Below are 124,312 nucleotides of genomic sequence, written 5' to 3'. Positions count from 1 at the left end.
AGGGCATATTATCTGGCCTATGCAGATTTTGTAGTTAAGATTTTGTAGTTTGTCTTTTCTGCCATGTTGCTAGAAATGGAATTGTACATTTTTTAATAAACAAACAAAAGTCTTGACTTAAAATATTTGAAGCTTGGCCATAGTACTGTAAGTAGGCTGCTTGCCTTGCACTGGGCCAACCCAAGTCTAATCCCCAGCATCCCATATGATTCCCTGAGCATAGCCAGGAGTGATTCCTGATAGTTGTCACTAGTAACCCTTGAGCATCACTGGGTGAGATTCAAATCCTCCAAAAATTGAAGCCAAATCAATCCTAAAAATGTGTCTGTAGAGAAGTTATGATGTAGAGTAAAATGAGAGATAACATGGAGTTATTTGTAGAGGGGATGCGCCACTTGGATGGGATTGGAGGTGGGAACATTGTATGCTTGAAACTCTATTGTGTGTATATATATTTAAGTTTTTGTACCATACCTGGTGGTGCTCAAGGGATTTTTCCTGGCTCTGCGCTTAGAAATTGCTCCTGGTAGGGTGGGTAGGAGACAAAGAAAAAAAAAAAAAAAAAAAAAAAGAAATCGCTCCTGGCAGGCTCAGGGGACCATATGGGATGCCGGGAATCGAACCACCGTCTATCCTGGGTTGGCCATGTGCGAGGAAGCCTCCCTACCCGCTGTGCTATCTCTCTGGCTCCTCATACCAAATTTAATAAAAAGAAGGCCTGGAGGAAGGTCAAACCAGCATCTTTTTTTTGTTTTTGTTTTTGGTTTTTGGGCCACACCCAGTAACGCTCAGGGGTTACTCCTGGCTATGCGCTCAGAAGTTGCTCCTGGCTTGGGGGACCATATGGGACACCGGGGGATCGAACCTCGGTCCATCCAAGGCTAGCGCAGGCAAGGCAGGCACCTTACCTTTAGCGCCACCGCCCGGCCCCTCAAACCAGCATCTTAACTGAACAACCTCACCACTGTCTTCATACTTCGCATTCTTTATTTGGAAGGTACTCAGAATACATCCAGTTCCAGAAAAACGACACATGTAAGCCACTTCAGAGACAGCACTTTGCCTCTAACACCACCATCAGAGAAACACGGATGGAAACGATGGAAAAGGAGGATTAGTGCTATAAATGCGGATAAATGCAGCGCAGCAACTTCTTCGAATAACGCTGGGGGGCGCTCAAGAGAGGGACGAAGACCCGGGACATCCGGCAGTTCCCCCTGTGTCCAGCAGAGGGCGCGGTGTGCCCGGCCAGAGAGGACCCCGGGACCCGGGTCTCCCTTGCGCTCGTGCAATGTGTGGACTGTGCTGCCTCGAACCCGAGTCCGGGAGCTCAGAGGCCGACAGAGAATCCAACGGCAGAGCCTTGCAGACACTCAAATTCATTCCTTTGATTCCAGGGGGCCTGGAACCTCTCCTACCGCTACGGGGGCGCATCCCAGCATCCCATCAGCAGGGGCCCTAGCACATCTGGCATGGGGAGCCACAGCCCTTCCCCCGCCCGCTTCACTCATTCTCCTGCTCTTGGGGGGCGACCTCAGGGCTTTTGAGGGAGGGAGGAAGGGGGGAAAGTCCAGCAATACTGCAGAGCTGGTGGGGCCTTTCCCGCAAGGTCCAGCAGGGGGCGTCCTGGCAGAATAGGTACCAGGTGTGGCGCAGCAGCTGGGCAGCTCCTGTGGTGGGCGGAGTGGGGGGGGGGGGGGGCTGGCCTAGAAATAGGGTGTCACAACGCCTCAGTAAGAGGAAGACAAGAGTGGCCAGGCAGGAGACCTATAACCAGTGCGTGGTCCCCGCCGAAGACCTCACCTGCGGCACCTGCTCCGCCCTCTTGATCTTGCATCCACTTGGTCTGGTTTGCTCAATTTGCTCCCTGTGCACGGTTTTGGGGGGCTCTCATCGCCTCCCCGCCGCCTTTTTTTTTTTGCTTTGTCTATTAATATTTTTATTTAAGCACCACGATTACAAACATGTTTGTAGTTGGGGTTCAGCTATAAAAAAGAATATCCCCCTTCACCAGTGCAACCTTCTCAGCACCAATGCCTCCATCCCCTGCCTGTCTTTGAGACAGACGTTCTATTTCTTTCACTCACTACGATTGTCCTGAGAGTTGTTGGTGTAGTTATTTCTCTAATTGCACTCACCACTCTTTGTGGTTAGCTTCATATAGTGGGCCGGTCCTTGCAGCCCTCATCTTTATTGTCTCTGGATATTATTACCACACTGTCTTTTATTTTTCTTAAATCCCACAGATGAGTGAGACTATTCTGTGTCTATCTCACTTCCTCTGACTTATTTCACTCAGCATAATAGTTTCCATGTCAATCCATGTATAGAAAAATTTTAGGACTTCGTTTTTCCTGACTACTGCATACTATTCCATTGTGTATTAGTACCACAGTTTCTTTAGCCATTCATTTGTTGAAGTGCAACTTGGTTGTTTCCAGATTCTGGCTGTTGTAAACAGCACTGCAATGATAAAGGTGTGCAGTAGGCATTTTTGTATTGTGTTCCTAGGGTATATCCCTAGGATATAGCTGGATTATATGGGAGCTCAATTTCCATTTTTTGAGGATTCTCTGTATTTTTTTTCCTGAAAGGTTGGACTAGATGGCATTCCCACCAACAGTGAAAGAAAGTTTCTCCCCACATACCAGGCAGCACTGAATGTTCTTGTTCTTTGTGATGTGTGCCAATCTCTGTTCCCTGCCCCTCTTAAAAGAAATCGATGTCAGGAAGCAGCATTAAGTCAGTGAAGGTGGTTTCTTTTTTTAAAATTTATTTATTTGGGAAAATATTGAATAACACCCTTATTTTTTATTTTTTATGAATCTTTATTTAAGCACCATGATTATAAGCATGTTTGTAGTTGGGTTTCAGTCCACCTTCACCAGTGCAACATTTCCACTACCAATGCCCTTTCTCCTTCCCCACCCCTGCCTGTTATCACGACAGGCATTCTACTTCTCTCATTCTTTAACATTGTCATGTTAGTTGTTAGTGTAGTTATTTCCTTAACAGCATTCACCACTCTTTGTGATGAGCTTCAATTGTGAGCTGGTCTTACTGACCCTTCCAGCCCTTAATTCTATTGTCTCTGGGCCTTATTACAATGTCTTTAATTTTTCTTAAAACCCATAGATGAGTGAGACTATTCTGTGTCTATCTCTCTCCCTCTGACTTATTTCACTCAACATAATAGATTCCACGTACATCCACGTATAGGAAATTTTCATGACTTCATCTCTCCTGACGGCTGCATAATATTCCATTGCGTATCTATACCACAGTTTCTTCATCTGTTGACAATATAAAATTTCTCAAAAAACTGGAAATTCAGCTTCCATATGATCCAGCTTACCACTCCTAGAGATATACCCTAGGAACAGAAAAATACATTTCAAAAATCCCTTTCTCACACCTATATTCATTGCAGCGCTCTTTACAGTAGCCAGATTCTAAAACAACCAAGATGCCCTTCAACAGTGAAGGTGTTTCTGGCCTCTGGGAAGGTCTGAGCAGGTGTGAGTAGGGCGAAGGCATCATTCCCAGATAGGCCGCTAGGGGGTACCACATGCTCGACACTGCAGGGTCACCTGGCTGCAGGCAGGCAGGGAGGTGGAAGTTAAAGAAGGTTCAACCTTTTCCTTGGTACCCTGTTGTGGAGGGTCCTGCCTCATCACTCTGCTCACAGGCACTGTAAGTGGTCCTGAGGGCCAAGAACGAGGCCACAAATGGTTCCCCACCCCAAGGATAATGGGTAGAGATGACAGGGGACCAGGGCTCCTCTTGGGCATGTGCCTAGCACCAGCAAGTGCTCACAGAGCTGGAGGCAGGGGGTGGTAGGTATGTACAGGGCACCTAAACATTCACTGACACACTCAAGTGTCTGAAAATCTGCCCACTTGGGGTGGCTGCCTCTAAAAATCATCTAGCTCACAGGAGATTCAGGCTTAGACTGGACAGAGGTGGCAGAAGGGTAATGCAAAGGTCTCTATGTAATTTGTGTTTGCCTATTTGTGTTTCCATCTCAGAAAAAAAGTGCATTTTTGTATTAATTTCAATGAAAGTTTTCCTGAAAATCCTCAATATTTCCAAGGGACTTATTTTTCCAGCAAAACAATGTAAGAATGAGAGCTGAGCTCTTTAGTGGCAGTTGCATATCAAGTGAGCAAGCCAGAGTGTTAGTTTTTCTTTCTCATAGAAGACTTTCATCTGGCCACAAGAATTTTCACACTGATTTCACAGTATTTTCACGAGGAACTAGTGTCTTATATTTCAGTGAGAAAGGATGAAGAAGATGGAGATTGTCCTGTCAACTGCAGTACAAGAATGCATATATATCCATGTGTTGTTTTAATATAAATTAAAGAGTCCTAGAGTTGGTAATGAGATGATGAAGCCTTTCTCTGCTTGGCCTGGCTCCTGCAGCTCCTACTGCATGGTGGGTCTGAAGGTTGCAGGATGAGGGCAAAGAGGTTCACAAAGCTGTCAGATGAAGTTCCAGGAGTCAGCCAGCTTTATTTCTGGTCCTAACCTAACATATACATTTCCTCACATGGCTTCTATACTAAGCCTTTTCCTACTTCTCTACTCCTTCTGGCTCTCTCGGCCTCTGTCTCCCTTTCAGTCGCTTTTTCCAGGCTTCCTTGCTGACTAAATCTCTTCGTTGATGCTACTGCTGATGCTTCTTTGCAGACGCTAAATTGCTGATACTGAATCTGATGCTGAATCCCTCTGTTGAATCTCGCTGTTGATTCTTGCTTCTGCTACACTCTCTAACTCTCCTTCTTAATCTCCCTCTCTCTGAGAGAGAGAGAGAGAGAGAAAGAGAGAGAGAGAGAGAACCCATGTTTTAGCTTTCCCTTTAAGAGGAACTTTGTGAGTTAGCACCTGCAATTTCACATTAATTTTAATGGGAGATTCACAGAATTTCCACAATAGGGAAAAGTGCTCCTAGTTTAGAAGCTAACGACTGTAGTAGATGCTGACATTTCCCACAGGGCAGTACAACTCTCTGTATAGAACTGATGTGTGCCTAAATGCCAGCTCATAGAAACTGTTCTTTATATATATATATTTTTTTGCCTTCAATAGTGTAATGATTTACTTACATATTTTATCCCTGAGACAGTCACTTTTTTCTTCTAGATTAAAAAATACTTTATTTAAACACTGTGATTTACAAGGTTGTTCAATACAGTTGTTCTTTTTATACTGTTACATGATTGAATTTCAGTCATACAATGTCTAATACCCTTCACCAGAGAACACTTCCCAACACCAATGTCCCCAGTTTTCCTGCCACCTTCCTTCCTGCCTTCTCCCATACCTGCCTCATGGCAGACACTTTTTAGAGCACTTTATCATTGATTTTTTTTATCATTGATTTTTTTATCATTGATTTTAATGGAAGTTTCGCTTGACTTCAAAATAAAAACAAGTGGCTCAATTTTCATACCAAAAAAGGAAAAATGAAGCTGAAGATTTTCCTTCCATTTGTAGATCAAGCAGTTATATAAAGATTACAGATGCCTATTCTAGCTCTCTCCTTTTCAAAGAAAACTTCACTTTTCACCATCTGCATTCCCAAAGTCATTTCAATAGAAGACTCAATATTTTCACAATAAAAACAAATGCCTTGATTTCATAGCCAAAGGATGGAATTGGAGCTTCTGCCTACAGATGCAGTACAAAGAGATACTATAGAATTGGTGCTTGTTTAAACATTTTTATCTTGAACAAAGGTGCCCTCTTAGCAGTATTTTGACATTTATCACAATGGGAGAGCACACTATTTTTATAATAATAGCAAGTGCCCCTAATTCCATAACTCAAGAAAATAGTAGCTGGAGCTACTACCTATAGATAGAGTACCAGTAGAGATAAAATCTGATTCCTGCCTAAACTCTAACTCTATCTCAGACAAAACTGTGTTCTCTTTTTGTTTTTGTTTTTGGGCCACACCCGATGACGCTCAGGGGTTATGCCCAGCTCTTTCCATCTCAGACAAAAATGCATTCTTAGCAGGGAGCATTTTCTCATTGATTTCAATAGGAAATCATGGTATTTTCATAATAGAAAAATGTGTATCTAGAGCCAAAGAATAAAGTATTTGGAGCTTCTGCCTACATATGCAGTGAAAAAAAAATAGCTGTAGAGAACTGAGATGTGTATAAGCTTCACATCTTTTCATCTCAGAAAAAATATTGAGTTTGTGTCAATTAGAAATTTTTCATTGCTTCCAATAGGTATTCACTGGAATACCTATTGATTTTAATGGAAGTTTCGCTTGACTTCAAAATAAAAAAAAAATACCACAGTAGGAACAAGTGACCCTAATTGTTTTTGGGGTCACACCCAACAGTGCTCAGGTGTCACTCCTGGCTCCACACTCAGAAATCACTCCTAGCAAGCTCGGGGGACCATATGGGATGATGGGATTCGAACTACCGACCTTCTGCACATAAGGCAAATGCCTTACCTTCATGCTATCTCTCTAGCTCCCAGTGATTCTAATTTTCTAATAAAAGAATAGAATATTTGTGGCCGGTGAGGTGGCGCTAGAGGTAAGGTGTCTGCCTTGCAAGCGCTAGCCAAAGAAAGGACCACGGTTAGATCCCCCCGGCGTCTCATATGGTCCCCCCAAGCCAGGGGCAATTTCTGAGCGCATAGCCAGGAGTAACCCCTGAGCATCAAATGGGTGTGGCCCGAAACACCAAAAAAAAAAAAAAGAATAGAATATTTGTTCCGTCTCACTGCAGATGCAGTAGAAGTGCACAAAACAAAAGTGTGACTAAGTTCTAGATCTTTCCTTCTGTGGAAAAATTGTGTTTTTAGTACAGTGCTTTTTTTTTTTTTTTTTTTTTTTTTTGTTTTTGGGCCACACCCGGCAGTGCTCAGGGGTGACTCCTGGCTGTCTGCTCAGAAATAGCTCCTGGCAGGCACGGGGGACCATATGGGACACGGGGATTCGAACCAACCACCTTTGGTCCTGGATCGGCTGCTTGCAAGGCAAACGCCGCTGTGCTATCTCTCGGCCCCCCCCCCTTTTTTTTTTATTGATTTTAAGGTGAATTCCACCACAGCAACAAGTGGCTAAAGTTCACAGCAAAACATGTAATCAGATTTTGCCCTCTAGCGGCATTTCAAGAATTGCATATAGTGTACACAAGCCTTAGCATGTCATTTACATATCATTTTTAATATTGATTTCAATGAATTTCCACTGTTTTCGCAATGGAAAAAAAGTCTCTCAAATTTCTCATGAAAAATAAAGAAATTGGACATTTTCCTGTTACAATTCAAGCAACTGGGTATGCTCTGTGTAGTTGTAGTTTTTTTCTTTGTAGACACAACTTGTGTTATGTCTACATCTGAATGTCCATCTGAATGTCCTTGGGAAATTCATAGCATTTCCATATTAGGAACAAATGTTCCTAAATTCATAACAAGACTATATCTATTGTAACTTCTACCTACAGACGCAGCATTTCAATAATAGGATCAAAGTGTTCCAAAATGATAGTCAGAGATTTATAGATTTATATCTATAGATTTTGGAGCTTTCTTTTTCCCTATGCAGTTAAAAGAGCTCTATTGAACCTATGTGTGCAGAAGCTCTTGTTCCTTCTTAATAAGAGAAAACTACATTCTTAGCACAGTGCATTTCTCCATTAATATCAATGTGAGGTTTTACTGAATCTCCACAATTTGTACTAATACCCCTAATTTCATAACTGAGCATAGTTCCTGTTCATTTTGATTTCACTGGGTGTTTCACTGTATTTTTACAACAGGAACTAATGTCTCACATTTCAAAGCTAAAGGATGGAGAGAAATTCTTAATTTGCAGTTCAAGCAGTTGTATATACATTGTGTGTGTGTCTAAGTTCTAGCTTTTACCATCTCAGAGAAAAGTACATTTTTAGCACAGCCCATTTTTCTGTTGATTTTATTACTCTCCTAATTTTATATCCAAAGAATGTAGTAGTTTTACCTTATCTTCACAGATGCAGTACAAGGAGCTGGATTGAAGTGACTTGAGGCTTACCTCTAGCAGTTTTAGTTTGAGCACTTTGCCACATAAGAGAAAATTCCAGTTTTTACACAATGCTTTCCCCATTAATATCAATGTAAGTTTTACTCCATATTCACAATAGAAATAAGAGACTTGACTTTTAAAGCAGAAGGACGATGACATTGGAGTTTATTCCTCTAGTTTCCATTTATGCAGTTGCCCATATTCTAGATCTTTTATTCTCAGAGAAAATTTGTATTCTTATCAGACTGCAAATCACCATTGATTTCAAAGGGAGACCCTACAGTGTTTTTAGAATAGCATCAAATGCCCCTAATTTCATGATAATGTTGAAGATTATAGTTGAAGATTCTTCCTATAGATAGGTACAAAATATAAATTAAGCTAGCAGGTGGTTAAGCTCTAGATTTCTGTCTCAGAGAAAACTGTGTTCTTACATGGTCTATTTTATCATAAATTTCAATGGGAATTTCACTGTCTTCACAATAGGAATAGGAATAAGTGGGCAGAATTTCAAAATGAAAGAATGAAGAGGTCTGAGACTCTCTCTCCAGTTTTCAGGTCAAGCAATTATCTATCAAGCTCTTTTTGCTTGGAGGAAACAAGTTCTTAGCAGAATGTATTTTCCCATTGATTTCAATGGATACTCACTGCGTTTCTATAATAGGAACAGCGTCCCTAATTTTGTAACCAAAGAATGTGGTAGCTGGAGCTTTTTCCCCAGAGGTAGGACAAAGCTGTATAGAAATAGTGCTTGCCTATATCTTTCCTTTTGAGAGAATACTGTGTTCTTTAATACAGCACATTCTCTCATTGATTTCATTGTATCTTAACACTAGGAACATGTGGCTTGCATTTCAAAGCAAAGGATACAGGAAGTGAAGATTCTTGATCCAGTTTCAGTTTGAGCTGTGGTATATACATTGTTAGTGCCTAAGTTTCAGGTAATTTCTTGTCAGAAGAAACTTGTTTTATAGAAGACTGTGAATGTTCTTCTTTTTTTTTTTTTTTTTTACTACTATGGAAGATTCATAGTATTTCCATAATAGAAACAATTTACCCTATTTTTTGGAGGGGGGCACATAAAGCAGCACTTTAGGAGTGACTTCTAACTCTGTCCATAGGAATTACTCTTGGCAGGCATGGGGGACCGTAGGGGATGCTGGGGATTGAACCCGGGTTGACTCCCTACAAAGCAAAATGCACTCCCCACTTATACTGTCACTTCTGGCCCTACCTCTAATTTCTTTTTTTTCTTTTTTTTTCTTTTTTTTGTGGTTTTTGGGTCACACCCGGCAGTGCTCAGGGGTTTTTCCTGGCTCCGTGCTCAGAAATTGCTCCTGGCAGGCACAGGGGACCATATGGGACGCCGGGATTCGAACCGATGACCTTCTGCATGAAAGGCAAACGCCTTACCTCCATGCTATCTCTCCGGCCCTACCTCTAATTTCTTAACCAATGAAAATTGATTAAGAAGTGAGAGCTTCTCTCCTGACGGCTGCATAATATTCCATTGTGTATATGTACTACAGTTTCTTTAGCCATTCGTCTGTTGAAGGGCATCTTGGTTGTTTCCAGAGCCTGGCTATTGTGAATAGTGCTGCAATAAATATAGGTGTGAGGAAGGGGTTTTTATATTATATTCTTGTGTTCCTAGGGTATATCCCTAGGAGTGGAATATCTGGGTCAAATGGGAGCTCCTATACATGGATGTACATGGAATCTATCATGCTGAGTGAAATAAGTCAGAGGGAGAGAGATAGACACAGAATAGTATCACTCATCTATGGGCTTTAAGAAAAATAACAGTCACTTTTGCAATAATCCTCAGAGGCAATGAGAGGAGGGCTGTAACTTCTAGCTCACTTCAAGAAGCTCACCACAAAGTGTGGTGAGTGCAGTTATAGAAATAGCTACACTGAGAACTACCATAACCATATGAATAAATGAGGGAACTGGAAAGCCTGTCTAGAGTAAAGGCAGGGTGGGGTGGGATGGAGGAAGATTTGGGACATAGGTGGTGGGAATGTTGCACTGGTGAAGGGGGGTGTCCTTTACATGACTGAAACCTAATCACAATCATATTTGTAATCAAGATGTTTAAATAAAGATATTAATAAAAAAAGGAAGTGAGAGCTTTGGGTGGGTGGGGAAAAAAAGTGAGAGCTTCTCCCTACTGAGTACAATTATCTCTAAAGAACTGCTGTATACTTAAGCTCTAGTTCTTTCCATCGCAGAAAAACTTGCTTTCTTATCATGGTGTTATTTCTCATTGAATTCAATGAAAGTTTTCTGAATTTCTATGATAGGAAAACATACCTTAATTTAATAACCAAATAATGCAGAAGTTAAAGTGTCTTCCAATAGATACTGTACAAATAGCTCTATGGAACCAGTGTGGATCTAAGTTCTAGGCTCTTTCCTTCTCAAGAAAATTGTGGGTGTTTTTTTTGTTTTTGTTTGTTTGTTTCTTGTTTTTGGTTTTTGGGCCACAACCGGCATCGCTCAGGGTTTACTCCTGGCTCTCTGCTCAGAAATCACTCCTGGCAGGCACAGGGGACCATATGGGATTCCGGGATTCGAACCACCATTGGTCCTGGGTTAGTGCTTGTAAGGCAATTGCCCTACCATTGTGCAATCTCTCTGGCCCCCAAAATTGTTTTTTTTTTTTTAATATACCTTTCCCATTAACTTTAGGTAAAATTTCACTCTATGTTCAAAATAGGTATAGTTGGTCCTACTTAAAAAGCAAAAACTATAGAACTTACAGCCTCACTTTCCAGATGCAATGGAAGAAACTATGCCTACAAGGCATGAACATAAACTAGTTATTTCTTTCTGATAGAAAACTGGGTTATTAGAAATTGCATTTTCACATTGATTTCAAGGGAAGTTTATTGTATATTTATAACCTTATAGCAAAAGTACATAGAATTTAGAGAAACTCTGGGGCTGGCGAGGTGGCGCTAGAGGTAAGGTGTCTGCCTTGCAAGCGCTAGCCAAGGAAGGACCACGGTTTGATCCCCTGGCGTCCCATATGGTCCCCCCAAGCCAAGGGCAATTTCTGAGCACGTAGCCAGCAGTAATCCCTGAGCATCAAATGGGTGTGCCCCCCCCACAAAGAAAAAAAGAATTTAGAGAAACTTCAGTTTCATCTCAGTCAGTTATTTTCACATTGCTTGTGCCTAATCGCTAGCTTGTTCCTTATCATAGAAAACTTCTGGAGTGGGAGAGATAGCACAGGGCGTTTGCATTGCAAGTAGCCAATCCAGGACCTAAGGTGGTTGGTTCAAATCCCGAAGTTCCCATATGGTCCCCCGTGCCTGCCAGGAGCTATTTCTGAGCAGATAGCCAGGAGTAACACCTGAGCATCGCTGGGTGAGGCCCTCCCCCCAAAATTTTTTTTCCTTTTTTTTTTTTGTGGTTTTTGGGTCACACCCTTCAGTGCTCAGGGGTTATTCCTGACTCCATGCTCAGAAATTGCTCCTGGCAGGCACGGGGGACCATATGGGACGCTGGGATTCGAACCGATGATCTTCTGCATGAAAGGCAAATGCCTTACCTCCATGCTATCTCTCTGGCCCCAGAAAAATTCTTTTTAAGAAATTGCCTGTTCTCATTTATTTTAAGGGTAGTTTTTGTATATATATTTTCACAGTAGGAACTAGGAGCACTAGTTTCATAACCAAAGAAGTAGAATTTTGAGAATCTCTCTCCAATTTTATTTTAATCAGTTGTATATATGTTGCACTGGGCTAAAATCTTAGCTCTTCCTTCTCGGAGAACAAAGCTTCAACACAAAGTATGTTATTCCATTGATTTCAATGGGAGTTTCACTGTCTGCCTATGAAAAAAGTATGACTGTTGGACATTAGTGAAAGAATGTAGAACTTGGAGCAGTCCCAAGAGTTGTAAAGTACCGATGTGTGTTGGAACTCTCGATCGTTTCTTTTCAGAATAAATCAACATTTTTTTTGTTTTGTTTTGTTTTTTGGGCCACACCCAGTGACGCTCAGTGATTACTCTTGGCTATGCACTCAGAAATCGTTCCTGGCTTGGGGGACCTGGGGATGGAACCCAGGTCCATCCTGGATCAGTCACATGAAAGGCAAATGCCTTACTGCTGCGCTATCGCTCCAGCCCCTAAATCAACATTTTTAGCAGATTTCACCAACATAATTTTCATTCTTAGAGCAGTTTCTCATTGAATGCATTTTCTTTTTTTTTTTTTAGTGTTTAAATATTTTTTATTTTATTTTTTATTTTTTTTTCACTTTTTTTATTATGAATTATGAGAACAAAAGATGCAAAGAAAGAGGATAAGGTAAAGTTACAGTGGAAGGACAATCACCCATAACATAATTATCTGAAGAAGTCCCCTTGCTGATATCTTTTTTTTTTTTTTTTGGTTTTTGGGTCACACCCGGCAGTGCTCAGGGGTTACTCCTGGCTCTATGCTCAGAAATCGCTCCTGGCAGGCACGGGGGACCATATGGGACGCCGGGATTTGAACCACGGACCTTCTGCATGAAAGGCAAACACCTTACCTCCATGCTATCTCTCCGGCCCCCCTTGCTGATATCTTAACTTTGAACTTTCACCAAAGAAAGTTAAGATAAATAAAACAGAATCCATGTGCAATTACTTTTTCCCTCAAGTCCCCAGATTGTAGCACATTATAATATTTCTTAACAGCACACAAGGCAATCTAAAGCCATCAAACTTACGTAACTCCTTAAACATTAGAGGCATAGTATTTTTTACATTTCCATGTACATGCAATTTAGCTTAAGTTAACCTCAAATTTTAAGTGGGTGTGTTTTAAGAATTAGAGTCCAAGGAGCACAGTAAAAACGGTGTTAGAGTGGCAATTGTTGTTTGCATAGGCCCACCAAAATATGAGAGGCATGGAAAGGAATAGCCTTGGCCTAAATACAAAGAGATCCTACCCCTGAAGTTTCCTGGCATAAGACCAGCTCTAGGCCTCAGGAAAGTTATCGTTCGCTCCAAGACATTGTCCGTAGCGCCAACACACTTATCACACAGTCTCTGTTGTTGATCTCATGTTTCTGTATTAAAGATTCTGGAATCTGCATGTCCTACATTGAAGTCATGATGTGGAGTGCCTTCTCATTTCACCTCACCATGAAAGGGGAATGCAGGAAGCCCTGTCCTGTAAGCAGGTTGTTGTTGTTAAGTCTTCTCAGTGTTAAGGGAAGTCTCTTTTGAGCAGGACGATGTCTGAGCAGTGGTAGGGTCTTCCGTGGTAGAGGATTGCTTCCAGGTGATGTTATAGACAAACCTCACCATAAAGGGGCAATACAGCAAGCCCTGTCCAGTAAGCAGGTCATTGTTCTTGTTGTCTTCTCAGTGTTAAGGGATGTCTCTTTTGAGTAGATCGATGTCAGAGCAGCTGTAGGATCGTCCCTGGTACAGGAATGCCTCCGGGTGATGTTATATACAACCTTGGATGTTTTGTAAATGTCTTCTGTAGATCAAGGGGTAAATGGAGAATGCCCATTCTTCTGAGGCCTGTGCCAGGTCTTTATGTCAATGTTCAGGGTGTAAGGTCTCATTTCACTACAAGATTTGTATGTTCCCATTTCTATTAGATAAGAACTTATTGGTATGTATAGTATTTTCCCATGTTAGTGTGCCTACGCAAACAAGATATAAAGCCACGTGGTGCTATCAGATATATGGGGGCATAAGAACATTTCCAACAAGGCCCATGACTTGGTTCAAACATAAGTATTAAACTGAGGGATTCTTTCACACCAAATTCCATATTGAGCAGTTCACAAAGAGAAGATAAAAAACATGGGGGGGGGGGATCATCACTGTATAAGAAAGTATTTAGCAAAAGTTATAGCCGTCAAAGAAAACACCCATAAAATGTTGAAAAGATATGTGTCCTTTTTATGCCTTTTAAAATAGTTGGGTGGGTGTAACTCTAGGGCACCACTTTGGTCTGTGAATTAGGACTCGACAGTACTTAAGTTAGAAAGGGTAAAAAAGGAGTAATGATGATAGGAGTTAAAGAAGTTAAAGAGAAGTATGAACTTATGAAGGGGTATGCAAAAGGGCAGAGTACAAAATGGACATTCTGCATACATAAAAACATAATTCAATGATAGTGAGTACTATTAATGTTTCTTGTGAGAGTACTATTAATATTTCTTGTGCCGCCCCCGCGCGATTTTGAAAATGTAGACTGGACAGAGATTACCAGTGCCAGCCAAACCTCCTCCTGCTAGACTCCCGGCTCCCAGGAAGGAGAGATCCTTCAAGAAGCTGGGAGAACAGAAGTTCAGAGCCCCACCCAGACCCTCCCTAAGGAGCCCATGGATAGTGGGGGAAGGCCTAGGGTACCTTCAAGCTCCACCAAGGGACCCAACTCACCGGCTTGCCCAGGCGTGTGGCCCGGGGAAGCCCTGGAGATCTGGGGCAAGGTGGCCGAGGGGTGCTGGGGTTACCCAAATCCCGCACCCCCGCTAGGCCTGGCCAAGCAGGCCTCCGGCATGGCGTGGGCCTACCAAACCTCCTCCTGCTAGGCTCCCGGCTCCCAGGAAGCTGAATGCATTTTCTTATTGAATTCTATGGGAGCTTTAAGGAATCTTCATAATAGGAACAAGTGGTTTGAATTTCCAATTGAAGGATGAAGGAGTGGGAGATTTTCCTTCCAGGTGCAGTTCAATCACTTGTGGATACATTTCCTGTGACTTAATTCCAGCTCTGTCCTTTTCTTTTCTATTTTTGGTGCCAGATATATTTTAATTATTATTAAAATTTTTTTTATTGAGACCACTACCATTGTGAATTACAAATCTTTCACAGTTGTAATTCAGACATTCCTACCACCACTGTTGACCACTCTCCACTATAGTTCCCTGCATGCATCCCATACCTCCACCTTTAGCCCCCTGACTACTGGCGTAACAGGTTCATTTTCTGTTTAGCTTGGTATTGTTTGGTTCTTTTAATACTATTGTTTTTGACTTTGGCTTGGTTATTTAGATTTGACTATTTTTTTTTTTTAAATTCAGTACCCATGAGACCACTTTCTTTTCTCTCTTTTTTTTTTTTTTTTTGGTTTTTGGGCCACACCCGGTGTTGCTCAGGGGTTACTCCTGGCTGTCTGCTCAGAAATAGCTCCTGGCAGGCACGGGGGACCCTATGGGACACTGGATTCGAACCAACCACCTTTGGTCCTGGATCGGCTGCTTGCAAGGCAAACGCCGCTGTGCTATCTCTCCGGGCCCCCACTTTCTTTTCTCAATTTGTAGAAAGATATAAATATATGAGGCAGAACAAAATGTTCAAGTTCTGGGGCCCGGAGAGATAGCACAGCGATGTTTGCCTTGCAAGCAGCTGATCCAGGACCTAAGGTGGTTGGTTCAAATCCCGGCATCCCATATGGCCCCCCGTGCCTGCCAGGAGCTATTTCTGAGCAGACAGCCAGGAGTAACCCCTGAGCACCGCCGGGTGTGGCCCAAAAACCAAAAAAAAAAAAAAAAATTTCAAGTTCTAAGACTCTATGTAAAAGGTGGGAGCCCTGACTAGAAGATATAAATAAAATTAAAAGAAAGAAACGAAAACGGGGAGGCAGGTATGGCAAAAAATATTTTTTTTTGCATAGGCACAGTAAACGTAGGGGAAATTAGAAATTTCTTTGGCCAAAGAGATACAGGGTGTCTCCACCCATAAGCATACTGTCCAGATCTGCCCTTTCAGAGAAAACTTGCTTTCTTAGCAAACTACATTTCCTTATTAATTTTAATGAACATGAGAATAACAAGTGGCCCTAATTTCATAATAAATCAATGTAGTGCTTTATTTTTTCCAGAGGCAAAAGTCGTGTGCCTAAGGTCTAGGTCTTTCCATCTTAGAGAAAACTGCATTCTTTGCCCAGCACATTTATTTTTATTTTTATTCATTTTTAATGATTTATTTAAAGAAAATTTATTATATTATTGATATAACTGATCATAATACATTTTTTTAGGATGACAGAAAGCAAAGTTATTAAGAAATAGAAATAGAATAGAGAATTAAAAAATGAAAAAAGAAGGGGAAAGAGTTCATTAGCAGCTATATTTGTGAAAATTATTGTATTATCAATAAAGTCATTAATGTAATAGCTGAAGGTTCAGTATGCTCCCATTTTTTCCTCCAGAGATGTGCAATACACACACACACACAAAATCCCAAAGAAAAACAGCAACAGCAAAACAAAAACAAAACAAACAAAAAAGATATGTGTGTGTGTGTGTGTGTGTGTGTGTGTGTGTGTAGCAATTGTTTACATAGGCAGAATAAAATATGGAAAAAATTGGAAATAAACACCTTAGGCCTAAAAAACAGGGAGATCTTACCCATGAAGCACTTTGGCATAAGACCAACTCAAGGCTCAAGGCATGCTCAGTTGTCTAACTCTCTGGACATTCTTGATGGACAGCTCTTCAGTCTCACAGTTGTTGCTGTCAGGTTGTAGATCCTGGTTTCTGTACAGGTCCTGTGTCAATGACTGGGTGGTGTGTGTCAACATTGCAGAGAATCTTGCCCTAAAAGCAGACTATTGCTGTTGCCTGGTTGTCAGGGTGATTGATATAAGAACTGTTTTTGGGGCCTGGAGAGATAGCACAGTGGCAGTTGCCTTGCAAGCAGCCGATCCAGGACCAAAGGTGGTTGGTTCGAATCCCAGTGTCCCATATGGTCCCCCGTGCCTGCCAGGAGCTATTTCTGAGCAGACAGCCAGGAGTAACCCCTGAGCACTGCCGGGTGTGGCCCAAAAACCAAAAAACAAAAAAACAAAAAAAAAAAAAAAGAAAGAACTGTTTTTGGAATAAGTCAGTGCTATGGTGGTAGAAGGGCCTTTCTTGGTAGAATTTATGTTCCTGGTGCAGGTGTGGGAAACCATATTTGTTTCCATAGGTGATATCCTTGGTTCAGGGGTCAATGTCAAATCAACTGGAGTCTAAGTCATTATGCCAAGTGTCAAGGTGTAAGGTCCCACTGCAGTATTAAAATGTTTGTGCTTCCATCTCTATTATATAAGAACTGGTTTGCAACTGTTAATTTTTCCCATTTTGATGTGCATGTGCAAAAAGGGACAGTGTCACAGGGAGTTACTAGTGTGTAAGGGGGGGAGCTAGATTCAAGATCAACAGTTCCCAGAGCATTTTGTTTACATGAACTCTGAACAGAGATTTGTCTACTAGTATACTGTAGTATACTAGTATATATATAGTATAATAATATATATATAGTGTAGTATATAGTATACTAGTATACTGTTAGTATATTCATTGGAACATGAGGATAGGGGAAATTGCCGCTACATGAGAAGATACTCGATAACGGTTATGTCTATTAAAGGGGTGTATCTAAAAGAAATAATCAAAGGAAATTTGTATGTCCTCTTTAACTCTTTTGAAATAGACAGGGAAGGGGTAAGATCGGGGCACAGCTTCAAGTTGTGGTTTGGTTTTGTGCAGTCTAGGCAGTATGGCTCCCAACAGTCCCATAACAGGAAATGTCCTCAAGCTGTGTATTTCTCAGGAACCAAATCTGGTAGCAAGCAAAAGTCCAAGGCACAGGGAAGTGAAGGTAGAGGGATCACCAAGAAGCAAATCAGTAGCAGCAGACTGTCGGTTTCTTCTCATGCTGGGAATCTGTTTTTTCATTTTGGAAGCTGGTTGGCATCTGGATGAGCTAGGGAGAATGTTCTGCTTTGTGAATAGTTAAGAACTGAGTAAAAAGTAGGTTAAATATGGTACTCTTCGGGCATGCAGGATTTGGATGCTTGCACTCTTTAGCTCTTTGAGTTTCTCTGCAATGATATCCTTGACTACTGATTCTTCCTGGGGGTTTTCTTCCTGGGTATCTGGGACTCCAATAATTCTTATGTTGTTTCTGTTGAGTTTATTGAAGACTTCTGACTTTTTGTGTTGATGATTCATCTCATCTTCAAGCTCACTGATTTTTGTCCTCAGCTATTGTTACTCTGTTGAAGAGGCTTTCCAGTGAGGTTTTCATTTTGTCTACCAAATTATTCAATCTTGTCATTTCAGTTTGAAGTTTTCTCATTTCTATTTTTATATTTTCTTGTTTCTTATTTGTGATCTGTTCAGCTTGATTCATGCTTTCTTTGAATTATATAAACATCCTCCACATTTCTTCTCTAAACTCCTTATTTGAGAGGCTAAATAAGTGGTTGGCACTTTTCAAGTCATCAGAGCTGCCATCTTCATTCTCTATGCATGGTGTTGACCTGTGTTGTTTCCCCTTGTTTCCCCATTATCACTCTTGTAGTGTTATGCTTTCTGCATGTTGTACTGGGGATCATTGACTAGGAGATGTGTATGGCATCTGAGTGAAGTGGAGTGGTCTGGCTCCCCTGGTTTTGCCATTAGTGGCCAGCTTACCTATGGTGATGTGGTTTCCACAGGCTCTTCTGAGCAGGGTTGGTCCAAGCTCTGGCAGCCACAGATTTTGGATGGCAGGCACATTAGAAAACATGTTGCAGGGTCTGGAGAGATAGCACAGCGGCGTTTGCCTTTCAAGCAGCCGATTCAGGACCAAAGGTGGTTGGTTCGAATCCTGGTGTCCCATATGGTCCCCTGTGCCTGCCAGGAGCTATTTCTGAGCAGACAGTCAGGAGTAACCCCTGAGCACTGCCGGGTGTGGCCCAAAAACAAAACAAAACAAACAAACAAACAAAAAAAAGAAAACGTGTTGCAGCAGAATGAGAGAAATTATTCATCCAATACCCATCAGATAAGGGTTAATATCAAAGATATACAAGGTACTGACAGAACTTAACAAGAATAAAACATCTAACCCCATCAAAAAAGGGAGGGGAGAAGAAATGAAGAGGCACTTTCTCAAAGAAGAATTACAAGTGGCCAAAAGGCACATGAAAACATGTTCCACATCATTAATCATCAGGGAGATGTAAATCAAAACAGCAATGAAGTACCATCTTATGCCAGAGACTGGCAGACATCACAAAAACAAGAACAATCAGTGCTGGTGAGGATGTGAGGAGAAAGAAACTCATTCACTGCTGATGGGAATGCCGTCTAGTCCAGCCTTTCTGGAAAACAATATGGAGATTCCTCAAAAAACTGGAAATTGGGGGGCCGGGTGGTGGCGCTAAAGGTAAGGTGCCTGCCTTGCCTGCGCTAGCCTTGGACGGACCGCGGTTCGATCCCCCGGTGTCCCATATGGTCCCCCAAGCCAGGAGCAACTTCTGAGCACATAGCCAGGAGTAACCCCTGAGCGTTACTGGGTGTGGCCCAAAAACCAAAAAAAACAAAAAACAAAAAACAAAAAAACTGGAAATTGAACTCCCATATGATTCAACTATACCACTCCTAGGGATATATCCTAGGAACACAAAAACACAATACAAAAATTCCTTCTGCACATCTATATTCATTGGAGTACTATTTACAATAGCCAGAATCTGAAAACAACCCAGTTACTCGACAGCAGATGAGTGACTAAAGAAACTGTGGTACATATACACAATGTAATACTATGCAGCTATCAGGAAATAGGAAGCCATGACATTTTCCTATACATGGATGAACATGGAAACTATTATGTTGAGTGAAATGAGTCAGAGGGAGAGAAACAGACATAGAATAGGCTCACTCATCTGTGGGATTTAAGAAAAATAAAAGATAGTATGGTGATAATATCCAGAGACAATAGAGGTGAAGTCTAGAAGGACTGGCTCATGATATGAAGCTTACCACAAAGAGTGGTGAGTGCAGTTAGAGAAATAACTACACTAACAACAATCATGATAATGACAGTGAGTGAGAGAAATAGAATGCCTGTCTCGAAGACAGGCAGGGGATGGAGGAGTAGAGAGATGGGGAACATTGGTGGTGGGCAGGCTGTACTAGTGAAGGAGGGTTCTTTTTATAACTGAAACCCAATTACAAACATGTTTGTAACCATAGTGCTTAAATAAATATATTATTATAAGAAAAAATTCACTGGCTAAGAGTATTAAGCAACATAAGTGCCAATGGATATATGTTTAGAAAGGAAGACATAGACAATGAAAAGAAAAAACCCTCCTTGTTTTGCAGTAGTGTGGTTAATCGAGGGTCTTATGGACAAAATGGCCTTATTTCACTAATATATTGGCCTATAAGTAACAAAAAAATAAACTAAGTAAAATATGGGACATTTGCATGACTATAATACATAATTGGGTGTATTAAAGAAGACAGAAATATATATAAAATATTTCTCTCACTCACTACCTTTATATGATAGTTGTTGGTGTAGTTATTTCTCTAACTGCACCCACCACTCTGTGATAAGCTTCATATCATGGGCTGAGAGAAATCAAATGCCTGTCTCAAAGATAGGCAGGGAATGGGGGAGGAGGGAAATGGGGGCATTGGTGGTGGGAAGATTGTACTGGTGAAGGGGTAGAAAAAGAAATATAGATAAAATAAACATTAACATATTTATAATATTATTAATATATAGTAATATATGTATACCATATACATATATGTATATATGCTGATTTGCAATGATTTTTTTTTTTTTTTTGGTTTTTGGGCCACACCCGGCGGTGCTCAGGGGTTACTCCTGGCTGTCTGCTCAGAAATAGCTTAGCTCCTGGCAGGCACGGGGGACCATATGGGACATCGGGATTCGAACCAACCACCTTTGGTTTTGGATCGGCTGCTTGCAAGGCAAACGCCACTGTGCTATCTCTCTGGGCCCTGCAATGATTTTTAACAGAAATATATACAATATTATAAGCCAATACAATATTATTCCCCCAAAACTTAAACAATATGAGACCAGGGGAGTGTTGTATGTGTTTTATTATTTATTTGTTTTGGGGTCATGCAATTAACTGCATTCACTGCTTGATATTTGGCTCTATGCATAGAGACCATTCCTGGCAGGACTAAGGGTTGCCCTAGGTATCTATCACACCTGGATTTTCTACATGAAGTACAAATGCTTTATCTGTTATAGTATTTCCCCAGCCCATAAAAATTTGGATTTTTTCAGGGGCCGGGGAGGTGGCGCTAGAGGTAAGGTGTCTGCCTTGCAAGCGCTAGCGTAGGACGGACCGTGGTTCGATCCCCTGGCTTCCCATATGGTCCTCCCAAGCCAGGGGCAATTTCTGAGTGCATAGCCAGGAGTAACCCCTGAGCGTCAAACTGGTGTGGCCCAAAAACCAAAAAAAAAAAAAAAAAATCGGATTTTTTCTTAAAAACCATAACAATGTAAACAAAATATTGCAATTTTAAAAAATGTAAACCCCCCCAGTATAAACTTCAAAAGTAAACAATAATGTTTCTTTGCTCTTTTCTCCCATGATCGCTTGTTCTTCTTTCTTATTTTTTCCTCAGTTTTATCTTTCAGTGATAATCCAAGTTCAATGGCATGGACTTCTTTTTAATAGCTAGTAACCAGAATGACCCCATCCAATGAGTATGAGTATGGCTGTGTCAGACAGATGCAAGGAGGGTGAAATATAGAAGCTATCTTCTCTATTTTTAAATTCTCCCACATTATCCACAACTATAGGTCTGGATAATGTTGCCTCTATAAATGATAAAAATAATGAGGGATGTAAATTATGAACATGACTTGTAGCTGCCAATGGAAAATAAAATACAGCTTAAAATGTATAGAAATTGGCTTTGCCAGTAAAAGCTTTCAAAATATTTTAATATTTTCTTCCACTTATTTTTATAGTAAATTTTTTGAAGTTAGAACAAGGGAGAATATAGGGAGTATGGGCTTTGCCAATGGTAGAGAGAGTTCTGATACATGTCCAGTATGAAAGTATGAAAACATGAAAGTTCACATCTTAAAAGGAAAGATACAAGTGACATGTGTTTGGGCCCCATATATCCAGTCAACACATGTGATCAAAATTTTTTTAACTTTATTTAAACTCCATGGTTTACAAAATCGTTAATAATAAAGTTGTTTTGTACATTAAATGTTTCAATACCAATCCTACCACCTATGTGACATATTGTCTCCAGTTTCCTAATCATCCCTCTAAGCCTGAAGGCTTCACAGAGACAAAATAATTTTTATATATTGCTTATTACAAGAAAATGACCCATGGAATTATAGAAAAATACTTTAGTAAAAGAAAATTTGTGAAAATTGTTACACCTCACAATGGGATCATTGAAGTCATTGTCTGAGGTTCTTTTTTAAAGCTGTTAGTTGCGAGTTGAGCATTTTATATTATTGTAGTTGTTTATTGAGTTTAATCATCTACTGATACTTTCACATCTAATTTGGTTGTGCTTTTACGGGACTGTCTGCCAGTATTTTGGAATTTGGGGTATTGTGTGGCTGCATACATGGCTGAGTGCTCCAGGAATGCCAGGGTTTGTAGAACTGGGATAATTTTAGCAATGTGGCTTGGTTTGCATCTCTTCCGAAATTAGTGTTGAAGTTATGAAGCTGAGCCACTGTTTACACAGTGGAGGCTGTGGGACGTGGACGTGAATGCTAGGGTTGTGGCAGTACAGAAGGGTGGGATGGGACCACTTGGAGAGGATTCCAGAGTTCTCAGTCTCAAAACCAGAGTACTTAAAATTTGTTATTGTCTTGGCGTGGGCAGAGATTAGTTGTGGAGAATGAATGATGTTGAGTCATTTGCCTGGTTTGTATAGCATTGGCAGCCAAGACATCAACAGGGCAGGGCCTGCACCCTGTCAAGGATTTTTTTTTTTTTTTTTTTTTTTGTATTTGGGCCACACCCGGCGTTGCTCAAGGGTTACTCCTGGCTGTCTGCTCAGAAATAGCTCCTGGCAGGCACGGGGGACCATATGGGACACCGGGATTCCAACCAACCACCGTTGATCCTGGATTGGCTGCTTGCAAGGCAAACGCCGCTGTGCTATCTCTCCAGGCCCGGGATCACAGAGTTTTAAATTCCTAAATTGGTGTACCCATGACTTTCAGTTTTGGTTTGCATTTCTTTTGGGATCAACAGTGAAGCTGTGAGGATAGGCCATTGCTTAGATGACAGTGGCTGTGGAATGTGATTATGGATGCTGGGACTTTCAACAGAATGGCGGTGGGGGAGGCTGCCCATCTCTACTCCGAGAAACTTCATATAATTACCATAAAAATTAGTGTATCTGGAATTTTTTACAACAGTTTGGTATCTCTGCAGAGATTCGTCCTGGAGCAGTCAAGTCAGGCTGTTTACTCCCATTTGTTTTTAAATGCTAGAAACTAACTAAAATAAAATATTTCATCAGTTATGGCTGCTTAATCTTGCCATTATCTATTCCCAGAACTACTACTCTAATTATTGTTAATACAATTATCCAGAAGGAATCAGAGAACTCCAACCCTAACGTTTGCCTTCAAAGCCTTTCAAGCTCTAGAAAGAGTATTGGGATAATTTTAATCTCTACAAATGATTGAGCTACTGATATCTTAGTTTTGACTATACACAGTAAATTATGTTTTCTGGTTTGAACTTGAATTCCTTTATTCAATCATAACTGTAAGTATTCTTTTTTTTTTTTTTTTTTGATTTTTTTGGGTCACATCCGGCAGTGCTCAGGGATTACTCCTGGCTCTACACTCAGAGATTGCTCCTGGCAGGCTCAGGGACCATATGGGATGCAGGGATTAGAACCACCATCCTTCTGCTTGCAAGGCAAACACCCTATCTCCATGCTATCTCTCTGGCCCCCATAACTGTAAGTATTCTTGATGTGAAATGGTGAAGCTTCAAAAAATTAGAAAGAAAAACTTAAGAATATATCTTATTTTCCTTTAATCTCTCAAAATGCTCTTATTTCTTCTTACTGGCTATGAATCAGTTTTTTGGGTGTGTTAGATCTTTAAAAATTGTGTCTTTAATCTCTTTGGTCTAAACCATGAGTGAATAATGTGCTGATTTTCTTGATCCAGAAGGTGGTCTCTGACCACCTTACCCAGATCTGTATTTGATCTTCCTGCTCATAAACATGTTCTCACAACGTCATATCACAGCATAAATTACATCACAGCCCTCCCTTAAATGACATAAATTTTACCCTAATACAACCCCTCGAAGTGTTCCATTATTATCAAACCTCTGTTGCTTCTCTAACAATCTGAAGTTAGTTTTATAAGACTTTATAATAATTCAGTTTTGTCAGTTTATATTTTTATCAAATGTATAAAATAAGCTTACAGATTTTTATGTCTCATTCTGTCTAACACTGGCTAGAATAACTATTAGTATATAATAAACTTTTCCCTCAGATATTTAAAAATCTTTTAAATTTTATTTTATTGATCCCTCAGATAATTTTAAATAAAAATTTCAAGTATATAATAAAGGAAAGAGAATTTTTACAATGAGGATGTGACTGTATACTAATAATTTGTGCTGTTTTTCCTCAATCAGGCACATATATTTTTCCATTTATCAATGTTCACTAATATGGTTAAATGAATGAATAAAATTATATTACAAACACCTGGATGATAGCCATAAACTGTCCACTCTGAAGTAGGCCCAATAAAATTTCTGAATAATTTACTTTCTTTGTGAACACAGGGTGCTTCCTAGGACATATATCTGCACTAGACACTGAGGTAGATACTGCAGGTCCAGAGATAAGGACAAATTCCATGGATTCCCATGTTCATATTTTGTACTAGAGAGAGGACCTTAATATAAGGAATATGAAAGTAGAAAAGTTGATCCAGTGATTTTTTTACACATACAATTTATCAATAAAGACCTTTTAGTTTTATGTTAATATGTCCTCATATCTTAGCATTTTATGTTTAATTTTAGTTTTGTTTGTATGGGCACACTTAGTGATGCTTAGGAATTACTTCTGATTCTGCACTTAATCAAAATAATTGATTTTTCAGTTGGTTTGATCAAAATTGGTGAAGAAATATTTTACGATTCTTCATTTAATGAATGATAACTGCAAGCCCATTTGAACTATGAATCATAATTATAAAAATAAGAAAAGGGGCCAGTAAGTTGTTAGAGGGATTAAATAGTGGACCTTACACACAACTGTCTCTCAGGTGGTGTATATTGTCTCCTGAGCATCACTAGGAGTGATCCCTGAGGCTAAAGCAAGGCACAAACCCTGAGAACTCTATTTAAAAAAAAACACGTTTTTATTGTGAGAAGAAATGTTTATATTTGATAAGTCATATGGACCAGTGATCTGCAATATTCATTATTAAATTTTACTGGGTTTATGTACATTAATTTAACTCTTATTTTTTAACAAGTATTTTAGGATCAATGCAGTATATCTTAATACTTAGCATATAGGGGCCAGATTGATAGTATAGCAGTAGGGTGTTTGCCTTGTATGCAGCCAACCTGGGATGAACTTGGGTTCGATCCCTGGCATCCCATATGGTCCTTCTGCCTGCCAGGAGTGATTTCTGAGTGCAGAGCCAAGAGTACCCCGCTGGGAATGGCCCCCAAATCAAACCAACCAAATAAAAAACCCCCACCCAAACTTAGAATAGATCCAGGTGTTAGAAGAGTATTGAGTCATTATGAACTGGAAATGCATTTGCATTCATACTTAACTAAGATTTCTCTTTCAACATTTCAATGTGAAAGCAGACTTCTAAATTAGGTGTATGAATCTGTACATTGTGTAAGCACAGTGCCTCGGAAAGTAACAAAGGCAGGAGATGAAACATGGGCTTTTTGTTGTTTTCTCTGCAACCCTGTCATCTCTCTGTCCCCCTTGACTCTTGATATGCTCCCAAATGCACTGGTTGTCTTTTATCCCACGAATGTTCATTTCTTTATATTGTCTTCACATAGGCTTACATGTGGATAATATTTTAGGGTCCAGTGAAGTACTAATCTGATTTGCTTGCAAGGCTTGCCATGCCAAGAATAGCTACAAAATCTTAAACTCAAAATGAGTTTTCAACACATAAAATGTCTGTTAGCAGGAAACATTAATGCTTCTATCAATGTGTAAACTATGTTCACCATGAGAAGACTTTAAGAAGTGATAGTTTTATATTACCATTCTCAGATCAATGGCTACATTGATTTAGTAAGAAATAATTGATTTGGGGCCGGAGAGATAGCATGGAGGTAAGGCGTTTGCCTTTCATGCAGGAGATCATCAGTTCGAATCCCAGTGTCCCATATGGTCCCCCATGCCTGCCAGGAGCAATTTCTGAGCCTGGAGCCAGGAATAACCCCTGAGTACTGAAGGGTGTGACCCAAAAACCACAAAAAAAAAAAGAAAGAAATAATTGATTTAAAGAAAGAAATGTAAGAATTTGATACTTAGTACAAAACATGCAAAACTATATCTGAAAGTTGCTGTGCTATTTATAACATTTAGTCCAATTTATTTTGCAAAATGAAAGCATTTCCTATTGGTTTTATCTTCAAAACACATTTGCTATTTTTTAGCAAACGTACAAAATTATCTGGCACTGTAGCTTTTTTTGGTATTTTTATGATACAATAATAGTGTATATATATCATCAAAATTTATTCAAATTTTATCCTTCAGTATTACAAAATCAAAGTTATTAAGAGTAGAGAAAAACAATGTTTAATTCAGTAGTATAATTAAAATTGTGTGTATTTCAGTTTATTTCCATTTATTTATTTCTTTTTGGTGAAGTAAGAGAATTTTTATTGAAACTTACTTTAGACTGATGTGAGGGGAGAAAAAGAGAAAAGTGTTGTTCAGGAGAGATTGATATCTTCTCCAGCATGGAAATAGGCAAGCAGAGAAATACAGATAAGAAAGGAAGGTTCCAGGGAGAAAATAGATGTGAAGAGCAGCCAGGAACTTAGATATTTTAGGGAGGAACACTTTGAAGAATATTTAGGGGATACTCTATGCTCTGCTGATGAGTCTGGATATCCAAGCATTTAGTTGGGGCTGTTAAGTTCTAACTAGTAGAATATTACTTTTGGCCTATTTACATTTTTCGTCCTGTTACAAAAAATTTCAACAGCATTTTCTTCACCAAGTGAAAGGGTAGAGTGCAATTTATTTCTCTACTTCCACCCACATCTTGCAAGGCAGCATCACCAGTAAGAGTATCTAACTTTGTTTTGATTATATTTTGTTTGTAATACTTAAAATTATTTTGTGTTGTGATATGGAGTTATCTAAAAGTAATATAATTGATTTTAACTTTTGAAAGTATGACTTTTAGAAGCATTTGAAATAATTCATGAAACATGTCTGAAAGGAGGATTTCCTCTAGTCTAATGATTTTTTAATTTGAAATAAATTAATTTTGGGTATTAGCTATTTACAAAAATAAGATTTTAGTAGTCTTCTAATTATAACTTAATCAAACCTTATATGTGATTTTATGTATAATATCATAAAATAAGTATAGAAAACCTTTTACAAGAAGCTAAGAGACTGTAAACAATTTATGTATATATTTTTTAGTATTGAGTAGGTATCAAGAAACAGATTAATATGAGAGGTCTGGTAGGTCTCTTGTGCATCTGCAGAAAAAGTATATAAAATTTCTTGCTAGAAACAAAATATAAACTCATAGATTTGAATTCTGAGAATATGGTATATGAGGTAACATGTTATTATCTGTGTTCTGATACACAATATAGCATGTGCAAAAGAGCCTAGAGATTTCAATCTCAAATAGCAGCAAGAGTATTCGAATGCATACATAGAGAAGAAGCTCGACAAGTCACGCAGGAAAGCAGATACAGTCTTCAACTAAATCAGGAAGTTGTAAATCACAGATATGTATATTATTACAATGCCAATTCACAGGATACAACTGAGATCATTTAACGATTGTACTGTGATAGCCACACATTTTTGAGAAAAATTCCCAAGCCAGCCGGACATGAATTGGAATAAAAACATAGGCAGTGTATACCACCATAGCAAAAATAGTCAATAGTATGGTATTTAACATAGATTGTTCCCAGGGTTCTAAGACAGCACAGCAGCTAATTATTTGGTATTGATAGTAGAGCCAGTATACATAGTCCTTTACTCGTTTGAAATCCATGGTTGTTTTGTAAACCTCAGAAAATCAGTCCTGTTAAAAAAGGCAACAATTAGAAAGGAAAATACAAAATAACCCCCTCAATAAAACTAAGAAGGAAAGAACCAATTCTAGAGTCTTCTTAGATTTTCATGATCACAACACATTTTTTTTTTTTTTTTTTTTTGGTTTTTGGGTCACACCAGGCAGTGCTCAGGGGTTATTCCTGGCTCCAGGCTCAGAAATTGCTCCTGGCAGGCACGGGGGACCATATGGGACGCCGGGATTCGAACCGATGACCTCCTGCATGAAAGGCAAACGCTTTACCTCCATGCTATCTCTCCGGCCCCGATCACAACACATTTAAAGTATTTTAAGCAATGTAATGAACTTTAAACAAATGAATACATAATAATTGCCATTAAACCGAGCAGATTTGGAGCTGTAGTGATAGTACAGTGGGCAGGCACTTACCTTGCACTTGTCCTACTGGGTTTAATTCCTGACATCCCATACTTCCCTTAAAGTGCCAGGAGTAATTTTTGAGAGCACAGCCAGGAATTAGCCCTGAGTACTTCAGCTGTGGCTCAAAAACCAAAAACAAAAAGCTAGAGGTTGTAATATTACCAACAACTGTAATAAGTAACAATAACTCCAGTATTATATCTTTTTTTTTTTTTTTTTTTTTTGTTTTTTGGGTTTTGGGTCACACCCGGCGGTGCTCAGGGGTTACTCCTGGCTGTCTGCTCAGAAATAGCTCCTGGCAGGTGCGGGGGATCATATAGGAAACCGGGATTCGAACCAACCACCTTTGGTCCTGGATCGGCTGCTTGCAAGGCAAACACCTCTGTGCTATCTCTCTGGGCCCCCAGTATTATATCTTAAATTTGAGCATAACTGAGACTTATTTAGACATGTATCCAAAGATACATAAATGTAAATTTTCCATTTTATAGAATAAAGAGTATATACAGGCTAAAATTAATACAGCAATACTTTTCTCTTCAAATAGTCCTGATAAAAAGTTCTGCCCTTGTCTGGCATTTGGGAACATAGTTTATGGCATATTACCTAGGATCTGTAATGGGTAAGATTGAGCTTCCATGCCTAGCTTTACAGTGCCCAGATCTGTGGTGCACAATACTTTATACTAGAAAGCATTTTAATTTCTGCACAAGGATGTTCATGTGACCAACCCATATAACAACCTTGGCCCTCTTAGTCTCCAATGTGCTTTGTTTTGCAGAAACAGTGCACATGTATCACCATATTTTTTTGCTTACAGAGAAAGAAGCAAGAGAAAGAGTGTGTCTGATAGCAGGAGTTAGAAAAGGATTGGCAAACCTTGAAAGAAAAACTGAAAGGTCTAATTTAAGACAAGACAGACCAAAAAACACAGCAAACTTCTACACAAAGATAGCACTAAATTCCATGACAATTATCTCTCTCAATGCCAATGGACAAAATGCACCCATTAAGAGACACAAAATGGCAAAATGGATCAAAAAACTGAACTCAGCCTTCTGCTGCCTACAAGAAACACACCTGGTGCTCGCTTCGGCAGCACATATACTAAAATTGGAACGATACAGAGAAGATTAGCATGGCCCCTGCGCAAGGATGACACGCAAATTCGTGAAGCGTTCCATATTTTTTTGAAAAAAAAAAAAAAAAAAAAAAAAAAAAAAAAAAAAAAAAGAAACACACCTGAATACTCAGAACAAACATAGACTCAAAATAAAAGGCTGGAGGAAAATCACCCAAGCAAACAACACCCTTAAAAAAAAAAGCCGGAGTGGCCATACTAATATCAGATGACACAAACTTTATACTCAGAAAAGTTGTAGGGGACAAAGATGGACATTTTGTACTAATCAAGGGATATGTACAGCAGGAAGAAATCACTCTCCTAAACATATATGCACTCAATGAGGGACCAGCAAAGTATTTAATACAATTGTTGGCAAACTTGAAAAAGGATATCAATAATAATACAATAATTGTGGGAGACATTAACATGGCCCTGTCAACACTTGATAGGTCAAGTAGATTGAAACCCAACAAAAATATGCTAGACCTGGGGCCAGCGAGGTGGCGCTAGAGGTAAGGTGTTTGCCTTGCAAGCACTAGCCAAGGAAGGACCACGGTTTGATCCTCCGGCATCCCATATAGTCCCCCCTAAGCCAGGGGCAATTTCTGAGCACTTAGCCATGAGTAACCCCTGAGCATCAAACAGGTGTGGCCCGAAAACAAAACAAAACAAAACAAAACACCCCAAAAAATACTAGACCTGAAAAGAGAAATGGAAGAAAGAGGCCTAGTAGATATATATAGGACACTCCATCCTCAGAAACTTGGATACACATTTTTTCCCAATGTACATGGGTCATTCTCCAGTATAGATCACATGCTGGCACATAAAACATACCTCCATGAAATCAAGAGGATAGAAATTTTGCAGGCAACCTTTGCTGACCATAAGTCTCTGAAGTTAGATGGGAACTACAAAGGGACACACACACACACACACACACACACACACACACACACACACACACATACATACACACACACACACACAAACTTTAACAGCTGAAAATTAAACAGCCTACTACTGAACAACCAGTGAGTCCGAGATGAAATCAAAGAGAAAATCAACTTTCCTGGAAACAAATGATAATGAAAACACAAACTATCAGAACCTATGGGACACAGTAAAAGCGGTACTGAGTGGAAAATTTATAGCTTTGCAAGCACGCATCAGGAAGGAAGAAGGAATATACATGAATAGCTTAATGACGCAGTTTATAGAATTAGAAAATGATCAACAAAAGGAACCAAAAATAGGGAGGCAGAAGGAAATAACAAAGCTAAGAGCAGAAATCAATGAAGTGGAAACCCAAAAAACAATCAGAAAGATTAATGAAAGCAGAAGTTGGTTCTTTGAAAAAATAAACAAGATTGATAGACCATTGGCAAAACTCAAAAAGAAAGAGAGGGAGAGAAACTTGATAACCCATATTAGAAATGAAAAGGGGGAGATACTGCAGAGATTCAAAGGTAATCAGACACTACTTTGAGAAACTCTATGCCACTAAATATGAGAACCTGGAAGAAGTGGGTAAATTCTTGAACTCTTATAACCTTCCACCATTGAATAGAGAGGATGTAGCAAATCTAAACACCCCCATTACTATTGAAGAAATTAAAATGCTAATAAAAAGTTTGCCCCAAAACAAAAGCCCAGGCCCAGATGGATTCATGAATGAATTCTTTCAAACCTTTCTTTTTTTTTTTTTTTTTTTTTTTGGTTTTTGGGCCACACCCTGTGATGCTCAGGGGTTACTCCTGGCTATACGCTCAGAAGTTGCTCCTGGCTTCTTGGGGGACCATATGGGACGCCGGGGGATCGAACCGCGGTCCGTCCTAGGCTAGCGCAGGCAAGGCAGGCACCTTACCTCCAGCGCCACCACCCGGCCCCTCTTTCAAACCTTTCGAGAGGAACTACTACCAATCCTGGCCAGGCTCTTTCATGAAATTGAAAAAACAGGGACACTTCCAAATAGCTTTTATGAAGCCAACATCACCTTAATACCAAAACCAGATAGAGATGCTGCCAAAAAAGAAAATTACAGACCAATATCTCTGATGAACACAGATGCAAAGATCCTCAACAAAATCCTGGCAAATAGGATCCAATGCCTCAGCAGGAAGATCATTCACTTTGATCAAGTAGGTTTCATTCCAGGAATGCAAGGATGGTTTAACATCTGTAAATATATTAACATAATACACTACATCAACAACAAGAAAAATAAAAATCACATGGTCATATCAACAGATGCAGAGAAAGCATTTGATAAGATCTAACACCCATTCTTGATAAAAACTCTCAGCAAGATGGAAATGAAAGGAACTTTTCTCAATATAGTTAAGGCCATCAACCACAAGCCAATGGCAAATATTATCCTCAATGGAGAAAAACTAAAAGCCTTTCCTCTAAATTCTGGGACCATATGGGATGCCAGGATTTGAACCATAGGCAAATGCCCTACCACTGTGCTATTGCTCTGGCCCCTTGGTTAATGTTTTATATATTAACTTCAAATAGTGATAGTTTAAGATTTTTTTCTCAATTTGTATAATTTTCATATTTTTGCCCTATCACTAAGTCTGAATTTTTAATACTATGTTGAATACTAACAAAAGTAAACAAAAAAGTAAGCTTTCTCGTACCTGCTATTAGAATAAGAGCTTTCAACTTTCATCCTTTGATTCTGTTTATGATATTGTAAAACTTACATATATGGCCATTTTGAACTAATTTTCTTCTATTAATATATTTTCAGATATTTATTATCATAAATGGGTGTTCAATATTATAAAAATTCATCTACATTCAATAATATGATTTTGTATTACTTTTGTTAAATTAGTGTGCAAGCACTGAACTACTTTCTCTTCTATCTCTGGACTAAATTCCCCTTGATTGTGTTGTATAATCTTTATGACTTATAGTTGAATAATAATAAAATATTATGACTATTTTTGTAGGATATTTGAATCAAGAATTTGGTTGTGATGTTAAATGATAATTTTCTTTTTTAATAGTGCTTCTGACTGCATTTGGTATTGTGGTAATATTGATCTCAAATAAAAGTTTATAAAAATACTGTTTTTGCATCACCTGGAAGCAATCCTCTACCACGGAAGACCCTACCACTGCTCAGACATCCACCTGCTCAAAAGAGACTTCCCTTAACACTAAGAAGACTTAACAACGACCTGCTTACAGGACAGGGCTCCCTGCATTGCCCTTTAATGGTGAGGTGAAACGAAAGGACGCTCCACATCCTGACTTCAATGTAGGATATGCAGATTCCAGGATCTTTAATACAGAAACATGATACCAACAACAGAGACCATGTGAAAAGTGTTTTGGCACTACAGACAATGTCTTGGATTGGACGATCTAGCTTGCCTGGAGCCTAGAGTTGGTCTTATGCCAGGAAACTTCAGGGGTAGGATCTCTTTGTATTTAGGCCAAGGTTATTCCTTTCCATGCCCCTCATATTTTGGTGGGCCTATGCAAACAACAATTCCACTCTAACACCGTTTTTACTGTACTCCTTTGACTCTAATCCTTAAAAAAACCACTTAAAATTTGAGGTTAACTTAAACTAATATGCATGTACATGGAAATGTAAAAAATACTATGCCTCTAATGTTTAAGGAGTTAGGTAAGTTTTATGGCTTTAGATTGCCTTGTGTGCTGTTAAGAAATATTATAATGTGTTACAATCTGGGGACTTGAGGGACCAAGTAATTGTACATGGATTCTGTTTTAGTTATCTTAATGTTCTTTGGCTGAAAGTTCAAAGTTAAGATATCAACAAGGGGACTTCTTCTGAGAATTATGTTATGGGTGATTGTCCTTCCACTGTAACTTTACCTTGTCCTTTTTCTTTGCATCTTTGTTCTCATAATTAAAAATAAAAAATTAAAAAAATACTGTTTTTGATTTTCTGTAGAAGTTTATTTATTATTATTATTATTTTTTTAGGCCACACCTGGTGACGCTCAGGGGTTACTCCTGGCTATGCACTCAGAAATAACTCCTGGCTTGGGGGACCATATGGGACACTGGCATCGAACCATGCTCCATCCTAAGCTAGCCTGGGCAAGGCAGACGCCTTACTGCTTGCACCACTGCTCCAGCCCCAGTTTGATTTTTTAATTCAATTCTATTTTTTTTTGGTCACACCCGGCAGTGCTCAGGGGTTACTCCTGGCTTTAGCAAGGCTCAGAAATTGCCCCTGGGAGGCACAGGAGACCATATGGGATGCCGGGATTCAAACCACTGTCCTTCTGCATGAAAGGCAAACCCCTTACCTCCATGATATCTCTCTGGCCCCAATTCAATTCTATTTAATTTAATTCTATTTTTAAAATAGAAACCCATTTAGAAATTGCTTCAGAAAATTTAAAAGCAGCTTAAGCTCAGAGCTGAAAGACCTATACAAAGAAACTACAAAACACTACTTGAAAAAAATAAATGAGTATATGAACAATGAAAAAAACATCCCCTGCTTTTGGATTGAAAGTATTGCCAAAATCAAAATGGCATTACTACCCAAAGCATTGTACTGATACAATGCAGTCGTTATAAATATTCCATCATATTTTATGCCATCATGTTTTCAAAGTTATAGAAAAAACATTTCCTAATTTCTTTCTTCTTTTGGGGTGGGGGTCAGACCCGGCAGTGCTCAGGGGTTACTCCTGGCTCTACTTTCAGAAATTGCTCCTGGCAGGCTCTGGGGATTACATGGGAGATCAGGATTCGAACCACGGTCTTCTGCATGCAAGGCAAACGCCCTACTTCCATGCTATTTCTCTGGCCCCAAAACACTTCTGAATTTCTTAAGAAACAAAAACTCTCACCCCTATATAGCAAAAGCAATTATTGGAAAAACAAAGATAAAGGGCAGACTTTTTCCATATTCAATCTGTATTGCAAAATGGTAGTCATAAAAATTGTACAATATTGGTATAAAGACTGACCCTCAGCTCAGTGGAATACAGTTGAAAACCCAGAGATAGTCCCTCAAATATATGATCATCTAATCTTCAGTAAAGAAGCAAAACATCTGAAGTGGAAGGGTCAAAGAAAGTTTTTTTAACTGGTGGTGCCAGGAAAACTAGTCAACTAAATGAGAAAATATGAAAGAACCGCTTTTAAATGCCATATAAAAAATGCCAAATTGGGAGCTGGAGCAGTGGCGCAAGTGGTAGAGCATTTGACTTGCACGTTCTAACCTAGGATGGACCACGGTTCGATCCCCTAGAGTCCCATATGGCCACCGAAGCCAGGAGCAATTTCTGAGTGCATAGCCAGAAGTAACCACTGAGTATCACCAGGTGTGGCCCCCCCCCAAAAAAAAAGCCAAATCAAAGTGGAGTATACACAAAAAACTGGATACATATTTTCTCTAATCCACATGGGTCATTCTCCAGGACAGACCACATACTGGCCTATAAAACATACCCTCATAAAATCAAGAGGATAGAAATTGTACAGACTACCTTCTAGATCACTAGACACTGAAAATAGAAACAAACTACAAAGAGACACAGAAGAAAAACTTTAACACCTGGAAATTAAACAGTTTACTACTGAACAACCAGTGGGTCAGAGATGAAATCAAAGGGAAATCAAAACATTCCTAAAAACAAATGCCAATGAAGAAAAATTATCAGAATTTATGGAACACAGCAAAAGTGGTACTAAGAGGAAAATTTATAGCTCTGCAAGCACACATCAGAAAGGAAGAAGGCACTACATAAAAAGTTTAATGACATGGCTTATAAAATTAGAAAATGATCAACCAAAGGAACCAAAATAGGTAGGTAGAAGGCAATAACAAGGCTTAGAGTGGAAATCAATGAAATGTAAATCCAAAAAACAATCCAAAAGATCAACGAAAGCAAAAATGGTTCTTTGAAAAAATAAACAAGATTGATAAACCACTAGCAAAACTCACAAAGAAACACAGAGAGAGAGAAACTTAACAAACAGGATTAGAAATGAAAAGGGGGAGATCACTACAGATATTGCAGAGATTCAAAGGGTAATCAGAGACTACTTTGAGAAACTCTATGCCTGAAACATGAGAGTCTGGAAGAAATGGATCAAATGCTTTCTCTGCATCTGTTGATATGATTACATAGTTTTTATTTTTCTTTTTGTTGATATGGTGTATTATGTTGATTGATTACATATGTTACACCATCTTTGCCTTCCTGGAATGAAACCTACTTGTTCATGGTGTACGACCTTCTTGATGAGGTGTTGGATCCTATTTGCTAGGATTTTGTTGATGATCTTTGCATCTGTGTTCATCAGGAATATTGGTCTGTAGTTTTCTTTTTTGCAGCATCTCTGTCTGGTTTTGGTTATCAGGGTGATGTTAACTTCATAAACACTATTTGGGAGTGTTCCTGATTCTTCAATTTCATTAAAGAGACTGAAAAGGATTAGTAGTAGTTCCTCTAGAAAGGAATGGAAAGAATTCGTTAGTGAATTCATCTGGGCCTGGGCTTTTGTTACTGGGAAGATTTTTGATTACCATTTTAATTTCCTCTAGTAGTGATGGGTCTGTTTAGAGATGCTAGATCATCCTGGTTTAACTGTGGAAGATACTAAGAGTCCAAGAATGTACCCATTTCTTCCAGGCTCTCATGTTTCAGGCATTGAGTTTCTCAAAGTAGTTTCTGATTATGAAGGTATGTGGTCTATCCTGGAGAATGACTCATGTGCATTGAAGAAAATATCTATCCAGTTTTTTGTGTATGTGTTTAATAGTTACACTCATCTATGCATTTTAAGAAAATAAAACACATTATTTTAATAATGTCCAGAGATGAGGGTCGGAAGGACCGCTCATGATATGAAGCTCATCACAAGGTGTGGTGAGTGCAGTTAGAAATAACTATACTAATAACTACCATGACAATGTTAATGAGTGAGAGAAGTAGAATGCCTGTCTCTAATACAGGCAGGGTGGTGGGGTAGGAGGGAGATGGGGGACATTGGTGGTGGGAATGTTGCACTGGTGAAGAGGGTGTTCTTTTTATGACTGAGACCCAACTACAATCATGTTCGTAATCATGGTGCTTAAATAGAATTATTAAAAAATAAAAAGGAAAGTAATCATAATCGGAAAAAAACTCAAAATGGAGTAAAACCCTTGATATCAGACCTGCATCTATAAGATGTATTGAGGAAAACATATATTGAACTTTTCATGAAGTTGAAGCTAAAGGTGTCTTCAAATATGCAATATTACTGATCAAGCAAGTGAAAGCAAAGATAAACAAATGGCACAGCATTAAATTAAGAAGCATAGGTGCAAGCAGTAGGGCATTCGCCTTTTATGCACTGACCTAGGATGGACCGCGGTTCTATTCCCCTGGCATCCCATATGATCCCCCAAGCCAGGAACAATTTCTGAACACATAGATAGCCAGGAGTAACCCCTGAGCGTCACCGGGTGTGGCCCAAAAAACCAAAACCAAAACCAAACAAAACAATGAAGATTATCTCATATGATAAGTGTTTGATATCAAAGATATATTTGGCAATGACAGAACTTACATGAAAATCATTAACTCTCATAAAATGGGGGAGGAGATGAATAGAAATTTTGTTAGAGAAATACAAATAACATAAAGGAATATGAAAAATTATATGTGTATCACTAATCACCAGGGAAATTAAAATTAAAACAATGAGATTCTACTCTATACCAAGAGACTGGTATACATAAAAAGAACAAAAATAACCAGTGTTTTAGTGTAGGTGGCAAAAAAGGAACACTCATTCATTGCTGCTGGTAATGTCACTAACAATACTAACATTCCTTTTAAAAAATACTAGGACTTTGGGGCCAGAGTAATAGCTAGCACAGCGGTAAGGCATTTGCCTTGCATGCTGCCAACCTGGAACGAACCCAGGTTTGATTTTCGGCATTCATTATAGTCCCCCGAGCCTGCCAGGGGAGATTTTTGAGCTCAGAGCCAGGAGAAATCCCTGAGTGCTTCCGGGTGTGGCCCCAAACCCCCCCCAAAACAAAATAAAACAAAAAATCTAGGACTTGAACTTTCACTTGAGTCTGCAATTCCACTTCTTGAAATATATACAAGTGCTCAAAAAGTACAGAAAAGACATTTGTACTCCTGTTCTTTTTAGGACTATCCACAGTGCCCAAAATCTGGAAACAATTCAAGTGTCCAAGAATAGATGATTACAGAATATAGGACAACATGATATTGGCTGGCTATAAGAAAATTAAGAAAAAAATGTAATTTACTGCTACATGTATAAATCTTGAGAATATCATGGTGAGTGAAATTATGGAGATAGATGTACACAGAATTATCCCTCTCATAAGTCTGGAAATAAAGAAACTAATAGTGGAATAACAAACACCCAAAGACAAGGGAAACAAAGAACATGAAAATTGTCTTTTCAGTATTCTTCATGCCCTTGGGGTAGGGATGGAGAGTACTTTGGAGGTTAAGACACGGTGGACTTTGCAATGACTATGTGCAATGATTATGGTGGAGGACATGACGTGGTGCTCAAAGATGGTCAATTATTATGTGCGAAATGATATTACTAACAGTACTCTAACCACAATGCAGCATCTTGAGAGGTAGAATGGTGGGAGGGAGGTAAATGAGGGGGAGGACTTGTTGGTGGAAAGAAGTGGGCCCTAGGAAGGAATTAGAGTTGAAACATTGTCTGACTAAAACCAAATTATGAATAACTTTGTAATTTCATGGTGAATAATTTTGAAATGTGTAATCTATAATTTTGGAGGGGGGTCACACCCGGCAGTGCTCAGGAGTTACTCCTGGCTCTACACTCAGAAATCACTCCTGGCAGGCTCGGGAAACCATATGGGATACTGGGATTTGAGCCACCATCCTTCTGCATGCAAGGCAAACAGCTTACCTCTATGCTATGTCTCCGGCCCCAATGCATTCTATAAATTTAATGTTTGAATGAACTATAGAAATTCCCTGGACCAAGTCACTAATTTCAAAGAGAAGAATCACATAATATAACTTAATGGGAGAATGTTGGTGGAAAGCCAAAGCAATAGCACAGTGGGTAGTGTGTTTCTCTTTCATGCAGCTGACTGGATTTGATCCCTGGCATCCCATATAGTCTCCCAAGCCTGATAAGAGCAATTTCTGAGTGCAGAGCCAGGAATAACCCCTGAGTCTTGCTGTGCATAACCCAAAAAACAAAAACAGGCAAAAGCTTTATTTTGGTAGTTTGATGGTGTATGTGATGTGGAGATGAGTAAAACTGTACCCCTAAAACATATTTACCCACCTGAATCAACATATAAAAGAGGAACTGAAGAGATCCTACAGTGAATAAGGTCCTTGTCTGCAGCCACCAGATGGTCCCTCACATCTGCCAAGAGATCCTTAAACAGAGTGCCAGGGATAATCCCAGGACACGATCAGGCATATTTGGACACAACATAGTTTGCCTTACTTCAACATAAAGAATAAATAAAGGATAAAATGCAGGTGACTAACGTGACATTGACATTAAATAGGTTGATAGGTGTTAAAGCATATTGAATTGATTGGACCAGTTTGGTCCCTGAGCTTCTGAATCAACATTAATAGAAACAGAAGATCCAATGGAAGGTTTCTTTGTTCTACAAAGATCAGAGTATGGGTATATTATAAGGTACATTAACTTGAAGATATCACACTTTTTGATTTTTTTTTAGGATCATGCTCTTCCCTAATTTAAGACTAAATCCCACAGTCCACATTCTCTTCTATTTAACTAAAGGTCTGAATGCATATTTATTGGTTTTGACAAATCTAATACTCTTATTTGTAATGTATATCTTAGCATGAATAAAAGACACAAAACAGAGATTTATTTTTTCAGGTTGAGAAGAGGGTAAGGTAGAAGAATTATTAGTCTTGGGAAAAAGAGGAAATGTAGATTAAAGGAAATCAGTGAATGAGGAGGGATATTGGGTGAGTGGAAAAAAAGAACCTAGAAGCTTCCTAAACTGTTATCAAATAATTCATTGGAAAATGGGCTGCTATTTGAAATTTCTGAATGTTAATCAGCAACACTTGTTTTTCTTACTTCATTTTGTATAGTGGAGAAAAAATACCTCAAAATGATGTAGGAAAAACCTGAGACTTCTAAGTCATATTACTCAGAATTAGGTTAGAACAGCATTTTTCAACCACTGTGCTGTTGCACACTAGTGTGCCGTGAGATATTGTCTGGTATACTGTGGGAAAAAATTCCAATTTCATTCCTAACATGTGGCTTCAGTTCACAATAGACCAATCATTAGATTATTTTATAATAAAGTAATTATAAAATAATTTCTTTGTGTTATTTGATTCCTATTTAAGAGAATTACTTTATATATAGTCAATATAGGCACAGAGTTAATTTTTTTTAACATTTTCTAATGGTGGTGTGCCGCATGAATATTTTTTCTAATGGTGGTGTGACTCATGAAAAAAAAGTGTGCCTTTGCACAAAAAGGTTGAAAAACACTGGGGTAGAATAATTTAATATGACTGGAATGGAGAAAGTAGTCAAACAGAACACTTAAAAAAAGAACAAACAGGTGTTCTCACAAACCCACATGCTATATGAAAAATGAAAGACTATAAGGAAATATATAAAGAAGTAACAAAAGGAGAGGCAAAGTTTGCTCAGAGTGCACTTTATTGTTTTCTGTCAATAGGAAGCTAGGCAACTGAAAAAAGTTAAATAGCAGGTGATTCCATAAGTGGAATTCAACATTACAGATAACTTTATCCTGCAGTTGTACTCCTCTGAAAGTACCAAATTGTTAGATATTTTCATTAAGGGATTTCCATTTCCAAATGTTAAATGAATCTTCCTGGCCAAATTTAGCTCAAAGTGCTAAGTTTATGCTTCGCATTTGGGAGGCCTGCCTTTCAATCTTGAGCATTGATTATATGAAAGTGAGTATTTTACACATTCATAGGAATAGCCCCAGAACACTGCCAGTGGTGGGTGAACTATAACCTCTCCAAAAAGAAAACTAATCTGGTAGGTACTTCTGAAACATCTGAATTTGGATTTATAAAGTAGAACTTAAAGGTGATTTTGTATGAACATAGAAATTATTATTATTAATTATTATTATTACTATGTTTGGTTTTTGGTAGAGCTCAGGAGTTACTCCTGGGTCTAATGCAGAAATATCTCCTAGCAGGCTCAGGGGACCATATGGGATGCCAGGGAATGAGCCCGGGTTGGCCACGTGCAAGGCAAACACTCTACATGCTGTGCATTCATTCTGGCCCCAACTTCCAAATTATTTTTTTTTGAATTTATTTGAATCCTAATATCATGACATGAAAATGGAAGTTTATCTTTGTGTTCTCTCTTCCCAATAACCTATACAACCTCAGTCTAATAATAAGAGCATCAATAAACATATCCCAACATAGGATATATACTTTTTACAATTTATTTGATTAGTTCTTTTTAAAAGCAGTTTGAAAAGCTTTAGAACCCAAATAGCCCAAGGAAGCCCAACAACACAATATAGTTGGTTATCATGAGTTAGATGCTGAAACAAAGAAAGGAATATTCATAAAAATGAAGAAAATCTGTGTAAGGCATTGGCTTTGGTTGATAACTATATTAAGCTTATTTGGTTCAAGGTAATAGCATAGAAAAAATGACTTTACCTCAATTGCTGAATATAACTTTACTGAACTATTGTATCAGGAAGGAGTCCTTAAAATATAAAATAGAAATCATACAAAAAAGGATAAAGGACATCATAGAATGAGAGGAAAGACAACAAGAAGCAGGGAAGACATGCTACTTTGGATATGCAGTTTTTCTCTTACATGAATCAATGGAAGAGCATACTCCTCTGTTTATCGTCTCATCATTAATGTGTTGCTAAAATCTTTCTAGGGGTCAGAGCGATAGCACAGCACTAGGGTATTTGCGTAGCACAGGGCTGATCCAGGACTGACAGTGGTTCGATCCCCGGCGTCCCATATGGTCCCCAAGCCAGGAGCAATTTCTGAGAGCAAAGCCAGGAGTAACCCCTGAGAGTCACTGCGTGTGGCCTACCCCCAAAAATTATCTTTCTAAAACAACCATTCCCTTCTGAATTTAAACCCTTAATTTTCCTTCATCCCCTATGAAATAGAACATTTGAGTTCTTTATTTTATTTTATTTTTTGGTTTTTGGTCACACTGGCAGAGCTCAGGGGTTACTCTTGGCTCTGTGCTCTGAAGTCGCTCCTGGCAGGCTCAGGGGACCATACTGGATGCCGGTATTCAAATTAGGGTCCATCCTGTGTTGGCTGTGTGCAAGGCAAATGCCTTATCGCTGTGCTAACGCTCCGGCCCCAGAACATTTGAGTTCTTTTACTGATTCCTCCTTTTCTCCAATATCATATCTACATTGTTGCTAATTAGTACCTACTCATAAACTTGAGTTTTAGTTCATTATTTTATTTTCTAGAGATGTTCTTGTGCCTTTTATCTTCTACATGAATCCTCCTCCTCCTTCTTCTTCTTCATTTTTGTTTTTTTGAGTCACACCCGGCGGTTCTCAGGGGTTACTCCTGGCTCTGAGCTCAGAAATCGCTCCTGGTTGGCTCGGGGGACCATATGGGGTACTAGGATTCGAACCGCCGTCTGTCCTGGGTTATCTACGTGCAAGGCAAACACCCTACCGCTGTGCAATCTCTCTGGCCCCTACATGAAACCTTTCTATTTGAAATATTTAGCCTGTATATTATCTCTGCCATGAAACAGTATGTGGCTTTATTGTATGTGTTATCACCGTGGCAATGTTTTAGCACTTAAAGTTACTTTACAAATAATCAAGTACAAAATGTTTCTCCTTCAGACTATGAGGTCTTTGAACACTGAAACTATATTAGTCCTCTATTTAAACCAAGGGCTCATAATGTGAAATATTATATTCTGAACTTTTAGAGAGCTTGCAGACTATTTTTATCACTATGTAAAGGGCTTTTGATGAAATTGACCTGGCAGTTATTTACTATTTCTATTACACAATGCAGGACATATAAAAAGTACTTTCAGATTACCTTCTTTCATGCAATGGGTTTTAAATAAATTGTCTTCTGAAAATCCAGTGCAATATACTTTTTGTGATCTAGTTGAATTTTTCAAATTTAGATTTTTTTAACTTTCAAAAAACATTCTCATGATATCAAAATACAAGGATGGTGAATAAATCTAAATAACTTATTAAATAGTTTAAATATAGTTTGATGACCACACATTAATAATAACCTAATATTGGTAGGAAGCAGTAGTTTTATTTATTTATTTTTGGTTTTTGGGTCTCAATTGGTGGGGCTACTCTTGGTTCTGCGTTCACTTCTAGTAGGTTCTGGGGACCATATGGGATGCCTGGATTCAAACCACCATCTGTCCTGGATTTTCTACGTGCAGGGCAAACACCCTACTACTGTGCAGTATCTCTATGGCCCCAGAAGCAGTGGTTTTAACTTGAAAAAAGAAAATCCCAAGATAAGAATGTCTGGATTCTTTACTTCTATTGATGCTTTCTTTTTCCCTTCAAATTTTCTTTTGTTTTTGAATTATTTCTAGCCATCCTCCTGGCTTTGTGTTCAGATATTACTGCTGATGGGGCTTGTGGGACCATGTGGGGTGCCAAAGATAGAACCTTTGTTGGCAATGTGCAAGGCAAACTTCTGAAATGCTTTATTGTCTTTCCAGCTTTTTCCTTCACTCTTCTCTCTTGTGTTCTTGGACTAAAAATCTTGAGAAGGTTGTTACACGTTTCATGGTTCAATCTCACCACAAACATGGTGCATTGGTAGAAGGGGTAGAAGTGACAGTATTCTATTGTTTCTGGTCACATTTAATTAATAAAGACTCAGTGCATTTTGCTACTAAAAGATGGAGCCAATTTATTGATGAAAAATTTCACATTCACTGCCTTAACTCTGCCATTAAACTTGCTGTGAGTTAAGTTTTTTTTTTTTTTGTTTTTGTTTTTTGGGCCACACCCGTTTGATGCTCAGGGGTTACTCCTGGCTATGCACTCAGAAATCACCCCTGGCTTGGGGGGGACCATATGGGACGCCGGGGGATCGAACCGCGGTCCTTCCTTGGCTAGCGCTTGCAAGGCAGACATCTTACCTCTAGCGCCACCTTCCCGGCCCCTGTTTTTTTTTTTTTTTTTTTGGTTTTTGTGTCACACCCCGCAGCGCTCAGAAGTTACTCCTGGCTCTACTCTCAGAAATTCGCTCCTGGTAGGCTCGGGAAACCATATGGGATGCTGGGATTCAAACCACCGACCTTCTGCATGCAAGCAAATACCTTACCTCCATGCTATCTCTCCGCCCCTGTGCTGTGAGATAGGTTTTATTGGAACATATAGACTATGTATTTGAAGTCAATAAAAAGGTCATTAATGAAGACAATTTTCATTTTCTTCCAGAGTTAAAGGCAGCCCTTATAATCAAATGCTAAATAGATTAGTCCATTCACTTTAACTTTCACCATCTTGTCAGGAATATATCTAGTGGTACTCAAGAAGAAAAGAGGTACAATAAGAGTTTTTTTTTTTTGTTTTGTTTTGTTTTTTGGTCACAACTGGCGGTGGCACTCAGGGGTTACTCCTGGCTCTGCGCTCAGAAGTCGCTCCTGGCAGGCTTGGGATGCTGGAATTCAAACCGGGGTCCATACTGTGTTGGCCGTGTACCACATACATTGCTGAGGATCAATATGTAGTCTGTGGTATGCAAGGCTAGCTCTCAGATCTCATTGAGAGTTTTCTTTTCAGTTGTTATGAATGTATGTTAATTTTCTCAAATGCCTTATCTGCATCTGTTGATATCATTATTATTATTGTTTTTGTCTTTTGTTGTTGTGGCACATTCCATTAATTGCTATGTGAATACTTAGCCAACTTTATGATTTATCCCTGAGATGAATGTCACATGATCCTAGTGTATGACTTTGCATATACTTTTGGATTAAGTTTACTGAGATTTTGTTGAAGATCTTTTTATTCATGTTCTTTTTTTTTTTTGGGGGGGGGCCACACCCGGCGGTGCTCAGGGGTTACTCCTGGCTATCTGCTCAGAAATAGCTCCTGGCAGGCATGGGAGACCATAGGGGACACCGGGATTCGAACCAACAACCTTTGGTCCTGGATCGGCTGCTTGCATGGCAAACACCGCTGTGCTATCTCTCCGGGCCCCTCATGTTCTTTTTAAAGTCATATCTCTAGAGATTCTTAGTGATAGCTTTAATGACATCTCTTTTTGTATTGGGGTACTGTTTCTTAATATACAGTGCTAAGAAGAATTCCTGTTTCTTTGATTATTTAAAAGAGCTTGAGGTATGGGCACTATATTTTTAAAGTTTTGATAGAACTGGACCAACATTCTTTAATGTGTGGAGAGATTTTTAAATCACTATTTCAATTTACTTAATCATTTTTGATTTATTCAGGTTTTCTATTTACTGGGAAGATGTTTGATTTAAAAAATAATCAATATTTTTTATTCTTTAACTTTTTTTTTTTGTTTGTTTTTTGGGTCACACCCAGCACCGCTCAGGGGTTACTCCTGGCTCTACTCTCAGAAATCGCTCCTGGCAGGCACAGGAGACCATATGGGATGCCTGCATTCGAACCACCATCCTTCTGCCTGAAAGGCAAACTCCTTACCTCCATGCTATTTCTCTGGCCCCCATTTAACTTTTATAATCATCAAATCTTTTTTTATTGAATTGTCTATAGTAAGCACTTATGATACTGTAAATCTCACTCCTACTTTTTTTTTTTTTTAGCAAAGCAGAATAATTTTTTTGTTTGTTTTTGCTTTTTGGCCCTATCTGGTGGCATGCCTAGCTCTGCGCTCAGAAATCACTCCTGGCAGGTTCGGGGGACCATAAGGGATGCAGGGAATCAAACCCGGGTAGGATTCGGGTCAGCCGCATGTAAGGCAAACACCCTACCACTGTGCTATTACTCTGGACCTGCAGAATAGTTTTCATTGAAATAGATGTCAGGGGAGAAAAAGAGAAAGAAATATGTAATCAAGAGAGAACACAGGCTTTTTCAGAATAGAGCAAGCCTCTTTGTATTTTTGGTCTATTGTAATTGCTCCCCTTTCATCTCTGACGTGATTTATTTGGATTTTATCTCTTTTCTTTTTTTTTTTTTTTTTTTTTGTTCTGGTTTTTGTTTTTGGGTCACACCCGACAGTGCTCAGGGTTACTCCTGGCTCTAGCTCAGAAACCACTCCTGGAAGGCTATGGGGAGCATATGGGATGCCGGGAATCAAACTGGGGTCTGTCCTGTGTTCACTATATGGAAGGCATACATACACCCAACAGCTGTGCTATCACTCTGGCCCCCAGTAACAGACTTCTGATACTATTTTCTAATCCAGTAAATCACTCTATATCATTTTTATGAGAGATTTCAATTTATTGACAAATGTAAGAATGTTTTTCTTTCTTTCTTTCTTTCTTTCTTTCTTTCTTTCTTTCTTTCTTTCTTTCTTTCTTTCTTTCTTTCTTTCTTTCTTTCTTTCTTTCTTTCTTTCTTTCTTTCTTTCTTTCTTTCTTTCTTTCTTTCTTTCTTTCTTTCTTTCTTTCTTTCTTTCTTTCTTTCTTTCTTTCTTCTTTCTTTCTTTCTTTCTTTCTTTCTTTCTTTCTTTCTTTCTTTCTTTCTTTCTTTCTTTCTTCTTTTTCTTTCTTTCTTTCTTTCTTTCTTTCTTTCTTTCTTTCTTTTCTTTCCTTAACTGAGTGACACCCTGGCTGTGTAGTGATTCATACTTGGAAGTTCTTTTCTTCAATAATTTTTATGTCATTCTATTCTCTTCTTTATAATTTAATTATAGTAATTTGCAAATGATTTTTCCTGTATACAAGGTTTACCTTGTTTCTTGCTGTTTTTTTTTTTTTGTTTGTTTTGTTTTTGGGCCACACCCTGCAGTGCTCAGGGGTAACTCCTGGCTGTCTGCTCAGAAATAGCTCCTGGCAAGCACAAGGGACCATATGGGACACCGGGATTTGAACCAACCACCTTTGGTCCTGGATCGGCTGCTTGCAAGGCAAACGCCATTGTGCTATCTCTCTGGGCCCGTTTCTTGCTGTTTTAAGGAATCTATTTCTGTCTTTGATTCTTACAATATATATTTTTTTGATGTTGTCCCCTTTGAGTTTACTGATCATTACTTTTTTGATCTTTTAAATCAGTGCTCTTACCTCCCCCTTACCTATAATTTAGGTATTTTTTTTGTCACAGTTCCTGTTTTCTTCTATTTCTTCAGTTCTATGATTCTGTTTATTCTCCACTTAGTACTGTAATAATAACATTCTTTTCATCTTTTATCTTTCATTTGTCTCTGCTTTCTCATGGGATCTCTATTATGTATCTTTACAGTCACTGGCTCAATTTTAGGTTCAATTTTAGGAGTGGGACAACGGCTTATCCTATTTTAGGAATTTTTTTCTTTTTTTGTAGAAAGTAGAAATTTTTGTAGACTTGACAGAAACTGTCATGTTGCTGAAGAATATTTTGTTTCTCATTCTTTAAGTTTACTATGTTTTCTTTTTTAAAATATATATAATTACTTTATTTAAGAACCATGGTTACAAAATTCTTCTTGGTTGGATTTCAGTCTGATCACCTGCTGTGGTTCAAATTGTTTCTCAGGGCAACTCATTCAGCTCTGTTTGCATGTGGCATGTTGTGGGTTTGAGTTCTCTCGTTTTTTTTGCGGGGGGGGTGGGCACACTCAGTGACGCTCAGGAGTTACTCCTGGCTATGTGCTCAGAAATCTCCCCTGGGGGACTATATGGAACACTGGGGGGATTGAATTGCAGTCTGTCCTAGGTTAGCCACTTGCAAGGCAAACGCCTTACCACTTGTGTCATTGCTCTGGCCTCTAATTCTTTTTTTTTTTTAAATAATATTTTATTTAAACACCTTGGTTACAAACATGATCGTGGTTGTATTTCAGTCATATAAGATGACACCCCCCCCCCCCCATCACCGGTGCAACATTCCCACCACTAATGTCCCAAATATCCCTCCTCCCCACCCTGTCCCCACCTGTACTCTAGACAGGCTTTCTATTTCTCTCATACATTCTCATTGTTAGAATAGTTTGCAATGTAGTTATTTCTCTAACTAAACTCATCACTGTGGTGAGGTTCATGAAGTGGGCTGTAACTTCCAGCCCTTTTCTCTTTTGTCTCTGAAAATTATTGCAGCAATGTCTTTCATTTTTCTTAAAATCCATAGAGAAGTGATGCCATGCTGAGTCTTTCTCTCTCTCTCCAACTTATTTTACTCAGCATAATAGATTCCATGTACATCCATGTATAGGAAAATTTCATGACTTCATCTCTCCTGACAGCTGCATAATATTCCATTGTGTATATGTACCACAGTTTCTTTAGCCATTCTTCTGTTGAAGGGTATCTTGGCTGTTTCCAGAGTCTTGCTATGGTAAATAGTGCTGCAATGAATATAGGTGTAAGAAAGGGATTTTTGTATTGTATTTTTGTGTTCCTGGGGTATATTCCAAGGCATGGTATAGTTGGATTGTATGGGAGCTCGATTTCCAGTTTTTGGAGGAATCTCCATATCGCTTTCCATAAAGGTTGAACTAGATGTTCGGCCTTTAATTCTTATACATCATCTGAGACCATCCTTCCTTTCTTCCTTCCCCCCTTTTTTCTTGCTTTCTATATTGTTTCCTTTCTTTTTGCATGTGGCTAATCAGTTTCACAAATAGCATGTGTTGAAGAGTCTACCATTGTTTTAAATAAACTGTCCATACTTCTGTGGGTTTAGTTTTGGGCTCTCAATTTTATTCCACTTATTTTAGTGTCCTCCTTTATTTCAGTATCATATAATTTTGATTATTATAGATTTATAGTATATGTTAGTCAGGGAAGGAAATGCTTTTGGTATTTAAATGGTCACATTTAAATTTTATCAGTATTTTTGTTTGGGCTTGAAGAATATGAAAATTTCAATGGGAATCGCATTAAATTGGGATAGTGCTTTGGATAGAATGGCCATTTTTTTATGATTCAAAAATCTTCAAATTATTTTCTGTTCTTTCTTAGATCTTTAGCAGTGACATTATTTTCAATCAACCAATCTTTTACCACCTGTTGAGTTGATTTCTAGGTATTTGTTTTTTATCTAATATAAATAGCATAACAATTCTTTCGTTTCTGCAACAGATTTCTTTGTAAGGATTATGTAACTTGATGAAATATAAATTATTTCTAGGCAGCTTTTGATAGTCTTTAGAACTTTTTGTTTAAATGTCAGGTCATCTGCAAGTAGTGATAATTTTACTTTTTTACAAATTAAATTCATTCAACTATTCTTTCTTGCTTAACTTCTGTGGCTAAAATGTACATCCAACCCTATATGAAATAGTAGTAGTGACAGTATATCCTCGTCTTATGCTTGATCTTAGAGAAAAGACATAAATAGGGGGGTGGGGAAAAAAAAAGAAAAGACATAAATATTTGCTATTGAACATGATGCTCACAATGGATTTATTTCATTTATGCTTTTATTATTTTTAGGGAAGCTCCTTATATATCATTTTGGTGAGCTTTATTTATTATTATTATTTTTTAATATAATATCTTTAAGCACCATGATTACAAATATGTTTGTAGTTGGGTTTCAGTTATAAAAAAGAACATCCCCAATTTTGGTAAGATTTTTTTTTATTTTGGTAAGTTTTAATAATAAATGGGTATTTATTATTGTTGACAATGTCTTTGCAGCTATTGATAAAAGTATATATTTATCTAACTTTAAAGTGATATATGACATTAATTGGCTTGCCTATATTAATCCATTTTTGCATGCCTGAAGTAAATTTCACTTGTTTGTGGTTTATGGCATTTTTTACTATAATATTAATTTGGTTCAATTTGTTGGGATTTCTGGATTTATGTTAATTATGGAAATTAGTTTGTAATATTTTTTTAAAGTGATTTTCAGGTATCTTTCTGGGATGGGATAACGTTGACCTCATAAATCATTTGACAGAATTCCTCTCTTTAAATTTTTTGGAAGAAATTGAGAAATATAAATAATTATTCCTTGTGAAGATCCAAAGAACTTACTAGTAAAACCATTTTGATCTGAACTTTTGTTTTGGTGTATATATATTGGGTTTTGGGCCACACCCAGTGACACTCAGGGGTTACTTCTGGCTAGGTGCTCAGAAATTGCTCCTGGCTTGGGGGACCATATGGGAAGCCGTGGGATTGAACTGAGGTCTGTCCTAGGTTAGTACATGTAAGGCAAACGTCCTACCACTTTTGCCACTGCTCTGACCTCGGAAGATATTTCTAATTACTAGTTGGACTGTCTTAATGGGAATTCATCTGTTCCTGCTTTCTATTTTATCTTCTTCTGCTTTGTGAGGTGATAGGAGTTTAGAAAAGTATTTGTATCTTCTATGTTCTCAGTTTAGTGCCATGATCTTTACTGTTCATCAGCAGCTACTATAGTCTTTTGTATGCCCTGGTATCTGTTATAACCTCTGCTTTCACTTCTTATAGTGTATTAAAATTTTTATCTTTGATCTTTGTGAATCTAGCTAAATGTTTATTGATTGTTTTTGAATCATATTTGGCAGTACTAAATGCTTAATCCTGTCTCTGTGATCAGGAATCATTCCTGTTTTGGTGACCATATGCAATATCAGGAATCATTCCTGTTTTGGTGACCATATGCAATATCATATGGGATAAATTCTGGGTTGGATGCATGTAAATTACGTTCCTTATGCAATATCGTATTGAATAAATTCTGGATTGGATGCATGTAAATTATGTTCCTTAGCCACTATATAATATTCCTGGTTCTGCTCAAATTTTAATTGTTTCCTTCCACTTATTCTATGTTTTGCCTTTATTCCTTTTCTAGAGTCTTATGATGTAAAATTAGCTTTTTTTAAAATTTTTATTTTGATCATAATGGCTTACATATCTTTCACAGTAGTATTTTAGGTACATATTAACATTGAATCAGGGGAATACCCATCACCAAATTTGTCCTCCCCCCATCCAAGTTTTCTTTCTGCAACCCATATCCCCCCACCATCATCCCCTGGGCTGCTAGAGTAAGTGGTCCCCTCTTTGTCTAGCTTACTATTAGTGATCATATATATCTGTTTGGTCCTGGTACCCTCCCTTGTTTCTTCCTCTATTTAAGAGGCGGAGCTAGATAAATCGAGTTATGGGGTTTTGTTTGAAGGGAAAAAAAGTAATAGATTGGGGTACAAAATAAGAAAAAAAAGTCAAATACGCTGAAAATCGGCGGAGTCCTTCTTGAGGCTTTCAACCTCACTTTGAGAGAGGATGTGAAAATGGTCATTGAAACACCACAACAATACAGAAAGAAATATCAAATTAAATATCCAGTGAGCACTACAGCAATAAAGACAAGCACCACACAATAGTCTCGGTTCTGAAATCAAATCATGCTGGAGTGCAACAAGAAAGAGAAAGATAAGATAAAATAAAATAAAATAAAATAATATTGAAGACCTCAACTTCAATCTCTACACCAAAATAAAGATGTGAAAAATTGATCAATCGTTAAATAAATATGTGGAAAAATGATTGTTTTGTGCTTTTTTTCCCTTTTCTTTTTCCCCCTGTATAGGCACAGTAACTATTGGGGATATTGTAGAGGGAATTCCCTTGGTCTAGGAGATACAGGGTTTCTCCACCCCTGAAGTATACTGTCATGGGATTAACTGTAGACTCCTTGCACGATCATTTACTCTCCCCTTGGTGCTTTTGTGGTGTATGGAATACTTCTGCTTCTTCTTGGATGGTAACATCAGACCTCTGTATCTAGAGATCTTGGTGACTGTGCAATTCAAGTAATGGAGCTTATGGTGAAGTCTTTCTTTGTGGTTCTAGCAGTTATGCTTCTTCAGTGTCATTTTAATCCATCTTCTGTAGTTGGTGGTCTTGGTCATTATGTTGCTCCTAGGATGGAGCCTGGGATAAGGTCTTTCGTTATGTTTCCAGAAGACCCTATGTTGCGGTTGTCTCAATCAGACCTCTGGAATTGGAGAACTTGTTTGTTGAACAAATCGTAGACCAAAAGCTAGGCTAGAGCTTTTTGTTGCTGTTGTTCTTGGTCCCTGGATGCATACTGTCCAGTCCTGGTTGTCTGTATATAGTATATATATATATATATATATATATATATATATATATATAACCAGTAGTCTGTATATAGCAATCTTGGCTTTTGCACAGATCAAAAGGGTGACATGTTTTCTGATTTTGTCTTATCGATGGCTGATGAGGAAGGACAACTTGCTCGTAGATCAAGTTGTTCCCATTTCCTCATTGTCAGGTGAGCAATTTAGAACTGGTGCATATTGGTGTCACAGCATCATTATGAATGCCCTGGAGGGGATTTGGCTCTGGAGCTGTTATGGAGAATTCTGTCGTTTTTATGTCCGGGATCCAGGAGTCAAGGCTGGATGGTCTGTGTCTAGTTCCCTGGAGTCTAAGTTGTTTCCACATGACATATGTTCAGGGTGGGAGATGTTCTTGTGTTGTAAACAAGTATGAGTTCTTATCCCTAGTAGATAAAAGCTTATTTTTACACGTAAAATTTTCCCTTTGTTTAATATGTCTTTGCAGGAAGAAGTGGTACTACACATTATATTGCTGGTGGATTTGGGGGTGGAGAGAGAAGAAAACAGACACCTGACAAAAACTAAGAATATATATGCTCACATATATCTAAAGAAAAAAAGTTTCTTTAAAAAAAATTAAATAAAAGATGTAATTAAAGGAATAAAGTGGGGCCGGGAAAGATAGCATGAAGACAAGGTGTCTGTTCTTTCTGAAGAAGGACAGTGGCTCAGATCCTGGCATCCCATATGGTCCCCCGTGCCCACCAGGGGCGTTCTCTGACCATAGAGCCAGGATCACCCTCTGAGTGCTGCCAGGCATGACCCAAAAGAAGCAAAACAAATCAAATCAAAAAACAAAAACTAGGGGCCGGCGAGGTGGCGCTAGAGGTAAGGTGTCTGCCTTGCAAGCGCTAGCCAAGGAAAGACCACGGTTTGATCCCCCAGCGTCCCATATGGTCCCCCCAAGCCAGGGGCAATTTCTGAGCACTTAGCCAGGAGTAACCCCTGAGCATCAAATGGGTGTGGCCGAAAAACAAACAAACCCCCCCCAAACTAAAACAAACAAACAAAAAAACAAACAAAAAAATGAACAAGAATAAAAAAGAAAAGGAAAAAAACAAAGAAAAAGGAAGAAAGTGATACAGGAGATTACATTTGGGGAGAAACAGGATAAGAGGTAGTGTTATATAGGTCTATACTTACGATGAAAGTATAGGCTTCCCCCCTTGTCTTTTGAGATTTCCTTGTGGGGTGTGGGCTCCAGGCAGGGAGGTCTTGGGTAAAGTTCTTGCAGTGGGGGTCCTTTGGAGCTAGTTCCAGTATTAAGCCACAGTCCACATTAGGGAGAGGTGATTAGAAAGGCCACACTGCATGGGTAAGTTGGGGTGTTGGTTGTATTTTTTTGCCAGGAATGAGGTGAGAGTTTGAGTGGGTGTTTCTTCACTTGGGTAGTGGGTACTAGCTCATTGGGGTAGGAGGTCATTCTTGATGCCTATTGGATTAAGAACTGAGGGTAAACAGTTATAATGTGATGGGGATATCAGGGGTGGGATTGGGATTGAGGGGTGAAGGGATAGTCAGATTTCTGGAGGAGGGAGAGGGAATAGTATATGGGAGGGGTTATATAGGGTATAGGTATGGGTTGTTTGTGATTTAGGTTTGTCCCTTAAGGAGGATTCCTATCTCTGTGTGCTCCTGCCCACATAAAGCCATATAGAGGTTAGCTTAGGTGTATATTGATGTAGAGAGGTGAGGAGGGCAAGAGGTGTGCTGAGTACTAAGTATAGTACTTGTAAGGAAAGGAAACTAATAGTTCAACTTTTGGATATATATAGGTTTCGTGTCTTGAGTACTGACAGTTGTGTTAGTGAGGTCTATCTATATAGGTGTTTACCCTTTGCAGTATTGTCCACAGCACCCTATATGTCAACTTTCCTTTCTTATAGAGGAGGTAACTGTGTGGTTTTTATTTGACATAGATTGAATTGATGATAGTGAGGAAGAGAAGGTGGAAGAAGAGGGAGACAAGAAGAGAGAATAGGAAAAACAAAACAAAACAAATCAACAATCAAACAACAACAACAACAAAAATATGAAGTAATGAGAAGAAAGAGTATAAGAGCAAGGGCATGTTAATTTGATTGAACGTGTTTGATGCTTAGACCCTGTGGTAAAAATCTATAGGTCACGATTGTTGCTTCAGTGATCTGGCTGGTCGTGTGCTTTAGGTCCTAAAAGAAGGCATAATCTAGAGATAAAGAATATGTTAAAGATTTTTATCTGGTCATTTTCATGATTCAAGCACAGTATGGTGCCTCCTGTGCCTGAGCACCGAGGTACCACCTAGGATGTTCACCCTTTGTGTCCAGGAACCCCTCTTAATTCTTTGTTGGTTTCCTGGTCGTTTTTGGTTTGCAGTTTTCCTTCGAGTACTACTATGTGCTTCTCCAACTCTGTGATTCTGCTTGTTTGGCTTTTTCCAGTGTCTGTTAATTTCTTTTGTATGTAGTCTCTCACATTCTGTATCAGATCTTCTTTTATTTGGCTAATTTGTTCCTCCATGGATTTCTTGTATTTGGTGGCTAGTGATTCTCTCATTTTCTTTACCATGGCTTGCATTTCCTTTCTCATGGCTTTTTTTATTTTTGGGCCACACCTGTTGGTGCTCAGGGGTTACTTCTGGCTATCTGCTCAGAAATATCTCCTGGCAGGCACGAGGGACCATATGGGATGCTGGGATTCGATTCAACCACCTTAGGTCCTGGGTCGGCTGCTTGAAAGGCAAAAGCCACTGTGCTATTTCTCCAGCCCCTCATGGCTGCTTTTAAGTCTTCATCTCTCTCTCTCTCTCTCTCTCTCTCTCTCTCTCTCTTTTTTTTTTTTTTGTTTTTGGGTCACACCCGGTGGTACTCAGGGGTTACTCCTGGTTGTCTGCTCAGTAATAGCTCCTGGCAGGCACGGGGGACCATATGGGACACTGGGATTTGAACCAACCACCTTTGGTCCTGGATCGGCTGCTTGCAAGGCAAATGCCGCTGTGCTATCTCTCCAGGCCCAAGTCTTCATTTCTTGGATCTTGTGCCACCCCGGGAAACCTTGCAGACGCGATCAGCTTATTTTCTTATCTAGTGAATGTCTACATTGTTTTTTGAATGTCTACATTTTTGTGGCCATCCTTCTTTGTCCAATGTTTGTGTATCCATGTGCATTAGTATTTTATGTCTTCATTCATCTATATTTCCTGGATTCTTAAAGTTTCGTCTTTAAGAGAAAGACTATTCAGTAGTGTTTTGTTTGTTTTCAAACAACATATATATGTATATATGTATACACATATATACATATATATGTATATATTGGTTTTTAGGCCACACCTGGGGGTGCTCAGGGGTTACTCCTGGTTGTCTGCTCAGAAATAGCTCCTGGCAGGCACAGGGGACCATATGGGACACCGGGATTTGAACCAACCACCTTAGGTCCTGGATTGGCTGCTTGAAAGGCAAACACTGCTGTGCTATCTCTCTGGGCCCAAAATTTCTATATTTTTAAAAATAATTATTTTATTTAAGTATCATGGTTACAAAATTGTTCATAATGAAGTTTCAGTCATAGAATGTAGTTTCTTTTCTTTCTTTTTGTTTTTTTTTTTGGTCACACCTGGCAGTGCTCAGGGGTTACTCATGGCTCTATGCTCAGAAATTGCTCCTGGCAGGCTCAGGGGACCATATGGGATGCTGGGATTTGAACCACTGACTTTCTGCATGCAAGGCAAACACCTTACCTCCATGCTATCTCTCTGGCCCCGTAGAATGTAGTTTCTAACTAAAATTTCCCCATAATTTTTCTGTGGTTTATAATAAATGTGATCTAAAAATTACTTGACTTAATTTCTATGTTCATGATTTCATAGATATTTATTTTGTAGTATAGTACATAATATATTCTATAAAATGCCCCATGTGCATTATAGAATGTGTACTCAATTTTGGGGGTCATAGAGAACTCTATATGTGACTATAAAGCCCAGTGTTCAGTATTTTTTCCCATTTTAAGCAAATGTTTGTTTATTGATTTTTTTTGGGTGTGGTTGGTCTATCCAATTTGAGGTGTGCTGATATCTTCTATGACTATTTTTTTTATTTCTTTGCTCAAACCTATTTCCAGTTGCTTCATATATTTGGAAGGTTTTTTTTTTTTGGGGGGGGGGATATATAGATTCCTTGATCTTTATATAGCATCCTCTTTGTCTCTTATTTCCTTTTCCAAAATTTTGATATCTATTTAGTCTGATACAAGAATGGCTCCAGATTTTTAAGGACAGTAGTTCACCTTTCACAAACAAAATAATAAGGTAGTTACTAGAGGCTGTGGGAAGGAGTGATTTTTTTTAATTTTTTTTGGGGGGTCACACCCAGCATCACTCAGGGGTTACTCCTGGCTCTATGCTCAGAAATGGCTCCTGGCAGGCTCGGGGGACCATATGACATGCCGGTATTTGAACCGATGACCTTCTGCATGAAAGGCAAATGCCTTACCTCCATGCTATCTCTCCAGCTCCGGGAAGGAGTGATTTTGGAATTACTCTTCACTAGATATGGAGTTTATGTTTTTCAAAATAAGAACATACAGAAGACTCTTTAGAAAATTAAATGGGGCTGGAGCAGTGGTGCAGGCAGTAGGTCATTTGCCTTGCATGCACTAACCTAAGATGAACCATGGTATGATTCCCTGGCATTCCATATGGTCCCTCAAGCCAGAGGAGATTTCTGAGCACATAGTCAGGAGTAACCCCTGAGCATCACCGGGTGTGGCCCCCAAAAATAAAAAGTTAATTGAATATTTTAAAAACAAATTTGTGGCCAGAGAAATAATATAACAGGTAGGGTTCTTGCCTTGCATAGAGCTGGACCACCGTGTTTAGTTGCCAGTGACTCTTAAGGTTCCTCAAGTCCCACAAAGAGTTATCCCAGAAAGTAGAGCAAGGAGTAAGCCCTTAACACCACGAGGTGTGGCCCCCATACCAAAAAAAAATAAATTAAACATCTAAATAACATATTTAAAAGTGAAAAAATAAAATTTAAATATCAGTGAGTTTATATCATAAATATAATATGTAAAAATTACATGTATTTATTTAAACATTATTTTAGTATAATATTATATTACTTTTTATATTTAGTTATTATATATTCATATTGTATATAACTTTAAATGCAAAAAATAATGTATTATATTTAATTAAGTATGACAAATTATAAATAAATGGTAGCAATAATTTTATTGCAGATATTTAGATTTTTAGTTCTCTGTTAGTTTTGGTGTAGTAGCTAGCAAACAACCAGGATTTAATAGGTATACTGTCTAAAGCTGAGTAAAACTATAATCTCAAAGGTACACAAATGGGGCCGGAGAGATAGCATGGAGGTAAGGTGTTTGCCTTTCATGCAGGAGGTCATTGGTTCAAATCCCGGCGTCCCATATGGTCCCCCGTGCCAGCCAGGAGCAATTTCTGAGCCTGGAGCCAGGAATAACCCCTGAGCACTGCCGGGTGTGACCCCCCCCCCAAAAAAAAGGTACACAAATAATAATGAGGTCTCAGTTGGGGTTTTCTTCTTCTTAGTTCTAGTTAATAAGAAAAATTTGATCTCTCAAACGATAAAAGAAAAACATCTGAGAGGAAGGCTGGTGTGTTTATATAGGGGCATTAGTAACATTTTAATAATTTAATTTCTTATAGAGTATTTGTCAGACTGAAAATAGAAGTAAGGGGCAGAAAATGCTTAAAACTAGATTTTTGTTTTCGTTTTTATTTATTTATTTTTTGGTTTTTGGGTCACACCTGGCAGCACTAAGGGGTTACTCCTGGTCTACACTCAGAAATTGCTCCTGGCAAGCTCGAACCACCGTCCTTCTGCATGCAAGGCAAATGCCCTACCTCCATGCTATCTCTCCGGCCCTTAAATGGCTAAAATTACTTTATAACATTACACACCTTTTCTCTTACAACTGTGATCCTTCTCCATTGAGATACTTCTGCCATTTTTCTCCCTAATTCTTTGCCCAAAATTTAAAATTTGGTAAATGAACAAATTTACAGTTCTAGGGACTGGCTTTTCTTTGCAGGTTGAAATTTGATATCTTAGGCAGCTTTCAACTAAGACTCTGAACAACATTTTCAAATACTAAATTTCTGCTTTCTTTGCATTTTAGGAGAAGTATTGAATAGACTTATACCTTTTATTTTATTATTTTTGTCATTCCTTTTTTCTTACCAACTTTTATTTATTATAATTATAATTTTTTTGTGGGTCATACCTGGCAGCACTCAGAGGTTACTCCATGCTCAGAAATCGCTCCTGGCAGGCTCAGGAGACCATAAGGGATGCCAGGATTTGAACCAATGACCTTCTGCATGCAAGGCAAATGCCTTACCTCCATGCTATCTCTCTGGCCCCTATTTATTATAATTATAATTATTATTATAATATTTGCTTTCTATTTCACTAGAAATTTTCTGGTGATGAGTTCAGTATTTTTCTTATTTTGGTGACTAGTAACACTGAGCTTCATCTAGGTATTATTCGGCAACACATTTCTTATAGGTGTTATTTTTTTTTCTGCCCTATAGAGCTTCATATAAATGTTGTGTTCCTCTGCCCTCAACTGATCTCCTTCTGTATGTAGAATTACTTTACAAAAATGAATGGAGTGTTATTATATCTCCAAGTGTCATAGAGATGGAAAGATCATTACTCAGGTGTCCTTTCTGCGAGCCTCAGATCATTTCCCTTCTGGGTTGGTTAGCATCCTAGCTCAGCCAGTTCCTAGAGTGAGAAACAGAAGTAGAATAAAGAAAGAGGTGAGAAAGGAAAGCCAGGAGTTTATTGACTTTATAAAGTTATGAAAAGCAATATTATTATATTTCAGTAACACTTTTTCAAATAATTTTATGAGCTTGTTATAGAGTTTTTATTTCATAATATTAACATGAAAGAGTGATTTTAATAATGGTATATTTTAAAAGTCTCACTGATAAACTAGCCAGGTAGATTTGCCATTCTTCTGCAAAGAACAGCTTGCATGTGTTATTGCTAACTTCAGTTTTAATATGTTGTTCCCTCATAGAAGTGAAATGAGATAATTTATAATTTGCTATTTTTACCTTTTCTTTCTTTTTGGGCCACACCCAGTGGCGCTCAGGGGTTACTCCTAACTATGTGCTCAGAAATCACTCCTGGCTTGGGGAACCATATGGGAAGCTGGGGGATCGAACCTCGTTCTGTCCTAGGTTAGAGCTTGCAATGCAACTGCCTTACCACTTGTGCCACCACTCGGGCCCTCAAATTTGCTATTTTTAATGGATAAGAATTGCTTGTTTCCTAAAACATTTGTGATTCTCAAGAAAATGTGAAGGATAACAGCAAATAACATGGTAAATAAAATGATTTTCTATTTAATCTTTAATAAAAGAAAGAAAACCATATTTGTGACGAATTTAACCATAGGCCTAAACTACATAAGATGAAATGTTTGTTTCTCTATTTAAATAAATTTAAAGAACACCAGAAAGAATCTCTAAACATATTAATATTTGAATCAAGATACTTGAATAAACTGAAAGTTAATCACCCAAAATAAAGAAACTATAAATATAAACCTAAGGGTCTTTTGGGATATAATTAAATTAAATTAAATATCTTGACAAGTGATAATTCTAAATTGAATTACAGGTGGAAATGTGAAAGAAATTGGACCTGTGTTGTCATAAGTCAAGGAAATCTAAATTTCTTTCAGGCCTGGTAACTTAACTTTTGAGCAAAGTAAACAGTAGCTGGAGGAAACACAAGAGAATAGTCTCTTGGAACCATTGAAGGAAGCATATACAATGCCATTGAAAAATTTATTCGAGACTTCTAGCTTCAGAACTATCAGATAATAACTTACTCTAGTGTTTAGTCAATGGTTTTACAGTAAATTGTTACAACAGCTCAAGAAAACTAATTTAGAGCTAGTATAAAATACTGGGAATTTATAATCTTGAACTTTGTTTAGGGAACATGAGCAACACTTAAACAGTGTAGCAGCTGCTAACTAGATAGCTTAAAATATGATACCCAATTTAAGCACGATGAAATTAAGGAACAGTCTCATAGTTAACACGTGAGAGCTGAACAGAGAACCTGCGAAGAGTAAATAGTAAGTAGTAGTAAGTAGCTGAGTTATGATTTTGAATTGACTTCATTAAACTACTCAACAACTATATTTAATTTCTTCAAATTTATGCATATGAGTTCTGGGAAAATGAAAACATATAGAGTATTTAGAAAAACATATAACAAGCACTTAAAATTATTAACTGTTACTATTATTATTATTATTTGTTTTTGGGCCACACCCGTTTGATGCTCAGGGGTTACTCCTGGCTATGCGCTCAGAAGTGGCTTCTGGCTTGGGGGGACCATATGGGGCGCCGGGGGATCGAACCGTGGTCCATCCTATGCTAGTGCTTGCAAGGCAAACATCTTACCTCTAGCGCCACCTTCCTGGCCCCAACTGTTACGATTATTATATACTATAGTAATATACTACTGCTAAATCTAAATGTATGAGTGTTAGATCATTAATCAAAGCAATGAAATAATTTCTAAGGCAGAAATATGAATGTTATTAGTTATTACATTACATAGAAACTGGTTTTAGGGGGAATATTATTTATAATGTTTATTACATTCTGCTTTGGCTTTCATAAAGGATGAATATGCAGATACATATGTGTCTACACAGAATGCCTTTTTATTCACATAAAAATGAGACTGAAGTTTATTAAATTTTAGTACCTTTTTTACAGTAAGAAACCAAGGCATAAACAAAACTGGGACTTAGCACTAATATTTTCTCACCCCAAAGTGTTCTTTCCTTATATTCAAGAATTTTGAATGATCAAAATGAAGCTTATTATTAATATCTTTAAAGCCATATTAGTTTTCTAATTTCTAATTTCTAAATTATTTTGCAATAAGGAAGTTGTACTCAATCCTAAAGAAACATAAATATCTTAAAATAATGAAGTGATTAAAAGAATTCAGAAGGGGCCGGAGCGGTGGTGCAAGCAGTAGGGCGTCTGCCTTATACGCGCTAACCTACAACGGACAGCAGTTAGATCCTCCAGCATCCCATATGGTCCTCCAAGCCAGGAGCAATTTCTTAGCACATAGCCAGGTGTAACCTCTGAGCGTCACCGGTCTGGTTCCCCCCCAAAAAAAGCCAAAAAAATTTCAGAAGGTAGGTCTATTTATATTGTGCCATATTACTTATTTTTACCACTTTTCATAAATTCAATAAGTAGGCAGGATTTATGCTTTTTTTAAGTTTCTACAATCCAGAGTAATAGTATAGTGATAGGTGCTTATGACAGCCCAATGCCATACCCTACACCCTTTGGCAGAAACAGCCTAAGTCCATGGCTAATATCAAATAATATGAACAGATAAATACTCTCAGGTGAGATTGGAATACAGGGTATCTTGTTTCTAAAAGAAGCTTCTTTAAATATATCTTGTTAGATTGGTTCAAATGCTATGATTCTTCCAAGCTAATCCTGTCCCTGAAGCTCTGTATTATTCCTTCAAATATAAATGGTAGTCTAGCTTGATAGAGTATTCTTGGTGACTGATCAATTCATTGAGTATGTGTACTATATTTCTTCATTCCCTTCTGGTTTATAAATTTTTATTTTAGTTACATTATCAATTTATCATTGTTTTACAATCTTTTGGAATTTAAGAAAGTTAGCTCTGATTGGTAGTATATAGGTGTCCCTATCTTACAATTGAGAGAGACAGAGACAGAGAAATCTATCAAATATGTCAGATTAAAAAAGAAACATAGTAAGGAAACAGCAAATGGTCAAGTCATCTTGAGATTTTGTCCAAGATTTTGTCTGTAATACTGAGCTTAGCAGGATTTGAAGGTTAGGGGCCCTTGGGAGACTAGTGGAGGGAAGTGGGCTTTTGGGTGGTAGGTGTGGTTTTGAAATGATGCATGCATAAGAAGTTTGAGATAGCATGGAGGTAAGGCATTTGCCTTGCATGCAGAAGGTCAGTGATTCGAATCCCAGCATCCCATATGGTCTTCTTAGCCTGTCAGGAGCGATTTCTGAGCATAGAGCTAGGAGAAACCCTTGAGCAGCACCATGTGTGACCCCCCAGTATAACAAAAATAACAACAACAACAACAACAACAACAAAAAGAAGTTTGAGATTTGCACTCAGAAACTAGATAAGGGGCTAATATTGAAAATATACAAGGTACTGACAGAACTTAAAAGAAAAAATATCTAACCCCATCAAAAATGGGGAGAAGAAATGAACAGACACTTCCTCAAAGAAGAAATACAAATGACCAAAATACACATAAAAATGCTCCTCATCGGGGCCGGCAAGGTGGCGCTAAAGGTAAGGTGTCTGCCTTGCAAGCGCTAGCCAAAGAAAGAACTATGGTTCAATCCCCCGGCGTCCCACATGGTCCCCCCAAGCCAGGGGCAATTTCTGAGCTCATAGCCAGGAGTAACCCCTGAGCATCAAACGGGTGTGGCCTGAAAAAAAAATGCTCCACATCACTAATCATCAGGGAGATGCAAATCAAAACAACTATGAGGTACCACCACACATTACAGAGACTGGCACACAACACAAAGAACAAGAACAATCAGTGTTGGCGAGGATGTGGAGAGAAAGAACTCATATTCACTGCTGTTGGGAATACCGTCTAGTCCAGCCTTTCTGAAAAACAATATAGATATTCCTCAAAATGCTAGAAATTGAGCTTCCATGTGATCCAGCAATACCACTCCTAGGGATATATCCTAGGAACACAAAAATACAATTCAAAATCTCTTCCTCACACCTATATTCATTGCAGCCCTATTTACAATAGCCAGACTCTGGAAACAACCAAGATGCCCTTCAACAGATAAATGGCTAAAGAAACTGTCATACATATGCACAATGAAATCTTATGCAAACATCAGGAGAGATGAAGTCATGAAATTTTCCTATACATGGATGAAAATGAAAATTATTATACTGAGTGAAATAAGTCAGAGGGAGAGAGACACACACAGAAGAGTCTCACTCATCTATGGGTTTTAAGAAAAATTAGTCATTATTGTAATAATGCTCAGAGACAATAGAGATGAGGGCCAAAAGGACCGGTTCACAATATGAAGCTCACCACAAAGAGTGGTGAGTGCAGTTAGGGAAATAATAACACTAACAACTAGAATGACAATGTTAATGAGTGAGAGATGTAGAATGCCTGTCTCTAATACAGGCAGTAGTGGGGGAGGGGGGCATTGGTGAAGGGAATGTTGAAGTGGGGTGTTCTGTTTATGATTGAAACCCAACTACAATCATGCTTATAATCATGGTACTTAAATAAAGATTAAAAAAAGTTTGACTTTTATTTTACTGTAAAAGTTTTACTTATTGTAAATACCAGTACCCAAATGAAAAGCTTTTAATTTTTTGTTTTGTATTTGGACCACACCTGGCAGTGCTCAGGGAATACTCAAGGTCCTGTACTCAGCAATAATTTCTGGTGGGTTTGGGAGATTATATGGGATGGTGGGAATCAAACCCAGTGTGGCCACATGCAAAAAGCACCCCACCAGGGCCAGAGAGATAGCATGGAGGTAAGGCGTTTGCCTTTCATGCAGGAGGTCATCGGTTCGAATCCCGGCGCCCCATATGGTCCCCCGTGCCTGCCAGGAGCAATTTCTGAGCCTGGAGCCAGGAATAACCCCTGAGCACTGCCGGGTGTGACCCAAAAACCACAAAAAAAAAAAAAAAAAAAGCACCCCACCCGCTGTACTATTGTTTTGGCTCCTAAAACGAAAACGTTTTAAAAACTAAAAACAAAATAAAACATAGAAGCAGCCATTAACCACAAATCCATCAAAAGTCCATGGTTGTAGCATTGACATTTTTTCTGGGATTGATCAGAAATACCTGAAGGCTTTAAACAAGGTGAGTGTATTCAATCTACAATTCTGAAATTTTGCAAATATTGCATAAACACCTTATGTCTACACTTAACAGACTTTGGGTTTATGAGATAGCATAGCAGGTATAGTAATTGCCTTGCATGCATTCAACTTAGGTTCAATCTCTAGCAAGCCAAAAGGTCCCCTAATCATCACTATGAGTGATCTCTGGAATCAGAGCTTTGAGAAATCCTGGAGCATTGCTGGATATAGCTACAAAACCCGAAAAAGATAAAAATTTTTTAATATCTGTAAGCTCAAAAGCACCAAGATTTCATTACTATATTTACTCCTTTGTGTATACTTAAATAGAATTATAATACCATATGTAACAAACATTTATTGATTCCTTAATTGAGTATCAAAAGCTTTAATTTGCTGCAAATTCTTAGTAATCAAAATGTTCAAATACTAGAAGTGAGGCTCTATGTTATGATTTTGAGATTTTACCTGCTTAGTGGAGTCCAGGTCTGAATTCTTGTATTTTCTTTTATGGGGAATTATCCTGCATGGGTTACTTCTTTTTGGGTTGCTTTTTTAATCTGTGGAAGAAAGATTTGAATTAAATAAACAGAAACATGCCTTTAAAATTTAAAATCGTTATATCGCATGTAAATATTTTAAATTTCTTAGATGAATAATAGTCAAAAATTTTAGAATGTGTCAAAAAGACCAAACATGAAAAACTAGCCATATTTCACAAATTATTGTTAGATAACATAAAAAAATTTTTTTTTGGCTTTTAGGGTCACATCCAGTGATGCTCAGGGGTTATTCCTGGCTATGCACTCAGAAATCGCTCCTTGGGGGCCCATATAGGACACTGTGGGATTGAACCGTGGTCTGTTTTAGGTTAGCCCGTCCAAGGCAAGCTTGCACCACAGCTCCGGCCCCTAGATAACATAAAATTTTGAGACATTCCATTGAGAAATGAATATCCAATGTGCTTTCCTTTCCCTACAGGGTGTTGAGAAGAGGACTTTGGCAGAAGAAAGAGATCCTTGAGACCTCCTCACTTCTTTAATAACAACTACTTTTAATCTCTGTATATACTGGTTTGTTCATAGAATATGCTTAACTTGAAATATTTTTTGTTCATATGCACAGTGAATAAAAAGGAAAATATAAGGCTAATAATTGCATTTGTAATTTTTTTTGTTTTGGGGCCACACCAGGCAGTGCTTGGTTCTGTGCTCAGAAATCACTTTTGAAGGGCTCGGGGACCATATGGGATCCTGGGAATTGAAGCTGGATCAGCCACGAGCAAGGCAAACATTTTATCTTCTGTGCTATCACTCTGGTACAGCATTTAAAAGGTCTTTCTTTGGAAAATTAGTCAGAATCTTCCTGAAATATACTCCCTATTTTGTCATTAGCTGTGTCACATCGAACAAGTCAGTAGTCTTTCTCAAATGTTGTTTTTCAGATATAGAAGGATGACTGTCTTAGTCACAGAGTATTTGAAATAATTAAGAGACAATATTTGTGAATTTTCATAATAGAAGATACATCAGGAAGATAATTAATTACGCTGAGAAGAAAGAATTGATCATAGAAACTGATAAACGCAATTTTTGGAGTGAATAGATTCATGAATGACTTAGTAGATTGGATATTTTCAAGAACAACTAAAAAAACTTTAGGTATAACTCACAAATATTTAGCTTAAAGTTAACTATTCAAGGGTAATATAAAAAATGAGGTCCCTGATCAGTCAAGTGAAAAGAACTAAAAAAATTTATTTGACTTCTAGTTCATTTTAATTCATATCACCTTATAAGCTTACTAATTAATAATAATTGCCAGGAGGACTTTAAATGCCTAACATATGTTAAATGTGTTAGAGGAAATGAGGTAGGAAAATTTTGAGAATTTTTTTTGTTTACAAAAGTGAATAGCAAAAATAATTTAAACAATGAATGCTGTATAAAGTGGAAGGATTTTTCTCATTAAAATAGCAAAAAGTTCATGATGTTCTTTAAAACATATTAGTTGCTAACAGTTGGGAGAAGAAAATGAAGGTTTAAGTATAATTTACTGGGCCCGGAGAGATAGCACAGCGGTGTTTGCCTTGCAAGCAGCCGATCCAGCACCTAAGGTGGTTGGTTCAAATTCCAGTGTCCCATATGGTCCCCCGTGCCTGCCAGGAGCTATTTCTGAGCAGACAGCCAGGAATAACCCCTGAGCACCACCGGGTGTGGCCCAAAAACCAAAAAAAAAAAAAAAAAAAAAAAGAATAATTTACTAAGATTTTATCAAATTGTTATCCTTTCTCTTTTTTTGTTATTTAAGCACCGTAGTTACAAAATTGTTCTTTGTTGGGCTTCATTCATAGAATGTACACCACCTTTCACTAGTGCACCCCTTCCTCTATCGATGTCTCCTGTTTTTCTCCTAACACCCCCACCCCACTGTCTCTAGGGCAGTCAATTTGATTCTTTCACACACACTCTCCTTTTTGTCACTGTGTTTTGCACTATTGCTAATGGACGGGTACCTTGCATATCACTTTCTCCACTTTCAATGCTGAGTTTTTGTTCAGAGTGATCAGTTCTGATCACTAACTAACTAATCTAACTAACTAACTAATCTAACTAACTAACTAATCTAACTGATCTAACTGAGTAGAAAGGGACCCTTTCTACTCTACTTGCACTCATTGCTCTTTGTTGTCAGCTTCCTATCCTGGGCTGCATCTCCTGACTTTTAACTATTCTCTATGAATATTATAACCATACTATCTCTTGTTTTTCTTATAGTCCACAATGAGTGAGATTATTCTATGTCCTATCCCTTTACCTCTGACTCATTTAACTCATCATAATAATCTCCATGTACATCCATGTATACGCAAATTTTATGACTTCATTTTTCCTAACAGCTGCATAGTATTACATTATGTAGATATACCACATTTTCTCTAGCCACTCATTTGTTGTTGGGACAAAAGTATGGAACACTTCACAAATTTGCAAGCCATCCTTGAATAGGGGCCATGCAAATCTTCTCTATATCATTCAGTTTTAGTATATGGGCTGTGGAAGTTAGCACTGAACATCCTATATCTATAACAGAATTTAATAAATCAATGTAGAATAGTTTGATTTTTCTGCAATAATAAGAGTATGAGTTTTTAAAAGTAGCAAACTGGAGTTTGCCTAGAGTGGCAATCAAGATAAGTGCTATAAATATCAATAAAATGGCTAATAACAGATAACTAATAATTCATTTTAAATTATTATTTTTTTATTTAGGCAGTGTGATTTCAAAGTTACTCATAGAGAAGAGCCATTTTCTCCCCAGGTCAGAGCACCCAAGGAAAAAAGAAGCATCAGGATGAGGGTAGGGGTCTTCCAGCCATCTCAGCTGGGGTCCACTCAGCCACACAGTCTCAAGAAACTGAAGCACACAGACAGACCAGCAACAGTGTCCTCTTTGTGACTTGGAAGAGCTATTTTCATCAGATCAGTTTCCCTGAACAGTTCAGTGCTTTGCAATAGAGTTGTGCATTTCTTTTAGTCATTGAACCACAACACACATTAAAAACACCACCAAAGTGCAAAAGTCACAGTTGGAAAGCAGTGAAGAACTATATCATGCTTAGTGAATGAAGATGGTAGTTCTGAAGGCCCAACTAGCATCAGCCACCTATATAACCTATATGCTCTTTCTGACAAGGACTTCAGAGAGGAAATGTTGAAAGATGTTCTTAAGGATCTCAAAGAAACCATGGAATGAAGAGCCAATACTCAAAAACTATGAGAAAACTTTAAGCAGAAATGAAAGAATAACATGACAAAAAACCATGGTAGGTGAAATGAAAAGCTCACTTGGAAGGGCTCATTAGCAGAGTAATAGCTGCTGAAGACAGAATTGGTGAGCTTCAAGAAGAGATGCATAACACATCCAGAAAACAGCAGTAGATGGAAAAGAGTCAAAATAAATGAGCAAAAGATGGAAAAAATCTTCACAAATACATGAAATAAACTTTTTTTGTTTGTTTGTTTTTTGGGTCACACCTGACAGTGCTCAGGGGCTACTTCTGGCTCTGCGTTCAGGGGCTACTCCTGCCTCTATGCTCAAAAATTTCTCCTGGCAGGCTTGAGGGACCATATGAAATGCCGCGATTTGAGCCACTGTCCTTCAGCATGCAAGGCAAACGCCTTACTTCCATGCTATCTCTCTGGCCCTGACAATAGACTTTTGGAATAAATTTAACAGAAACAAATAAGAATCATTGGGGCTCCAGAGAGCCAGAAAAATAAAACACCTTATGAAGAAGCAACAGTCAAAGACATTATGGGGCTGAAAAGTTCACAGAGTTGACAAGTGCAGGCACCCATATCCTGAACACTAAAGAGTACCAGCTAGAAGACACCTAAATACATCCCAAGAATAATTCTAGTTACAACGATGAACACCATACACAGAGATAGAATACTGAAAGCAGCAGGATAAAAAGAGAAAAATATATACAAAGAAATATTTTTAGAATTTAGAACATCTTGGGGCCGGAGAGATAGCACAGTGGTCGGGCATTTGCCTTGCATGCAGAAGGACGGTGATTCAAATTCCGGCATCCCATATGGTCTCCTAAGCCTGCCAGGAGAGATTTCTGAGCACAGAGTCAGGAGTCACTTTCCCCCAAAATACCATAAATAAAATGTTAATTTAAAATTTGCAACATATTTATCACAAGCAACCTTCCAGGCCTGAAGGTATGGTGATATAGTGAAAAAAAAATTCAATGAAATGAAGAACTTATTAAGGGCACTTTAGCCAGTTAGACTCTCATTAAGGTTTTAAGGAAGGATACATAGATTTTCAGATAAGTTACTGAGTTTTAAGCAAAATGGATGAGAAAATTAAATCCAATATTCTTCTTCCTGCAAAAATATATTTGAATAGAGCAAACAGACTTAAAGTTAAAGATCAATCCTAGACAATCCTTCAAGCAAACAACTCCCTTGAGAAGGATGGGATGGCCATATTAATATTAGATGACATAGGTTAAAAAAGGTTACTAGAGGTTAGACTTAAAAAGGTTATAAGAGACAGAGAGGGTAATTTATTTATTTTGTTTGTTTGTTAGTTTTTGGGTCACCCCCAGCAGTGCTCAGGGTCCATGCCTGGCTCCACACTCAGAAATCACCCCTGGCAGGCACGGGGGACCATATGGGATGCTGGGATTTGAACCACCGTCCTTCTAGATGCAAGGCGAACACCTTACCTCCATGCTATCTCTCTGGCGAGAGGGTAATTTATTAATAATTTTTATATAGTAATCAAGGAGAAGTCTCACTTATAAACATGTAACCATCCAGTGACAGTCTAGAAAAATACTTAAAACAACTACTAACAGACTTGAAGAAAGATATCAATAGCAACACAGTAGTAGTTGGAAACTTCAATACCATTCTGTCAAATCTTGAAAGATAAACCAGGCTAAAAAGAAACAAGAATAGGGGTTGGAGCGATAACACAGTGGTGGGGTGTTTGTCCTGCACAAGGCCAATAAAGGATGGATCCTAGTTTGAATCCCGGCATTTCATATGGTCCCAAGAGCTGGCCAGGAGTGACTTCTGAATGCAGAAACGGGAGTAATCTCTGAGTCCTGAGTGTGACGCAACCCCCCCCCCCCCAAAAAAAAAAAACACAAAAAAAGCAGTGGCACAGTGGTAGGGCATTTGCCTTGAACACGTTGACCTAGGATGGACTGCGGTTTGATCCCCTGGTGTCCCATATCGTCCCACAAGCCAGGAGCTATTTCTGAGTGCATAGCTAGGAGTAACTCCTGAGTGTCACAGGGTGTGGCCCCAAAATTAAACAAAACAAAACAAAATGCTGATGTTCAAGGAAGAAATTGAAAAGAGAGGGTTAGTGTGTGTGTATATATGTATATATATATATACATATACATACATACATATATATTTATATATGTATTATGGCTTTTCATCTACCCAAAGCCAAATCTCTAAGATAGATAGACCACATACTGAGCCACAATTCATACTTCCATAGAATCAAAAGGGTAGAAAACATATCAACTCACTTCTCAGACCACTATGCATTAAAAATAGAATAAACTACAAACAGAAATGGAGAAATAATTGTACCACCTGGAAATTAAACAGCTTACTATTAAACAATCAGTGATCCAGAGAGAAAAACAAAAGATTTCTGGAAGCAAATGAAAATGAGTAAATGAATTAACAAAATTTGTGGGACACAGCAAAAGAGGTATTAAGAGAAAAATTTATAGCTTTGCAAGTATTCATCAAGATGGAAGAACCTACATAAATAACTTAATTTCTTTTGTTTTTTTATTATTTTTATTTTTTTTGGTTTTTGGGTCACACCCAGCGGTGCTCAGGGGTTACTCCTGGCTGTCTGCTCAGAAATAGCTCCTGGCAGGCACGGGGGACCACATGGGGCACCGGGATTCAAACCAACCACCTTTGGTCCTGGATAGACAGACTGCTTGCAAGGCAAACGCCACTGTGCTATCTCTCCGGGCCCATAACTTAATTTCTTAAGATATTAGAAATGATCAACAAAATGAGCCAAAAGCAGGCAAGATGAAGGAAATACAAATAGAGTAGAAGTCAATGAACTAGAAACACTAAAGCAATCTGAAAGATTAATAAAAGCAAAACTAGGTTCTTTGGAAAAAATAAACATGATAGACAAACCATTAGCATGACTCACAGAGAAAGAGAGAGAATTCCTTAATAAACCAAATCAGAAATGAAAGGGTTATCTCACAACAGACACTACAGAAATTCAAATAATACTCAGAGTTTACTTAGAGAATCTTTATGCCACAAAATGAGATAACTTAGAAGAAATAGATAAATCCTTGTACTCCTATAACCTTCCAAGTATAAACCAAGATGGAATGGAAACCTGAACAGACTTATCACTATTTAGGAAATTGAAATGGTAATCAAAAAAGCTTCCTCAAAACAAAAGCCCAGCCCCAGATAAATTCAGTAATGAATTCTTTCAAACCTTTAAAGAGGATCTACTGTCAATTCTTTTCAAGCTCTTCCAAGAAATGGAAGAAACAGTAACACTCCCAAACAGTTTCTGTGAAGCTAACATCACCTTGATACCAAAGCGGACAGAAACACCATAAAAAGAGAATTACAGGCAGATATCTTTGATAAAGTCAATTGTAAAAATCCTCAACAAAATAGTAGCAAATAGTATCCAACAGCTCATCAAGACCATGACCAATAGGATTTATCCTGGGGATGTAAGGATGGTTTAATATATGCAAGTTAATCAACATCATACATTATATCAATAAAATCATATTGCTCATATCAATAGTTTCAAAGAAAGCTTTAGACAATGTCCAGCATCCATTTATGGATGCTCTTAGAAAGAGGGGAATTGAAGAAAATTTTATCAGTATATTTAAAACCACTTATCAATACTAGCCATAGGAGTTAAACAAAAAAAAGATATCAAAGGCATGCAGATAGGGAAGAAGTCAAGCTCTTATTGTTTGCAGATGACATATATTATATTTAGAAAATTCTAAAGACTGTAGAGGAAAGCTGTTATAAACAAAAAAACTTGTATAGCAAAGTGGTAGTCTACAAATTAATACTCAAAAATCCATGGCTTTGGGGCCGGAGAAATAGCATGAAGGTAGTGCATTTGCCTTGCATGCAAAAGGACAGTGGTTCGAATCCCAGCATCCCATATGGTTCCCCGAGCCTGCCAGGAATGATTTCTGAGCTTAGAGCTATGAGTAACCCCTGAGCGCTGCCGGGTGTGACCCTGAAACAAAAACAAACAAACAAAAAAATCCATGTCTTTTCTATATAAAAATAATAAAATAGAAGAAATATATTTTAAAAGTCCCATTTACATGATCAGGACCTCATTACTATAAAGGTGAGCATGGCTCCATCCAGAGAGAAAGAGACAAGGTTAGCTTCATTCTGCTTCTGTGCAATTCTCCTATTCAATGAACCCCAGCATGGCACATAGAAAACACAATCATAACAATGGGGAAACAATGTAGACCTGTACCATAATCAGAGAATGAAGATGGTAGTTTTGAAGACATGACAAATACCAACAACCTATATAGCCTCTTAGATATGGACTTTAGAAAAGAAATAAGGAGGATGTTTAAAGAACTCAAAACATACTGAATGCACAACAACAAAGATTCCAGAAGATATGAAAGTAGAAATGAGAAAACTTCAAACTGAAAGAACAGTGTTTAAAAACTTGGTAGACAAGATAAAACACTTACTGGAAGGACTCACCAGCAGAGTAAAGGTAGCTGAGGACAGAATCAGGGAGCTGGAAGATGAGATGCATAACAATCCACATAACAGGAGAAATTGGAAAAGAGCATTAAGTAAATGATCAGACAATGGAAAAAATCCTCAAAGAATGTGAAAAGATGAAAATAGAAGTTTGGGATAAGCTCAATAGAAACAGCATACAAATCGTTGGAGTCCTAGAGGCCCAGGGGGAAAAAACATAAAAATAATCAGTAGTCAAGAACATCTTTGCAGAGAAGTTTCTAGAGATAGAGTGCATGCAACCACTGTGGATGCCCAAAGAATACCAGCTAAATGAAAGCCAAAGGAAAGCACCCCAAGGTACATCCTCTTCACAATGATGAATAATATAGACAGGGACTGAAAACTGAAGGCAGCAAGATCAAAAAGGGAAATTATATACAAAGAAGCATCCTTAAGAATTACAATGAATCTATCGCAAGCAACTCTCAAGGCCCCAAGACAGTGCTGAGATATAATGTCAAAACTCAATGAATGACACTTTGCCAAGAATATTTTACTCCGCAAGTCTTACATTAAAGTTTGAAGGAAGAATATACAGCTTCGTAGATAAATAACAGCTCAGAAAATTTACAGACACAAAAAAACTTAAAGAACTGAAGGGTCTACTTTAAGGCAAGACAGGCCAAACAAACAACAAATTCCTACAAAAAGATTATATTTAATCCCATGACAATAATCTTTCAACATCAATGGGCCACTTAAGAGACATAGAGTGGTTTGGAACCAGATCAATAGCCAGTGGTAGGGCATTTGCTTTGCATATAGCTGACCCGGGACAGGCCCAGGTTTGATCTCTGGCATCCCATATGGTTCCCTGAACCTACCAGAGCTATTTCTGAGTGCAGATTTAGGAGTAACCCCTTATTGCTGCCAGGTGTGGCTTAAAAAACCAGAAAAAAAAGAGGGGGCTGGAGAGATAGCATGGAGGTAAGGTGTTTGTCTTGCATGCAGAAGGACAGTAGTTCAAATCCCAGCATCCTATATGGTTCCCTGAGACTGCCAGGGGAGCCATTTCTGAGCATAAAGCCAGGAGTAATCCCTGAGCACCACTGTGTGTGACCCAAAAACAAAAACAAACAAAAAAACAACCAAAAAGAGACACAGAGTGGCAAAAACTAGAATTTAATATTTATCTGCCTACAAGATACACATCTAAATAGTCAGAGCAAACATAGACTCAAAATCAAAGGTTGGAGATCAATCATACTTGCAAAGAACTCGCTTGAAAAGGCTAGGGTGGCCATACTAATATCAGACAACATAGACTTTAGGCTTAAAAAGATTATAAGATAGGAGACATCAGTAACAGGAAGGGTGTATTGGTGAAGGATTGTGTACATTGTATGACTGAAACCCAACTATAAATGATTCTGTAACCTCAGTGCTTAAATAAAGCAATTTAAAAAAGTTTATAAAAGACAGATACAAATAGTTCTTAATAATCAATAATATGTAAAAAGGAAGAAAAAACTCCTAAACATATATACATTAAATGAGGGGCCAGAAAAAATATTTATAATAATTCAGATTGATTTGAAGGAATACATCAATAACAATACAATAATAGTGGGAGACATCAATACCATCCTGTCACTCATTACTAGGTCAACCAGGCTAAAACTCAACAAATATATACTGGTTCTGAAGGGATAAATGAAAGAGAGTGGCTTCTTATCCCCCAAAGTTGAATACTTTCTTCTCCAATGCTCATGGGACATTCTCCAAGATAGACAGATGCTGTGCCATAAAACTTACTTCCATAAAATAAAGAGGATAGAAATCATATCAACCACTTTCTCATACCATGATGCACTGAAAATATAAGTGAATTACAGACACAGAAAAAAATCCTTTAACACCTGGAAATTGAACAGCTCACTACTGAACAGTAAGTGGGTTAGAGACAAAATCAAAGAGGAAACCAAAAGATTTCTGGAAACAAATGAAAATGAAGACAAGAATGATCAGATTTTGTGTGACATAGAATAGTAGTATTAAAGGAAAATATTAAGTTGAAAATATTCATCAGAAAGGAAGAGAGCCTACATAAATAACCTTTTTTTTGTTTGTTTTTTGTTTTTGTTTTTGTTTTTGTTTTTTTGAGTCACACCCAGTGACGCTGAGGGGTAACTCCTGGCTCTGAGCTCAGAAGACACCCCTGGCAGGCTCGGGGGGGGGGTGGTGGGGACCCTATGGGAGGTTGAGAATCAAACCACCATTTGTCCTAGGTTGCCCACATGCAAGGCAAATGCCCTACCACTGTGCTATCTCTCCAGGCCCTACATAAATAACTTAATGCTTATTATTATTATTAACTGCTTAAGAAATTGAAAAATGACAAAAATATGAACCAAAAATAGGCAGACAGAAGGAAATAACAAAGGTTAGGTAGAAATTAATGAATCAAAACCCAAAAAACCAATACAAAAGATAAATTGAAGCAAGAGTTGGTTCTTTGAAAAATTAAACAAGACCAATAAAACATTAGTAATATCTACAAAGAATGATAGAAACTTAATAAAACAGATTAGAAATGAAAAGGGGAGGTTACTAGAGATACTGCAGAAATTCAAAGCATAATCAGAGATTACTTTAAGAAATTTTAGGCCACAAAACAAGAAAACCTGGAGAAATGAATAAACTCTTGGATTCCTGTAATCTCCCAAGTATAAAACAAGGTGATCTGGAATATCTGAACAGACCTAGCACTATTGGGAAAATTAAAATAGTAATCAAAAGGCTTCCTCAAACCAAAAACCCAAGCCCAGATGAATTTAGTGATGAATTCTGTCAAACCTTTAAAGAGAACCTAGTGCTAATCCTTTTTAGGCTCTTCCAAAAAATTGAAGAAAAAGAAACATGCCCTAATAGTTTCTATGATGTTAACATCACCCTGATACCAAAAGTACAGAAACACTACTACCAAAAATAGAATTACAGGCCAATACCTTTGATGAATAGAGGTGCAAAGATCTCAACAAAATTCTAGCAAATGGAACCCAATGGCTCATCAAGAAGGTCATACACCATGACCAAGTAGGTTTCATTTCAGAAATGCAAGGATGGTTTAACATATTTAAGTCAATCAACATAATTCACCATATCAACAAAAGGAAAAATAAAAATCATATGATCATATAAATAGATGCAGAGAAAATATTTGACAAGATGTAACACCCATTGATTATAAAAACTCTCAACAAGATGGAAATAGAAGGATCTTTTCTCAATATAGTCCAAGCCATTACCAAAAGTCCATAGCAAGTATTATACTCAGTGGGGAAAAATGAAAAGTCTTTCCTCTTAGATCTGGCACAAGACAAAGTTGCTCCCTCTAGCTACTTCTAGTTAATATGGTATTGGAAGTACTTGCCCTAGCAATCAGACAAGAAAATGAGATCAAAGGAATCCAGATAGGAAAGGAAAAAGTCAAGCTCTCACTGAAGATAACATGATACTGTATTTAGAAAATCCTAAAGACCCTATCAAAATACTTCTAGAAACAATAAATTTGTATAGTATAGTGTCAGGCTACAAAATCAACACACAAATTTACATACCTATAATGACAGAAAAAAAAGAGATATTAAAAAAAATTCCATTCACAATTGTGCCTCAGCAAATCAAGTACCTTGGAGTCAACTTAACTAAAGTGGTGAAAGACCTATAGAAAGAAAACTATAAAATGCTGCTTCTAAAAATAAAAGACCACAAAGAAATGGAAGCATATACCCTGTTCTTAGATTGGGAAGATTAACCTCATTAAAATGACAATACTCTTCAAAGCATTTTATAGATTTAATGCAATCTCTCTAAGGATATCTGTAAAATAAAAATCCAAGAGTTGTGAGACTGCCCGAGGCACTATATTTCTAAACCCCACACAGCCAGATCTGAAGAAGCAAGGTAGTGGCGAAAGATTCATAAACCAAGCCAGTCAGGAGAGAGTCATTGGAGTCAGTCTGCATTTTGCCTTATGGCTTCTCTGCCTCTGCCAAAAGCCAGAATACCTTTCTTTATTCAAACCAATTCCCCATCCCAGAAAGGGGAAAGGTTGAATAATCCATGTTGGCTTTTACATACCAAAAGAAGAGGTTTAGGGAAAGAGGAAGTTGGAGGAACACCTTTGTTTGGGTTTGAAAGCTTGGTATCATCTTACAAAAACTCGTGACACTTTTAAAGAAGTAGAGCAAACACTCCTGAAATTCATTTTGGATGATAAATGCCCATAAATAGCTAAATCAACCCTTAGGTAAAAGAAGATGGGAGGTATCACTCTCCCCAACTTTAAATTGTACTGTAAAGGAGTAATCATTAAAATATCATGATATGGAACAAAGACAGACCTTCAGTCATTGGAATAGGCTTGAATATTTTGTTTCTTTTTTAATTTGTTAGACTTGAATATTCTGAAACTGACCCTCAGGTATACAGTAATTTTTGACAAAGGGGCAAGAAATATTAAGAGCAGCAAGGAAAGCCTCTTCAACAAGTGGCATTGGGAAAACTGGTCACCTACATGAAAATAAGTGATCTCACACCTCTTTTTTTTGTTAACAGTTTGCACAAAGATCAAATCAAAATGGATTAAAGACCTTGATATCAGATCTGAAACTATGAGGTACATAGAGGAAACATGAGAAAAAACTCCAGGATATTGAGACTAAAGGTATCTTAAAGGAGAAATACCACTGTCCAAGAAGTGGAAGCAAATATAAATAAATAAATGGACTACATTAAAATGAGAGGCTCCTGCAATTCAAAGGAAACAGTATATAGAAAGTCTACCCACAGAATGGAAGAAAAATATCAATCGGATGAAAGGTTAATATCTAAGACATACGGCAAAAGCTGGCTCCCTGTGTGTGACACCAGGTGGGGAAAATCCGCGAAAGTACACCGGCCCAGTGGGGCCCAACTGTGAAAAACTGTGAGTGTGACCTGTCTATGTCTGTCTACTGTCCTCTTGCGTGAAACTCTTGCGAGTAGGACAAAAAGAGGCTCCAGAAACCTCGCTCGCCCAGACGCCATTTTCAGGGAGGGACTACAGAGCATGAAAACCGGCTAAGCTTTGCAAAAGCCGGATCCCTGTGTGTGACACCAGGCGGGGAAAAATCCGCGAAAGTACACCGGCCCAGTGGGGCCCAACTGTGAAAAACTGTGAGTGTGACCTGTCTATGTCTGTCTACTGTCCTCTTGCGTGAAACTCTTGCGAGTAGGGCAAAAAGAGGCTCCAGAAACCTCGCTCACCCAGACGCCATTTTCAGGGAGGGACTACAGAGCATGAAAACCGGCTAAGCTTTGCAAAAGCCGGATCCCTGTGTGTGACACCAGGCGGGGAAAATCCGCGAAAGTACACCGGCCCAGTGGGGCCCAGCTGTGAAAAACTGTGAGTGTGACCTGTCTATGTCTGTCTACTGTCCTCTTGCGTGAAACTCTTGCGAGTAGGGCAAAAAGAGGCTCCAGAAACCTCGCTCACCCAGACGCCATTTTCAGGGAGGGACTACAGAGCATGAAAACCGGCTAAGCTTTGCAAAAGCCGAATCCCTGTGTGTGACACCAGGCGGGGAAAATCCGCGAAAGTACACCGGCCCAGTGGGGCCCAACTGTGAAAAACTGTGAGTGTGACCTATCTATGTCTGTCTACTGTCCTCTTGCGTGAACCTCTTGCGAGTGGGGCAAAAAGAGGCTCCAGAAACCTCGCTCGCCCAGACGCCATTTTCAGGGAGGGAGTACAGAGCATGAAAACCGGCTAAGCTTAGGAAAAGCCGGATCCCTGTGTGTGACACCAGGCAGGGAAAATCCGCGAAAGTACACAGGCCCAGTGGGGCCCAACTGTGAAAAACTGTGAGTGTGACCTGTCTATGTCTGTCTACTGTCCTCTTGCGTGAAACTCTTGCGAGTGGGGCAAAAAGAGGCTCCAGCAGAGCACGGCTGCTCCGCTTTGCTACGCGGCCCTGCACTCTTTCTAAGGAAAGAACACCATTGCAACAAGAAGGAAAAATTACACTAAGAACGGTGCTATATCACAGAAGCAAACATTTCTCTCTGGACTGTCTTCTCTGTTGCATGCTCGGGCCTAAGATTTGACCCAGTGTGAGGCTTCATCCACGGAGGACTCCCCTCCCTTAGAGGCAAGTCAGCCCATCCAGAAAGGAAGGAGCCAGAGGAGTGTGCTGCCTGCATCATATAGACAATGAATACCACCACAACACATAGAAAAACCCACAATACAAGTGTGACAATGGGGAAACAACGCAGGCCAGCATCAGACATAGAGAATGAAGATGACAATTCTGAGAACCAGATAATGACCAACCAACTAATCGACCTCTCAGATAAGGACTTTAGACTAGCAATATGGAAGATGCTCAACGGACTCCAAGAAACCATGGATCGAGTTGAACAGAACACTAATAAGAACCAAGAAAATATGAAGACAGAAATCACAAAACTCCAAACTGAAATAACATGTCAACTAACAGGACTGAAAAAGTCAGTAAAGGAAGTGAATGACAAAATGGATAAGCTCTGGGACAGGGTATCAGAAGCTGAGAATAGACTTGGTGCTGTGGAAGATGAGATACATAACAATTCCATACAGCAGGAGAGATTGGACAAAAAACTTAAAGCAAATGAGCAGACAATGGAAAAATTAGTCAAAGAATGGGAACAGATGAAAATAGAAGTCTATGATAAGATCAACAGAAACAACTTAAGAATCATTGGAGTCCCAGAGACCCAGGAAGAAAACTTCCAGGAAGAATCAAGGGTCAAGAACATCATGAAAGAGAAACTTCCAGAGCTAAGGAATATATGTGATCAAATCCTGCATGCCCGAAGAGTACCAACCAAAAGAGACCCCAGAAAAACCACCCCAAGACACATCCTAGTCACAATGACAAATCCCACAGATAGAGACAGAATTCTGAAAACAGCAAGATCAAAAGGGGAAATCACGTTCAAGCAAGCTTCCCTGAGATTTACAGCAGACCTGTCACCAGAAACACTCAATGCCAGAAAGCAGTGGTGAGATATTGTGACAAGACTGAATGAAATGAATGCATCACCCAGAATACTATACCCAGCAAAACTCACTTTCCGGTTTGACGGAAGAATACATGGCTTCACAGACAAAAAACAGCTCAGAAACTTCACAGACACAAAACCAGTCTTAAGAGAAAAACTGAAAGACCTAATCTAAGACAAGACTACCCAAAAGACACACCAAATTTTGAAATAAAGATGGCGTTAAATCACAGGACAATTCTTTCTCTCAACGTCAATGGACTAAATGCACCAGTTAAGAGACACAGAGTGGCTAAATGGATCAAAAAACTCAATCCAACCTTCTGCTGCCTACAAGAAACGCACCTGAATAGTCAGAACAAACATAGACTCAAAATAAAAGGCTGGAGAAAAATTATCCAAGCAAACAACACCCATAAAAAAGCTGGAGTGGCCATACTAATATCAGATAATGCAAACTTTATACTCAGGAAGGTTGTAAGGGACAAAGATGGACATTTTATATTAATCAAGGGGTACGTAGAGCAGGAAGAATTCACTCTCCTAAACATATATGCACCGAATGAGGGGCCAGCAAAATATTTAATACAACTGTTGACAAATCTGAAAAATAATATCAACAACAACACAATAATTGTGGGGGACCTTAACATGGCTTTGTCAACACTGGATAGGTCAACCAGACTGAAACCCAACAAGAATATACTAGACCTGAGGAGGGAAATGGAAGAAAGTGGCCTAGTGGATATATATAGGACACTCCATCCCCAGAAACCTGGATACACATTCTTCTCCAATGTACATGGGACATTCTCCAGGATAGACTACATGCTGGCACATAAAACATACCTCCATAAGATCAAGAGGATAGAAATTTTGCAGACTACCTTTGCTGACCACAAGGCTCTGAAATTATTTGTGAACTCCAAAGGGACTCAGAAGAAACACTTTAACACCTGGAAGTTAAACAGCCTCATGCTCAATAACCAGTGGGTCCGAGATGAAATCAAGGAGGAAATCAAAAGGTTCCTGGAAACAAATGACAATAAAGACACAAACTATCAGAACTTATGGGACACATCAAAAGCAGTACTGAGAGGAAAATTTATACATCAGGAAGGAAGAAGGAGCTTACGTGAGTAGCTTAATGACACAGCTAATAGAACTAGAAAATGCTCAACAAAAGGACCCAAGAATAGGAAGACAGAAGGAAATAACAAAGCTGAGAGCAGAAATCAACGAAGTGGAAACTCAAAAAAAACAATCCGAAAGATCAACGAAAGCAGAAGTTGGTTCTTTGAAAAAATAAACAAGATTGATAGACCACTGGCAAACCTAACAAAGAAAGAGAGAGAGAGAAACTTGATAACTCGTATCAGAAATGAAAAAGGAGCAATCACTACTGATATGACAGAGATTCAAAGGGTAATCAGAAACTACTTTGAAAAACTCTATGCCACTAAAAATGAGAACCTGGAAGAAATGGATAAATTCTTGGACTCTTATAATCTTCCACGGTTGAAGGAAGAGGATGTAGCATATCTAAACACACCCATCACCATTGGTGAAATTAAAACAGTAATCAAATATCTGCCGAAAAACAAAAGCCCAGGTCCAGATGGATTCACTAATGAATTCTATCAAACTTTCCAAGAGGAACTACTGCCAATCTTGGCAAGACTCTTTCATGAAATTGAACAAACAGAAACACTTCCAAATAGCTTTTATGAAGCCAACATCACCTTGATACCTAAACCAGACAGAGACGCTACCAAAAAAGAAAATTACAGACCAATATCACTGATGAATGCAGATGCAAAGATCCTCAACAAAATCCTGGCAAATAGAATTCAATGCCTCGTTAAAAAGATCATCCACTACGATCAAGTAGGTTTCATCCCAGGAATGCAAGGCTGGTTTAACATCCGTAAATCTATCAACATAATACACAACATCAATAACAAGAAAAATAAAAACCACATGATCATATCAATAGATGCAGAGAAAGCATTTGATAAGGTCCAACACCCATTCTTGATCAAAACTCTCAGCAAGATGGGAATGGAGGGAACCTTTCTCAATATAGTGAAGGCCATCTACCACAAGCCAGTGGCAAATATTATCCTCAATGGAGAAAAACTGAAAGCCTTCCCTCTAAATTCTGGCACAAGACAAGGCTGTCCTCTCTCACCACTCCTATTCAACATAGCACTGGAAGTACTTGCTATAGCGATTAGGCAAGAAAAGGATATCAAGGGAATCCAGATAGGTAAGGAAGAAGTCAAGCTGTCACTGTTTGCAGATGACATGATACTCTACTTAGAAAACCCTAAAGACTCTATCAAAAAGCTTCTAGAAACAATAGACTCATATAGCAAGGTGGCAGGCTACAAAATTAACACACAAAAGTCAATGGCCTTTCTATACACCAATAGTAATAAGGATGAAATGGACATTAAGAAAACAACCCCATTCACAATAGTGCCACACAAACTCAAATATCTTGGAATCAACTTGACTAAATATGTGAAGGACCTATACAAAGAAAACTATAAAACTCTGCTCCAAGAAATAAGAGAGGACACACGGAAATGGAAACGCATACCCTGCTCATGGATTGGCAGGATTAACATCATCAAAATGGCAATACTCCCCAAGGCATTATACAGATTTAATGCCATCCCTCTAAAGTTACCCATGACATTCTTCAAAGAAGTGGATCAGACACTTTTGAAATTCATTTGGAACAATAAACACCCTCGAATAGCTAAAGCAATCATTGGGAAAAAGAATATGGGAGGAATTACTTTCCCCAACTTTAAACTGTACTACAAAGCAACAGTTATCAAAACAGCATGGTATTGGAATAAGGATAGGTCCTCAGATCAGTGGAATAGGCTTGAATACTCAGAAAATGTTCCCCAGAGATACAACCACCTAATTTTTTATAAAGGAGCAGGAAATCCTAAATGGAGCAAGTAAAGCCTCTTCAACAAGTGGTGTTGGCACAATTGGATAGCCACTTGCAAAAAATTGAACTTAGACCCCCAGCTAACATCATGTACGAAGGTAAAATCCAAATGGATTAAAGACCTCGATATCAGCCCCAAAACCATAAGATATATAGAACAGCACATAGGCAAAACACTCCAGGACATTACAGGCATCTTCAAGGAGGATACTGCACTCTCCAAACAAGTGAAAGCAGAGATTAACAGATGGGAATATATTAAGCTGAGAAGCTTCTGCACCTCAAAGGAAATAGTGCCCAGGATACAAGAGCCACCCACTGAGTGGGAGAAACTATTCACCCAATACCCATCAGATAAGGGGCTAATCTCCAAAATATACAAGGCACTGACAGAACTTTACAAGAAAAAAACATCTAACCCCATCAAAAAATGGGGAGAAGAAATGAACAGACACTTTGACAAAGAAGAAATACACATGGCCAAAAGACACATGAAAAAATGTTCCACATCACTAATCATCAGGGAGATGCAAATCAAAACAACGATGAGATACCACCTCACACCCCAGAGAATGGCACACATCACAAAGAATGAGAATAAACAGTGTTGGCGGGGATGTGGAGAGAAAGGAACTCTTATCCACTGCTGGTGGGAATGCCGTCTAGTTCAACCTTTATGGAAAGCGATATGGAGATTCCTCCAAAAACTGGAAATCGAGCTCCCATACGATCCAGCTATACCACTCCTAGGAATATACCCTAGGAACACAAAAATACAATCCAAAAACCCCTTCCTTACACCTATATTCATTGCAGCACTACTTACCATAGCAAGACTCTGGAAACAACTAAGATGCCCTTCAACAGACGAATGGCTAAAGAAACTGTGGTACATATACACAATGGAATATTATGCAGCTGTCAGGAGAGATGAAGTCATGAAATTTTCCTATACATGGATGTACACGGAATCTATTATGCTGAGTGAAATAAGTCAGAGAGAGAGAGAAAAACGCAGAATGGTCTCACTCATCTATGGGTTTTAAGAAAAATGAAAGACACCCTTGTAATAATAATTTTCAGACACAGGGGCCGGGTAGGTGGCGCTGGAGGTAAGGTGTCTGCCTTGCAAGCGCTAGCCAAGCAAGGACCACGGTTCGATCCCCCGGCGTCCCATATGGTCCCCCCAAGCCAGGGGCGATTTCTGAGCACATAGCCAGGAGTAACCCCTGAGCGTTAAATGGGTGTGGCCCAAAAAAACAAAAAAAAAATTTTCCGACACTAAAGAGAAAAGAGCTGGAAGTTCCAGCTCACCTCAGGAAGCTCACCACAAAGAGTGATGAGTTTAGTTTGGGAAATAACTACATTTTGAACTGTCCTAATAATGAGAATGTATGAGGAAAATGGAGAGCCTGTCTAGAGTACAGGCGGGGGTCGGGTGGGGCGAAGGGAGACTTGGGACATTGGTGATGGGAATGTTGCACTGGTGATGTGTGGTGTTCTTTACATGACTGAAACCCAAACACAATCATGTATGTAATTAAGGTGTTTAAATAAATTAAAAAAATATCTAAGACATACAAGGTATTGGCAGAACTTAACAAGAAAAAAACATCTAATTCCATCCAAAAATGGGGAGAAGAAATGAACAGACATTTTCTCAAAGAAGAAATACAGGTGAACAAAAGGTACATGAATAAATATTCCATATCACTAATCACCAGGGAGATACAAATCAAAACAACAATTGGATATCATCTCATACCATAGAGACTGGCACACATCAGAGAAACAGGAACAACCAGTGCTGGCTTAGATGTGGCAAGAAAGGGAGTCTTATTCACTGATGGTGGGAATGCCATCTAGTTCAGACTTTCTAAAGAACAATATGAATATTCCTCAAAAAAAAAATCTGAGAAATTTGAGCTTTCTTATGATGCAGCAATAATACTCCTAGGGATATATCCTCGGAACACAAAAACACAATACAAAAATGTCCTTTACATTCTTATGTTCATCACACTTTTAACAATATCCAGAATCTGGAAGCAATCCAAGTTCTTGACAACATTTGAAAGACTACAGAAAAGTAGGACATCTAGACAGTGGAACAATATGCATCCATTAGGAGAATGCAGTCATGAAATTTGTTCATACCTGAATGGACATGGAAATTATTATAATTATTATGAGTGAAATGATAGGGATGGGGTGGGGTGAACATAGAACAATCTCATTCATCTGTGGGATATAAGGAAAATAAAAGACTGTGAGGACAATATCCAGAAATAATAGAGATGAGGATTAGGAGGATACATCAATGGTAGGACTATTTTTTTTGGCCACAGGCAGCAGTGCATAGGTGTTACTCTTGGCTCTGCACTCATAAATTGCTCCTGGAAAGCTTAGGGGACCACATGGGATGCCAGAAATCGAACTTGGGTCCGTCCCAGGTCAGCTGTATGCAAGACAAACTCCTTACCACTATGCTATCTCTCTGGCAAATATAAGCAGAAAGTGCCCTTAGAGCAGAGAAGGATCTATTATGAAAGTGATAGTTGGAACTAATTACTCTGGACAAAAATTGGCTGCTGAAACGGGTAAAATGACATGCATGACATCCCTTTATTAATGGTATTGCAAACCACAGTATCAAAAAAGAAGAGAGAAATATGTATATATATGTATGTACATATATATACATATGTATATATATATAGAGAGAGCAAGAGCAAGAGAGAATGAAAGAGAGAGTTAGTGAGAGAGCTAATGAAGTAAAATGCCTACTCCTCAGGTAGATAGGGGTTGGTTGGGAGGGAAGAGAGCATCAGGGAAGGTGAAAGGGAAACAGAAATGTGCACCTATGAAGGGTATTGTACATTGTATGTTTGTAATCCAATCATAAACAACTTTATTTGTGGAAAAAGTAATCTGTATTATGAGCAACCTTGTAACCATGGTGTTAATATAAATAAATAAAATAAAGAGAACCTAAGCTCTAGACTAAAAAAAAAAAAAAGAATTTCTGTTATCAAAAGGTGGTATTTTATTTTGGGGCCGGAGAGATAGCTCAGTGGTAGGGCGTTTGCCTTGCAAACAGCAGATCCAGGACCAATGGTGGTTCAAATTCCGGCATCCCATATGGTCCAGGTGCCTGCCAGAAGTGATTTCTGATTGCTGATCCAGGCACAACCCCTGAGTGTTGCCGGGTGTGGCCCCAAAACCAAACCCCCCAAAAAGGTGGTGTTTTATTTAGATTGTAGTTCTTTAAAGCAGATTATAATTTGCTTACACTGCTTTTGAATTTGTTAGGGATGAATGTCACATTTTTCTCAATCAGATAAGCAGAAAAAATGAGTGGCAAAATAATCTTGAAGTGAAAAGAGAGCCAGAACTTCCAAAAGAGTTGGTAACTTTATCTTATGTCCTATCTCATATGAAAGTTTGTAAATGGTCTTTACATTATTTAGTTAGTAATCTTATTTCCTATTCTTGTGTCAACAATTTAAATTTGTACTTTGTTATCTTCATTAGCTGATTTTTCTTTAGGCTTTATTTCCTCATTTATTATGTGATTCAACTGCCATTATTTTTAACTATTTATTATAATTTTATAACATCTATATCCCTTCCAGGATATAGATTCTCAAAATTGTGCATTATTTTCAATTTATTCAAGAACTGTTGGCATATATTATCAATACACAATATCTCAATAACCTAATAAAAATAAATAGTAGTTATTACCAATTATTTTCTTACAAAAATTTAATTTATAGACAAGTTGGATATTTAAGTAATTCTATATAATTGTAACTAAACAAATTATGGTGACTATATTTATGAAAGTTTTAATTGTCATAGACTAAATGGAACCCATATTAGCATATACTTTAAAGAATAAAACTCTGGGCCCGGAGAGATAGCACAGCGGTGTTTGCCTTGCAAGCAGCCAATCCAGGACCAAAGGTGGTTGGTTCAAATCCCGGTGTCCCATATGGTTCCCTGCGCCTGCCAGGAGCTATTTCTGAGCAGACAGCCAGGAATAACCCCTGAGCACTGCCGGGTGTGGCCCAAAAACCAAAAAAAAAAAAAAAAAAAAAAGAATAAAACTCTACTAATGAGGATGAAAAAATATTGATTAAACCTCTGATGCAGGGAAACTTAAATCCCTTAAGTCAAAATAAGGTATGGTTCAATGAACTCATGAACACTTTTGGCATTAAGTTTAGGTACTGCTTCTTACTATGTGACACAGAGCCTCATTAATTTTATAGTCCAATATCTGAACAAAGCGTCATCATCTAATAACAGATGTTGTCAAATTGGAAATTATTTAAAAATATTATAATGACAAGATACTTCTCAGAAAGGATGTGCCATTGTGCTCTGTGGACCTCTATTTTTTTTTCCTCCCAATAATTTACCTTTGTTGGCCAGAGATATAATACAGGGGCTAAGGCACTTGCCCTGCAAGCTGCCAGTCCCAGGGTGAATCACTGGCACCACCTATGGTCTGCCAGTGATGATCACTCTTGAGTAGACTCAGCAATAGTTTCGAAACGCACTCATGTGGCTTAAACGCTCTCCTCCCACTCCCTCTCTTTCTGCATCCCCTCCAAAAATAAAAATTGAACATCTGTAATATCTGATGTTTACTAAAACATGCTTTCTGAGTAGCAGATAAATACACATCTGACTGAAATTCAGGTAACTACCTCCTTCTTACAATAAATATAGCCTTCTTTCAACAACTGTACTGAAAAGTGAGAAAGGACTAGACCTCTCCAAAAGGAAGCAGAACAACTGGTATCACTGGTTTTGAATTAAAATCATGAGTGGGTGTCTCAAAAATGATGTGATACTGAAAGCAATTATCAATAGGATGGCACAATATCTTACTTATTTGAAACAGACAAAAACTTGGACATATGTGTAGCCAATAGAAATCATATATTCATTGCATCTGTGTCACTTGTTTATTATATTTCAATACTATGACTTTTGGGGGAAAATAGCTTGTAAGCTCAAGGTATATACATGGAAGTTTAAAACTCCAAATTGTAATCCTACTTGTTCTTTAATACCTTATAAAATTTATTTTAAACTCAAAAGCAGCTCCATTGACTACTACAGAATTTGCCCATTAAAAGTACACAAATCAATGTTTTTAATATACTCACAGCTATGAAAATATATCTAAGGCATTCTCACAACCCTCCCAAATTTAATTGAATTCTTTAGAAATCACTTCCCATTTGTTCTAAACTTCTACTGCTATTAGGCTTTCTTTTCCTTTAAATTTGCCTATCTTAGATATGATCTTTCACTCAGAATATTATGAATGTTCAGACTTGTTTTCCAAATGTCAGCATTTTAATCCTTTAATTTGCTGAAAATTATTTATTGCCCTTCAATTTTTTGAATATTTTCCATAATATTTTTTAAAAACCATCATCAGTCAAGGAGTAGATTTTTTTTTCACGTTTTGGCTTCAATGAATAAAGCTGTTGAGATTATGTATATGTAAATTTCCACATGAAGAGTTTATTAATTCTCTAGAATATATACCTAAGAATGGAATTTCTGGGTTATACACTACTATTGTTCAAATTTTTGAAAACCTTTCAAGCTATATTCCTTACCAACTTATCATTTTACTTTTTATTTTTATTTTACTTTTTCATTTTCACTTTGGTTACATGTCTTCATCTACTGCCTACCTATAGTTAGCTGAACTGTTGATATTTTGGATAGTATGAAGTAGTTTCTGACATTATGTTGATGGTCACTTCTCCAGCTAATAACAAAAAACTGCTGTTATTGTATACATGCTCATTTTTAAAATGGGCCATTTGTTTTTACTGTTGGTTCTTCTCTTGACTTATGATATGGAAGGTTGAGGAACCTCTCCAATTGTTTTGCATGCTAAGAACAAAGCTTCTGATATACAAAATTAGGGAGGACAGGTGTTGCTTTTCCTAAGGATATGTAATAGACAGGATTAGTCCACTAGATCTTCAGACTGAGATCTAGTTAGAGGCATTCTTGGGGGCATCAACCTTGCGTAGAATATCATCAGAGAACTTTGGTAGGAAGGAAAAGAGAGGTAGGCTCTGCTTTAAATGACAAACTTTCCCTGTCTCATTTGGATACTTTTTAGAGAGGATTTTTTGTCTACTTGCTGGCATTTTATGTTAATAAAATAGGCAAGCATCCTACCTGACGTACTATCTCTCTAGTTGCTATCTCTTCCTTCTAATAGCCAGCATCTCATATGGTCCTCTAACTGCTAGAAGTGATCCCTGAGCACAGTAGGAGTAAGCTCTGAGCACAACCAGATGTGACTCGTAAAACAAAAAATTACTTTGTGTTCTACCAAAAAAAAAAAAACTTTTTTTGGGGTCACACCCAGCAGCACTCAAGGGTTACTCCTGACTCTACTCTCAGAAATCGCTCCTGGCAGGCTCAAGGGACCCTATGGGATGCCGGGATTCGAACCACCATCCTTCTGCATACAAAGCAAACACCCTACCTCCATGTTATCTCTCCGGCCCCAACAATAAACATGTTTTTGAACATTTTCAAAGAAGAGATTAAGACACCAATGATCACTGTCAATTAGATGATTTTCTATTGTATTTATATCTAGTTAAATTCTACAATACAAACCATTTTTAATTTACTGTTGTAAATAGTTTATATGGAAATATTTGAATACTGAGGGTGATGGTATAGTTAATATAAAAGTTCACTATTGCTACGTACAAAAACCCCCCATTACATTCACAGACACAGTCAATAAAATTATGCTATATTTAGATGTATAGGCCTAGGGTCATAGAAAAGGTTTGAGGTACCTGTCTTGCAAGTGGCTAAACTTGTTCTCACATTGGCATCACTTTGATTGCTGAGCACTACCTGTTGTGGCCCTAAGCAGGGGTGGCTAGAGTGGCCAGCATTGCAGGAACTGAGAGGCATCATTTCTTTTGGCTCTCACATTGAACCAAGAGGATGATTGACCAAGAATTCCTTCCTAAGCATCACTTGGGAGCCCATCATTCATAAATAAAAATAAATAAATAAAATAAGAGCCTGATTGAATGTGGAAATTGTGTTATATTACTGAAACTTCACCAGTTATTTATATCTATGTATAAAGTTTATGCATAAAAGTAATTTTGTATTTTTCATTTTTAATTCAATAATAATGATAATGATAATAATAATACTGCCCACAAAATTTTCTTTTATTTTGTTTTGGGGCTACACCTGGTGGTGCTTAGGGGCTACTCCTGGCTTTGTGCTCAGAAATTACTCCTCAAAAACTTTGGAGGAACCATATGGGATGCTGGGGGTCAAATCAGGGTGGGCTGCATGCAAGGCAAATGCCCTACCCACTGTGCTATCCTTCCAGCCCCTTGCAAAGTATTTTTGAAAAACAAAATTTCTAACTTCCTTATTGCTTTCATTTGTAGTTTTACACTTACCATATTATGGATTTGATGGTGAGCTGGGATTATATGTTAACTTCCAACTACTACAATGTCTCTTTGGTTGAAAAAGCTCTAGAACCTTCTCAGATCTAAAAACCCTTCTATATTCATTCTCTGCCCCCCAGCCCAATTCTTACTCCAATAACAAAGTTAAATATACTTCTTTATTGGTTTTAAAAATCTAGTTAATTATAAATGATCACTTAAGCATCATTGAAAAAATATTACTTAACATAGGAGAATATTAATGGGTTTTGGCAAGACTTCACCTTTTGAACAGTTGACTTGCATCAATGTAAAAAGTTGTTTAGGGGCAAAACATATTGTATAAGAGCACAGAAAAGACAATTAAGTAAAAAACCATGCACCTCTTAATGCTATTTCCCAGATTTGTTATTACTGAACTACACAACGATTTGAGAATTTACTCTAGGTGGAAAAAGGTCAATAGTAAAGTTTGACTTCTTTGTACAAGATGATTGAGTGAAACATCTTAGTTTCTAACAATAAAAAGGAAAAAAAAAAAGAAAAGAAAAACAGAAATACTGCTTAACATTTTAATGCATTCACTAACAAATATAAGTTACTTTAAGCTTGGTACTGTCTCCAGTAAAACGCATTCCATCATTCTAAACCTGCTTTAACACAGACATTTCACAGATGCTTACCTCCCCCTGGGATGGATCTGTGGGTTCTCTTAGGTGAGCCCAGGCTTTGGCGCCTCCCCTGCTGCTGCGAGAGTCCCCCAGTGCCTGTGTCGGGGTACTAGGGGCCTCCCAAAGTGAGGTGCTCCTCCCGCCTTCCGCTTCATCTACTAAAACTGCAATTCTACCAGACTGATTCAGTGATTAAGATTAATTATTGACAGAAGGAAAACACTCCTACGTAGACTTGTGTCCAACAGCGCAGCTTAGCGCAACTCCGAACGGAGGAAGGAGACTGCACCACTCCCCGGCCCGCACCCGCAGCGTCCAGTCTCTGCCCACGCGCCGCCACTCAGTCCCGGGCGTTCAGGCACGTCCCCGGAGGAATGCGGCGCGACGACTTCCACATATTTTAAACCTGGGGCTTCTGCAGCTCCTAGCACTGGCCCCCTTTGCAGTTCCAGCCCCCTGTGGAGCGGCTTTTTTTCTCTCCCGATCTCAGACCAGCCAGAGCAGCTGAGGAACCCAAGGCCCCGCTGTCACCTCTTGCTGCTGCTGCAGTAAAACCCTGGAGCTGCTGCTGCTGCGGAGGGTTTGGGGAGGAGGAATGGGGAGGATCCCTCCCTCTCTGCAACTGGGAACCCCGACACTGTGGATGGCGAGTGGCTAGGGCTGAGGGTGGATGGCCTGATAACTGGAGGAGGCACCCAAATGAGAGCTTTGAGGACACTCCTGTCCCCCCTTTCCCCCAAAATCCCGGGAGAGCCAGCACCCAGAGATCCATCCATCAAGAGACTTAGGTAAGTGGGCTAAGCCCGCTGACATGGAGCTGGACTTGGGTTTAAAGTGGGAGCAGCTCTAGATCCCCTCTCCTGAGTCTGGGGAAGAAATCGAAGGGTCTAACTGTCAACCTATTGTATTACTTGGCTACTGTAAAGTTGGATGCAAGGTCTGTTGGCATTAGAAGAGAATTTGGATGCCTTTGAATGGGCCTTTCTCCCTCCCTCAGGCCACCTCCCTTTCGCTCTCTGGCAGGTTAATCATTGTAAAGCTAAACTCCCCAGAGCAAACAGAAAACTCCAGTTGGGGAACTGATGTGTGTTCACTCCAGGATAGAACTAATTCGGCCCGGCCTGTGGCAGTTCGGCTTATTGGGAAGAGAACTGGGAGATAACTAGCAAGGACAGACATGCCAACTCCTGCAGAGCTGAATGACAGTATTTGCAGTTTGCCTTCAATTTCCTTCTGAAGGAGAAGATGCCTTCTGAAGAATACCTGCCCTGGAAACCTATAGTCTGAACACAAGCAATTCCTTCCCTGAAGAGAGCAGTGCTTTAATTGGAGGGCTAGGCTGCCCGTGGAAAGCACGCTATCCTATTAGTCTCTTTGCCAAAAACGCAAGAACATCTGTCAATGGAGGTTGTGTTGATCAGTGGATGTTTAAGGAGTTAACACAACTCTCTGAAGGAGATTCCCTTAGAATTGACATTTGAATGCTAACTGCTGGCAGGTTTCTCAATGCAGGTGAGAGGATGTTGCAATGTCAGAAGATGTAATCTTGGCAGAGCAAGTATGATCCTTCTCACTGGAGGATGAGGAAATAGAAACCCTGAGGAAAAGACTTGTTCACGGCCAGGCCACTAAGCCCATTCATTAACTGGAACTTTTAGATATTGTTATGCACTGTTGTTCTTCCTAAGTAGTTTCACTTACCCTCCCATCTCCACCCTCCTATACAAAAAGGCTTTACTTTTACAGGCAAAATTTGGTAAATGAAACCTTAGAATTATTCCAGTTGAAGATGGGAGGGACTAGTAGGGCTGGCAGAAGTATTTAGACTATATATATATAAAGGCAAAGGACGAGTTTGGTACGATAGCCAGAAGCTTATGATAGTCTAGCAAAAACTCCCTAAAAAAAGCCTAGTTGAAGACCTATTTCAAAGGCCCAAAGATTGAGCCGGGAGCATGTGCAGCCCTGACCCTTCAGGAAAAATTGGTTGGGAGCACAACAAATAATGACTAGTTTTAACTCCGCTGAGGTTAAAGCCAAGGATTAATTTAAGAGAGAAATAAAAGGCAGCAAAGACAGTCCAGACAGTCCCTTACTCGAAGAGAAAGAAGTTTCAAGGCCAACATCTCTGGTGCTCTTGGTTTCTCATATTTTTGTAGTTTCATTTTCCTGTCGTTTCTATTCCCTGGCCAAATAGCTGGACATACCTTAGATGTGACGACCTAACCACATCTGGCCATTTTTATGGGTTCCTGTCATATCTATAGGACTGTCATGGTCCTGTGTTAAAGTATCAAAATTATTGTATGATAATTAATCACCTCAAGTTCCATTAACCTTATTCTCATTGTCTCTCCTTCCTTCCTTCCTTCCTTCCTTCCTTCCTTCCTTCCTTCCTTCCTTCCTTCCTTCCTTCCTTCCTTCCTTCCTTCCTTCCTTCCTTCCTTCCTTCCTTCCTTCCTTCCTTCCTTCCTCTTTTCTTCCTTCCCTTTCCTTCCCTCCCTCCTCCCTTTCTTTTCTCCCTCCTTTTTACTTATTTATTTATTTATTTAGGTACCACATCCAGCATGACTCAGACTCTGAATCACTCCTAGTGATGCCTGACCCAGTGGTATGGATTTAATGATTCAGTACTGAGGTCTGAAAAGTGTATTTGGTAGTCATATAGTATAGGAGATATAACTCAAGGCCTCACATGTTATAGATGCAATATGCTTGCCACTTGAAATATCTCCTTGATTCTTATCTATTTTCAACTGGTAGAGTAATCTGGTATACTTATCTCAGTTTCTTTATCTAGTCACCTGTTGAGGGCATTAGGTCTATTTAATGTTTTGACTGTGGTGAATAATGCTGCTGAAAGCATAAATATACAAATAAACATTAAAATCTTTTAGATAAAATATAAGAGTGATATTGCTGAATTATATAATATATATTTAAAACCTATCTCCTACTATTTTCTATAGATGCCACTATTTTAGAGTTCATTTTTCTACACAGTCTCAAAATAAATTTGTAATGTTTTAGATGTTAGTCATTCTCACTGTCATTGAAGGGTATATTAACTAGTTTTGACTTTGTCAACTTTTTTGAATACTATCTTTATTTAAAAACCATGATTACAAACATGATTATAGTTGGGTTTCTGTCAGAAAAAGAACATTCCCACCAGTGCAACATTCCCACCACCAATGCCCCCCATTTCCTTCCTCCCCATCCCTTTGACTTTGTCAACTTAAATAAATCATTTCTATATTTTGGATAAAGGAAATAAGTTTAATTATTTTATAGCTTTAAAACTAGCCTCAAAAAAGAATAATGAATTCTGTAACCTCTTCACTTTTATATGATTTATATTTTTGACTAGCAAGTTACCTTTCTCATTTCACTCAGGTTCTAGATAGAAGAGAAACTTGTATTTGAAAGTAAGATAGAAAGAGAAAAATATCTATTTTTAAAGGTTCCTGGTAACATTAACATATTAAATCTAAAAGACTACATTTACATTTGGAGGTCTGAGATATGCAATCCTTGAGATAAAAAGTTGACATTGATATTAAAGCTTAAAAAAGGATGTTAAGCTGCCAGGAAGACCTTCCCTCTGTTTTTCTGGTATGTTAGGGTCGCTGATTGGACAGTGGGCCACAGATCTCCTGGGCTGAGCACTTGGTCCAGGAGACTGGGACCCCCCAAGCCAGGTGGGTCTTTATGGCCTGCCCTGGCAACTAGGGCCCTGGGGGGCAGGCGGAGGAGGGAAACCCCTCCCATTCAATTTTCAAACTGGAGAGGGAGCTCGCAGTTGGACCCTGCAGAGCGCACATGCCAGGAAGGCCGTCCCTCTGTTTTTCTATTCCTGATTGGGTAGACACCAAGACTAATCTTCTGCTCCAACACCACCATCCAGCTCCTCATTGAATGACACCCTCTCGGTCCTCAGCTCATGCCTATACAAACAACTACAACCAACACGCCTGTTGACCCATGCTTGGTGGCCCCTCATGCCCCCATCAAACTATGGACTGTTGCATGATACTGGAATCAGCTTCAGCATAACCCTAGTTCAAGGACAATATAGGGTTCTGTAATGCCGCAAAACATGTCTCAAACTCAACTATCACCTGTTGTCTTCAAATACCCTTGTTTTCTTTCTTTCTTTCTTTTTTTTTTTTTTGGTTTTTGGGCCACACCCGGTAACGCTCAGGGGTTACTCCTGGCTATGCGCTCAGAAGTTGCTCCTGGCTTGGGGGACCATATGGGACACCGGGGGATCGAACCGCGGTCCGTCCAAGCTAGCGCAGGCAAGGCAGGCACCTTACCTTTAGCGCCACCGCCCGGCCCCTTTCTTTCTTTTTTTTAAAACATAAAAGGGTCACATGCATCTCTTTTGTATATCTTAGATGTATTCCCTTACATCTATAACTCTTTTCAAATATCCTCATATATTTGACCACTAGATTAGTTATTTGATTGTTTGATTTTCCCCCTGTGAGATCTGTTTTGTAAGCAATATTGGTAGAAGAGTAACTCTGTATAGATTTCACTTTTATACCAAGTTACGGGAAATGTTAGACTTTATTCGTTGGCCCCCAGATGCACCAACAATATCTTGTGGCATTGCTTCTTTTTTGCATAGGCACATTAAAATGGGAAAATAATACATATGCAAACAAGTTTTTATCTAATAGAGATGGGAACACAAATCTGGTAATGTAATTAGGCCTTTTACCCTGAACATTGGCATAATGATTTGGCTCAGGTCTCAGAAGAATGGGCATCGCCCCCACACACCTGAACTATGGAAACAACCACAATTGTCTTTAACATTCCCAGGATTCAAGGCTCTACCAGAGAAGACCTACCACTGCTGTGGAATTGACTTACTCCAAAGAGTACTCCCAACACCCAGGTGACTCAGCAACAGTCTGCATGCGGGGCAGATTGCTCTGCATTTAATGATATGCTGAAACTAGAGGATGCTCCACATCAGCCTGACATTGACGAAAGAAATGCACAGAATCCAGAGTCTTTAAATATAAAAGTCTGATACCAACTATAGCTAAAGTGTGCAAAAGTTTCACCGGGACCTTGAGAATGACTGGAGTTGGATAGACTGGTATGCCTGGAACCCAGAGTCTGTCTTATGCCAAAAAAACTTCTGGGGTGAGGCCTTTTTGTAATCAGGTCAAGGACTTTTTTTTCCCATTTTCTCCATTTTGATGGACCTATGCAAACATTGGCGATTGCCACTATCACACCTTTACTATATTTTTTTTACTCTTATCCTTTAAGGAAATAAAACACAACTTACTGAACTTAAAAACAAATTACTGTAGTAGAATGCCTGTCTCGAATACAGGTAGGGGATGGGAAGGGGGGAGGGGGTAATGTTGCACTGGTGAAGGGGGGTGTTCTGGTCATGACTGTAACCCAAATATGATCATGTTACTTAAATTAAAAATATATTTAATAAAAAAAAGGATGTTAAGCATCAGAGCCTAGTTTAAAAGAACCTATTTAACAGAAAGTCTAGAATAGTAAGTAGGGTGGAGTTTCAAGCTCTTTTATACTTAGAGGATAAAGCTTTCGCCATTTGATAAAAGAAAATTTTGGGACTCTGTTTGCTTCACCACTAACCCAGGTAAGGCCTGCCTCTAACTGACATCACTGGGCCTATTCCAGAAATTCCAGTGCCCTTTCCTACTAATTGGGTACAACATCCCCACCTGAACTATTTCACATTAAGGGCCCATACCACAGCTCTTGAAGTGCATGTTTGCTTATGCAACCATACAACAGTTCTACTCAACAAATTTCATGCTGCTCACAGTTGCTTCTTATTATTCTATGAGGATAGATATAGAGAGTATTGAGAACAAACTTCAACGGAATCTCTTGGCATCTTCCAGGAAGGTTAAGTGTAAAATAATACCAAGCTATCAATCTCAAACAAAGGTGTGCCCCAACTTTCTCCTTCCCTAAACTTCTTCTTTTGGTATGTAAAAGCCCACTTGTTTTATTCAGACCTTCCCCCTCCTGGTACTGGGAATTGGTTTGAAAAAAAGAAAGAGGGCAGAGGGAGGCAAAAGGTCACGAATGCCATGCCCATCCTTTCCTGACTGCTTGGTGTATTATTTCTTCACAGCTACCTTGTTCTTCAGACCCAGCTACACAGGGTTTAGAAACAGTGTTTAGGGTGATCTCACAACTTGTCGATTTTTATTTTACAGTTAAGTTCAAAGACACCTTCAGAGCACAAGGATATGAACAGGAAAAATTTGTAGAAGCCCAGCAACCTCAACGAGTAAAACCAGTAAATCCTCGGTGTCTTTGGTGACGCTATGTGAAGGATGGATGTTCAATTAGTCCAATGCTTCTCAAATAGTGGGGCACTCCCCCCACCCAGGGAAAGCGCGAGGCTCCATAAAGGGGGGTGCGTTTGACCTGGGCAAAACACTGTCATAACAAGCTAAGCCCCATGTTTATGTCTCTGTATGTCTCTGGAGCTGAGAGTTGCTGTGTCCTGCTTCAAACCCCGCTTCGAAAAGCTATGCATTTCAAAACGTGCTCATTGTAGCCATTAATCCAGGCATCACCTCTGATTAAAAAATCAGCTCATATTATTTTATATATTTTTGTTTTGCAGGTTAAAGTTCTTTTTTAAATAAAGGTACTATTTACAGTCTTGCGGGGCGCGCGAAAAATGTTTTCTTCTTCCTAGGGGTGCATGACAGAAAATAATTGAGAAGCACTGCCCTATGGGATGCTGGGATTCGAATCACCATCCATCCTGGATCGGCTGCTTACAAGGCAAACACCCTACCGCTGTACTATCTCTCCACTGTTTTTGGTCTAATTTTTAAATTTTAAATCAATTTTGTTAACATTTGTGTATGGTGATAAAATGTGATAAATGTATTTTATTTCTATGTGCTGTCCTGTTTTCCCAAAACAATTTCTTTAAGACTTTCCTTCTCAATTGGTATCAGCTTATTTTATTGGTATCAATTAAATATTAATAAATATACATTTGATAAGTATATTTGATTAAACAGGTTGGTATAAGCTCTATGGATTTGTTTCTGGACTCTATTTTGTCCCATTGGTTTATATGATTTCTTTTGCTCTCATATAATGGTGTTTTAATTGATATTGCTTTGTAATATAATCTGATTTTGAAAGCCTGATATCTTCCTTTTAATTTTTTTTAGAGTCACAAGAAATTAAGGGAGAACAAAACGTTAATAAACCAAACAAGAAACTCAAGGAGAGAAATAACAGCAGATGTCACAGAAATTCAAAGGATAAAAGATTACTATGTATGCTACGAAAGGGGCAAAGCTATAAATGTATAACTTTTATGCTTATAACCATCTGACCCCAAATCAAGGGAAAATAATGCACATGACCAGACCAATTACCATTTAGAAAATTGAAATGATAATTAAAAAAATTTCCCTATAAACAAAATCCCAGGCTCATATAACTTAACTTGTATGTTCTTCCAAATTCAAACATAATCAAAGAAACAAATCCTCCCAGTACCTATGACACACACACATTATCCTGATGCTAAGATAAAGAAAACACTAAATAAAAATTATAGGTAGTATTCTGTGTTTACTCAGAATGAAAAGATGAGAAGATTTTTTAACAACATACTAACAAATGAATGCAATTATAAGACATTAAAATACTCACAAATCAGGATTTATTTCTATATTCACTGTAGCACATTTTACAATACCCAGGACATTGGGAGAACCCCCTAAATATTAAATTATAGTTAAAATGACAAAGTAGTTATAGTATCTATACATGATATAACAATTTTCACTTATAAGAAAAGGCAAATCCTTTAGTAGCTACAATTTTGTGCTCCTGAACTCTCTTCAGTTTGGTCCTTCTGACCTGAGCACAGAGGTGGCAGAGAGTTGGGGGTCTGTTCTATATCTAGATAGAGATAAGTCGTGGTGGTATAAAACTTGCTTTCACAGGGTTCCTTCTGCTCTCTCTTCAAGATCCTGAGCTCATAAGAGTAATGATACAACTTCACTGACAAAGAAAATAAAACCAGAAGTAAATAAATGGGACTAGATAAATCTTAAAAAAGCTCTCCACTGCAAAATAAATGAAGAACTAAAATAAAGATATGCTACTGACTTAGAAACAAACAATACTTGAACATCATATATTAAAATAGAACTACTTAGGCTATATTCCAAATTAATTTTATCTAACACCAATATAAATAATTTCATTTATTTGGATGGTATAAGATAGTTCCAAATTTCCATTCTTTTTGTTCTTTTGTTTTTTTTGGGCCACACCCATTTGATGCTCAGGAATTACTCCTGGCTAAGTGCTCAGAAATTGCCCCTGGCTTGGGGGGACCACATGGGACGCCGGGGATCGAACTGAGGTCCTTCCTTGGCTACCGCTTGCAAGGCAGACACCTTACGTCTAGCGCCACCTCTCCAGCCCCACCAAATTCCTTTTTTACATGTTCTTAGAGCTAAAAAAAAATCGTAGAAAGGGAACGGTGAGATGAAATCAGAGGATGCTCCATTTTAAGATCTGTACAAAAACCAAGATCTCTAATTACAGAAGATTGACTTTGACAATTGCAACTGAACAGAACCTCTCCTGGACCATAAAGAAAGACCTTGGGGGAGACAACCAACATGCCAGGAACCTGTAGTCAGTCTTATGAAAGTATGCTTCGTGTGTGGAGGCACTCTATATCTCTCAAGCCAAGGAAATTTCCTTTCTAATTTCTCCAGCGTTTAATGTGCCTATTCAAAACAAAGCAAAGCAAAGAAAAACAAACAAACCAAAAAACCCAAACAAACCAACAAAACCCCCTCTAAAAAGAAAAAAGCAAAAAACAAAAAATTCCCCACAAAAAACCAAAAACCCAAAACCAACCAAACCCAAAAAAATTGCCACACCTGTCCCCACTTTTTTGTTTGTTTTTTTCTTTATTTGTTTGTTTTTTTTTCTTTTAATTTTATTTATATACTCTAGATAGAGCCTTAGAAATTGAGTCATCCAAACCCCCCCCAAAAGAAATCGAATCATTTTGCTCTGCCTCATATTTCTATATCTTTTTACAAATAGAGAAAAGAAAAGAAAAAAAATAAAAACCAACAGTGGGTGGGATCTAGGTGGTCTTAGGAGCATTGAGAAAAAAAAAGATCAAAATAATCAAGTCAAAGTAAATGACATTAGAATCAAGAGACCCAAACTATAATGAGGTAAACACAAAATGGATTTGTTGCACTAGTAGACTAGTGGGCTAGAGGTGGAGCTATGGGATGCATGCAGGGAACTATGGTGAAGGGAGGTCAGCACTGGTGATAGGAATGGTCTTAATTCACTGTCACTATATGCCTTTCACAACTGTGAAAGACTTGTAATTCACAATGGTCTCAATTAAAACATAAATTTCTATTTATAAAATCCTGTCATCTATAATTAGTGATACCTTGGGTTATATTCTAGTATTTAACTACTCTATTATGCATTGCTGTGATACCTTTTTTTTTTCAATATCTTTATTTAAACACCTTGATAACAAACTAGATTGTAGTTGGGTTTCAGTCATAAAAAGAACACTGTTGTGAACAACAGTGCAACATTCCCATCACCAATGCCCCATCTCCCTTTTTCCACCCATCTCCCTCCTGTATTCAAGACAAGTATTCTAATTCTCACTCATTAACATTGTCATGGTAGTTGTTAGTGTTGTTATTTCTCTAACTTCACACCACTCTTTTTGGTGAACTTCATATCACAAGCTGGTCCTTCTGGCTTTCATCTCTGGGCATTATTACAATAATGTGCCTTTTGGCCATTTGTATTTTTCTCCTTTGAGAAAGTTTCTGTTCATTTCTTCTGATTTTTTATGAGGTTAGATTTTTTTCTTGTTTAGTTCTGTCAGTACCTTGTATATCTTAGATACTAGCCCCTTGTCTGATGGTTATTGGGTAAATAGTTTCTCCCATTCTGTGGGTTGCTTTTGTAGTCCAGTCACTATTTCCTTAGAGGTGCAGAAGCTTCTCAACTTAATATAGTCCCATCTGTTTATCTCTGCTTCCACTTGTTTAGAGAGTGCTATTTCTGCCTTGAAGATGTCTTTAGTTTCAGTGTCATGGACAGTGTTTTACCTACTTGTTGTTCAATATACATTGTGGTTCTGGGTCTGATATCAAGATTTTTAATCCATTTGGATTTGACCTTTGTGCATGGGGTTAGACGGAAGTCTGAGTTCATGTTTTTGCAAGTGGTTGACCAGTTGTCCTAACACCATTTGTTGGAGAGGCTTTCCTTGCTTCATTTTACATTTCTTGCCCCTTTATAAAGATTAATTGATTGTTTGTCTGGAGAACATTCTCTGAATACTCAAGTGTATTCCACTGATCTGAGGGTCTGTCTTTATTCCAATACCATGCTGTGTTAAGGACTATAGCTTTGTAATACGTGAGGGTCTGTCTTTATTCCAATACCATAGTGTTTTAATGACTATAGCTTTGTAATACATGAAGGCCTGTCTTTATTCCAATAATATGCTGTTTTAATGACTATAGCCTTGTAATATATTTTAAAGTTGGGAAAAATGATGCCTCCATATTTTTTTCCTCAAGGTTTGTTCTAGCTATTTGTGGGTGTTTATTCTTCCAAATGATTTTCAGGAGTATTTGATCCACTTCTTTGAAGAATGTGATGGGTATTTTTAAGGATTACATTAAATCTGTACAATGCTTTGGAGAGTATTGCCATTTAAATATGTTAATCCTCCCAATCCATGAGCAAGGTATGAGTCTCAATTTCCTTGTGTTCTCTTTTATTTCTTGAAACAGGGTTTTGTAGTTTTCTTTGTATAGGTCATTCACTTCTTTAGTTAAGTTGACTCCAAGATATTTGAATTTGTGTGACACTAATGTGAATGGAATTCTTTTTTTAATGTCCATATTCTTTATCATTATTGGTATATAAGAAGGCCATTGATGTTTGTGTGTTAATTTTGTATCCTACCACTATGATATATGAATTTATTATTTCTAGAAGCTTTTTGGCAGAGTCTTTAGGGTTTTCTAAATATAATATGTCATTTGCAAACAGTGAGAGCTTGTCTTCTTCCTTTCTTATCTGGATGCCCTTGATATCTTTATTTGCCTAATTGCTATGGCTAGAATTTCCAGCACTATGTTAAATAGGAGTGGTGAAAGAGGACTGCCTTGTCTTGTACCAGATTTTAAAGGAAAGGCTTTTAGTTTAACTCCATTGAGAATAATATTTTCATTGGCTTGTGGTAGATGACCCTGACTATATTGAGAAAAGTTCCTTCCATTCCCATTTTGATGAGGGTTTTCATCAAGAGTGGATGTTGGACCTTATTGAATGCTTTCTCTGTATCTATTGATATGATCATATGGTTTTTATTTTTCTTTTTGTTGATATGGTGTATTATGTTGATTTATTTATGTATATTAAACCATCCTTGCATTCCTGAAATGAAACCCAATTACTCATGGTGCATGACCTTTTTCATGGTTTTGGATCCTATTTGCCAGAATTTTGTTGAGGATCTTTGCATCTGCGTAAATCAGGGATATAGGTCTGTAGTTTTTTTTTTTTTCTTGCAACATCTCTGTCTGGTTTTGATATCAGGGTGATGTTAGCTTCATATACCTATTTGGGAGTGTTCCTGATTCTTCAGTTTCATAAAAGAGCCTGAAAAGTATTGGTAGAAAGGTTTGAAAGAACTTGTTCATGAATCCATCTGGGCCTGGGCTTTTGCTTTTGGGAAGACTTTTGATTACCATTTTAATTTCCTCAGCAGTGAGGAGTGTGATTAGTTATGCTAGATGATTCTGGTTTAACTGTTGATGATTATAAGAGACCAAGAATTTATCCATTTCTTTAAGATTCTCATGTTTTGTGGAATAGAGTTTCACAAAGTAGTCTCTGATTACATTTTGATTATCTGCAGTATCTGTAGTGATCTCCCCCTTTTCATTTCTAATCCAGTTTATTAATTTTCTCTCTCTACTTTTCTTTGTGAATTTTACTAGTGGTTTATCAATTTTGTTTCTTTTTCGAAGAACCAACTTTTGCTTTTGCTGGTATTTTGAATTACTTTGATTTCTACTTCATTGATTTCAGCTCTAAGCTTTGTTATTTCTTTTTGCCTACCTATTTTTGCTCCCTTTTGTTGATAATTTTCTAATTTTATAAGCTGTGTCACTAAGCTTTTTTATGTAGGCCCCTTTTTTCTTCTGATGTGTGCTTGCAAAACTATAATTTTTCCTCAGTATTGTTTTTGCTGTGTTCCATAAATTCTGATAATTTGTGTCTTTTTTTCTTTCTCTTTTTCTTTTCTTAAACATTTTATTCATGTTATTGAGGGAATTTCTTTGTTTGGTTTGCTTTTTATCCAATCATTAGAAAAGTTATTGAGGAGTACTAAATCCATCACTATTTAGATGACACAGTTAAGATTCCAGATTCACATTTCTAGGTACCAAGAGTTCCCTCTAAATGCCACAATCAAATCAGCCTTCGCTTATATTCTTTCTACTGAACACAGCAATGCCCATTGGTATCTCTGAAGAGCAATCACATCTTAGGTAGGTATTTCTCCAGGTAAAGCAGCTGTTTGGAATTGAATGCTCCCTTTCTTTTTTTGTCTTATAAACTGAACTGCATCTTCATACTTTATTCCACATTCAATTAAAGCAAGTGCAACCAGCACAGGTGCCCTTCCCAATCCTGCAACACAATGCACTGCAACACAGCAACCTGGCTCTTCGTGAAATTTGGTTTTTAGTAAGTTTAGCCAATCATCAACTATCTGATTAGGGGGTGGTGCTCCATCATCAAAAGGCCAATCTAGGGCCCGGAGAGATAGCACAGCAGCATTTGCCTTGCAAGCAGCTGATCCAGGACTTAAGGTGATTGGTTCGAATCCCGGTGTCCCATATGGTCCCCCGTGCCTGCCAGGAGCTATTTCTGAGCAGACAGCCAGGTGTAACCCCTGAGCACTGCCGGGTGTGGCCCAAAAAACAAAAAACAAAACAAAACAAAAAGGCCAATCTAGAACACGGATTCCTTCCTTTTCTACTGGCACTTTATCATATGTAGCATCACAAACTCGAACCAAAGTTGTCACACCATACTCCTTAAGTTCCTCTGAACTTGTTGAAGGTAGCATTGGTAGGGTTGTGAGTTATCAGAAAATGCATGTTCTCATAGAAGATCTCCACAGGGGCTGGATGGTTAATTATGGCAAATAAAGTGTGAGAGTGCGTGTGTGAGTGTGATTAATTTGTGTCTTCATTGTGATTTGTTTCCAGGAATAAATTATTATTTTCTCTTTGATTTCACCTCTGACCCACTGATTGTTCAGCAGTGTTCTGTTATTTTCCAGGTGTTAAAGTTTTCCTTATGTGTTCCTTGTATTTTACTTCTAATTTTAGTGGGTTGTGATATGAGAAAGTAGTCGTACAATTTATATCCTCTTGACTTTATGAAGATATGTTTTATGGCCAGCATGTGCTTTATCCTGGAGTATATATATATATATATATATATATATATATATACATATATATGTATATATATATTAAGCCACTTTCCTCTATTTCTCTTTTTAGAGTTAGTATAGTATTGTTGGGTTTCAGCCTGGTTGATCTATCAAGGGGTGACAGTGCAGGGTTGAGGTTTCCCACTATTCTTGTATTGCTATTGATATCTTCTTTTTGACTTGTCAACAGCTGTATTAAATATTTTGCTGGTCCCTTATTGATGTGTATATGTTTAGGAGTGTGATTTCTTCCTATTTTACTAATCCTTTGATTAGTACAAAATGACCATCTTTGTGCCTATAACTTTTCTGAGTCTTATGTTTGTGTCATCTGATATTAATATAAACACTCCAGCTTTTTTTGGGAGTTGTTTGCTTGGATGATTTTCCTCCAAACTTTTATTTTGAGTGTTTGTTTGTTCCAACTATTCAGATGTGTTTATTGAAGGCAGCAGAATGTTAGATTAGGCTTTTTTTTTTTTTTTTGCATTTTTTTTTAATTAAGCTTTTTGATCCATTTTGCCACTCTGTGTTTCTTTTTCTTTTTCTTTTTTGGTTTTTCGGGCCACACCCATTTGATGCTCAGGGGTTACTCCTGGCTAAGTGCTCAGAAATCGCCCCTGGCTTGGGGGGATCATATGGGACGCTGAGGAATCGAACCGTGGTCCTTCCTTGGCTAGCGCTTGCAAGGCAGACACCTTACCTCTAGCACCACCTCACCGGTTCCCACTCTGTGTTTCTTTTTTTTTAATTTTTTTAAATTTTATTTAAACACCTTGATTACATACATGATTGTGTTTTGGTTTCAGTCATGTAAAGAACACCCCCCATCACCAGTGCAACATTCCCATCACCAATGTCCCAAGTCTCCCTTCTCCCCACCCAACCCCCGCCTGTACTCTAAACAGGCTCTCCATTTCCCTCATACATTCTCATTTTTAGGACAGTTCAAAATGTAGTTATTTCTCTAACGAAACTCATCACTCTTTGTGGTGAGCTTCCTGAGATGAGCTGGAACTTCCAGCTCTTTTCTCTTTTGTGTCTGATAATTATTATTGCAAGAATGTCTTTCATTTTTCTTAAAACCCATAGATGAGTGAGACCATTCTGCGTTTTTCTCTCTCTCTCTGACTTATTTCACTCAGCATAATAGATTCCGTGTACATCCATGTATAGGAAAATTTCATGACTTCATCTCTCCTGACAGCTGCATAATATCCATTGTGTATATGTACCACAGTTTCTTTAGCCATTCGTCTGTTGAAGGGCATCCACCTCACACCACAGAGAATGGCACACATCACAAAGAACGAGAATAAACAATGTTGGCAGGGATGTGGAGAGAAAGGAACTCTTATCCACTGCTGGTGGGAATGCTGTCTAGTTCAACCTTTATGGAAAGTGATATGGAGATTCCTCCAAAAACTGGAAATCGAGCTCCTATACGATCCAGCTATACCACTCCTAGGAATATACCCTAGGAACATAAAAATACAATACAAAAACCCCTTCCTTACACCTATATTCATTGCAGCACTATTTACCATAGCAAAACTCTGGAAACATTCTGTGTTTCTTAACAGGGCATTTAGTCCATTGATGTTGGGAGAGATATTTGTCATGGGATTTAGTGTCATCTTTGTGTAGAAGTTTTGTGTGACTGTTGGTCTGTCTTGTGTTAAAGTGGACCTTTCAATTTTTCTTTTAAGGATCTTTTTTGAGTTTGTGAAGTTTTTGAGCTGTTGTTTATCTGTGAAGCTATGTATACTTCCTTCAAACCTGAAAGTAAGTCTGGCTGGGTGCAGTATTCTAGGCTAAATATTCATTCCATTGAGTTTTGTTACTATATCCTACCACTGCCTTCTGGCCTTGAGGGTTTCTTGGGACAGGTCTGCTGTAAATCTTAAGGGTGCTTCTTTGAATGTAATTTCCCTTTTTGATCATGCTGCTTTCAGTATTGTGTCCCTATCTGTGGGATTCATCATTGTGACTATGTTGTGTCTTAGGGTGCTTTTCTTTGGGTCTCTTCAAGCTGGTACTCTTCAGGCAAGCAGGATTTGGTTGTATGCCATCTTTAGCTCTGGTAGTTTCTCTGTAATGATGTCCTTAACTGTTGATTCTTCTGGGGATTTTCTTCCTGTGTCTCTGGAACTCCAATATTCTTATGTTTCTGTTGAATTTATCAAGGACTTCTATTTTCAACTGTTCATATTCTTTGAGTATTTTTTCATTATTTAATCATTTGATTTAAGAATAGTTATCTTTGTTTTTTTGTAAATTACCTAAAGTATATTGAGTGAAGTTTCTTTTATTTACATTTTATTGGACATTTCTGTCATCACTGAACACTAGATCTTATTATATTATGCTCATGCATCTATTGTTTTATCATAATTTTATATTTATTTACATTGGTATGATATAGTGCATTGATTGATTTATGTGTATAAAACTATTCTTGCATCCTTTCGATAAATTTTGATTGTTGTGTAGGTTCATTTTAATGAATTTTAGACTCGTTTCACTAATATTTGAGGATGTTTAAATCAATGTAATTGATTATCTTAGTCTATAGTTTTCTTTTTTTAATCTTTATTTAAACATTGTGATTACAAACATGACTTTAGTTGGGTTTCGATCACAAAAAGAGCACCCCCTTTCACCAGTACAACATTCTCACCACCAATGCACCCCATCTCCCTCCACCCACACCACCTGCCTTGAGTCTATAGTTTTCTTTTTCTTTATTGGCCACACATGATGGTGCTCAGGGCTTACTTTTGACTCTGCACTGAGGTATCACTTCTGGTGAAGCTCAAAGGAATTTGTTTAATGCTGTTGAATAGCACTGGGTTTATAATTTTCTTTAAAACATTTTTATGTAGTTAAATAATTGTGAAAAAAAAAAAAAAAGAAAACCTAGAGGGTTTTCTTTTAGATGCACACCCAGATGTGTTAAGGGCTTATTCCTGTCTCTGTGCTGAGGGATCACTTATGGCAGAGCTCAAGGGACTGAATATATATGGTTCCAGGGATGGAACCTGAGATGAGAGTTTTATTTATTTATTTTAAATTGAACAACTATACATTTCATAGTTAAAAAGACTTGCCACGCATACATAAACTTTTAAGAGAACTCAGCTCACCAGATGTATCCTCAGATTTTTCTGGTGAGGACAACTGAAATAACCCCACGGGGTTCCTCAAAACGCCCGCTGTGGATGCCTTTTTCCCCTGCATGGATGGTTGAGGAATTTCCGAAGAGAAGCTTGGCATTACATTTCGGTAATTATTTGGCTTCTCTCCTTTGTAAATATCAGGCAAAATTATGGCCTCTATCAAATAATTTGGCTCAGAAATTCCAGCACCAAAGATTATTCGAGAACCCCTTTTCTGGATAATAGCCAGCTCTAAAAGCAAAGACAGTACTTTTTCTCTCTTTCAAATATGTCCTTGCAGCTGCAGTTTCTGGTAATCAATCCATCTCCATCTCCCTCTCCCTCCCCCTCCCTCTCCCTCCCTCTCTGTCCCTCCCTCCCTCCCTTCCTTCCTCCCCCTTCCCTCCCTCCCCCTCCTCCCCCTTCCCTCCCTCCCTCTCCCTGTCTCCCTCCTTCCCTCTCTCTCCCTCTCTTTCTTTTCCCCTTTGACCAGATTGAATTATTTCTTGTGGCGACCCTTGCTCCAGAACCACTTTCCCTGGGTGGAAATACAGTATTTGGGGCCATTACACTAAAATACACTTATGATTGAGTTTCAGGCATACAGTGTTCCTATGCCAATTTCTTCCGTGTCTGCTACCTTCCACTAATGAATCCAGTTTCCTTTATTCCTCCTCCCACCTGCCTCTTTGACAGCCAATTTCCACTTCCAACATTGCTCTAGTTTTCCTTTTCTTATGTTTCCCACCCCTATCCCACTAGCATACTGGTTAAAATCAGTTCTCCTGTGTAAAATAAAAATATCTACGAATGGTGAGATTACCCCCACACGTCTTCTTTCTTTCTTTCTTTCTTTCTTTCTTTCTTTCTTTCTTTCTTTCTTTCTTTCTTTCTTTCTTTCTTTCTTTCTTTCTTTCTTTCTTTCTTTTTCTTTCTTTTTCTTTCTTTTTTCTTTCTTTCTATTCTTTCTTCTTTCTTTCTTTTCTTTCTCTCTTTCTCTCTCTCTCTCTCTCTCGCTCTTTCTTTCTTTCTCTCTCTCTCTCTCTTCTTTCTTTCTTTCTTTCTTCTTTTCTTTCTTTCTTTCTTTTCTTTCTTTCTTTTCTTTCTTTCTTTTTTCTTTTCTTTCTTCTTTCTTTCTTTCTTCTTTCTTTCTTTTTCTTTCCTTTCTTCTCCTTCCTTTCTTTCTTTCTTCTTTCCTTTCCTTTCTTCCTTTCCTTCCTTCCTTCCTTCTTCCTTCCTTCCTTCCTTCCTTCCTTCCTTCCTTCCTTCCTTCCTTCCTTCCTTCTTTCTTCTTCTTCTTCCTTCTTCTTCTTCTTCCTTTCTTTCTTTCTTTTCTTCCTTTCTTTGTAACTTTCTTTCTTTCCTTTTTTCTTTCTTTCTTTCTTCTTTTCTTTCTTACTTGTCTTTCTTTCTATCTTTTTATCATTCTTTCTTTCTTCCCTTTCTATCTTTCTATCTTTTTTCTTTATCTCTCTTTCTTTATTTCTTTCTTTCTTTCTTTCTTTCTTTCTTTCTCTCTTTCTCTCTTTCTTTCTCTCTTTCTTGGATCGGCTGCTTGCAAGGCAAACGCCACTGTGCTATCTCTCCGGGCCCACACGTCTTGTTTCTAACCCCTCAGGCAGACAGGTCTGATGAAGCAGGGTAGTGGTGGAGAAATAATACCAAGTCAGTGAGTTAAAGAGTCGTTGAAGTTAGTCTTCTTTTTGCCTCATAGTCTCTGTCGTTTCTTTAAATGCCATGTGCTCTCTGCTTAGCCCAAAGCCAGAACTCCTTTCTTTATTCAAACCAACTCCCCATTCCAGCAAGAGGAAGGTCAAGTCAGATACAAAAGTAACTATCCAGTGAGTGGGCTTTTATATCTCCAAGGCAGAGGTTACTGGGAAGGTAGTTTGAGGGAACACCTTTATTTAGGCTTTTACTTAGGTTCACCTTACATTCCTGCTCTTAGCTTCTATTGCCTTTGGGCATTTGATATTCCCTTCTGTAGTTTCTTTATATGCCACATATGAGAGACATCATTCTGAGTCTAGAAATGACACTCTGTATTCCTTCATATTGCAGCAAGTTGCATGACTTATTTCTTTTCTTATGGCTGAACAGTAGTCCATTTTGTATATGCACCATAGATAGTTTCTTTATCTATTTCATCTTTTTAAAAAATATACTTAACCTATTTTTGGAGACTTGGGTTGTTTTCCGATTCTGTCTGTTATATATATAGCACTACAATGAACATAGGAGTACTCATGTCTTTTTTGCATTGTACTAGGAGCCCTTGGGGTATATCTCATGTAGTGAAATAGCTTGACCATATGGAAGTGTTAAGAGGGCCCAGGAAAGCCTATGACCCAAATGAATGCCCAAATGAGGTCAGAGACAGCCCATGGGCCCAAGGTTAAAAGTCTAGGGCCTGGGGAGGCCCAAGGTTCGGGACAGCCCTGGGGCCCAAGGGGAAATCCCAGGATTCGGGAAAAGCCCATTACCTCAATAAAGACCACAAAACATACCTCAGAGAATGCAAAAGCAAAGCGGGTTTATTCCAAAGCTTTGAGGTTCCGGGGTCAGCCATGTGGACTGAAAACCGGAAGACCCGGTAGTCTAGGGAGGTACCTTTATTTATTTATTTATTTATTTATTTATTTATTTTTATTTATTTATTTATTTTTATTTATTTTATTTTTTGGTTTTTTAGATTCAAGGAACCTTAGGCCTATACCTATTCCAGGTTTAAATACAATGTCCAATCAGATGGCAAGCTTTTCCTTTCCCAAATAAGGCCCCAATATGCCAAGCTCCTCTTATGAGCTTGGCTGTTGGCAGCAGCAGGCCTTTGATCCTCAAGGTGAAATACCAGATCAAGGGAGATCAAGGAGGTGGGGCAGAGAGAGGCTTAACAGGCATATCTGGTTAAGGTAGGGGGTGGAGAAAGGCTTGACAGGCAGCTATCACATATCTAAGTTATTATAATATTTATTTTATAAATTTTTCCCTTAACAGAAGCTCAGTTTGAAATATTTTTTTTTTTTTTTTTTTTTTTTAGTTTGAAATATTTTTGAGAGATGATCAACATTGTTTCTCAAAAAGATGGGACAGGTTGACATTTCCATCAGTGAATGAGAATCCCTTTTGCCTCACATCTTGCCAACACAGGCTGTTATTTTTTATTTTCTTATTTTTATTATGATTATTATTTCATTTTTAGTTTTTGGGCCACATCCAGAGGTTACTTCTTGGTTCTGTGCTCAGGAATCATTCCTGGCATGCTCTGTGGACCAAATGGTATGCCAGGGACTGAACCTGGGTTGGTTGCCTACAAGGCAATGCCCTACCTGCTGTTGCTATTGTTCTATATTATTCGATATTATTTTTGATGAATACCAATCTCTCTGATGTGAGGAAATATAACGTTGTTTTTATTTGCATCTCTCTGATGGTTAGTTTGTAATTAATGATGATTAGTGATATAAAATATTTTTGTTTTTGTTTTTGTTTTGTTTTGTTTGTTTGTTTTTTGTTTTTGTTTTTGTTTTTGTTTTTGTTTTTGTTTTGTGCATGTGTGGTGCTTACCATTATTGTTGGAGTCCTCACTGGATAATGGACACTTTTTTTTTGTACTGATGGAATGTTTCATTTTCTTTTTTCTCCATCGCCCCCCAAATCGATGATGAGAGCCTCTAGAAGGACTCTGCCCACTTTTGGAGTATTAGACTTTTACCCCAGTTTACTACTTTTCTCTTCTTCAGACCAAACCACGCAAACTTAACTAACTAGGCCTACCTCCCAGTTAGAGGGGGAAATTAGGGAGACACCTAGACCAATCAGACGCAAGACTACTATGTGGTAGGATAGGTACATAGGGGACCACATATTCTAGCAGCCCTGGGGGTGAGGGAAGTGGATATGGGAGATAGGACAAAAACGGAGGTGAAGGGAAGACAATTTGGTGATGGTAATCCCCCCCTGATGTTATGTAAATATTTAACTAAAATATTATTGTCATCATGTAAACCACTATGATCAAAATAAAAGTTATTAAAAAAAAAGATGGTTAGAAAAAGGAGTCTAGATGAGTGTTTTAATGCAGGAAAGATAATGAAGTTGTGAAAAAAAGGAAAGAATTCCATGAGAGTGTAATCAATCTATTGCAAATTGGGATGGAGGACAATTAAAAATAGAACAAAGTAATATGCAGGAGGGTTGTGTTTGAGGATTATGTTTAAGAAAAAACAACTTCAATGTCAAACTGTATTATATATATACATATATTATATATATTATATATATATTATATAATATATATATATAATATATATTATATATTATATATATATTATATATATAATATATATTATATATATACATATATATATGTATTAATATATTTCTAAGTAAGACCTAGTGTTTTGTATAGAGAATTTTATGGAAAAGGGCTTAGATGCTCTAGATTCATGTTACAGTGCTCTTAGAGATATCGGACCTTTAGGAATTATAGGAAATCAAGATTTTCCAAATAGGATTTTAAATTATATGCAAAAGTGGGGAGATATGGGATGCATACTGGGAACAAGGGTGGAGGGAGGACAACACTGGTGGTGAGAATGGCCCTAATTCATTGTCACTATGTACCTTAAATATTACTGTAAAAGATTTGTAATTCACTTTGGTCACAATAAAGCTATTAAAAAACCAAAAAAAATTTTTTTTTTCATATTTTCCTGCCATTTGTCTTTTTTCTTTGAGGAAGTTTTTGTTCATTTCTTCGGTCACTGCTTGATATAATTGTACTGTTTGGTACTGTTCCATCAGTGCTTTATATAAATGATATTAACCATTTTTCAGATGAGTGGTGGGGTAAATAAATTTTCCCAGTTTTTTCCTTCCTCAGATTTTGAGATATGTGTTGGAGTTGTTTATTTGGGAATATTTTAAAATTTAGTTTTGTAGGCCTGCATGGCTACAACTTTACCTTTTAGTATATTTTTGCTGTATCCCAGAGATTCTGATAGCTTGTATCTTCCATTTTATTAGTTTCAAGGATACCTGTTACTTATTCCTTGATTTCCTCTTTGATCCAATAGTTTAGGATAGTTTTTTTCTGCTTTCATGTTCTGAAAATTTTCCTCTATTTTCATTCTATGGTTATTTTCTACTTTCATGGTATATGGTATTAGAATGTACTTTGTATTATTTCTATATTTGTAAATGTAAGTGTGCTTGAGTTAAGCTATGGTATGTGATCTATCTGGGAGTTGTTCTACCAATACTTGAGAAGATTCTGTATTCAGATTCTTGGGGAAGGAAAGCTTTCCCATATGACAAATGTCAATTTATATCTCTTTATTTAGGATTCTTATTTCTTTATTAATATTCCTTTATTTACATTCCTTTTGGATGATATGTCAAATGGAAAAAAGTGGAGTGTTGAAATCTTTCACTATTATTTTGTTTTTGTTTTTTTCAACGTGTTTCTTTAGATTTGTGAGCAAAAGCTTTATGAGCTTTGCTGACTCTGCCATTGGTACATAAATATTGATCAGAGTTAGTACTTCTTCATCTATTGCTCCTTTAATCATTTAAACTGATCATCACTGCTTCTAATTACTTTCTTTACATCGAATTATATTTATTACAATATAGCACATTATAGCCTTTTTTTTTGGTGTGCCATTGACTTGTATGACTTATTTCTATCCTTTTACTATAAATCTCTATCCCATAAATTTTCGTTTATTTCCTGTAGGCAGCAAAGAGATGAATTTTTCTTTCCTTTCCTATCCAGCTACTGTATGCCATTTTATAGGAAAGTTTAGTTCATTGACTTATTTGGTCAGATCCAGCAGTACTTAGGAATTACTCCAGACTCTGTGCTCAGGAATTACTCCTAATGGGGCGCAGGGAACTCAATGGGTTGCTGGAAATTGAACCCAGACCAGTCTTGTGCAAGGCAAGTACCCTACCTGTTGTAGGTTATTCATTTATAGGACTGTGTTGCCAATTTTGCATATGTAGGTATGGAATGAAGTTTTTACAGTATCTATTTGCTTTATGAGTATGTTCAATAATTCTTGTAGGATTGGTTTGGCTGTCACAAAGGTTACACACTCTTGTTTTTATAAAAAAAAGTTTTTATCTTTTCCTCAAATCAGATGGATAACTTTGTAGGGTAATGGACTTTAGGTTAGAAGTTTTTTTTGGGGGGGGCACACCCAGTGATACTCGGGTTACTCCTGGCTAAGCGCTCAGAAATTGCTCCTGGCTCGGGGAACCATATGGGACTTTGTTTATGTCATTTCACACTCTTTTTGCTTGTGTGATATATAGATGCTATTTTGTGATTGTATGCTGTTCTCCTTTATTTGAGCATTTTAATTCTCTATGGCTACTTTAAGTAGTCATACTTCTCCTTCCTTCCTTCCTTCCTTCCTTCCTTCCTTCCTTCCTTCCTTCCTTCCTTCCTTCCTTCCTTCCTTCCTTCCTTCCTTCCTTCCTTCCTTCCTTCCTTCCTTCCTTCCTTCCTTCCTTCCTTCCTTCGTTTCCTTTCTTTCTTCTCTTTTTCTTTCTTTCTTTCTTTCTTTCTTTCTTTCTTTCTTTCTTTCTTTCTTTCTTTCTTTCTTTCTTTCTTTCTTTCTTTCTTTCTTTCTTTCTTTCTTTCTTTCTTTCTTTCTTTCTTTCTTTCTTTCTTTCTTTCTTTCTTTCTTTCTTTCTTTCTTTCTTTCTCTTTCTTTCTTTCTTTCTTTCTCTCTTTCTCTCTTTCTCTCTTTCTCTCTTTCTCTCTTTCTCTCTTTCTCTCTTTCTCTCTTTCTCTCTTTCTCTCTTTCTCTCTTTCTTTCTTTCTTTCTTTCTTTCTTTCTTTCTTTCTTTCTTTCTTTCTTTCTTTCTTTCTTTCTTTCTTTCTTTCTTTCTTTCTTTCTTTCTTTCTTTCTTTCTTTCTTTCCTTCTTTCCTTCTTTCCTTCTTTCTTTCTTTCTTTCTTTCTTTCTTTCTTTCTTTCTTTCTTTCTTTCTTTCTTTCTTTCTTTCTTTCTTTCTTTCTTTCTTTCTTTCTTTCTTTCTTTCTTTTCTTTCTTTCTTTCTTTCTTTCTTTCTTTCTTTCTTTCTTTCTTTCTTTCTTTCTTTCTTTCTTTCCCCTTTCTCTTCCCTCCCTCCCTCCCTCCCTCCCTCCCTTCCTTCCTTCCTTCCTTCCTTCCTTCCTTCCTTCCTTCCTTCCTTCCTTCCTTCGTTTCCTTTCTTTCTTCCCTTTCTCTTTCTTTCTTTCTTTCTTTCTTTCTTTCTTTCTTTCTTTCTTTCTTTCTTTCTTTCTTTCTTTCTTTCTTTCTTTCTTTCTTTCTTTCTTTCTTTCTTTCTTTCTTTCTTTCTTTCTTTCTTTCTTTCTTTCTTTCATTCTTTCTTTCTTTCTTTCTTTCTTTCTTTCTTTCTTTCTTTCTTTCTTTCTTTCTTCTTTCTTTCTTTCTTTCTTTCTTTCTTTCTTTCTTTCTTTCTTTCATTCTTTCTTTCTTTCTTTCTTTCTTTCTTTCTTTCTTTCTTTCTTTCTTTCTTTCTTTCTTTCTTTCTTTCTTTCTTTCTTTCTTTCTTTCTTTCTTTCTTTCTTTCTTTCTTTCTTTCTTTCTTTCTTTCTTTCTTTCTTTCTTTCTTTCTTTCTTTCTTTCTTTCTTTCTCTTTGATTATTATGTGTCTTGGTGTTGTTTCACTTGAGCCTAGTTTGTTACTCTTTGTTTTTTTTTTCCTTATTTTTTAAATTTATTTAAACACCTTAATTACATACATGATTGTGTTTGGGTTTAGTCATGTAAAGAACACCACCCATTACCAGTGCAAAATTCCCATCACCAATGTCCCAAGTCTCCCTTCGCCCCACCCGACCCCCGCCTGTACTCTAGACAGGCTCTCCATTTTCCTCATACATTCTCATTATTAGGGCAGTTCAAAATGTAGTTATTTCCCTAACTAAACTCATCACTCTTTGTGGTGAGCTTCCTGAGGTGAGCTGGAACTTCCAGCTCTTTTCTCTTTTGTGTCTGAAAATTATTATTACAAGGGTGTCTTTCAATTTTCCTAAAACCCATAGATGAGTGAGACCATTCTGCGTTTTTCTCTCTCTCTCTGACTTATTTCACTCAGCATAATAGATTCCGTGTACATCCATGTATAGGAAAATTTCATGACTTCATCTCTCCTGACAGCTGCATAATATTCCATTGTGTATATGTACCACAGCTTCTTTAGCCATTCGTCTGTTGAAGGGCATCTTGGTTGTTTCCAGAGTCTTGCTATGGTAAATAGTGCTGCAATAAATATAGGTGTAAGGAAGGGGTTTTTGTATTGTATTTTTGTGTTCCTAGGGTATATTCCTAGGAGTGGTATAGCTGGATCGTATGGGAGCTCGATTTCCAGTTTTTGGAGGGATCTCCATATCGCTTTCCATAAAGGTTGAACTAGACGGCATTCCCACCAGCAGTGGATAAGAGTTCCTTTCTCTCCACATCCCCGCCAACACTGTTTATTCTCATTCTTTGTGATGTGTGCCATTCTCTGTGGTGTGAGGTGGTATCTCATCGTTGTTTTGATTTGCATCTCCCTGATGATTAGTGATGTGGAACATTTTTTCATGTGTCTTTTGGCCATGTGTATTTCTTCTTTGTCAAAGTGTCTGTTCATTTCTTCTCCCCATTTTTTGATGGGGTTAGATGTTTTTTTCTTGTAAAGTTCTGTCAGTGCCTTGTATATTTTGGAGATTAGCCCCTTATCTGATGGGTATTGGGTGAATAGTTTCTCCCACTCAGTGGGTGGCTCTTGTATCCTGGGCACTATTTCCTTTGAGGTTCAGAAGCTTCTCAGCTTAATATATTCCCATCTGTTAATCTCTGCTTTCACTTGCTTGGAGAGTGCAGTCTCCTCCTTGAAGATGCCTGTAATGTCCTGGAGTGTTTTGCCTATGTGCTGTTCTATATATCTTATGGTTTTGGGGCTGATATCGAGGTCTTTAATCCATTTGGATTTTACCTTTGTACATGATGTTAGCTGGGGGTCTAAGTTCAATTTTTTGCAAGTGGCTATCCAATTGTGCCAACACCACTTGTTGAAGAGGCTTCCCCTGCTCCATTTAGGATTTCCTGCTCCTTTATCAAAAATTAGGTGGTTATATGTCTGGGGAACATTTTCTGAGTATTCAAGCCTATTCCACTGATCTGAGGACCGATCCTTATTCCAATACCATGCTGTTTTGATAACTGTTGCTTTGTAGTACAGTTTAAAGTTGGGGAAAGTAATTCCTCCCATATTCTTTTTCCCAATGATTGCTTTAGCTATTCGAGGGTGTTTATTTTTCCAAATGAATTTCAAAAGTGTCTGATCCACTTCTTTGAAGAATGTCATGGGTAACTTTAGAGGGATGGCATTAAATCTGTATAATGCCTTGGGGAGTATTGCCATTTTGATGATGTTAATCCTGCCAATCCATGAGCAGGGTATGCGTTTCCATTTCTGTGTGTCCTCTCTTATTTCTTGGAGCAGAGTTTTATAGTTTTCTTTGTATAGGTCCTTCACATATTTAGTCAAGTTGATTCCAAGATATTTGAGTTTGTGTGGCACTATTGTGAATGGGGTTGTTTTCTTAATGACCATTTCATCCTTATTACTATTGGTGTATAGAAAGGCCATTGATTTTTGTGTGTTAATTTTGTAGCCTGCCACCTTGCTATATGAGTCTATTGTTTCTAGAAGCTTTTTGATAGAGTCTTTAGGGTTTTCTAAGTAGAGTATCATGTCATCTGCAAACAGTGAGAGCTTGACTTGTTCCTTTCCTATCTGGATTCCCTTGATATCCTTTTCTTGCCTAATCGCTATAGCAAGTACTTCCAGTGCTATGTTGAATAGGAGTGGTGAGAGAGGACAGCCTTGTCTTGTGCCAGAATTTAGAGGGAAGGCTTTCAGTTTTTCTCCATTGAGGATAATATTTGCCACTGGCTTGTGGTAGATGGCCTTCACTATATTGAGAAAGGTTCCCTCCATTCCCATCTTGCTGAGAGTTTTGATCAAGAATGGGTGTTGGACCTTATCAAATGCTTTCTCTGCATCTATTGATATGATCATGTGGTTTTTATTTTTCTTGTTATTGATGTTGTGTATTATGTTGATAGATTTACGAATGTTAAACCAGCCTTGCATTCCTGGGATGAAACCTACTTGATCGTAGTGGATGATCTTTTTAACGAGGCATTGAATTCTATTTGCCAGGATTTTGTTGAGGATCTTTGCATCTGCATTCATCAGTGATATTGGTCTGTAATTTTCTTTTTTGGTAGCGTCTCTGTCTGGTTTAGGTATCAAGGTGATGTTGGCTTCATAAAAGCTATTTGGAAGTGTTTCTGTTTGTTCAATTTCATGAAAGAGTCTTGCCAAGATTGGCAGTAGTTCCTCTTGGAAAGTTTGATAGAATTCATTAGTGAGTCCATCTGGACCTGGGCTTTTGTTTTTCGGCAGACATTTGATTACTGTTTTAATTTCATCAATGGTGATGGGGGTGTTTAGATATGCTACATCCTCTTCCTTCAACCGTGGAAGATTATAAGAGTCCAAGAATTTATCCATTTCTTCCAGGTTCTCATTTTTAGTGGTGTAGAGTTTTTCAAAGTAGTTTCTGATTACCCTTTGAATCTCTGTCATATCAGTAGTGATTGCTCCTTTTTCATTTCTGATACGAGTTATCAAGTTTCTCTCTCTCTCTTTCTTTGTTAGGTTTGCCAGTGGTCTATCAATCTTGTTTATTTTTTCAAAGAACCAACTTCTGCTTTCGTTGATCTTTCAGATTGTTTTTTGAGTTTCCACTTCGTTGATTTCTGCTCTCAGCTTTGTTATTTCCTTCTGTCTTCCTATTCTTGGGTCCTTTTGTTGAGCATTTTCTAGTTCTATTAGCTGTGTCATTAAGCTACTCAGGTAAGCTCCTTCTTCCTTCCTGATGTGTGCTTGCAAAGCTATAAATTTTCCTCTCAGTACTGCTTTTGCTGTGTCCCATAAGTTCTGAGAGTTTGTGTCTTTATTGTCATTTGTTTCCAGGAACCTTTTGATTTCCTCCTTGATTTCATCTTGGACCCACTGGTTATTGAGCATGAGGCTGTTTAACTTCCAGGTGTTAAAGTGTTTCTTCTGAGTCCCTTTGGAGTTCACAAATAATTTCAGAGCCTTGTGATCAGCGAAGGTAGTATGCAAAATTTCTATCCTCTTGATCTTATGGAGGTATGTTTTATGTGCCAGCATGTAGTTTATCCTGGAGAATGTCCCATGTACATTGGAGAAGAATGTGTATCCAGGTTTCTGGGGATGGAGTGTCCTATATATATCCACTAGGCCTCTTTCTTCCATTTCTCTCCTCAGGTCTAGTATATTCTTGTTGGGTTTCAGTCTGGTTGACCTATCCAGTGTTGACAAAGCTGTGTTAAGGTCCCCCACATTTATTGTGTTGTTGTTGATATTTTTTTTCAGATTTGTCAACAGTTGTATTAAATATTTCGCTGGCCCCTCATTCGGTGCATATATGTTTAGGAGAGTGAATTCTTCCTGCTCTACGTACCCCTTGATTAATATAAAATGTCCATCTTTGTTCCTTACAACCTTCCTGAGTATAAAGTTTGCATTATCTGATATTAGTATGGCCACTCCAGCTTTTTTATGGGTGTTGTTTGCTTGGATAATTTTTCTCCAGCCTTTTATTTTGAGTCTATGTTTGTTCTGACTATTCAGGTGCGTTTCTTGTAGGCAGCAGAAGGTTGGATTGAGTTTTTTGATCCATTTAGCCACTCTGTGTCTCTTAACTGGTGCATTTAGTCCATTGACGTTGAGAGAAAGAATTGTCCTGGGATTTAACGCCATCTTTATTTCAAAATTTGGTGTGTCTTTTGGGTAGTCTTGTCTTAGATTAGGTCTTTCAGTTTTTCTCTTAAGACTGGTTTTGTGTCTGTGAAGTTTCTGAGCTGTTTTTTGTCTGTGAACCCATGTATTCTTCCGTCAAACCGGAAAGTGAGTTTTGCTGGGTATAGTATTCTGGGTGAAGCATTCATTTCATTCAATCTTGTCACAATATCCCACCACTGCTTTCTGGCATTGAGTGTTTCTGGTGACAGGTCTGCTGTAAATCTCAGGGAAGCTTGCTTGAACGTAATTTCCCCTTTTGATCTTGCTGTTTTCAGAATTCTGTCTCTATCTGTGGGATTTGTCATTGTGACTAGGATGTGTCTTGGGGTGGTTTTTCTGGGGTCTCTTTTGGTTGGTACTCTTCGGGCATGCAGGATTTGATCACATATATTCTTTAGCTCTGGAAGTTTCTCTTTCATGATGTTCTTGACCCTTGATTCTTCCTGGAAGTTTTCTTCCTGGGTCTCTGGGACTCCAATGATTCTTAAGTTGTTTCTGTTGATCTTATCATAGACTTCTATTTTCATCTGTTCCCATTCTTTGACTAATTTTTCCATTGTCTGCTCATTTGCTTTAAGTTTTTTGTCCAATCTCTCCTGCTGTATGGAATTGTTATGTATCTCATCTTCCACAGCACCAAGTCTATTCTCAGCTTCTGATACCCTGTCCCAGAGCTTATCCATTTTGTCATTCACTTCGTTCACTGACTTTTTCAGTCCTGTTAGTTGACATGTTATTTCAGTTTGGAGTTTTGTGATTTCTGTCTTCATATTTTCTTGGTTCTTATTAGTGTTCTGTTCAACTCGATCCATGGTTTCTTGGAGTCCGTTGAGCATCTTCCATATTGCTAGTCTAAAGTCCTTATCTGAGAGGTTGATTAGTTGGTTGGTCATTATCTGGTCCTCAGAATTGTCATCTTCATTCTCTATGTTTGATGCTGGCCTGCGTTGTTTCCCCATTGTCACAATTGTATTGTGGGTTTTTCTATGTGTTGTGGTGGTATTCATTGTCTATATGATGCAGGCAGCACACTCCTCTGGCTCCTCCCTTTCTGGATGGGCTGACTTGCCTCTAAGGGAGGGGAGTCCTCCATGGATGAAGCCTCACACTGGGTCAAATCTGAGGGCCGAGCATGCAAAAGAGAAGACAGTCCGGAGAGAAATGTTTGCTTCTGTGATATAGCGCCGTTCTTAGTGTGATTTTTCCTTCTTGTTGCAATGGTGTTCTTTCCTTAGAAAGAGTGCAGGGCCGTGTAGCGAAGCGGAGCAGCCGTGCTACGCTGGAGCCTCTTTTTGCCCCACTCACAAGAGTTTCACGCAAGAGGACAGTAGACAGACATAGACAGGTCACACTCACAGTTTTTCACAGTTGGGCCCCACTGGGCCAGTGTACTTTCGCGGATTTTCCCCGCCTGGTGTCACACACAGGGATCCGGCTTTTGCAAAGCTTAGCCGGTTTTCATGCTCTGTACTCCCTCCCTGAAAATGGCGTCTGGGCGAGCGAGGTTTCTGGAGCCTCTTTTTGCCCCACTCGCAAGAGGTTCACGCAAGAGGACAGTAGACAGACATAGATAGGTCACACTCACAGTTTTTCACAGTTGGGCCCCACTGGGCCAGTGTACTTTAGCGGATTTTCCCCGCCTGGTGTCACACACAGGGAGCCGGCTTTTGCAAAGCTTAGCCGGTTTTCATGCTCTGTAGTCCCTCCCTGAAAATGGCGTCTGGGCGAGCGAGGTTTCTGGAGCCTTTTTTTGCCCTACTCGCAAGAGTTTCATGCAAGAGGACAGTAGACAGACATAGACAGGTCACACTCACAGTTTTTCACAGTTGGGCCCCACTGGGCCGGTGTACTTTCGCGGATTTTCCCCGCCTGGTGTCACACACAGGGATCTGGCTTTTGCAAAGCTTAGCCGGTTTTCATGCTCTGTAGTCCCTCCCTGAAAATGGCGTCTGGGCGAGCGAGGTTTCTGGAGCCTCTTTTTTCCCCACTCGCAAGAGTTTTACGCAAGAGGACAGTAGACAGACATAGATAGGTCACACTCACAGTTTTTCACAGTTGGGCCCCACTGGGCCAGTGTACTTTCGCGGATTTTCCCCGCCTGGTGTCACACACAGGGAGCCGGCTTTTGCAAAGCTTAGCCGGTTTTCATGCTCTGTAGTCCCTCCCTGAAAATGGCGTCTGGGCGAGCGAGGTTTCTGGAGCCTCTTTTTGCCCTACTTGCAAGAGTTTCACGCAAGAGGACAGTAGACAGACATAGACAGGTCACACTCACAGTTTTTCACAGTTGGGCCCCACTGGGCCAGTGTACTTTCGCGGATTTTCCCCGCCTGGTGTCACACACAGGGAGCCGGCTTTTGCAAAGCTTAGCCGGTTTTCATGCTCTGTAGTCCCTCCCTGAAAATGGCGTCTGGGCGAGCGAGGTTTCTGGAGCCTCTTTTTGCCCTACTTGCAAGAGTTTCACGCAAGAGGACAGTAGACAGACATAGATAGGTCACACTCACAGTTTTTCACAGTTGGGCCCCACTGGGCCGGTGTACTTTCGCGGATTTTCCCCGCCTGGTGTCACACACAGGGAGCCGGCTTTTGCAAAGCTTAGCCGGTTTTCATGCTCTGTAGTCCCTCCCTGAAAATGGCGTCTGGGCGAGCGAGGTTTCTGGAGCCTCTTTTTGCCCTACTTGCAAGAGTTTCACGCAAGAGGACAGTAGACAGACATAGACAGGTCACACTCACAGTTTTTCACAGTTGGGCCCCACTGGGCCGGTGTACTTTCGCGGATTTTCCCCGCCTGGTGTCACACACAGGGAGCCGGCTTTTGCAAAGCTTAGCCGGTTTTCATGCTCTGTAGTCCCTCCCTGAAAATGGCGTCTGGGCGAGCGAGGTTTCTGGAGCCTCTTTTTGCCCCACTCGCAAGAGTTTCACGCAAGAGGACAGTAGACAGACATAGACAGGTCACACTCACAGTTTTTCACAGTTGGGCCCCACTGGGCCGGTGTACTTTCTTGGATTTTCCCAGCCTGGTGTCATACACAGGGAGCCGGCTTTTGCAAAGCTTAGCTGGTTTTCCTAGTTTGTTACTCTTTGGACCTTCTGAATCTATATAGAAATTTCTGTCCATCTCTGGAAGTTCTCTATTATTATTCCTTACTCTCTCACTTTTTTTTATCCTTCTGGTATTCCTATAATTCTAGAGATTATTCCTTCTCTGTCAAGAAGTTCACTAAAAAACAAAAGGGAAAAAGGTATAGTGAGTTCTCATTACAAATACTTATAAAATAGAATGTGACTAGAGTTTATAATCTGTTTTACATTTCCTTTTTCTGTATAGCTTTACTTTTTTCCCCTGAGTGTTACTTAGGGATTTTATTTTCTCTTAACAGAGAGAGTAAGGAAATGAATTTCTAGCAGTGTTTTAAGAGACATGAATCATATTTTTAAAGATAGAGACTATGGTTATCTGGTTCTGGTGAGTGAAAATTAAGGGAGATTATATGTCTTTTTGTCTTGGTTGATTGCATTTATAGTTGAGTATGCGAGAGCTCTTCTCATGCTATTTTATTTTATTTTTTTAAACCTCTGTTTGGTATTTCTTCTTTTGTTTGTTCTCTTGTTTGAGTACCAAATTCCTGCAGTACATGTGACTGATCTGGGTTCATAATATATGGTGTCCTGAGTCTTGTCAGGAGTGATAATCTGAACATAGAGCCAGAAGTAAATTCTATCACTGCCAAGTATGACAAAAAATGTGGGGCAGAAGTGAAGCCTTTCTCCTGGGGAAAATGAAAGATTTCCTTTGAAAGTAGAAGCACTTAGCTGATCCCCTACTCATGTTAGCTTCTTGCTTAAGATTTATTCACAATTGATGCAGAGCATCTCTCTAATATTTTTTGAACATTAAATTTTTGTACCAATAATTGCAGTTTTCTCACACTCAGGATACACTCTACCTCTGACTTCAAAAATGAAAAGTATAGTCTTTAACCAGGAAGTTGGAAATTTTCTCATCACGAAAATAAATGCTGTGTCTCATTCTAAATTATTTTAACCTTTGAAATATTCAAACTTAATGCTATTTAAGATGCCCTATTTGTCAAAATTATATAAGTTGAAGTCTGTGTTTAAATGAGGCAGAAGCATCTAAGTAAACTTTAAATGATGTCAGAGCATCACTGAAATTCTGGAAAACATTTAGGTTCTTCCTTTGTTTCATTCAAAAGCATAAAGTGTTAATTTTACTTAAATGTCCAATAACCTGCCCCCAGTAGAGCCGGATACGGTGCAGACTCGGCACACAGCTATGTGAAGTTACAGTCCAGCCAGCCGAACTTCTTGAAGCCATTCTTACAGATGATGAACCAGACCACCGCCCTTTGGGAGCACCAGAAGGGGACCATGACTGTGGGCAGTTCCAGATGAACTTTTCATTGGGGGGCATTCTTATTTTCATCGAGCACAAACGGAAACAATGCAATGGCAGCCTCTGCTTAGAAAAAGCTATGGATAAGCCACCTTCCCCTTCACCAATAGAGATGAAAAAAGCATCTAATCCCGTGGAGGATGGCATCCAGGTCATGCCAGAGGATGATGATTGTTTATCAACGTCATCTAGAGGAATTTGCCCCAAACAGGAACACACAGCAGTAGGAGATGGCAGTGACCATTTCTATGTGCTGTCTTGTGACTGGAAGGAAAATGAACAGAAGTGTAAGGCATGATTAATGAAGCAAGAGCAAGCGGAAGGGGGATTTGTCGTCTTCGGAGATCCAAAGCTTTTCTAAATCACCGAATATGGAGTAACAGTTGCGTGATGTAACATCGTATTTACATATCGAGCAGCTCATTTAAAAGACAAAACACAGTGTCTGTCAAGAAAGAATTAAAACCACACTTCTCACTGAGGTCCCAAATAGGTTATTCGGTCTTAGATTAACCGGCTCAAAAATTCTGTGCCTCTGTACTTAGTGGAAGAATGTAAAAGCTGGGAGAAGGCCCTATATATAATTAGGGCTTTTTACTGCTATGTTGCAAATTTATGTTGGGAAAGAAAAGATATTTTCCCCAACTCCAGTTGTCATAAAGGTTATATTGTTGTTATTTTTTTTAAACTAGCACAATATCAGGACCCAGGGAAACCAAAGCGAAACACAATAGCAACTTTAAAATGTTTTATAGGTGGTAACCAAATAATTTCTTTGAGATGAAAGCTATCTGAGGTATCGAAAATACTCAATGGATACATAGGCGCTGTGATCAGATGAGGCAAGCCTCTCATGCACCAAAAAAATG

General features: G+C 38.3%; 1 protein-coding gene, 2 non-coding genes and 1 pseudogene across 3 annotated transcripts; 1 reads left to right on the top strand and 3 right to left on the bottom strand.

The window, feature by feature from the left end:
• Positions 1 to 27,847: 27,847 nt before the first annotated feature.
• Positions 27,848 to 90,689, bottom strand: SPTSSB (serine palmitoyltransferase small subunit B). The gene is made up of 3 exons (XM_049775579.1): positions 90,391 to 90,689; positions 64,341 to 64,432; positions 27,848 to 28,108 (listed from the first exon to the last, which is right to left on the bottom strand). The coding sequence occupies exon 3, from the start codon at positions 28,076 to 28,078 to the stop codon at positions 27,848 to 27,850; it is 231 nt and encodes a 76-aa protein (XP_049631536.1). The 5' UTR covers positions 28,079 to 28,108; positions 64,341 to 64,432; positions 90,391 to 90,689.
• On the top strand, positions 29,603 to 29,709 carry LOC126012835 (U6 spliceosomal RNA). Its single transcript, XR_007497190.1, has one exon. It is a non-coding gene; the product is annotated as a U6 spliceosomal RNA (small nuclear RNA).
• On the bottom strand, positions 66,836 to 66,941 carry LOC126012357 (U6 spliceosomal RNA). The gene has a single exon (XR_007496865.1). It is a non-coding gene; the product is annotated as a U6 spliceosomal RNA (small nuclear RNA).
• Positions 90,690 to 102,744: 12,055 nt separating the features above from the next.
• On the bottom strand, positions 102,745 to 103,658 carry LOC126010875 (protein tyrosine phosphatase type IVA 2-like; annotated as a pseudogene).
• Between the last annotated feature and the right edge of the window lie 20,654 nt (positions 103,659 to 124,312).

Source organism: Suncus etruscus, chromosome 6 (genome assembly GCF_024139225.1).
Source record: "Suncus etruscus isolate mSunEtr1 chromosome 6, mSunEtr1.pri.cur, whole genome shotgun sequence".
NCBI lineage: Eukaryota > Metazoa > Chordata > Mammalia > Eulipotyphla > Soricidae > Suncus > Suncus etruscus.
Note: the sequence above shows the minus strand (reverse complement) of the source record. Positions and strands in the feature narration are given on the sequence as shown.

Bases quoted from the DNA above. Each gene is read 5' to 3' on its own strand.
- SPTSSB (XM_049775579.1), bottom strand. From the start codon at position 28,078: ATGGATTTCAAACGAGTAAAGGACTATGTATACTGGCTCTACTATCAA.